We start from the raw sequence: 144179 nt of genomic DNA, 5'->3' as shown, positions 1-144179 counted from the left end.
CTCATTCCCTAAATATCTATACTCCGCTTCAAACACATGGTGATTCAAATTGACAGAAGAAGCTGACATTGATGAAATTGAAACTAGCGATAAGAACAAATTAAAGCAAGAGAAATCATAGATCTAGTGGGTAGAAAACTTGAGTTTCAGCTGCCATTTCAGTTCGAGCCTCCACTATTTGAGTTTCAGCTCTCATAATATATTCCAAGTTATATAAAAGTTAAAGATTCCATGTATCCAGATTTCAATCATCTAGGGTAGGTTTTCACTTCTACATAAAATGTAACTTATGTTTCTACCCTAAAACAAAATGTTACATTATACGTACCAAATAGGGCTGTCAATGAACTCAGTCCAAAAACCAATCTGATTATTTTTTTATTTCGATCTTAATTGAAATATATATATAGAGAGAGAGAGAATGTATTATAATGTATAATTAATAAATTCAATATATATGTATTAATTTATTATATACGAAGTAAGTTCAAGTCTGATATGTAAGCTTTTGGATTAAATTCGGATTTGAAGTACAATAATTGTATAGGATTTAGATGTGGCTGAACCTGATGTGAATCCAATCCAATTACATCCCTCTTACTAACACCATGCAAAGTCTTGCTTTGCTTGCCAAGGCTACAAGGATAAGCGCTGAAGTGTGTGATAGAGTATAATATCTTTGTACTAGAAATCATCTAAGCCTTATCCCAATTATATGGGTCAGCTACACGAATCCTGTTTTGCCAATCTGCTCTACTCATATCCAATGTCAAATTATTAGTGCTTAAATCATTTCTTGCTATTTCTACCCATTTTCTCATTAGTCTCTCCCTAGCTCTTCTAGCCCCTTTCACGTGGTCTTTCGTGCATGTGACGAACCATCTTATCCTACTCTCTCTCTCTCTCTCATTTTATCACTTATTAGAGCCACTCTTGTGTTTTTATAAGTTGTTTTTCCACTCGTCCATCTTAGCATTAGCATTTCTACACTCATTATTTGAACATGTTGTTTCTTGAGCCCAACACTCTACTCCATACAACATATAACTGGCCTTACAACTATTTTATAAATGGTATTCTCCTACCACACAAAAGTCTATGTGCACCCTTTCATTTTTCCGAACCTACTTTAATTCTTTGAGTGACATCCTCCTTAATCTCTTTCTTGTTATGAATCATTGAACCAAAGTACTAGAAATGGCCACATTAAATCTCTTGGTTATCCATCCTAAGTGTATCTTGATTTATACTCCTATTACTACTAAATTTACATTCCATATACTCTGTTTTAGTCCTACTTATTTTAAAACTTTTTGTTTCTAGGGCATTTGTCTATAAGTTTAATTTTGCATTTAATCATTCATATTTTCATCAATTAAAATAATGTCATCCACAAACAACATGTACCATAGAACTTCTTCCTGAATGTGTTTAGTCAATACATTTATGACCAATGCAAATAGATAAGGGGTAAATGTTGAACTTTGATGAAAACCCATTATAACGTTAAAATCTAAAGTTTCTCCCATTAGTGTTCTAACATTAGTTGTTGCCCCTCATACATATTCTTAATTAGGTCTATATGCCTATTTTGAACTCCTTTTTTTTCCAAGACCCACCATATTATCTCTCTAGGAACTTTATCTTAAGCCTTTTGTAGATTAATGAATACCATATGAAGATCTTTCTTTGCCTCTTTAAACTTTTCTATCAATTGTCTCAAAAGAAATATACCTTCCATATTTGATTTCCCTAGCATAAAGTCAAACTAATTCTCTAGTACACTTCTTTCAAGTCCTAATCTTTGTTTAATTATTCTCTCCCAAAGTTTAATAATGTGACTCATGAGTTTAACTCTTCAATAGTTATTATTATATCTCTAATCATCAAGCATCCTCTTTTCCTTTACCATCTTATCAAGCATCCTCTTTTCCTCTTTTCTTTTAGAATACCATTATATCGTAACGCATTTCCCTTCTTCATCTTCTTTAGTACCCTTTTTTTTACTTCAATAGGTCTAACTTTACGAAGGTATCTATTATTTTTAATACTATTAGTATTGCTAATTTCCCCTCCATTAACACCCTCTCCCTATTATTCATTTAATTATATTTCAAAATAGTTTTTTCCATTTTTGTTTGATTTTATCATCTTTTACTAAGATTCTTTGACCTTCATAATCACCTAACATAGTTTAAATCCTTGCCTTTCCTTTTACTAAGATTTTCTAGTTTATACATTCCATTTTTTTCTTTTTATTTTCGAATTTATGGTAAAGTTAAGCCCTACATTTAACTTCATTCACTTTCTTTTTAACTTCATTTCTTATGACTTTGTATTTTTCCCAATTTTCTAAATTTTTATCTTTTTTTCATTCTTTGTAACATGCTTGTTTTAATTTAATTATATTTTGAATCTCCTCATTCCACTACCAAATTTCCTTAGTACTTTTTCATTTTTCTTTATATTCCTGCAAGACCTCCTTTGCTACTTTCTTTATGTTGTTTACCATTTCAAGCCAAATATTATTAATATTTTCATCTAAATTCCAATTCCCTTATATTCTTCTATTATCAATTTATTTCTAAATTGAGCTAGCTTTTCTCCTTTTAAGTTTTCCTACCTAATTCTTGGTTACTTATTTTCTTCCCCATTTATCTTCTATTTTCTAATGCACACATCTATCACCACTAGTTTATGTTGTGTTGTTAAACTTTCTCCTATAATAACTTTGCAATCTTTACACATTATTCGTTTTTTATTCTCCTAGTAAAAAAAAAAAATCTTTTTGGCTTATGTTCGATTCACTTTTAAATGTTATGTTAGAAAAAGGTGTTTAAAATTGTCATATCAAAAGCTACTATAAAATCTAATATTCTACCTCCTAATTCATTCCTCTCCCCAAAACCAAATCCTCTATATATCATATCATATCCTACACTTTTGTTTCCTATATGCCCATTTAAGTCTCCTATAAAAATCTTTTCTTCATTTGGAATTTTTTAATATTTTCTTCTAAACCTACTTAAGGTGCATAAGCACTAATTATGTAAATAATTTTTTCACCTAAAACAAGTCTAATTAAAATTATTCTATCTTCAATCCATTTAACATTTAAAATTTCATTTTTTTAAATCAATATCTACTATTATCCCTACACCATTTCTATTATTCACCTCTCCCATATATCCTAATTTGTAACCATCAATTTCTTTAGTTTTTTTCCCTTTCCATTTAGCTTCTTATAGTAATTACATATTAACTCTTCTCCTCTTCATAGTGTATACTAATTTCATAGTTTTTCTATTAATGTTCCTACATACATTTCAAGTGGCTAAATGAAGTTGTGTTTCTTGGATTAACTTCCCCTGCCCCATCTAAAATAATGCAAAAGCTTGTACCTACTTGACACCATAGTCGAATGTTTCTATAATAGGTCACTTAGGGGACCATCCTAGCAGACCTTTGCCTACTTAACACTACACTCATGCTAATATGCAACACATCATTTCAGAAGAACGTCCTAACATAAGCACAAAAAGATAAATCATGATCCATATTAATGAGGGTTTGGCAAAACTTTTAATATTGGTCATCAACCTGACGCAATCCTCCTCCCTTATCTAGACTTGGAACAAATATTATAAGACACTCTCACACTAGCAGAGTAGACATTATGAAGACACGCTTTTTTTTTTCTTCATGGGGATAGACAACAAGGGGTAGACCATCCCCTATCCCTTTAAACCCCCCAACCCTAGTGGTAGCGGGCTTTGATCCCAGGTCTATGCTACAATGAGTATTGTTTGTACCAATCATTATTGTGCCCATATGATTGTTTGTATTAATCAATATTGGTTGACGCATTGGTCCATTAATGACCAATACAAGCCATGTTTTTTTTTTTTTTTTTAATTCAAATTTTAGTGTTCATTAATTGCATTATCCAACCCATTAAATCCCATTTTGCATTAATTGTTTCCATACCCACTTTTTATGTCTCATTTACTGTGATCCTTGTAGATTTTTTTCTTTTTTTATATTTCAAATTTGAAATTAAGCCTTTTATAAGTTACCACTATTAATTAACACCATTAATTTTAGATTTTCAAATCTTTCCATTAATTTCTTCTCTATTTATTAAACACAAATTAAAAGCAATTCACCTTACAAGCCATTAGCAAGATTTAAACCTACATCTTACAAATTAGAGGTATGTTAGGAAGCCGTGCTATGGGAGGTCAGATTGGTCCCACTTAATATTTCAAACTGATGGGGTTCAGAATTAACGGCAGTCGGACTCCTGCGTTGTATCCCACTTCTCTCTTGTTCAACCAAACATGCTACAACCACCGACATTCAGCTCTAGTCGTTGAAATCACAAAGATGCAACCGGAGGCAGTTCTAATTCTAAATCTAATAGATCCCAAGGAAAACAATTGGTTTCAGATATTACGATCCATCTATCACATGGTGAATGGTGAAGGAAGTAAATGATATAACCAAACCAAAGAATGAAATAAGTAAAAGCAACTGAGTACCATTTCTCTCTTACTCTGTTTCTAGATTTCCAAATTCCAATTTGCAGGTGCTCTCTATTGCTATTATCGGATTCCAGCATATATGCTCTATTAATGTTTCTCCTTGTGAGGAAACGATTTCTCACTTTTCTTTCTTACTAGCGAAGAAGTGATATATATGCAGCCTACAAACAGATTAAAAAGAAAAGATGGCAAATCATATAGATTTTGTTCCTTTATTTTTAAATGAAAAGAGGAACATGTATCTGAGTTCTGGGTTTTGGGAGTCGATGAGGATGAGAAGGATCCCCTATTTCATACATACAGTAGTAGATTAATGAACTTGGAGAGTTGAGAACTTAGGGAAGCTTGTAAGACAAATTCCAATATTTCTATCACCTGAAAAAGATTCACGCCTAATCCATGGGTAATGGAGATTTTGCTTCCCATTTCAATTTTTTTTTTGTTTTTTTATTAAAAGAAAATCGATACTTGGAATTTATGAAATTAATTTTGCTGTGTGGAGGAATCCCATTATCATTTCAACCATCCAGACATTGCATATCAACCATGTCTTCGTTCTTCTCGAGCTGAAGATTATTCACTGGTGGAAGAATCTACTGTCATTTCAGATGAGAAGATTATTCGCAATGAAAATGAAGATTAGTAGAGATGAAAAAGCAGAACTGAACATCGGTGGTTGTAGCATGTTCAGTTGGACGAGAGAGGAGAAGGGAGATAGAGCGGAGGAGAGATGAAAATAAAATGACTGAGGTAGGTTGGGCGCCCAAGGCTAAACTCCGTCAATTTGAAATGGTAAATGGGACCAATGACGTGTTCAATTACTATTGGTGGGGACAGAAAATTTTCTGTCCCTTAGGGACAGACGATGTGAGTTCGTGCTATAGATGGTCTTTGTTAAGTAAAATTGAAATATAAGGAGTTTTATGACATTTCTAATGAGGTTAAAGCGAATCAATCCATCCAAAGCTATGTATTATATGATAAAAATTATATTAATTTTTTATTATTTTACATTAAATTTAAATGGATTTTAATTTTTATTAATTATTGTTTGCAATTCAAAGGCTTTGTTAAACAAAATTAAAAGTAGAAGTTGCCTCAAGACATTTCCATTTGGGGAGAACCGATCCAAGTCCAACCTAGAGCTGTTAGTCTACCTAATAAAACCAAGCCAACCCAACCAATTATAATGGCTCTTTTTCTATGCTGTGTCATGATTATTAATTGGTTTGATTATGGATCTGTTTTGTAGGGCTGATTAATAATCGGTTCAGGATCAATCCACCCTGTCTCGAACGTAACCCAACCCATTAACAGCTCTATTCCAACCCAAGTATTATTTTTTCATTATATATTATAAAATAAATTTGTATTACTTTTAGATATATTTTATTAATGATCATTTATTAATAATTTTATTTTATGCAAATTTTAATTAATTCTTATTATTTTTAGGGAAAATTTCCAATAGGTATTAGTGTACTCCAGGTCGAGTGTCAATTTAATACCTGAATTTTAAATTGCGACAATCAAATACACAAACTTTCAGTTTGCGACAATTTAATACCCGGTATTAAATTATCATCAGTTAGAAGATAAAATATCCTAAATACCCCCAACTATTTTGAATAATGTATGAATTACCGAATAAAATTACTAAAGTATCCTCATCATCTATTTCGACCAATGCAAGTGAGAACCACTATTCACGCTTGTAGTTACTGAGATTCCGAAAACCAGCTCCCTCACGCCGGTGGTGTCAAGCGAATGCGCCGCTGGAAAAGTTGATTTCCTCGATCGAACACGACGCTGGAAAAGTTGAAGTCGATCCAGTACCGTTGCCGAAGAAGACGACTCCTATTGCCCGTCACTGGAACATTATTGTGCCCACTTTTTTCCTTAATCGTTGCCGGAGAAGACGACTTGTTGTCGGCGCCGGAGTTGTCTATCATTTTCTATGCATTTTTTAACACCGACTTCTTGATTTATCTGCAAGTGGGTTACTAAGATTTTAATATAATATTTTTTAGGGTTTTGATTTTTTTAGTGTTTTTCATTGCTTTAACTATGGACACGAGCCGATCGTTCGTCAGGCCATTGATCTCGTTGATAACCTCTGCGGTTCTGATGATCCCTCTGTTTCTAGCGATTTCATTGCTCGGATTACTGAACGTCTTTCTTCTTCTGCTTTGTCTTGAAGCCGTCGACATGTCTACTCGGTAAGGTTCTTTATTTCTTTTAGTAATTTCTGTTTTCATTCTGGTTAGATATCGAGTTCTTTACTTCTTCATCCAGATTCGAACTTGAAGTTCAAACTCTCCTAGTTTCGATTTTCTTTATTCTTCTTATTCAAGCTTTTTTGGACAAATTCAAAGTATTTTGCTTTATCTCAATTGGATTTTTCTATTAAATTGGAGAAAATTTTGGCAGGCGCATAGATCTGTGTTTTCAATCTCCATCCAGCCATTCTTTCTGGCCAAGTTTGTGTTTGAATCCCAGGACTCGGTGAATAACCACCCTGAACCAGAAACCTACCTGGATTTCTCATTCACCATCCAACCTTTCTGGGAAACCAAAGGTAACAAACACTAAAACTGAGCCAAAAGTCAAGTGGGTTGTTAGACTAAGCTCAGCAGAACCAAGCCTCCCACCAAATTCAATGATTGAAGGGAATCCGCTACTGGATTTCGTGAAGGAGGATTTCATGCGTATCTTTGATGATTAAGAGCTTGCTCGAACGATGTACGACGAGTTCATCATATACCGAGATCTGGTCACCAAGCACAACACCCTGGGTGGTTTTCTTTTCAATCTGGCACTCTTGAAGACGCTTCTCCGGTCAGAGTTTCAGTTGCACAACGTCAAACAAGTACTCCCCTCTCTTGTTACTGATTTAATTTCTGTACAAGACGATGCCAAATTTTTAATGTTTTTTAAGCTTACTAACTTGGCATTGAATTGTTGAGTCGTTATACAGGGTCACTTCAACCCGAATTTCTTAAGAACAAAATGAAGAAAGAATTTCCACCTCCGATCTTCTAAAATTTCGTAATCTGTCATTTTGGTGAAAAAAAACCCATCTGTAAAGGTTAGTTTTGATATTTCAAAATTTTTAACCCACACCTGATATCACGTGAGTCTTCTAATTGACAGTAATTACAATCCCAAGGAAATAAGGTGTACAACAAACACATTCTTATGATTTCATTCAAACCATTCCGATTTATAATTGCCGTGTTTGTTGCAAAAGAGACACGAGTGTTATATTGATATCCAAATAGATATGGACTTTAGTGAGAGCGACACAGATTACTATCCTTTGGTTATTGCCAAATCGATTGATAATCAATGTTGGGTATTAAATTGTCCCAAACTGAAAGTTTGGGTATTTGATTGTCGCGATTTAAAGTTTGGGTACTAAATTGGCACTCGGCCTAAAGTACAGGATACTTATCGGGAATTTTCCCTTATTTTTAAATGGACATAAGGGTAATAAATGTAATGTTTATTATTTTAAAATGGAACTTAAATTAATGTTGATTTAATTTATTTATTACTAATTAAAATATTATTTAATAAATAAGTTACAAATTTTATATTATTGAGTAAATTAAAAAAGTAATCATGTTTAGATCATTGAGGTGCCAAACGACCACCACATTATCAAAAAAGTGACCGCATTGTCTAACCCCATGAAGCCAAGAAAATACCGAGTTACATAAAAGAAAAAATAAAAGTTATAAAATCAATAAAGGAAGGCATGTATGAACCCCACAGCCCAATCGTATTTGGGTCACAAAGGCCCCTTTTTCTTTACTTGATCAACCAAATAGGTTTTACAAACCCTGTTTGAACTTTGAAGTAAGGTTCAAAATATTGATTAAGAGCTTCCCGGTATGCCCCTACAGAGGGTGTATCGGGGTTATGATCGGTACTCGCATATCCTTACTTTGAAGTACTCTCCAAGCCAAATGTTACTGAGTTTGGGACGCTCTGGCCTAAGACCCAACATCAATTGAATGCTTGATAGAGATTCTACAGGCCTTCTTCTAAACTGTTCCTGAAGGGAATCCAAACTTGAGTTTTCAAAGATTTTGCCAAGAAAGGTAGTCAATACGTTATGTTTTATTTACTAGTGATGAGTTCTATTCTTCAGTGATTGTGAGATTCTAGAAACAAAATTATTTTTGAAGGGGTTGAACGTTTTTCCACAAAAGCCTGTTAGATGGTGTATTAATACAACTTGTATAAAGAATGTTTACGATCTTGTCGGAACGTGACACCTGTATTAGAGTTTGGGACGGCTAGCTTGGTAAATTCTCCTGCTAGTTCTGGTGGAGGTCAATATTCGAATTTTGGCTTCACGAGGGATTGGGGATAGGACTGAAAATAGTATCCACTTGTATAAATTCAATTCACTTAAGGATGATATGAAATCAATCTGATGGTGCGCAATCCGGTCGGTCCTAGCTGCCGGTTACCTCGCCTCTGTTGAAATTGGAGGTGCCTGAAACAAGGGAGAAAATGGAGACTTACGGGAAGGAACCCGGTTGGAACATTCCGAAGCTCAAGTTAGTGCTCTTAAGAAGGCAAGGGAAATGAGGAACTTCAAGACCAAAAAACGCAGAAATCACACATACCTCCTTCTTTGGGAGATGGGGGCCTTATATAATCACCCTGTACACTCACTCCCATACCTCTGCCAAATTGGGTATCATCACCTCCGCTAGATCGGATGTCATCATCTCTGCCAGACGCCAGTTCGGGTGTCATAACTGCCACTGTCTATCCTTGTCAGGGCCGTCTCTGCCACGTCTGAGATGGCGGTGGCAGGTGGCCGTTTGGAGGGCGGTTGTCATGTGTCGGACCCCTAATCAGTCAGGCGTGCCGCCTCCATGTACGGGCTTCCTTAGCGTCAGGTACAGTTGTTCAGTTAGGCGACTTGGAGTCGAAGTGGTGTGCGAGGTGAAGTCTTGAGTTCGAATAGAAGTGTGGCCCAAACTGCCCCGGGGTGGGTTAGCTCAAGTTTTTGCCCTTTGTGCTCCTTGTAAGGCTCAGGACCTCAAAGGGAGAGCTCGGATTCTTCCTTGGGGAGCTCGGGTCATGGGCCCGCTGCCGTGCCGAGCTGGCGCTTCTGCCAGGTCACTCTCGGTTGCTTCCACGTGTCGCGTGGCCAAGGGGTCGAGCCAAATCTCCCTCCATCAATTGCCCCCACTCCCCGCGCCTGGGGTCCTGACCCGGCGTGGGGATTTCACGAAATGACGGGTGGATTTGCCTCGTGACGCCTTGGCCTTGGTTTGGAACTTCTCCAGTCTGACCTGTTTGTATTCTTGGTCCAATTAGGGTCAGCTTGGTTCGACCAGGGGTCAATCCCGGGTTGCATGTACCTCACGCGTGGATGCCAAACGATTTTAAATTTTTGAACGTCAAAAACGCGCGCTAAACTAACTTCTCCTCAGGGGGCAGGCAGCCGATTTTGCGGGGAGACGTTGGATGGTTTTGATCTTGGCCATTGAAGCGCGAGTACAGTGGCTATAAATAGTGGGGGGGGCCCGGTCACTTTCCTTCACCATTCATAAGCATTCGTTCCTTGAGCTCGCGTCCAAGGCTGTCAGCTCGTCATTTTTTGTAGTCTAGTAGCTTTTCCCGGGTGAGTCCTCAGCCTTCCTTTTGAACGTCAAAAACGTGTGCTAAACTAACTTCTCCTCAGGGGGCAGGCAGCCGATTTTGCGGGGAGACGTTGGATGGTTTTGATCTTGGCCGTTGAAGCGCGAGTACAGTGGCTATAAATAGTGGGGGGGCCCTGGTCACTTTCCTTCACCATTCATCAGCATTCGTTCCTTGAGCTCACGTCCAAGGCTATCAGCTCGTCATTTTTTGTAGTCTAGTAGCTTTTCCCGGGTGAGTCCTCAACCATCCTTCTGATTCAATGTCTAGCTCGGGTAGTTTACATAGTCTGTTGGGGGGAGGGGGGTCTGATGCTGGTTCTACGAACCGAGCTGCTGCCCCCAACAGCCTTAGTGAGTCCGAGGCGGGGCCCGAGGTAGAGCTCGAGGAAGAGTTCGAGTTTGAGCCCGTAGGCTGAGTCACCTCGGGTAGCTTAGTGAAGGGATGAGAGATCCATCCCATGGACGACCAAAGATTGCAGAATAAGGGGCGAATTTCAAAAATTATTCTCTCCCTTCAACTGGGAATCACATTCCCTATTTAGAAAACCATATTTTCAAGGATCATTCTTGAACCTTAAACTGAACCAGATCTGAACCAAAAGGAGTACGAAAGAATTATACCTGATACGGAGAAGTAATATCTCCCAACGAAGGTGTTCACGCCCAAGGAATGATCCAAAGACTGCTCCCACTGAAAATGGCGCAGTGCAGGATGGAGCAGAATCAGCAGTGTTCTTCCCCAAGAACTCTGTCCTTCGCAATAATCAGTAGAATGGTACGTGAGCACAGCTTCCTTTCAATCCTTTCTCAAAGAACTGATGTCAAGATCCAATCTTGACTTCTCCCACAACTAGAGATCGAACCGGCAAACAGGGCGGCAAGAACAGGGAAGCAGCAAAAGAGTATTCGCAGGGTGCAGAATTCTCTCTTCTTGATTTCAGCACTAAAGAAAATCTGATGTCTTGTCACTTAGGCTGCCGCCCCCTTCTTTTGTTAACCTAAAAGATCAGTTCCTAATCCAATTAGGAGCAACTTATCCAAATCATATTTGGATAAGACTTATCTTTAGGTGATAGGGATAAACCATTATCTTATCTGCAGCTTAGATTAGCTTTCTCCTAATCTCATTAGGAAGTTTCTAAATCTGAATCACATTCAGATCTGGACTCTCTGAGTGGATAGGGTGAAGACCATATCCTATCTGCTAATCCATCTCAGAATTCGCCCCTTTAACTAAATGAATAGCCCAATTCGAAATGGGCTTTAAGCCCATTAAGCTTATGTGCTCACTTAACCTTCCTAACTACTGTCCAGTTGGGCTTCCTTGTATGACGTGGGACCCAAGCATTGATCTACACATCAGCCACATGGGTTCGGCCCAGCCTTTGTTACAAGGCCTGGCCGAATACACTGTTAAAGACAGTGCACCCCCTGAAACCTTAAGTGGTCAATGGGCTCTATGGGCCCAACACTTACCTTAAGTGGTCAATGGGCCAAGCCACCTTGTAACACCCAGAGACTGTGGGCAGATGCAAGATTATCCCATCAGGTATTATCCTCAATGGTCTTACACTCAACCTCTCAGCCCATAATAATCACACACTGCCCGACAAGAGAGGACCTCTCCCTCGGCTGCAAGGAACAGTGTTGCACTCTCCACTTATATGGATCCCGGGAATTAAAACCTTTTTGCAAACATTTGAGAAACCATAATATATATATATATATATATATATACTTTTATATCTCATATAAAATATACTTTGCAAAACAAATCTCAACGGTTGAAATCGGCTGCCGATAGTCTTGGTTTCCATCAGTGAGAGTGCATCCCTGATCATTACCTTTGTCCGACAAAGGGGCTGATCCTGTCACTATGATCACCCACTCAAATGAATTCTCGGACTGTCCCAACATACCCAGTTTTTTACCCCCGCTAAGGATCTCACTGATTGGTACATCAAAGACAGCCCAATCCGACACCTAGTGCAGTATCATAATCGAGACTAGGGGTCGGGTGTAACTTTCTAGTTTTGCCCATCAATCTCCAAGGTCCAGGGCAATATTGAAAATCTGGTCCAGTTCAAAGATTCATTTAATCCTACACTGTATGTGCCTAGGGTCTCACCCTAGCAGCTGAGACAGGCCACCCCAACCGACTTGGTGGCACTATAGTGTCAGCCTTGTCAGGATAGGTCTCCCCAGACCGACCCACTGGCTGTGAACATTCTAAACTAACACGAGTCTCATTAAGTGTCCAGTTTAAGGGTAATACACAGAAACATACCAAGGGAACATGAATCAAATATGCACTTTTATTCATTTACAATAAACTCATAAAGTACATCATTCTGATTGAAGCTAAGGGCATACAAAACTGTCTAACAGCTCCCATTTGCACTTAGGTCCAATCAAGTACTAGCCGGAGTCTCATGCTTTCCACGTGTTTCTCAAACACTTTCTGTGAAAGTGGCTTTGTCAATGGGTCTGCTACATTTTCCGCTGACGCTACCTTCTGAATCAGGATGTCCCCTCTACCAACAATCTCCCGCAGTACGTGGTACTTCCTCAGGCTTACCGTTAAATGGCCGTTTCGTCATCTTGCCTTGTAGGCATGGCTCACAAGTGGGAAGATCTTCTACAGTTAGAAAATCCAAAGGACCATCATTTACCAACCTTGTGATTCGGTCAACATCGATGTGGCCAAGTCGGTAATGCCACAGACACGTGGGATTAACAGTATCACGGGCTCTCTTCTTGGGGATTTCAGCCGACGTAGTTTCGGTTATGTTAGTTTCTAGAGAAGGATGTAGAACATAGAGACCGTTCTCCAGTTCTCCGTATGCGATGAATCTGTTGTTTCTTTTAATAGTAATCGTATTACTAAAGAAGACTGAATAACCATCTGCACACAGTTTTGAGACAGAAATCAAATTTCTCCTTAAATTTTGTATATAAAGACAATCTTTCAGTACAATTATTCCTTCTCTAAAAGGTAATTCCACGGTTCCTATGGCCGCGGCTGCAACAGTTGCAGTAGTCCCCAAGTAGAGTGTGACTTCTCCTTCACTCAGCCTTCTGCTTACCTTGAACCCCTACAGTGAGTTACACGCATGAGTTGAAGCCCCGGAGTCAATGCACCAGGACGCAGAAGCTACCAACAAATTGGTTTCTATAACACAAGTTTCAAAGTTACCTTTCTTGGATTCCAGGTAGGCAGGACAATTCCTTTTCCAATGGCCGGTCTTCTTGCAGAAGTGACAGACATCCAATGCTTTGTCTTTCTTCTACTTCTTGCTCTTAGTGGCTTTCTTCTGAGGCTTCTTTGCCTTCCTCTTTCTCTTGCTTGTCTTGCCAGTTTCAACAAGCATGGCTACAGGCCCATCCTTTCTAATCAGTTCTTCAGCTCTTTGCAACATATTGCTGAGCTCTTGCAAGCTGACATTCAGCTTGTTCATGTTATAGTTCATGATGAACGGATTAAAGGAATGAGGCAAAGAGTTAAGGATAGCATCTATCTAGGTTGCAAGGTCTAGCCCGGATCCAAGAGCCTCCAGTTCGTTGATGTATCCCATCATCCGAAGACAATGGTCGTGAACTTGTTGACCCTTGGACATTTGTGCGGTCATGAACTGTTTCAAGACCTTTTGTCGAATAGAACAATTCTACTCTTCATACATTGTCCTGAGACTGTCCAATATGTCTTTGGCAAGTTCGATCTGATCGAACTGCCTCTGTATCAGGTTGTCTAAGGAGGAAATGATGTAACACCGGGCAAGGCAGTTTTTCTCCTTCGGGCCTCAGAAGCCCTATCACCCGGATGCTCCGGGGCAGGATTCTTTGCCACTTTGTCCTGCTTTTCAGAAGCTAAGACCAGCATAAGGTTCTTGTACCAGTCAGCATAGTTTGGGCCCTTCAAATTGTTGTTATCAAGCAGTTTTGCAAAATATCCATTTGTCATTTTTTGATAAAAGAGCAAACATCAGTCCATAACCTGATTTGATTCATGTTCATTTCATAGATATGGATTTTAATCTACAATCCATTTCCATTTATTCGTCTCTGAGACTTCCCTCCTTTCTTAGTGACGGAGACTACGGGTTGTCTCTGGAAATGTGGGAAATCACATAGGATGCATGGAGCCAACTGTTTCAGCTACATAACCCCACCACCTTTCTGTGAAGGATCATATCCACTCATCATATGAGTTTTCCCTTTGGCCTCTATCAAACAAGGTTCAGAGTCGTTTTCAAGTAAACCTTTCTATCCAGTGAATGCTTACCCATCATATTCGTGAACGCCAAGGTACCGTGAGAGAGTTTCCATTTTCTGGTGAAGCATCTTCCACATCGGTCTATGACGCCCCTATCATCTTATGAAACACTCAGACAAGCCCAACAGCAAATGGATAGCCCATTTTCTGGTACGTTTCCTCATTACTGAATGACCCATCCTTATGCTAATGATGGAAGGCCTTTAGAAAGTTCATCATATGAATCTCCCTATCACATGCACTCATATTAGCTGGAGGGAACAGTTAATCACGGCCTAGTTCTTATTTTAGGTCAAACCAAAGTGGCTCCCACTGACTTTCATAAAGCCAGATTTCGGTGGGCCTAAATCGGCTAGGGTTTTGAACGTAACCTCTTGATGAGGTGTGGGGCCCACCACTGAGGGAGGTCATCCAATGACCAAAAGGGACACCATGGCAATGATGTGCATTCAGCCATGGTGTGCGCAAGAGCCACTGTCGATTGAGCATGGGCCATGTACTTATAGCCCATGTACGTAGCACATCACATATAGGGATAAATTGATTCAATCAATTAATCATCTGTAAGGCTCATTTGAAGCCCATTTTAAATCCATAATATTAACCATTAATATTATCTAGGTATATGGGCCAAATGGTTCAGCCCATATAGCTTTAAATGTTAAGTGGGCTTTTAGTAGTTTTAACCTCTTAAAACTGGGCCTTTACAGTTGGGCCGAATTAACCATTTAATTAAACACCAATCCAGAGGCCCATTAGTGGGAAAATTAGGGCTGACTTTCAGCCTTGATTAAACCCTAGGTTCGGTTCAAACTATTTGAACCAATCTTGGTTCGAATGGGTCTTGGGTTTGATCTTTAATTAAATCTTTAATTCAAGAAAATAATCTGAAATTAAATACTGAAAAAAGAAAAACAAGAATTAGTCAATCAGGGCTGTTCGCACAATCCATCCTGCAAACCAAAAGTTAGATCACAGAATGCAGTTTCACAAACTGCAAATCGCAGATAGCGATTCTCCCATTTGTGAAATCTCTTTCTCTGCGAAATCTCCTTTTCTACGCCGCCATCTTCGATCCAAAATAAAATAAATAGAAATCCTATTTCTATTAATAATTACATCAGATCGAATACCTATACATTGAGTCTAGAAAATAAAAAAATTATTTACAGACCAAAAATAATTCAAGAACTGCAAAATCGCAGGTTCCCTACGCAAACCAAGAATCCGATCTCCTCTTGTACGAACAGCCCATAAATCAAGAAAATCATAAAAACAATTCTAAATAATAATCAGATTTATGTAAAATTAATTTCATATTATTCGCCTATTAAATTTGGGAACAAATTTCCCAAAACCCATATCTGCGCAAATCGGGTAGAACACCTTCTGCCCATTTGCGCAGGTTCAGATCTGAAACAAACGGGTTCAAGATTTGAACCATGGCTCTGATACCACTGAAGGGATGAGAGATCCATCTCATGGACAACCAAAGATTGCGGAATAAGGGGCGAATTTCAAAAATTATTCTCTCCCTTCAACTGGGAATCACATTCCCTATTTAGAAAATCATATTTTCAATGATCATTCTTGAACCTTAAACTGAACCAGATCTGAAAGGAGTAGGAGAAAATTATACCTGATACGGAGAAGTAATATCTCCCAACGAAGGTGTTCACGCCCAAGGAATGATCCAAAGACTGCTCCCACTGAAAATGGCGCAGTGCAGGATGGAGTAGAATCAGCAGTGTTCTTCCCCAAGAACTCTGTCCTTTGCAATAATCAGTAGAAAGGTACGTGAGCACAGCTTCCTTTCAATCCTTTTTCAAAGAACTAATGTCAAGATCCAATCTTGACTTCTCCCACAACTGGAGATCAAACTGACAAACAGGGCGGCAAGAACAGGGAAGCAGCAAAAGAGTATTCGCAAGGTGCAGAATTCTCTCTTCTTGATTTCAGCACTAAAGAAAATCTGATGTCTTGTCTCTTAGGCTGCCGCCCCCTCCTTTTGTTAACCTAAAAGATCAACACCTAATCCAATTAGGAGCAACTTATCCAAATCATATTTGGATAAGACTTATCTTTAGGTGATTGGGATAAACCATTATCTTATCTGCAGCTTAGATTAGCTTTCTCCTAATCTCATTAGGAGGTTTCTAAATCTGAATCACATTCAGATCTGGACTCTCTGACGGGATAGGGTGAAGACCCTATCCTATCTGCTAATCCATCTCAGAATTCGCCCCTTTAACTAAATGAATAGCCCAGTTCGAAATGGGCTTTAAGCCCATTAAGCTTATGTGCTCACTTAACCTTCCTAACTGCTGCCCAGTTGGGCTTCCTTGTATGGCGTGGGACCCAAGCATTGATCTACACATCAGCCACATGGGTTTGGCCCAGCCTTTGTTACAAAGCCTGGCCGAATACACTGTTAAAGACAATGCACCCCCTGAAACCCATCGAATGGGCTCTATGGGCCCAACACTTACCCTAAGTGGTCCCTAGGCCAAGCCACCTTGTAACACCCAGGGACTGTGGGCAGATGCAAGATTATCCCATCAGGTATTATCCTCAATGGTCTTACACTCAACCTCTCAGCCCATAATGATCACACACTACCCGACAAGAGAGGACCTCTCCCTCGGCTGCAAGGAACAGTGTTGCACTCTCCACTTATATGGATCCCGGGAATTAAAACCTTTTTGCAAACATTTGAGAAACCATAATATATATATATACTTTTATATCTCATATAAAATATACTTTGCAAAACAAATCTCAACGGTTGAAATCGGCTGCCGATAGTCTTGGTTTCCATCAGTGAGAGTGCATCCCCGATCATTACCTTTGTCCGACAAAGGGGCTGATCCTGTCACTATGATCACCCACTCAAATGAATTCTCGGACTGTCCCAACATACCCAGTTTTTGACCCCCGCTAAGGATCTCACTGATTGGTACATCAAAGACAACCCAATCCAACACCTAGTGCAGTATCATAATCGAGTCTAGGGGTTGAGTGTAACTTTCCAGTTTTTCCCATCAATCTCCAAGGTCCAGGGCAATACTGAAAATCTGGTCCAGTTCAAAGATTCAATTAATCCTACATTGTATGTGCCTAGGGTCTCACCCTGGCAGCTGAGACAGGCCACCCCAACCGACTTGGTGGCACCATAGTGTCAGCCTTGTCAGGATAGGTCTCCCCAGACCGACCCACTGGCTGTGAACATTCTAAACTAACACGAGTCTCATTTAGTGTCCAGTTTAAGGGTAATACAGAGAGACATACCAAGGGAACATGAATCAAATATGCACTTTTATTCATTTACAATAAACTCATAAAGTACATCATTCTGATTGAAGCTAAGGGCATACAAAACTATCTAACACTTGGCATCCACCTCCCATCAATGTCGGCTGCCAGATAAGTTCGGGCCTTCCACTATGACGCCCGAGAGGCTTTGGTCCCTTATCGCTCAGTACAACCTGCCCGGGGAGTATGCTTATATTTTACCCTCGGGTGACTTTCCTAGGGAGCACGGTCCGGACGAGATCGTGATATTCCGGGAGCAGCTTGTTGTCGGGCTGCACCTTCCCTTCCATCCCCTTATCGTCGAGGTCATGAACCACTTCGGCGTCACTGTAGGTCAGCTTCAACTGAACTCCATCCGCATCCTTGTCGGGACCATCTCCCTTTGATGCGAACATTGCCTTCCCTTGGACCTGGAAATCTTTTCCGCCATTCTCATGCTTAAGAAACAAGCGGGTCCCCTGCCCGGGCGTAGGAGGGCCTACTACTTGTCACCTCGTCTGAGGTTCAAGCTCTTACACGATCTTCCAAATAAGGTCCCGGCATGGAAGCGGGACTACTTCGTGGTTCGAAGTGCTACGGGACTGAGTGGGGGTTGGCCGTTCTTGATCCCGGTGCCACGTTAGATGAAGAAACGGTGAAGGGCCTCCAGGACTGGGCCCGGCTTGGACTCAAATGCCAAGTCTACCTATCGGAGGCCAAGCTTATCTAGGCCGGTCTGAGTTCGGGTAGGTTTCTTGCTCAATGGCTTTCTTTTGTTGTTTTTTATTCTCGTCTTTTGGCGCCGAGCTCTTTTTGCAGGTGTTATGGAGGCAGAGAAAACTCGAGGCGTGAACTTGTTTGATGGTATGAGGAGGAGGAAGCGAGCCGCTAAGCGGGTCCGTGCCGATCCTTCCCGGGTTGCGGAGTCCAAGGCACCGAGAATGGAGCCTCTTGGGGAGCCCGAAGTGGCCCCTCCAATTCAGGAAGCGGCAGGGTTCCCCTATGCCGATACTGCTTACACCCGGGTTGTGCCTTCAGGCTCGGGAAATCACGATGAGGTTGGGAGCGTGCTGACGCTGAGCTACGCTCTCCGAAAAAGTAAGAAGGTTACTTGCCCTGAGGAGGTCGCGGCATGGGCTGATCTTCCTACGAATCTTATAGGCGCGCATGTTGCGTCTCACGCCATGGTGGTAAGTCGAAGTAGCTTTTTTATTTTTTCGCCGGGCTGATTTGATCTCGTTCTGGCAGGTGAACTCCTCTATCCACACTCTGGCAATCCAGGCGGAGAGGGGCTTGAGGCAAGCGCAAGCTGTCGAAGAGGCTTCCCGCGCTGCGCGAGTCGAGTTAACGAGGTCTCGGAGGGACAACGAGGCCTTAGGATTGGTGGTGAAACACATGGCGGACCTGAAGCTGGACCTGGAGCATCAGGTCGGGTATCTTCAGGATGATATCAAGGAGAAGACTGAGATCTTCTCTCAGGCTGTCGAGGAGGCGAAGGTGAAGGCCGTTAACGATTACATCGCTTTGCCGCGCTTTGACGACATGATGGTGGGCTCGTACAGAAGGGGTTTCAAGTTGAGCCGATGGATGATAAGAAATACGTACCCCGAGCTCGACATTAGCGCCATAACTACTTCGCGCATCACTCCGGAAATGGCTGCCACAGCTGATGATGATGCGAATTCTAAAGACGACGCTGGACCTTCGGGTATTGTCGAAGTCCCTTCCGTAGGCGAGGAAGATGTACCTCTGGGCCTGTGAGCTCGTCGCTGTTTCTTTTTTTTTTTGAATGAAATGTAAGCAAGGTTATTTTGCAATGAATAGTCCCCCTTTTTTGGGAAAGTGTTGGGCAGTTATTTTCTCTTTTCGCCGAGCTGACTATGTTGCCGAACTGTTAGACTTAGGCCCTGAGGCGAGTTAACATAGTAAGGCTATACGCTCGACCTGTTCTTCGCCCGGGTTAACATAAGCTGAATTGGGCCTTGGGCTATGCACCTCAGGATCCATACTCGTGCAGCTTGCTTCGTTGATGAGGTGCCAAGGTCATCTTTAGCTCGGTATTCTGGCCCTTACGGTGCCGAGGTCCTTGTTAGCTTGGCATTTTGGGCCTCAGGGTGCCGAGGTCTTTGTTAGCTCGGCATTTTGGCCCTTAGGCTCTGGTAGTGGCTCATGGCCTGCTTAGTTTGATAATTTATATGTAAAATCGTCTTAAGTTGACGATGTTCCATGCCCGGGGTATCTGTTTACCTTCCATGGTCTCGAGCTCGTATGCTCCCCCGAGTGCTCTCTTTACTTGGTAGGGTCCTTCCTAATTCGGCCCGAGTTTGCCAACGCCAGTCTCAAGTACCATGACCTTGCGGAGAACCAGGTCGCCAACGCGGAAGTTTCGTCTCTTAACTCAGGTGTTGTAGTACCGAGCTACCCTTTGCTGGTAACGCTGCGGTCCTGATGTATGTGAGGTCCCTCACCTCGTCAAGTAGGTCGAGGTTGGTACGTAGCTCGTCGTTATTAATATTGCCGTTGTATGCTTCCAACCGAAGTGAGGGGATTTCGATTTTGGCTGGGATGACTGCCTCCGTGCCATAGGTGAGGTTGAAGGGAGTTTCTCCGGTGGCCTTCCTCTCTGTAGTTCGGTATGCCCATAGGACGTTGGGCAGCTCGTTTGCCCATAACCCTTTAGCTCGGTCTAGCCTGGCTTTTAGTCCGCGGAGGATAGCTCTATTCATGACTTCTGCCTGACCGTTTGCTTGTGGGTGCGCAACCGACGTGAAGTTTTGCCAGATCCCCATCTCTTGGCACCACTCTTGGAATTTGATGTCCTCGAACTGCTTGCCATTGTCGGAGATCAGCACCCGAGGTAGCCCGAAGCGGCACACTATGTTCTTCCATAAGAAGTTCTGGACGTTTCGAGCTGTAATGGTTACGAGAGTTTCAGCTTCAACCCACTTGGTGAAGTAGTCTACTGCCACTTCTAGGAACTTCCTTCCTTCTATTGCTGGCGGGAATGGCCCGAGTAGGTCGATACCCCATTGTGCGAAGGGCCATGGGCTGGTGAGGTACTTGAGGTCAGCGGCGGGCTAGTGGTGAATATTGGCGTGCTTTTGGCACTTCTTGCACTTCCTGATTAGCCCGACGGCGTCTGCTTTCATTGTTGGCCAATAGTACCTCTGTCGTAGTGCCTTCTGAGCGATGGCCCTGCCCCCCAGGTGTCCGCCACATAGGCCTTCATGAATGTCACAGAGTACGAGCTTGGCTTCAGGAGGTCGCAAGCAGCGCAGGTAGGGGAGCGTGTAGGATCTTCGGTACAGTCGTCCGTCTATCATGACGTACTTGGCTGTTTGGCGCTCTACCCTCCTGGCGGCATTGCGTTCTGCAGGGAGGGTTCCATGTACCAGGAAGCTCGCGAGTGGATCAATCCAGCTCGGTTCTGCTTGGGTGATAGGAGCGACCTCCTCTACCCCCCGGAGAATGCTAGGCTGAGGCAAGTCCTCTATGTACACAGTTCTCATGGTCTTGTCACTAGTGTTGGCTAGCTGGGACAGGGCGTCGGCCTTAGCGTTCTCTGACCTCAGGATTTGCTTGATGAAGTGTGACTGGAAGCTGAGCAGAGCCTCTTTTACCTTTGCCAAGTAGGCGATCATAGTTGGCTCGCGGGCTTCGTATTCCCCTGTAACTTGGTTGACCACGAGCTGAGAATCGTTGCAGATAACTATGTGTTTTGCCTTTACCTCTTGCGCCAGAGCTAGCCCGGCTATCAACGCCTCGTATTCTGCCTCGTTGTTGGATGCCGCGAACTCGAAGCGTAGCGTGTACTCCAGTTTCGTGCCACTCGGACCATGGAGAACTACACTGGCTCCGCTGCCCTGCTGATTTGAGGAGCCATCTACGTGAAGGATCCAGGGCTCTTCATCCCAGTTCGCGCTCGGCCAAACCAGGAGGGATACCGAACTGGGTGCGACTTCACGGGGCTCGAACTCAACCGGCCTGGGAACACCGAGCTCACCCGAACTGGGGGTCTCGTGCTCAACCGGGCGGAGGATCTCGGAGTTGAACGTGCATTCAGCAACAAAATCCGCCAAGGCTTGAGCTTTGATAGCGGTTCGTGGCTTGTACTGGAGGTCGTACTCACTGAGTTCGATGGCCCACTTCGTCAATCGACCGGAGACCTTGGGCCTGAGTAATACTTGCCTCAAGGGTTTGTCGGTGAGGACGATGATGGTATGGGCTTGGAAATACGGACGGAGTTTGCGGGCCGCAATGACTAGCGCATAGGCTAGCTTTTCTATCTCCGGATACCTCATTTCTGCTCCCTACAATATTTTACTAACATAGTAGATGGATCGTTGGACCCGATCTGCTTCCTTTACCAGTACCGAACTGACCACTTCGTCGCTTGCCGAGAGGTACAATTCTAAGACATCGCCCTCTTCGGGCCAGGTCAATACTGGGATACTGGCGAGGTATTTTTTGAGCTCGTCAAATGCAAGCTAGCATTTCGGGTTCCACTCGAACCCTTTGCCTTTTATTGCCTTGAAGAAGGGCAGGCAACAACCTGCTGACTTAGACATGAAGCGACTCAGAGCGGCTATTCTGTCGTTCAGCCTCTGAACCTCTTTCATTTTTCGGGGTGGTCTCATATCTAGGATGACTTTTATCTTGTCCGGGTTGGCCTCAATACCACGTCGGTTGACGATATACCCTAGGAACTTACCCGAGGTGACACCGAAGACACACTTATTTGGGTTTAGTTTCATGTTAAATTGGCGCAGAATTTGAAATACAGAATGCAGATCTTGTATCAATTGATGCAAAAACTGTGTTTTGACGACCATGTCGTCTACATAACATTCTATCTTTGTGCCAATTAAGGGTTGAAACAGCTTATTCACAGGCCTTTGAAAGGTTGCCCCAGCATTTTTCAGTCCGAAGGGCATAACCTTGTAGCAGTACAGGCCGAACTCGGTTACGAAGGCGGTTTTTTCCTCGTCGGTTAGGTCCATCCTGATTTGGTTGTAGCCCGAGTAGGCATCCAGGAAGCATAGCAACTCATGTCCCGAGGCCGCGTCTACTAGGCAGTCAATCCTGGGAGGGGGAAGCAATCCTTTGGGCAAGCTTGGTTCAGGTCAGTGTAGTCGACGCACATGCGCCACTTGCCGTTTGCCTTTTTTACCAGAACGGGGTTGGCTACCCAGCTCGGGTAATGAACTTCCCTTATGAAGTCTGCTGCGAGGAGCTTCTCGACCTCCTCATTGACCGCCATCCAGCATTCTGGGGCTAAGTTGCGTTTCTTCTGTCTAATGGGCCTAACTACAGGGTCAGTATTGAGCTTGTGAGTTATGAGCTTAAGGTTTATATTGGGCATTTCTGCCGTGGACCAAGCAAAAACATCTAAGTTACTGAGTAAGAAGCGTATCAGTTCAGATCGCAAGGGTTCTTCTAAGGACGCCCCGACCTGAAGTGATCTGGCGGGGTCTCCTGTCGTGACAGGGGTGGGAACAGTTTCCTCTGTTGGTGCAGCTCGCTCCTCGTTCTGTTCCACTGGTCGCTCCAATTTGAGGTCACCGGTTACCTTGGCCTTTCCCTTGAGGGCGGCAACGTAGCACTTACGGGACTGGAGCTGGTCGCCCCGGACTATCCCGATTCCGAAGTCCGTTGGGAACTTCATGGCTAAATAGTAAGTGGACACCACGGCTTTTAAAGCGTGGGTGATCGGCCGACCTACTATGGCATTGTAGGGTGAGGGGGTCGCGACCACCAAGAAATCGTGGCTGAGTCTTACCGTGCTAGGCCACGTGCCGACTTCCACAGGTACTGTGACCTTTCCCAGGGGTCTGACCTCTTCTCCGCTGAAGCCGAACAGCGGGGTGTTCGCAGGCTTCAAGTCACTCTCTCGGAACTGGAGTTTGTCGAAGGCCGCTTTAAAAAGGATGTCTGCCAAACTGCCGGAGTCAATGAGTACGCGCCGGACTTCGAAGTCGTTGATCTTCATCTTTATGACAAGTGCGTCGTCGTGGGGGTAGTGGACCCCGCGCGCATCCTCTTCATTGAAGAATATGGGGTCTTCTGTCGCCACTTTGGGGGATTTTGTTCTTCTCTGGCGGCCTCCCGGGTTGATGCCCGAGCTGCTGCCGATGTGCACTCTGCTACGATCTATCCTCCAACGATCACGTGGATTGTTCCCCGAACTGGTCTTTCCTCCGGGGGCTGCTTCTGCGGTTCTGCTGGCCGGCTGCTAGACTCAGGAGCGTCTCTGCTGTGCTCTCCCTGCCGACCTGTCTTATTACTATTATTATTATTATGTTGTACAAAATTTTGTAGGTATCCGCGATGGATAAGTTCCTCTATCTCGTCGCGGAGATTATTACAATGTTCGGTGCTATGACTGTGGTCCCTATGGAAGCTGCAGTACAAGTTTTTATTCCTCTCGTTCAGGTTTCCCTTCAGACGAGGTGGCCACTTAACATGCGTCTTTGATCATCATTAAGATCTCGGCCCACTTCGCGTTTAAGGGCGTGTAGTCCGTCCGACCTGCTAGGGGAGCTCGGAACGGCTGGCTTGGCTTCAGCCCCCGTGCTGGGTCTTTTTTTCTCCTGTCATCTGGGTTGGAGGGCTCGCCTTCCCTCTTCCTTTTTCGATCCCGCTTTCAGTCCTTTGGTTGATCTACTCCTCTGTTCTTATGAATTTGTCTACGAGCTTGAGGAATTCAGCCACGGTTGCAGGCTGGTTAACTACCATGTGCCACTTGAACTCCTTGTGTGTCACTCCCCTCTTGGCTGCCGCGAGCTGCACCGCGAGCTCTAGGCGCGGTATTTGTAAGCACGCGTCATTAAACCGCTTGATATAGCCCCGGATGAACTCTCCTTCCCTCTGGACTATCCCGAGGAGGTTCTCCTCGGTTCGGGGGCACCGCTTGCTGGTAACCAAGTGCGCGATGAAGACCTGCACGAACTAGGTCCAGCTTCTTATCGACCCGGGGGCCAGGTTCCTATACTAGGTGTGGGCCACTCCCGTGAAGGTTGTAGTGAATGCCACACACATGCAGGATTCACTGGCCCTTGTTAGGTGCATTTGGGACTAGAAAGCATCGACATGATCATTGGGGTCAAAGGACCCACCATACTTGTCTAGAGAAGGGAGTTTGAAATCCTTGGGCATGGGGACTGCAAGGAGTTCTGATGACAGGGGGGAAGGGACTGAAAGAATAGGGGCAACTTTTACCTCGTCCGAGCTTGTTTCTTCTTTACCTCGAAACTCAGGCAGGATGCGGGTGGTAATTCGGCGACTTAGTCGGCGACTCCGCTATTGCTTAGGCCTAGTATTGGCACTACTTGCCTCGGTGTTGTCGAGCTCGATCGGCCCGAACTGCTGGTAGTCCACTGCCAAGATGCCGAATTGGTTCTATGTGAGCGGGAGCTCGAACTTAGAGTGTCGAGGTGCTGACTTGATTGGCAAGGAGGTTCCCGATCTGCCAACGAGATGCGAGGTGGGGATAATTAGTCTTTCCCTCCTGCCCGGGGATGAGGCTTGGCTCTTGGAGGGGTTCTGAAGTTGGGAGGCTTCTCCTCGGTGAAGGCACCCACCCTGAGGGGGGGCTTGACCGGCTTCGGAGCGGGGTGCCGAGGAGGGAGCTATGGTTGGTTCAGAGGCAGTTGGGGGAACTGCTGTTGATAGTGACACAGAGAAATGTGGTGTAGTACTTGGTGCTGATGGAGCTGATGTTGCTGGAACTGCTGCATTTGGGCTTGCATTGCCCGCATGCACTGCATCAAGTCATCAAACTGGTTCTGGCTAGCCGCCAGAGGGACAGCGGTTGGTTCGGCGGAAGTTGTCTCGATAGGGAGGGAAAGGGGAACATTCACAGGTGCCACCATGCTTGTGCATTGAGGCTAGGGATTTCGTCCGTCGAGAGGGGGACGGTGAACTGTTTGATGCATATAGTGGCGGGCTGAGGGTGTTCCCCTACAACATTCAAGTTGGCGTAGTGCCTGTTGCTGCTGGAAGAAGCCATGGGAGCTAAGGTTTCTTTGAGAGAGAGAGTTAGAGGTTAGGGGAGGCTTTTTGAAGTCTTCCCACAGATGGCACCAAATGATGGTGCGCAATCCGGTCGGTCCTAACTGTCGGTTACCTCGCCTCTGTCGAAATTGGAGGTGCCTGAAACAAGAGAGAAAATGGAGACTTCCGGGGAGAAACCCGGTTGGAACACTCCGAAGCTCAAGTTAGTGCTCTTGAGAAGGCAAGGAAAATGAGGAACTTCAAGACCAGAAAGCGCAGAAATCACACATACCTCCTTCTTTAGGAGATGGGGGCCTTTTATAATCACCCTGTACACTCACTCCCATACCTCTACCAAATCGGGTATCATCACCTCCGCCAGATCGGGTGTCATCATCTCTGCAAGACGCCAGTTCGGGTGTCATAACCGCCGTTGTCTATCCTTGTCAGGGTCGTCTCTGCCACATCTGAGATGGCAGTGGCAAGTGGCCATTTGGAAGGCGGCTGTCATGTGTCAGACCCCTAATCAGTCAAGCGTGCTGCCTCCGTGTACGGGCTTCCTTGGCGTCAGGTACGATTTTTCAGTTAGGCGACTTGGAGCCAAAGTGGTGTGCGAGGTGAAATCTTGAATTCGGATAAAAGCGTGGCCCGAACTGTCCCGGGGTGGGTCAGCTCGGGTTTTTGCCCTTTGCGCTCCTTGTAAGGCTCAGGACCTCGAAGGAAGAGCTCGGGTTCTTCCTTAAGGAGCTCGAGTCGTGGGCCCCTTGCCATGCCGAACTGGCGCTTCTATCAGGTCACTCTTGATTGCTTCCACGTGTCACGTGGCCAAGGGGTCAGGCCAAATCTCCCTCCATCGCAATCCATTGATAACTCGATAAAATGTGGATCCACCTCCAAATTACAATCCATTGATACTCCATTCTGTTGGTTCGCGATCCTATGGGAAAGGGGATAGAGTCGTAAAGATTGCTACCAAAAAGAAACAAAAAAGGGAGCAGGGGGCATTCAACATGGTAGCTTTTGTTTTTGGAAACCAAGAACTCTCAATCAAAAAAAAAACAATGTTCAGAAAACATGACCAGACATAAAACCAAAAAGGGTAGAGGTTCATAGGTGAGACTCAACCGTGATCAAACTCACAACATGTCAGATAAATACTATAAATAATATATAATACAAATAATGCTATACTTGAAGGTAATGGACAGATGGCTAGTCACTCAAGTTTTGAACTAATTGGCCTGAGGATTAATGATAAAAAGACTACATACATAGAAAAAGGGTCATGGGTTCGTATATTGTCATTTGCATATTGAAAATTCCACACATTTGAAATCCAAGCAGCTCCTGGAAATTAGGACTGCTTCACCAATTAAACCAACCAATCAACTGGTTTTGAGTGGTTCGCTACATATTCGGTTTCTAAGGTATGAATGAATTGAATATAGTCCCAAATCAAGATTCAACCAGTCTAACAAATTGGTCAGGTCCAATTTCGTAAACACCGACAGAAACAATGTAATTTTACAACTGCACAGTATGCTTGGGGTGAACCTACCTTAACATTCTTTAGCTTGCAGTTTCTTTTTCCCTTTTCTTTTTATAATTTTGACGAGGGGAATCTAGCCTTACAGAGGAAAGAAAGATGGTGGGGGAAGCTGAATTCTGAAGTTAAGACCCACAGTTGAATAAAAAATAAATTGAGAAACATCTTTGGATAATAACCTTACAACTGATGCCAGTCGTTCCATACATGACACCGATAGTAAGAACCTCCCGGTTTCTTATTCAGTTCATCAAGGTTTACTCAAGCTAGCTTCCCTTGGACTCAAAAATCGACTAAATAGTATAGCGGATCTGGGATGCTTGGCATACTACATTGTATATACCACATATTCTTTGTCACATATTAAAAAAAATTATGTTACTGATCAAAAAGAAAAAAAAAAAAAAAGAAAAACGTTTAGTCATGGAGGAACAACTTACAGATTCAAAAAGTACTATTTTTGATCGAATTCAAAAAGTACTACTTAACTATAGAGTCTTACCACCACCATTTGACATGAGAGAAGCAGCAGCAGCAGCAGCAGTTGGGACAACCCCTGCTGAAACATTTGGCTTCGACAAATGCAGGAGCCTGAAATTCAAAGCCCGTAAAAATTGGCAAGATTAAAGTTCACTCTTTATAGAAGATTGGATGAAAAAATCATTCCAGTAAAATTGGGATGTCGAAAATTTTAGCATTGCTTTTTTAAGCATGGAAAAGCTTAAAAATATGAATGTAATTGTAATAATAATAATAATAATAATACATAAATAGAAAAAAAATCATAAAATAAAAGAAAGCAGTGGATGAGTTCATAAAAGTTTTCTTCCGATCAGTCGGGTGTTGGTATAGAGTGCCACAAACAAAGGGCACATCTAATAGTAAGGTGGCACTCTTATTTGGAAAACCAAGGCTGTGATTCACTGTCCTAGCCTATCCAGCCTGACTTCTTTGTTTGTAAAACAAATACCATAAACTAAATGTTCAATATAATACTTTTCTTGCATAATTATAAGATTGCATCAATATCTTAAATTTAAAATAATCCCTATTTTTTCACTAGTTAGCACCTAGACATCAACTGGAGAGGTCAAACAACTAGTCATCACTTTACCACATTTATAACACTGGTTCTTTAGCAAAGTACCTTTCCATTTTTTACTGACCATCTTCCATATATTGATGGTTGCGATCAATATATCAGGCCATTTAGGAATTGTCAGCTGGTGTTACCAACTTGTACTGCATGTTTCCGCATGAAAGCTTAAGTTGGTCTAAACAGCTTTTTTTCTAGTTCACTTTTCAAGATAAGATGTACTTACGGTGCAAGGTATTCACAAAATGATGAAATGGCAGCAACAACTTCAGTATAGTTATCAGAAGATGCAGGGGCTGTCACTTCAACCAATTGTATACCAGGTGTCACTGGTACAGCCTCTTCTGTTGCATGGAGCTTCAGCATTTTATTAACTGAAGTTACAGTGACTGTGATTTGAGCACCCCTTTGGAAATGGAAGGCAAAACCCACCCTCAAGAGTTCATGGTCTAACTTGTAACCAAGTGTATAAAAGAAGCGCAGGACATTCTTGCTTGCTTTGCTTTCCACCACAGTCCTCACTAATACTGAAATTTGCTCAGCTCCAGCACCTCGCATGGCACCCCCAACATGCCGAACAGTCCTATAAATTCATAATCACAGATTTTCCAGGAGTAGGTCAAAAAGCCTAATGAAAAAAAAAATAGAGCAAGTGGAGGCTATACCATGTGGGTTCAGGTTGTTCAAGATCACATAAGAGTCGAACCTCTGAGGCCACTGCTCCTGAAATAGGGAAGTAAATTAGCCAAAGCCTTTCACATTGTAAGTCAATTACTTAATTATCATGTAGGAAAATGTGCACTTATAATGTTTGATATTGGACTGTCTCCTAAAGAAGATGCCAACAGGATACCAAGAAGAGCCATTTAGGATTGTGGTTAGGTGCTGTTGCCCTGGCCACTGTTTGGCAGCCATTTGCTAAAGTTCAAATTATAGTTGTACTGGAAAGCAGGAATTGGATCAAAAACTTCCTTGGCCCGTATGTTAATTCCCAAGCATCTGAACATAGAAAGTTCATAGCATGGGCTCATGACATTCTCTTCTATGTTGGTTAAATCTTGAGATATATGCAGTAAATATACAAAACCTGCACAGGAGAGTGAACAAGTATAGTCATTGGCAATGGTATCCTCCGTAATGGTTAGATATACATAGAAACATGCAGACATGCATATGGACATGGGAGACCCAAATGGGTAAATATCTCCTCTATACTAGATATACAGATCAATTTCCTTTCTTATGATCCTTTATGCACATCTACTCAATGCATAATTGTAGCATTGATAGGGCGTGGAATTTTCCCAATAAAAGTACTGACGTGATCATAGGGCTATAATATTGGTTTCGTTGCAAATAAAGAAATTCTGCAGTCAGCATAAAGGTAAGTAACTCTGGAAAATGTCTGTGCATGCGTGAAAGGAGCAACTTAGAGTGCAGGCTGTGCAACGAATTACTTACCAAGATTTGGCCCACTTTTGAGGCATAACTCGTGGATCCTAAGGCGTTCTTTGGGAACCCCGCAAAGGCCCTGAAGCAGAATCTCAAGGGCTTCAACATGCTGCATGTTAAGCTCAAAAAGTTAAACTTGGAAAAGCAAAATATTCTATTGTTCTTAGTAAAGCTAGAAAAATACTAACAATTAGGGATGTCACCAACAAAGTAAGCATCAGAACATAGAATATGAAAGTTCATAGGTTTCAAAAACTTCGGGGTTTTCTCCCACATAATTTTCAGTAGCTATCTATCGACGACCAGATAGACCTGTCAAAACAGCATATGTAGTGTATGAATTATGAGGGTTGCATATCTCTGACCTTGGTGCAGCATGCTAATCAATCCACCTACATATTGGCAAACCTTGGTGGATTCTGGTCGTGTCAGTTTTTGGATGCTCCAAACCATCAGGCAATACTCTAAGGAGCTGTTTGATACTGGCTGAAGTGGCTGAACTGAATTAACTTATTGTTCATATGCATAGTTGTCAAGGCGACGCCTAGGCGACAAGGCGCCCTTTGAGGCTCACCTCGCCTAATCGCCAAGCAGTTTTGTACTATGTATTGTAAAATACTTTTTTATTCTTTATTTTTTGACATTATAATTATAAAATAGGCACTATTAAACTAAAATATTCATTTTGTGTGTTTATATACTAATTTGTTTTTATTATTTTCTTATTTGTTAGGATTCAATCAATACAAACATTGCTAAATGCTCTATTGAACCCTCAAAGACTTTAAAACCTGAACCAACAAGGAAGAACTTAAAATTTTGTCTAATCAACACATTTTCTACTACTACTACTTTTTCTTTTCTTCTTTTCCTATAACAAAAATAAGGGTTCAGCCCTATATTTTTTTTAATTTTCTTTTCCTTCTTTTTTTCTTCTCATGAATATGTTGATTTTCTATACTTTGACATGAACTCTATACTTTTCTTATGAAAATTCTGAATAATTATTAAGGAAATATGGCTATGGTACCTAAGGAACTATCCTAGGATCTATGTTTTCTATATAAAAAATCCATAGCCTAGGCGACTAGGCGACAAGGTGCCCCCCTGACACCCAGCCTCGCCTTGGCACCTTGAGAACTATGTTCATATGACTTCTCTATTCTTCAAATCACTTTTAAGAGATTTCAGATCTATAAGTTGCTTTCAACCTCCCCTGTTCCCTTAAAGGTGTTACAATGATTCAGCAGAACCCCAATAAATCACATGCACGGATGTGTTGACATGGATTCTGCTACAGACAACAGACCAACTTGAGCAGTCCTTCATAAAGCCGAGTTCATGATATCACAGAGAGGGAGAGAACACTACATAGGTTGAATAGACAGCCAGATAAAACTTCATCAAAAAACTGGCATGTAATCAGGGAAAATAAAAAAAAAAAAAAAAGAGACCATTACCCAGTGCTTGTCCTTCCCAACTATCCAAGGTGTTGGGAGAAGTAGACCTGAAGATAGAAAATGAAAAAGTGGAGTCCTCCTTAGGTGGACAACAAAGACAATCTGACGTAGAGAGCTAGGGGGTCCTACCATAGTTCATAATATTGGTAAGACTTGGTGAAATTTCCCCAAATTTTTCCATTTTTCTACGTGGTGATACAAATTTTTCCAAGTTGGTCTGTTGTCATGAACTCGGCTTTATCTGGAATGGTTGAAAGGCACCGAACTCTCTGACTGGAAAACTCTTCTCTTGTTCTGTTCTTGTTCTCTCAATCAGATCCTTCAACTTTACTTGTCTTTATTTTTCCGCTTTTTTATTGCTATTTATGGAAGATTACATGGTATCAGAGCACCTGTAATAAATCAACCTGGACTGTTTTTGACATCAGAAGAAGCCTTTCCGTTGAGAGCATTTCTTCCTCTCTACTTTGAAGGAAAACTTGGGATCAAAAAGGACAGACCATTTTTGGGTGTAGGAGGCACCCATGCCTCAGGTTTCAGTCATTGACAGTTTTTTGGTGGTTTCCTAGACTCCCTCTAATCAGCAGCCTGAAGAGGGGTGTATTTTGATGTTCAAACTAATTATCACAGTTCTCCATCAGTTGTGATGATCAAGTGGTGTGACGTGGTGTAGCAGCAGCCTGATTGTGTGGCTATGAAATTGCCCTAGTGATTCAGGTAGGTAGTGTTTTTTTATTTTTTTATTTTTTTTATTTTTTTTCAGTACTGAAAATTGGGTACAGTGGAGTTGGAGCTTTGCTTCTTTTAATGAGTAAAGAGTCTTCTTGAGTAGTTGTTAACAGTAGCATATTAATAAGGCTGCAACTTGGGCCGGGTTGGCCCGAACCCAATCCTAACCTAACCTGAAAAAGTTGGTTGGGTTGATGTTCGGGTTAGGGTTGAAATTCATGAACCCAACTTTACTTCAGGTTGGGTTAGGGTTGACCCCTTAGCCAACCCGAACCTCTATAGTACATGTAATATATAAATATATGTTATATGTAATATATAATATACATTGATTTGTTTAGATGCATGATATTCGTATAGCCCCCACCACATAGTATCATGTATTACAGGTGCTCTGATACCATGTAATCTTCCATAAATAGCAATAAAAAAGCGGAAAAATAAAGACAAGTAAAGTTGAAGGATCTGATTGAGAGAACAAGAAGAACAGAACAAGAGAAGAGTTTTCCAGTCAGAGAGTTCGATGCCTTTCAACCATTCCAGATAAAGCCGAGTTCATGAAAGGCATCAAACATAAAGTTTGATGCCTTTCAACCATTCCAGATAGTTCAGACCAGCAAAGGGGGTAATAGACAGAGAGAAATTCATGCCGTCCATCCCCCCATTTAAGTTTCCTTTAGGAAGTAATACTAGAGGTTATTGAATCCTCCGTAGCCAATTTCACAGAAAATCTACTACTGTTTTTTTCAAAAACCGAATCTGATATAGAGGATTTTTTGCCTGGAAAAAATGGCAGTCTCCAAAAAAAAAATGTTTAACAGTACTTTAGGAGATAACTCTCAGTTGAAACACCTCGGTTTACAAGAGGAGGAGACAACCAGTCCCTGCAGCCTCAAAACTGTGACATTCACAGTGGTCAAATGTTTACGTATGAATGTAACAGTACATACCTGTCTCCCACGACCCACAACACATAGAAAAACCCTCAGAAAATCAAGTTTTGATGCATTCGGCTGCCACCACAAATCCAGAAAGACACTTTACTGCATTCGATTGCCACCACAGATCTAGAAAGATCTCTTACTGCATTCGGTTGCCACTACAAATCTAGAGAGATCTTTTACTGCACTTGGCTGCCACCACACCCTTCTCCTTGGTACAGCGACCAAGAGAGAAGAAAGAAGAAATCAGGGGCTGAAGGTTGCGCCCAGAAGAAGAAACCACGATCTAAGAAAAAATAAATTTCCAGAAAAGGAAAGAAACCACGATCTGAGAAGAGAAGCTTGCGCCCAGATCAGAGATGCTCTAATACCATGTAATTCGACAGAGAAGAGAGAAAAGAGAAGAATCTATTCTATTAATCTAAAGTTGACGGCGCCAAGTTAGTATTTATACTTAGGGCGACAGCTCATAAGAAATACAAGAGGAAAGGGCAGAAATGCCCCTACTAGGCCACAGGCCGCTACACATTACAACAAAATAGTACAAGAGTATTATGCAGCCCTGAAAAGCCTGAGGAATGAACTGAATGTATATCAGCCCTTCCAGTGACTTGAATGTACAACAAGAACATAGGGAACATATAGATGTTGCCCAATCCTTATCTGGGTTGAAAGCTGAGCTTGAACCAGTACGGGCTCAGATTCTAGGTAATAGTGACCTTCCATCCCTCTCTGAGGTGTTCTCCCACATTAGGAGAGCTTCCAATCCACAAAATGAGAACATACTTATCTCATAAAGATCTACCTTGGTGGTTACTAGAGGAGGTAGTGCTGGAAGAGGTTGACATGGAAGAGGTGCTATGAGGGGTGTTTGGCATGAAGTTAGAGGTGGCTGTGGTGATGGTAAAGAATTCAGGGATGGCAGAAGTGGTAGTGGATGTGACAGGTTCATGAGTGTTCTCATTGTGGTTGTGAAGGCCACAGTTGATTTTTGTAATGACCCATATGGACCACCATCTACCCAGTGTTTTAAGAGGCGCACATAGGCGCAGAGGAGAGGCGCTTTCCAGGCTGGGCACCTCGCCTAGTCTAAGGCGCACAACCATTGGACAGGCGCTCGCCTTTGCGCCTAGGCGTGCACCTTAGGCCAGGCGACAGGCGGCCCAGGCAAGCGCCTGGGTAATGTCTAAACTGTAAGTCACTCCAAACTAAATCAAAATCGAAAATATATAAAAAAAAAAACACAAAATAGGAAACTTGGGAGAAAAGTAAGCTGAATCGGCAGGGTCTTTGCCAAAACAACCAAAAGAAAAAAAGAAAGTCTGGAAATGGAGGGATGAGTTCCTTCGTTCATCTCTCTAAACAAGACTACCAGAGGAAGCCGAAGCTCATCCAGATCCAGTTCATACAAACAAAACAAGCACAAAAACTGGGGTTCTGCACCATTTATTTTTTTCGGCTTTTCTCAGTAAAACAAGGGCTCCGCCTCATTTATTTGTTTCGGTATTTCTTAGTAAAACAGGGGTTCCGCTCTTTTCTCTTTTGTTTTTAATGTTAAATCAGGAGCGGAGCTCCATTCTTCTTCGTATACAACCTACACAAACACATGGGCTCTCCCCTTCTTTTTTTTCGGTTTTTCTCAGTAAAACAAGGGCTCCACCCTTTTCTCTTTTGTTTTTAATGTTAAATCAGGGGCGGAGATCCATTCTTCTTCTTCTTCGTATATAACCTGCACAAAAACAGGGGCTCCACCCCTTTTTCTTTAGTTTTCTCAATAAAACAGGGGCTCCACCCTTCTTTTTTTTTTTTTTTTGAAAAAGATGGTAACTTTATTAATGAAATAGAGGGTACATAAGATGATGTACACAGAAATTACAACTCAAATGTTAAGTAGGAAGAAAGCTATCACTAAACAAGAAATCCCTGTGAGCACCAGCTTTTGCTAGACCATCCACATCAAAGTTTAGCTCCCTAGGGATCCAACCCAGCTGTGCATTTAAGTTTAATAGGATATCTCTAGCTTCAGCCAAGAAATGAGCTAAAGCCCATGGACCACTGCCAGAGTCAGCTAGCCACTTGATGGTGTTTGCTGAATCTCCTTTTATGGTAATGTTCTGAAAGCCCAGATCTCTTGCAATCCTGATTCCAGTTAGTGCTGCCATAATTTCAGCCTTTGTTGAAGAGGCTATCCCTATCGGTCCACTGAAAGCCCAAATAACTGTACCATCTCTTCTAAAAATTCCACCAATTCCTGCTGCACCTGGGTTTCCAAACGCACTTCCATCAAAGTGCAAGGTTATCTCCCCTTCCACCAGAGAAGAGTGGGGGAGAGGGGTGACTAAGGACTGGTGTTTAGAAAACCAAAAATCTGCAGCGTTTCTTGGAAGATCAGAAAAGGAAATTCCTTTAAAGAACTCTGAGTTGGAAGCCCAAAGCAAGTTCTATAAGATATAATAGACAAAAGATCCTCAAAGTCCTTTTTCTGTTGTTGAAAATTCAGTTATTTCTCTCTTCCCAGAGGCTCCAAAGGATAGCATGTGCTACAGAAATCCATAAAGTCCTTCCTCTTTTGCCTAGCCTTCTTGCTGTCCATTGTCTGAGACACGTGTTCAGGGAAAGTCCAACTAAGATTGAAAAGATTGAGAAAGAAAATCCAGAATTTCCTAGTTTCCACGCAGTGGATCAGAATATGATTGGTTGATTCCCGGCTTTTAAGCACAAACAGCATACATGTGGGGATATATAGGACCTTCCTTGGTTCTTTTTCTGGAGAAGATCCGTAAGTGTTGATCTTCTTCTGACTAGCTTCCCACACAAAAAAAAAAAAAAAAAAACAAACTCTGGAGGGAATGTGTGTAACCAAACTGTCTTGAAAGGGAGATATTCAGTTGTCTATTCTTCCTTGATTAGAGCCCTGAAGCAGGACTTAGTTGAAACCTCACTTGCTGGGTGTAGGGCCCAAACTCGAGTGTCAGGGATATTTGGGGAGAGGTACACTTCTCTGAGAGTATGTAGGAACCTAGATATTTCCTCAAGTTCATTTTCTCTCAAAGGTCTTCTAAAGTCTAGGTTCCAGTTGAACTGAGAGTAATGTAAGGATAGGACAAGGGAGATGGGAGCTTTTTTTGTTTCGAGTAAGGCTGTAGAGGCGAGGAAAGGATACAGCCAAGGTAGAGTCACCCCACCAAACATCAGTCCAGAATTTTATTTTATCCCCATTTCCCACTTTGTTCCTGATAAAAGAAATGAAAGTTTGGTAGGTTGAGAGTATAACTTTCCAAGGGTTTATGTCCTTGATCTGGTTCAAGTGCAAACTACAGTCCCAACCGTTGGCGTGCTTCCCATACTTGTTGATGATGATCTCAGTCCATAGGGCATTCAGTTCCTGAGGAAATCACCACAACCATTTACTTAGAAGAGCTGTGTTTTTTACTCTCAAATGACCTATTCCCAAGCCTCCGTCCTCCTTAGAATTGCACACCTGGGACCAATTCACGAGATGAGATCCCTTTTCCCCACTTCCTTCCCACAGAAAATTTCTTTGAAGCCTTTCCACCTGATTGGCAATTTTGGTTGGCATTCGAAAGGTCAAGAGATAGTATGTGGGCAAGTTTGCCAAAGAAGCTTTAATTAGGGTGAATCTCCTGCCTTTGGACAGGTAGTCTCCTTTCCATGTTGCCAATTTTTTTTCGCATTTTTCTATTATTGGGTCCCAGAAACTTTGAATCTTCGGGTTCCCTCCAAGAGGCATTCCAAGATAGGAAAAAAAAAAGGTTTTCGACTTTACAGCCCAAAATTTCCTTGAATTTGTTTAGGGACTAAACATTTACTACATTCAGCCCTGCAATACTGCTCTTAGAGAATTTAACACAAAGCCCCAAAATCCATTCAAAACAGATTATGACCCTTTTCAAATTGACAACATTGTCTTCTTCAGCCTCTAAAAACAGCATAGCGCCGTCTGCAAATTGAAGGTGTGTCATCTGAATTGAATCTTTGCTAACTTCGAAACCCCTCACCAACCCTATCAGATTTGCCTTCTTCACCAGTTGACTGAAATTTTCCATTACGAGAGTGAAGAGTAAGGGGGAGAGAGGGCAGCCTTGTCTTAATCCCCTACTAGCCTTTAAGTAACCTTTAGGTTACCCATTGATTAGGACTGAGAACCACGTCGATTTAAACATCCCTCCACCCACTGAATCCATCTTCTTTCAAACCCCATTAGCATCATGATTTCTAATAAACACTCCCAATCCACTTCGTCGTACGCTTTTTCCAAGTCTAGCTTCACAATCACCCCCAGCTTTCCATTCATTTTCCTCTCTTCCACACATTCGTTTGCTATTAGAATGCTATCAACATTTGCCACACTTTAACAAAGGCAAATTGATTAGGCGAAATAATCTCACCTAGAACTTCCTTCAATCTCTTAGCCAGCACCTTTGCTAGTATTTTGTAGACACTTCCAACTAGACTGATAGGTCGGAAAGCTTTTACTTCAGAGTGCCTAGCTTTTTTGGAATCAGACAGATGAAGTTGGAGTTGTTCCCCTTATTTACTATGGTTGAGTGGTAAAAGTCTTTAAACACCTCTAGCAGATCTTGTTTGATAGTGTTCCAGCAAGTCTGATAGAAAAAAAGTGGAAATCCATCTGGCCCTGGTGCACCATCACCGTCCATATTGAAGACTGCTTCCATCACTTCTTGTTCTTGGAATTCCCTTTCTAACCAGATTTTACTCACCTGTGAAATCTTTGTCTCCAATACACTTCTTCACGCCTTACCACCTTTTCCCATTCTTGTCTTAAGATGATTCTCCTTCTTCTTCCACTTCTCCTCTAACTGGCCGGTTTGCTCCTTTTGGTCCAGGTCATCTAATTCTGATAACAGAGTTCATTTCTCTTCCTTGAATGCTTTAAATTCCTCTTTCCCCCACTTTTCTAGATTCCTTTTTACATACTTTAGCTTTTCCAAAAACCTGTAACTTGGCCATCCTTCCACTTTGCATTCCTCCCACCAGGTTGCCACCTTCTTAGAAAACTCTTTATGCTCGGTCCAGAATTTTTCCAATCTGAAAGGGGTTTTTCCCCGAATCTTCAGATCTGTAGTGAGAGCGATCGGCCAATGATCAGAGATGCAACAGGACCATATCTCCTGATATGACAAGGGATAGAGATCTTCCCATTCTGGTGATATTAGAAATCTGTCTAGCCTACACCTTAGAACATTCTCCTGCATATTGGATCAGGTGAAATTACCATTTCTAAGGGGAAGAAGATTATGTAACCTGTGTCCAGAAATGAACTTGGAAAACTCCCTCATACTTATGTTAACTCTTCTCCTGTTTGAGTGCTCGTGACTAAACCTAGTGACGTTGAAATCTCCACCCACAACCGAGGGGATGTCTTCCTGTTCATGAAGGGAATCCAACTCCTCCCAAAACTGATTCCTCTTTCAAGGGGTATTTGGACTATAGACCACAGTTAGAATCCAGGTGAAATCATCTTCCTTGTTACTGAACAGGACTGAAATCGAGAATTCACCTTTGTCTACCTCTACTCCCGACACCACATCTTATCTCCACATTTCTGCCTCTTGTTCTCCAAATTGATTTTACAAATCTCCTGTCCACAGATTCTTTTTTTGTTTCCTGCAATAGAATTATATCAGGATTCTCTCTTCTCAAAGTGTCTTTCACTATGCTTCTCTTGGCATCATCACTCAACCCCCTGATGTTCAAGCTCAATATCTTCATTGGTTTACTCTGGTTGGCTTTCCCTTGATCTTCTAATCTCTTCCCATTTACAATCCGCATTTTGATCCACCATACCCCATTGTAGACACTTTAATTCCCTATTGGGTCCCTTTCTTTTTCCTTTCTTTGAGTTGTTTACTTCTTTAGGCTCACGTTTTTCCTTTGTGTTCTTTCTTTCCAAGACTGAGGTCCCATTGGTTTCATAGTAGTGAATTCTTAGTTTCCCCGCCATCTCTGTTACTTCAATTACTTTTTGTTTTTTGTTTTCTTAACTTGCTGTAACTTGGGCCCCTTCTTTGACCATTGAAATTTCCTTTGAACCAGATCTGCGGGAGCGAATATTGGGATTGTCCAACGGTTGGGATTGTCGATCACCTGCACCTGGAACACAAGGAAACAGATGGCTACAGTGAAAAGGAGAAAAGCTACTATGATTAAATAGACAAGGAGACTTGAGGTTTGAAGAAAAGCCAGATCTGGAGGAGGTTGTGTTCAGTGGGTTCGAACCGAGGAATGGCTAGGATTCTTAGCCGGGTTAACAAATTCCTCTTTGTGTTGATGTATCTCACCCGAACCCATATGTTTCACCTCACTCTTTGAGCATAACTTTCGAGCAGAGGCTTCTTCTGAAATTTGAATTTGCTTCCTAATCTGGCTCTTTGAAGTACTCTTCATCTCTCCCTTTCTCTTCCTATTACCTGGTAGAGCAAAATCCCGCCTACCCTTGACTTCGCCCAACTCTTCAGTACCCGCCACAAATTTTCCTTCATTTGCACGTAACCGACCTACCCCATCTCCTAGTTGATTGAGGGGCATAGAGAGCCCATGTGTCTGAGTATTGTTGCTCTGAGGTGACTCAGCAAGTTGGGTACTTGACTCGGTTGTCTTCTCCACTACGACCAATGCAGAAAACCAGACATTCCTATCAAGGATTGGTATCGATAGAGGAATAGCGTGTACTCGATTTTTCACATTCATACGAGCCTCACTCAACTCAGATAGGCTTTTTGTTTTGGGATCGCTTTCTTCTAATCCACCGCACAAGCTTCCGATCAGCTCAAATACTTAGTCCTTCCACAAGTGAAACGGGAGTCCATGGATTGTAATCCATCCATCAAATAATAAATCTGAAGGGATAGCGCTTGCAGTTGGCCACCAACGATTTAGCTTCACCCAACTATCGAAAATGTACAACTTCTCCAATCTAACCCAAGCAAAGGCTAGGCCTTTAGATGGAGTGAAACCTACCACTTTGTTACTGGAGAAGGGGTGAAGACGGATGAGGGTCGGAGAGTGAAGATTTGCCGAGAGGCCAAGTTCAATTTCATTCCAACCCAATTCGTCAAGTCTGGTACACACAGACGCGTTCTTACATTTTCCAAAAGGTCTTTCTTGGGTGGTGCTTATGATTAAAAATATATGATGCAAAGAAATCATTCAATCAATGGATTTGAAGTCTATAATCAGTTCTGATATACAACAAAGAGCTTTAAACTCTACGTTGGTTTCCATAGGGATTGAAACCAATAACTCCAAACAAAGGGAAAGATAACCCTCCCAAATGGAACCATAAGGTCCAAGGAAAGTTGAGTCCTCCCATGGTGGAACTATTGAGTCCAAGAAAGACCAGCTGAGTCTATCAAAATGGTAGCTTCCCAAATGGAACCATAAGGCCCAAGGAAAGTTGACCCTTCCCAAAATGGAACTATTAAGTCCTAGGAAGACCAATTGATGATCAAAGTGGTAGCTTCCTTGGAAAAAAAAAAAGAAAGAAACAGAAGGGGAGAAAGAACAAAAGGAAAGTAGTTTACTTGAGCAGCTTCAAAGAAAAGTAACACCCCAAATTTGTCTTACTTGGCAAAAGGCAAAAAAAAAATTATATAGCAGAAATAGGAATTTATAATCCCAAGAAGGTAACTCAAATTTGAATTACATGTGATAAGGAATAAGGTCAAGCCTTGTCTCCTTTAACCTTATCTCCTAGATAAGAAGATAAGGCTTGAGGGGGGGAGTTAAGCAACCACCCCACGTATGAAGAGTGGGGAGGTTGCTCTAACCTCCCTACCCCATAACTGTCTCCCACTATATAAGAGGGAGAAGAGAAGAGAATTGGGCGGCAGATAGAGAGAAGGGATGAGAGAAAGAGATAAGGAAGAAAGAGAAAAAAGAGAGAGAAGAGAGAGAAGAGAGAGAAGAGAGAGAAGAGAGAGAAGAGAGAATAAATAGAGGAGGGAATTTGAAGTTCAGAAGATTAAGGTGTAAGGACAGGCTTACACAGGTATAAATCATATCCTTTCCTCTATCCTTTTAAAATTTTATCTACTTTAATCCTTATCTTATTCTCTCACTCTATTGTTCTATTAGAACTCTAAATCTTATCACTAGAGTTTTATTAGAGTTCTTTCTCTCACTCTTTCTTTAATTAGTTGTATTATATCCGGTGGATTCTATCCACCACAAAAGAAATATTAAAACAAATAAAAAATAATAATTAACTTGGGAATCACTACCCTATTTGGTAGATCTTATTCACCTCAAAGAATAGGATTCTCAGTGGATTTCTCAGTTTGTTGCAACATACTATAAATAAAACTAATATCTAGGACAGGTGTGTTGATCTATAACAACAATTTGCCACTTGTTGCAACACTACTATCTACCTAAAAATAGGACAGGTGTGCTGGTTTAGCACTTTGCCACATGTTGCAACATTGTTGCAAACCTGAAAAAGGGGACACATGTTATTGTGGCAGCCTATATTGCCACTTGTAAATGGCAGGCTGCTGGGTCCCACTGTCAATGGATCTTATCCACTTAAAAAGGGTACACCACGTGTTGCAAACCTGAGGACAAATGTACTGCTTTGCTGCAGCCAACATTGCCATTTGTAAATGACAGACCCCTAGGATCCACTATTTTAGTTTGGTGCCAACTGTTACAAAGGGACCCACTATCATATGAGGTGGATCTTATCCACTTTAAGAAGATAAATTACATTACCCCATGAATTAGCTAAGATTCAATCGGTGGATCCTATCCACCTCAATTATAAAAACAAAAAATATATATCTAAATAGATAAATAAAATATAATCTGAATTCTCACTATCAAATCAAACTAATGGGTTCCACCTGTTAGCAGGGCCCATTGTGAAAATATTTAAATTTTAAATCTTAAAGTGGGCCACGTCCACTAACAAATCAACCTAGTGGGTCTCACTATCAAAATAGTTAAGTTTTAAATCTTAAAGTGGGCCATGCCCACTAACAAATCAACCTAGTGGATCCCACCTGTCAATAGGGCCCACTGTTAAATTATTTAAGTTTTACATCTTAAAGTGGGCCACACCTACTTACAAATCAACCTAGTGGGTCCCACCTGTCAGTGGGGTCCACTATTAAATCATTCAAGTTTAAAATCTTAAAGTGGGTCATTCCCACTATCAAATCAAACTAGTGGGTCCCACCTGTCAACGGGGCCCACTGTCAAAATATTTGTTTAAAATCTTAAAGTGGGCCATGCCCACTAACAAATCAACCTAGTGGGCCCCACCTGTCAGCAGGGCCCACTATCAAAATATTTAAGTTTAAAACATTAAAGTGGGTCATGCCCACTATCAAATCAAACTAGTGGGTCCCACCTGTCAATGGGACTCACTGTCAAAATATTTAAGTTCAAAACATTAAAGTGGGCCATGCCCACTATCAAATCAAACTAGTGGGTCCCAATTGTCAGCGGGGCCCACTATCAGAATATTTAAGTTTAAAATATTAAGGTGGGTCATAACCACCACCAAATCAGTATAGTGGCTCCCACTTTTTACCGATTAACGGAACTCACTGTTAAGATTTATAAGTTTAAATACATAAGTACCCAATGTTGTATGAGTCCCATCACCTATCTACCAATTGTGGGGACCACTCATGGATATGCCAAAGATTATGGATAAGGTGTCTGACTTATAATCAGGCGATTGTGGGTTCGAGACCCACCAAGTATGCCAAAAATTATGTTTTGATCATAATTCAAAAAAAAGAACTTGAGTAGAATTAGGGTTTCCCTATTCACGGCGTATAAGTATGCACTATGTCTGCTAAAACCCCTTAATTATATTCCTTGAAGGAATTTGATTCTGATTTTATGTGAAAGAGCTACTTTGTAAGGGTTAAACCCAATAACATGTATAAGCAGTCCCATCAGCTTGGACTCCTAACAGTTATACCCATGAATGGGCCCCACAATTGGTAGATAGGCGATGGGACCCATACACCATTGGGTACTTACATATTTAAACTTATACACCTTAACAGTGAGTCCCGTTAATCGGTAAAAAGTGGGACCCACTATACTGATTTGGCGGTGGGCATGACCCACCTTAATATTTTAAACTTAAATATTCTGACAGTGGGCCCCACTTTAATGTTTTGAACTTAAATATTTTGATAGTGAGCCCCACTGACAGGTGGGACCCACTAGTTTGATTTGATAGTGGGCATGACCCACTTTAATGTTTTAAACTTAAATATTTCGATAGTGGGTCCTACTGACAGGTGGGACCCACTAGGTTGATTTGTAAGTGGGCGTGGCCCACTTTAAGATTTTAAACTTAAATATTTTGACAATGGGCCCTGCTGATAGGTGGAATCCACTAGTTTGATTCGAAAGTGGGCATGGCCCACTTTAAGATTTTAAACTTAAATAATTTAATAGTGGGCCCTGCTGACAGGTGGGACTCACTAGGTTGATTTGATAGTGGGCAGGGCCCACTTTAAGATTTAGAACTTAAATAATTTAACAGTGGGCCCCTCTGACAGGTGGGACCCACTAGGTTGATTTGTTAGTGAGTGCGGCCCACTTTAAGATTTAAAACTTAACTATTTTGACAGTGGGACCCACTAGGTTGATTTGTTAGTGGGCGTGGCTCACTTTTAAGAGTTAAAATTTAAATATTTTCATAGTGGGCCCTACTAACAAGTGGGACCCGCTAGTTAAATTTGATAGTGGGAATAAAGATTATATTTTATTTATCTATTTACATATATATTTTTTGTTTTTATAACTGAAGTGGATAAGATCCACCGATTGAATCTTACCTAATTCAGGGGGCAATGTAATTTATCTTCTTAAAGTGGATAAGATCCACCTCATATGACAGTGGGTCCCTTTGTAACAGTTGGCACAAAACTGAAACAGTGGATCCTAAGGGTCAGTCATTTACAAATAGCAATATTGGCTGCAGCAAACCAGTACATTTGTCCTCCTTCTCAGGTCTGCAACACGTGGTATCCCCTTTTTAAGTGGATAAGATCCATTGACAGTGGGACCCAGCAGCCTGCCATTTACAAGTGGCAATATAGGCTGCCACTGTAACATGTGTCCCCCTTTTCAGGTCTACAAAAGTGTTGTTACAGATCAACACACCTGTCCCAAATATTAGTTTTATTTATAGTATGTTGTAACAAACTGAGAAATCCACTAAGAACCCTGTTCTTTGATGTGAATAAGATCCATCGAACAGGGTAGTGATTCCCAAGTTAATCAATTTTTTATCTATTTTAATATTTCTTTTGTGGTGGATAGAATCCATCAGATATAATACAACTAATTAAAGAAAGAGTGAGAGAAAGAAATCTAATAAAACTCTAGTGATAAGATTTAGAGTTCTATTAGAACTCTAGAGAGAGAGAAAGAGAGAGAATAAGATAAGGATTAAAGTAGATAAAATTTTAAAATGATAGAGGAAAAGGATATGATTTATACCTGTGTAAGCCTATCCTTACACCTCAATCAGTAGAATTTCAAATTCCCTCCTCTATTTCTTCTCTTCCTCTCATCCCTTCTCTCTATCTGCCACCCAAATTCTCTTCTCCCTCTTATATAGAGAGAGACAGTTATGGGGTAGGGAGGTTAGAGCAACCTCCCCACTCTTCATACGTGGGGTGGTTGCTTAACTCCCCCCCATGACCAAAACTTAAAATTTGAACTTATGTGGAGTGGGCCAGCTATCAAATCTGGGCCCCCTATCAAATCTGGGCCCCCCTCAAGCTTTATTTATTTATATTATTTTTTTACATCATATATTTTTAATCATAAACAGATTTCCCCCTCAAGCCTTATCTTCTTATCTAGGAGATAAGGTTAAAGGAGATAAGGCTTGACCTTAGTCCTTATCACATGTAATTCAAATTTGAATTACCTTCTTGGGATTATAAATTCTTGTTTCTGTTGTATAATTTTTTTTGTCTTTTGCCAAGTAAGACAAATTTGGGGCATTACTTTTCTTTGAAGCTGCTCAAATAAACTACTTTCCTTTTGTTCTTTCTCCTCTTCTGTTTCTTTCTCTTTTTTTTTACCAAGAAAGCTACCACTTTGATCATCAGTTGGTCTTCCTTGGACTTAATAGTTCCATTTTGGGAAGGGTCAACTTTCCTTGAGCCTTATAGTTCCATTTGGGAAACTACCATTTTGATAAACTCAGCTGGTCTTTCTTGGACTCAACAGTTCCACCATGGGAGGACACAGCTTTCCTTGGACCTTATGGTTCTATTTGGAAGGGTTATCTTTCCCTTTGTTTGGAGTTATTGGTTTCAATCCCTATGAAAACCAATGTAGAGTTTAAAGCTCTTTGTTGTATATCAGAACTGATTATAGACTTCAAATCCATTGATTGTATGATTTCTTTGCAAATCTACCCATATATGGCACTAAAAATTCTCCTTTTACAGTGGATAAGATCCACACCCTATGCTGTAATAGTGGATAAGATCCACATCATAATAATGGATAACAATGCTGTAACCATGACAATATGCGCTCTTACCGGTGGCAAACCAACTTCTAATAGTGTTGTAACCATGACAACAGTGCTGTACTCAAGTGGCAAACCAACACATCTGTCCCTAATACATCTTAATAGTGTTATAACTGGTGGAAACCCAGCTTCTAATAGTGGACAATAGTGTTGTAACCAAGAGGCAAACCAGCACACCTGTCCCTGGCACATCTTAGTAGTGCTGTAACTGGTGGCAAATCAGCTTCTAATAGTGGACAACAGTGTTGTAACCAAGTGGTAAATCAGCACATCTGTCCCCAACACATTGTAGCTAGTATAAAATCCATTTGGCTCCCCCCCCCCTAGAATTTGAAACTGAATCTCTAAACTTGGAAATCTCTTGCAAGAAAATTTTGGACTAGAAATGCTATAGTCTAAAATTCTATTACAGGAGAATGTTGAGTTGAATGTTAGCCCAACTAAACAAATTGTCAGTCAAAATGTAATGAACTGACTATAATATCACAAAATACTAGCTTAAATTATTTCCTTTAAGCACCAAAAAACTTCAACTGTGGATAGCTCTTTAAATAGAGCTTAAATTTTGAGAAAATAACAAAACTATCACTTGGAATATTTATGAGCTCATCAGTAATATGAAGTTCAATGTTTTAGACCTTGAACCCATCAGTTTTTAGAAGACTGCCCTATGGTGACTATTAAAAATGACAATTTGTATGGAGCTTAGTGCTCCCTTTTGTTTTAATTATCTCCTTTTATTTTATGTAGATGGCTCATGCAAGTTCTTCAGTTTGGAATGTCTCAGGACACGTCAAATATAAACGTGCTCCTAATGAAAATGGTCAACAAGTCAGTTTTGGGACAGAGTATTATAGGTCCATCCCAATTTCAAAGTTAGGTATAAATGCCCCAAATGAATGTTTTATCAATTGGATACAAACAGTGGAAGTACAATCTAGTGACTTTGAGACTGATCACAATAGACTCATGGGACAAGTAGAGTGTTGTTTAGTAGCTGGAGCAAGATTTAAAGCTCTTACTCTTGAGAAGATTGACAACTCACCAAATGCCCTAGTCAATGTGAAGATGAATGAGAGCTCATATCTAGCATTGATGCATATGCTAGCACGGAAACAGAGGTGGGGAGATAAGTTCAGATTTAGAGGTTTAACTGATTTTTGCTTGGGTTTGCTAGAATGGACTTAAGTAATCTTGAGGGATTATGAAAAGGAGCTTCAACAAGTTAGAATTTATGGGGCTGTTGCAATTTCCAGATATCCATATCATCGTAACCCAAATGTCTGGCAAGCCTTTTGTGAGATGTGGAGTGCTCGCACCAACTCTCTTCATTGTGGTGGTGGTGAACTTGGGATTTCTTTGCTTGATATCAACCGGATAGGTGGACTACCCATTCTAGGTATTCCTTATGAAGAGTTTATACCCACCAATCAAGATTTATTTGCCCTTATGGAGAGTGGTGAGCGCATGTATTCTCCTGTTGTTGCTGAATTATTATTAATCTAAGCATAGTTATGTCAACATTTCAATACTGATGAAGTTGATTGGGTCTGTTGGCTTGAACATTTCTATAGGAGAGAAATCATTTATGAAGGACATGGAGAAGACTTCCCCTTCAGAAAAAATTAAGGGCAGAAATAGCAAGAGGACTGATTCTGGCTCTAGGAAAGTGATTGGCTCTTCTAAAGAGAAGCTTCCTTTATTTGGCTTAGTCGCTTTGTCCAAAGACATTTTATATGGCCTCATTGATGGCTCAAGGTACCTGCATTTCCCTAGCCCCCGTAGTTTTGGGTTTGATTTATCATGGTATGGGTGTTTGTACTACACATCTTCAAGGGCCTGGGCATGCAAATGCCAAATTTCCTATTCATTATGTAGTGGGATGGCTTGTTGAACACTTCCGTCAATTTTATCGATGTTGATCGGATCATGAATTCCCAGAGAGTTATCCTCATTTGGCTAGATATGCAGGTTTACAACCTGAATTCCAAAATGTTTTCCAGGCACAGATGACTTTTCGTAACAGCAACTATTGTACTTTTCAGCCTTTTTCCTATGCTCAAACTGAAGATCTGGAAAAGCTTAACACAGATGATCTCTTAGAATCAGAATTTGAATTCCTAATCAATATCCGATCACGGTTTCTTCCTGTGTGGATAAGCTCCGATCTTTGGTTAGAACCCTATTATCCAAGCCGCTTTGCTCGACAATTTGGATTTGATCAAGGCATCCCAAGAAATACCCTCGAATTCAGCTTTGAGCTACGTGAGAAGCACACCTTAGAAGAAGTAGCACTAGCTTGGCAGATGTTATTTCATACTAATACTCATTCTCGATTCATCATTCCGAGGATGAGTAGATATGGTGTATGCACATATTCATATGAGAGATGGTGGTCCCGGTATACAAGTCCTTTTTTGATGAGACCACTACGAGATGTGATTTCTGTTGTAGTTGGTCCTAAGGATACACCGACTCCCGAGGCATATGTGTGCATCATAAATTTGAGGCAAGTCTCTACAAGTATAAGGGGTGCCATTAAAATTGGAGAACGACATCATGAGGGGTGCCATTAAAATTGAGAATCCCAGGTAGTCTTCACCTATTGTTGATTCCTCAAATTCAAAAAGATGTGGCATTCGTCGTCCCTTGTGTCTCTCAGATGAAGAAGATCGTGACATAAATTTCAAGAGGGCAACATATCCAAGACCCAATGAGTTTCAAGAGACAAATGATGTGGCAAAGGTTGTTGACTCTCCCACAATAATTTCTGATGAAGAACCATTAGATTATGGAGCATATGAGGATGCCAGCCTCCCACTTGATGACCTTGGTTCCATTCTCATGCCAAGTAGCAATGTAGATGGACCTGATCCTTCAAACGACTTTCGCATAGTACGTCGTATTGATTCTTCTCCTCAAGTGGAGATGATAAGTGGGATCGTAGTAGGTGGCAATAGAAATATGGACTAAACCTCCAACCTTCACAACTCTGCTCCGCCCATTCTTTAGAGACGGGAATGCAACTGGGGTTTCAGAGGTCCAAGCTTGGGGAAGGAGTCGAGCACTTCAAAAAAAGTCTTCCAGCCTGATTTCTTCTCTTCTTCCGAGATGCAGATGTAACTTAGCTTTTTGGCGAGTTCTCAACAGCTTAATCAGATGAATCTTCCCCAACGGTTTTCACTTTGTTGAATTAGAAGCGCTTTCCCTCCGTGAACATGTTTGCGCTCTTTCACTATTCCTATTTGCGAGTAAATCACCTCTCGGAGGAAATCTCTCGTCCAGGTCGTCTCCTCTGCTTTTAGAGGTATTCTCAACCAACCACCCCATCCTCTCTCAATTAGCAATAGAAAATCATCTTGTTTAATTGGGTTTGTATCGAACTCGAAGGATTTTGAACCGATTCTATTGACTTTCACATCGGAAGGAATTAGGCTCCGCCCTTCTTCTTCAGACTTGCAGTTAGGGGTGAGCAAAAAAAACCGAAAAACCGAACCAAAAAATCGGTTAACCAAACTGGTCGGTTCGGTGTTTTTAAAAAACCAAAGGTACCGGTTCGATTTCAGTAACCAATATAAAAAACCGGCGATTAACCGAACCGACTGGTATACATGTTTTTCTACATATTTTATATATATTTATGTATATTAGATATATTTTATATATTATAAATTAATAAATATGCATTATATATATAAATATATATTTATAAAATATTATATATTACTTATTATTTAAAATATAATATTTTATATATATATATATATATATATTTATATATATTTTCATAATATATTATAAAAACTAAAAAACCAAAAATCTGGCAAACCAAACCAACAGTTAATCGAACCAATCAACCGGTTAACCGACTGGTTCCGGTTTGGTTCCAGTTATCGGTTTTCCACCGATACTACCGGTTCGGTTCAAAAAAATGGCCCACCCAAACCATGAGCACCCCTACTTGCAGTCTTGTTTCTTGCACAAAATAAGGGCTCTGCCCACTTGGTTTTTTCAGTTTCTCATAAAAACAGGGGATCTGCCCCATTTTTTTCAGTTTTTCTCATTAAAGCAAGGGGTTTGCCCCATTATTTTTCAGTTTTTCTCATTATACTTTCATTTCATTTTTTCTTTTTTTTTTTGATTTTTCAAAAAATTGTGCGCCTTGCCTCAAAAATGCATGTGCCTCACCTTGCGCCTCAGGCACAAAATGGCCCTTGCGCCTTTATTGCGCTTTTCGCTTTTAAAACACTGCAACTAACATAAGAGTGGTCCACTGGGTAAAAACATGAAACATATTTAATGATATTTCAGTGGATGTTCCGATTAGAAGTTGGAAGTGGCAAATTCAGCCCCTTACAAGGTTGTTACAACTCCTCTTTGGTCTCCTCCAGATGGTAGATTATTAAACTTAATTTGGATGGGAGCAGTGTTTGTAACCTAAGCCCCTCAAGCATTGGAGGTGTTTTAGAAATGAAAGGCAAAGTACTTGCAATTTTTTGAATCCAATTGGTGGTGACTCGAGAACTGAGAATTTGCATGTCATGTAAGGCGCGCAAAGGGCAAGGGAACTAAATATTAGTAGTTGATCATTGAAGGTGATTCTAAAATGGTAGTGGGCTGATTGCAAATGGAGGGTAACAGTCAAAATTCAGGATTTTTAACAGAGGATATTGAAGTTGACTTGGGTTAAGTGAAGTACCAATTCCTATGCTGATGTTTTGGCAAAAGGGGTGAATAGAGTTTTTTTTTCTTTTTTTTTTTTTGATTAGTGGGCAGAGATAATTTATTTTGGGCTCAATTGTAACATGTAAAAAGCACTAAGGAGATAAGAGAGCTTATCGCCCTCTAGATTTTTTGTACTCTTTTTTTTTATAATTGAATAGGAATTTTATTATCAAAATATGAGAACTGATACAAGTATCCCATAGAGAGGCATGACGTGCAACTTCCCTTGAAATGTAAAAAAAGCACAGAGCACTAGAGATGATATTACAAGGTAGCCCAGTACAGATGTTCCCTCAAAACCCCTTGTTTAGAAAGATAATCAGCCACAGTAAATATTGATACAATACATCCAATATGGGGTGTATTGTATCGGTATCGGCCTATGACAGTACAGTATAGGCTACGAATAGAAGTGTATCCCATGAGTCTTACGTATCGCAGTGATATATATGCGTATTGGCCTGTATCGCATTGTATCAGCTAATATGCACCGATATAGGCCGATACGTTGTGTTTCCCTATAAAAAAAATGCATGTATGGTGATTTGAACTCAAATCACCTATGCCTAATGCCTTAAACCTTAAATGCAATTCTAAACCACTAAGCCACATTTAATCTTGTGATTAAAAATGAAATAAAATAAATTTATTAACTTTTGTCTTCACATGCAATTTAAACTAAAAACGCATGTTTATATTAAACAATTCTAACTAAAAATTCAAAAGAATAATATTCAAAAACAGTATTTTATAAACTAATGGAATAAATAATCAATCAAATCCATGTTTATATAAAAAGATGATTTTCAATATCAAGAAATTTATACAAATAAAATATTAACAACAGAATAATTATTTTAATATTTAACTGATAAATTTGCACATGATATGTATCTTAAAAATTTTATATATTTTTACAAATTATTAGTTAATATTTTAATTTACATTAATAATTGATAACAACTTATTTGTTATTTACAAAAAATAAAAATATTGTTTACAAAATATTCAAGAATGTAACATTAAATTGAATCTATCAAATCCGTTAATCTACAATTATTTCAAAAAAAATGATTTTTTAATTCAGAAATTTATATAAATAAAAATATTAATAATGGAATAATCAATTTTGTAATTAAAAATTATGAATATGTACATGATATGTATATTTTAAAATTTAACAAATTTGATATACTCTAAGTTAAGATTATATTTTTATAAATTATTAATTAATATTTTAATTTGCAATTGAGAATTTAATATTTAGTTGATTTTAGTTAATGTTAAAAATTAAAATAGTAAAATAAAAAATAATTGATATAATAATTAAAATACAATAGGTGCATATGTTTTGTGTCTTGGACTCTCAATTGATGCATTATAAATAAAACTATATGATATCTATGCATTCCGATATATTAATTGTAATATATTTCTTCATATATACCAATAAATATACATTTCATATGTATTTATATACTATTTGTGATTAATTTGATCTTCAATTTAGTTTTATTAATGTATTTATAGAATGTATACGTATTTTCATAGCATATCCATGCGTTTTCATACTTTTCATCCATATCCACACGTTTTCCAATGTGTATCTATATTCATATCCATATCCAAGTTGTCCAATACGATACCCAATACCAATACTTCAATCCTTGGTAGCACCAAATGACTGATCTTAGATCTGTTAACCAACCCACAACAACCTTAGAGTATCCTTCAATTTGAAGATTCTCAACACCAAGTTCATTTGCAATCTGAATACCTTGTAAAGCTGCCAACAACTCCGCCCTAATTGAGTCTCCTATTCCCACTGGGCCTGAGTACAAGGCTAAGATATTGCTATCATTCTCTCTCAAAACTCCTCCTACTAATGGGCCAAGATTGCCTTGACTACATCCATCACAATTCAACTTTACACAACCTTCCAATGGCAGGGTCCACACTATAGTAACCCTTTCCTTCTTGGAGGAACTATTTGCCACTACTGACCAATTCCTCCAAAAGTCATCAAAGGAAAACAAGTGGAAAGAATCCAACATTCTCAACCAATGAATTACCCTTGTTAAGATGCACTCCTTGACTTCGAGGAGACTTCGTTCCTTTTCTTGAAAAATTCTTGCATTCCTTTCTTCCCAAATTGTCCAAAGTGCAACTGCTCTAATATATTTCCACAAAATCCTCCCTCTTTTAGTGATCCACACAAAATCCAATGGGTCGAAAAGTAAGACTTACTTCAATGAGTAGGTTTCACCTACATCCAAGCAAGGAAAAAATCCAATCCCCAATACCAACCACAAAAGAGTAGGAAATTAGCAAGTGAAAGCAGCCTCACCATTAGCTTTGCAAAGAATACACCAATTAGGGGACAAGCACATAAAAGGTTTTTTCTTCTACAAGCAGCTTGAAGTATTGATTTTCCCATAAAATGCTTTCTAGCAAAACAAAATAATTTTAGGAGGGACAAATTTAGCCCAAAGCTCCTTAACCAGAAAGACCCACTGAGTGGAGAAAGAACAAAGGCCCTTTGAAAAGGAGACACAAGGAACCTCTTGGATGGGGGGACCAAATCCTCTTATCTGACTTTAAAGAATCTAAACAGACATTATCAAGAACCAGAAGGAGTTGCAAAACATCACCAACTTCAACATCTCTTAAACCACAACAAAAGCCAAAACTCCAACTTAAAAGGCAGAGGAGAAAGTGGGGAGGGAAGAGAATTGGAAATGACCTTATGCTTAAATAAGAAAATAGAGTAGAGAGAAGGGAAAAGGCCTTTGAGAGTCAAATTTCCCACATAGACATCTTCCCAAAAATGAATAGAATCCCCTGAGCAAATATTATAGTTGACAAAGTTAAGAAATTGAAGAAGGGTATTGTGAATCACTTTCTAAGGAGTGGCCAAGGTAGCCCGGTGAGAAACACTAGCATCCCGACCATTTTCCATGCAGCCATGAATACTAGCTATCACCTCATGCCACAATCTCCCGCTTTCCAAGGGTCATCTCCACAACCACTTACCTAACAAAGCCATATTCTTTATAACCAAACTTCCTATCCCCAACCCACCTTCTTCCTTGCTCCTGCACACTATTTCCCACCTTATTAAGTGATCCTTCTTCTCTTCCCCTAGCTCCCACAGGAAATTCCTCATTAGTTTCTCCAATTTCCTTGCCTCCCTAAAGGGGATCCTAAACACAGAGAGATAAATAAACTGACAAGTTAGCTAGAGTGGCTCTTAACAAAGTTACTCTACCTCCTAGAGAGATATAGCTCTTTTTCCAAGTTGCTAATCTTTTCTTTTCAAACTTACTTAGGATTAAAGCCCAAAAGTTGCTCTCCTTTGGATTAGCACCTAGAGGGAGCCCTAGATAAGACAAAGGCCAAGAAGCATCAATGACAAGTTAGTAGGGGTGATCATGGTCAGGTCGGGTTTAGCACTAATGATAAGTGCTTTAACCTAGGCCCAGGCCCAGCCCGACACACACCCTAGGCCTGGTTTACAAGACCAAGCTTGGGCCCGAGTTGGGCTTTCCAGGCCTATGACATTCTATTTATTAAAATTTTAAATTTTAAATTAAATTAAATTAAATGTAATATATGCAAAAAAAATATGGCACAAGCCCAAGATAAATTGGGCTTGGCTAAGCTTTGGGCCTATGCACAAAAAAGGCATGGGCCTCATTTAATTCTTAGAGTTGGTTTGACTTGGCTTACCTATCCTTTTATAGATGAAGGCAAGCCTACATGCCCATTCTTGAGCAATGTAGGACTTGGACCAACACCAAATAAAGTGCTACCATTGAGTATTTATCTAAGTCTCACATTGCTTAGGCATTGAGAATGAAGACCTTGCCTAGGAAGATAATTTACATGCTTGAGTTGGCTTGACTGTCCAGACATGTAACTAATTAATATTTATTTATATGTTAGAACTTAAAATTTTTATATCTTATATAAAATAATAAACATTTAGTATAAAATAAAATATACTTGTATATATAACATATATAATATAATGTTTTAATATACTTTTAAAAATATATTATATTATATTGTGGACCGGGCCTAGGCCAAGCTTTAAGTGTTGGGCCCAAGCCCGGCCCAAAAATTGCCGAGCTTGATGCGGCCCAGGACGAGCCAGTCTTGCACACAAAAACCTAGGCCCAATCCCAGAAATTTACGGGCTGGGATGGGCCAAGAATGATCAGCCATACAACTTAGGCACTCTACCCCTTCACTCAAGCCTATTCCCACCACACAGCTCTTATTGAGGTTTATTTTCAGGTTAGAAACACTTTCAAAGTAACTTATCAATTTTTTCAAATTCCTCACTCTCCTTAAGTCGTCCCTCTCACTAAAAATAATGATATCATCAGCATATTAGAGATGGGTCACTAGGACTCTATTCCTACCTATCCTCCAGCCTTTTATTATCTCTTCTCTTCCCTATTAGCCTTTGAGAGTAACCTATTGAAAAACATCTGCTACAACAATAAACAGAAAGGGAGCGAGGGGGTCACCTTGCCTTAATCCTCTAGAAGCTGGAAAGAAATCCATAACCACACCATTTACCAAAACTAAAAAGTGACAGAAACTAATGCAACCTTTCACCCCCTTACACCACCTGTCAACAAAACCACAATTCCTAAGAACCTCTAACAGAAAACTCCAATCCACTAAGTCATAAGCCTTCTCTAAATCCAATTTACAAACCCCTTGCTGGCTTGACCTCTTCATTTCCCCCACGCATTAATTAGCTATTAATATTTGATCAGTTATTTGTCTCCCCTACACAAATGCCCCTTGAGCTTGACTTATCAATGGGGGTAACACTACTTTAAGCCTCAAAGACAAAACCTTAACCAAAAGTTTATAGATACTCGTCACCAAACTAATTGGCCTAAAATCTTTAGGGTGTCCCACATATATCTTCTTAGGAACAAGGGCTAGAAAGGTGGCAATGACTCCAAAACTCACTATATGTCTATCTGCAAACTCCCTAAAGACCCCAAATAAGTCTTCTTTCACCACATCCCAACAATCCTGATAAGAAGCCATTATAACACCACCTATCTAATCTCCTCTTCCTCAAAATCCCTTTCAAATCAGCTCACACTTTCCTCACATAACTTAGGCCAATCAACTCCCTCCACCACCCTAGGCCTGTTATCCAAAGGTCTTCTTAGTATAAACTTGAAATGGTCCACAAACATCCTAGATATTTCTTCAATTCTTCCTAATTAGTAACCTCTTTACCATCAAATTATAACTTTGAAACAAAATTCCTTCTCTTCCTCCCATTTAGGGGTGGCAGAAGCCAAGCTTTTCACGAGCTGCTCGAGCTCAGCTCGGCTCGGCTCGGTTTCAACCGAGCTCGAGCTCGAGCTTGAGCCCAATTCACTAGCTCGATTATGAAACGAACCGAGCTCGAGCCTATTAGAGCTCGGCTCGTGAGGCTCGCAAACCGGCTCGAATATATATATATAATAAAAATACTATAAATATTAATTATTATAATTCTTATTTTTTAAAATATCAAATAAAAAATATTTTTATATTTTTTTTATTTTTATAAAATATTTTTTCTCAAAATCGAGATTGAGCCAAACCGAGCTCAAGCTTATGAATTTTTTACTCGAGCTCGAGCTTGAGCCTTGTAGAATAGTCTCGAGCTGAGCTCGAGCCTCATACTATTCGGCTCGAATCCACCCCTACTCCCATTAGCCAAGGCATGAAAGTACTTTGTATTCCCATCCCCTTCCCTTATCCACTTATGTCTTAACTTTTGCCTCCACAAAATCTCTTCTCTTAAAAGAACCTCTTCCAACTCCTTTATTGTCTTCTCAACTCTCTTTCTTGTTCATCCATATTCCTCAAGGATTCTTTATTATCGAGCTCCTCAATCCAAGACAATAAAGAAGCCTTATGTTCCTCTAATTTCCCAAAGTGATCTTTATTCCACTCCTTTATTTTGGATCTAAGCCTTTTATGAAACTTTACTCCCTACCACCTCCCTGCCTCCCGCCCCCCTCTAACTCTTCATTCCACCACTCCTCAACCCTACACAAAATCAAGGTGGGTTAGACACATATTCTTGAATCTAAAGGGGCAAGGTCCATTTCCTAAGAGTTTCAGGCCTAACTTAATAGGACAATGGTCAAAGGTAACTTTACGTAAGGCTCTAGCAACCAAATCCCTCCAATGGTTTTCCCACTCTTCATTGAAAAGGACTTTGTTCAATTTCGAAAAATGGGAATTTTCCTTAAAGTTGCACTGTGTAATTTTTTGTACTCATTTTTTATTTTAATGAAATTTCATTGTTATTGATCAAAAAAATCACAATCCGAACTTAAAAATAATTCCTAGGATCACAAAATTCATCAGAATTAGTTCTCTAAAAACATGCCAAACACAGCCTAAGTAGGTCACAACCTCCTGAATAACTTATTCACTAAAAACACAAAGCAACCAGTCATTCAGTTCACCTACTTCTGCTGTTAAACGGTTCCTTAAACACTCGCCCCCACACCCAAGGTAACACATTTTGAGGTTGTCAACGGTCAACCGTCAACCTACATTACCCAAATATGCAACCCATATATGAAACATTGCATTTTAAATGAATTGGATAAAGACTCCACTCCCATTTTTAAGTGTCAAGATAGGATACTTGTCAACCTAGATAGCATACTAACATCTTTTAGCAATTCCAGGAGAGAACAGACTAGAAGAGTAGAGGTCCCATACCAGGATAGTTAAGAACTTTCCTTCTCATTGGCAATAAGCAATAGTACATGATGTTACAACATTATTTTAAGTTAACTTAATATTGTTAGCACATAAAAGAAGTACTACTAATCCAAAGTCCCTGCTCAAGTGTATATAACTTGCATCTAAGATTCTCTTCTGCAATATTATATAATATAACCTCAAGGCACAACATATACTCTTCGGGTGGAGGTGGAACTTTCCCTCAAGTGTGTCCAGCCTATCTGCTTCCATGACCTTCGGTGGCCAAAGAAAAGGGCAAGAATAATGTGGAGAAGTACATGAGCTGCAGTGGTTTGGACTTTAAGGGAGGAAAGGAATGCTGAAGTTTTTGAAGAGAGAGAAAGGAGTAGAGAAGCAGTAATTGAAAGCATCATTGTCAAAGTGGCATATTGGGTGAAACCATGGAGATTTTTGAGCCTTTCTTGGTTGATGACATAATTATGAACTGGGTTGTTGTAGTATCCTAGCAGGTACATCCTCAAAGAAAGTAAAAATGGTGAGAAATTAGGAAACACTGGATAAAGATTTTTTGAAGCTAAATTTTGGTAGAAGCAGCATGGGGAATCCGGAATTTTCTGGCATAGAGGGATATTTTAGAGATGAGGATGGGAATGTTGTCGCTATGTTTTTGGGACCAATTGGAAAGAGGGGATTCCTTAAGAACAAAATTAATGGCAGTAGTATATGAGGTGCAGAAGGCAATGGAAATGAGAATGGAGAAATTAATCACTATGTTTTCAGGAGCAATTGGGAGGGGGTTCCTTTAGAACAGAATTAATGGCAGTAGTATAATGCAGAAGGCAACGGAAATGAGAGTGGAGAAATTAATCATTGAAAGTGATTCTATGGTAGTGATAAATTGGCTGCTGAAAAAGGAAAGATTCTTTGGAAATATAGAAATCAAGTTATCAACTATATATTTCTGTCTATATTATAATACAAACTTTTCTATTATTGGTTAAAATAACAGACAACATATATTCAATTTCTGTTACACCAATTTGGCCATCAATACAAAAATATTTTTTTTTTTATCAATAACACTTTCATTAATTCATCAGTAGAAAATTTACAAGTGGAAGACAAACACACTTATCTTCCAAGAGTCACAAAGAACTTCAAGAAAGGAAAGAAGAAAATACAAAGATACAAGGACACTAACATTACAACTTAGCCCAAAAAAAGGAATCCCTTTCTGCCCCTTGTTTTGCTAAACCGTCAACTAGGGAATTAGCTGATCTCTTAATCCAACATGTCTTAACTTCCATCTCCCGCACCAGCCATTTGAATTTCCTCTTCTCATTGTTATACTTCCAAAGATCATTTTGTTCTTTGGTCAGCCACCCTATCACCACCTCTGAATCCCCTTCAATTATAAGTTTCTTGATGTTCAATTCCTTAGCTTTCCGGGCTCCTTCCATAACTGCACATATCTCAGCTCTAAGGGAGTCACCCACTCCAATTGGGCCTGAGAACATAGCAGAGATGACCCCATTTTCATCTCTAAAAACACCCCCGATCCCTGATTGTCCCGGGTTTCCCCTACTGCATCCATCAAAGTTTAATTTCAAGAATCCCCTAGGTGGGGGGGTCCAAGCCACACTCATTACTGACTTGGTCTGCGCGCAACTTGCAATTTCACCCCACTTCCTCAACATGTCATCCACAGTGTAATCTGTGAATATTTCCAGAGATTTCAGCCACTGTACCGCCCTAAACTGTATGATAGTCCTCAAATCTGCTGTCCCTCTCTGAGTTTCTGAGAATATCCTGGAGTTCCTTTCTTCCCACAGTGTCCAACATACTGCAGCCCTTAGTCCTCTCCACATTGTCCTTCCCCTTTTTAACCGCCACCTGAAGGAGGGGGCGAAAAGGCCCTGCATGTCTGATGGGGGATTCCAGCTGCATCCAAACAAGGAGAAAGCCCAATCCCACAACGACCTCGCGAAGTGGCACGACACCATTAGGTGAAAACCAGTCTCCCCATCTGCTTTGCACAGAACACACCACTGAGGTGACAAGCAAGTATTGGGTCTCTTCTTTTGGAGTAGATCACCAGTGTTGATTCTTTCCAAAAAGGCTTCCCAACAAAAACTACCAACCCTAGGAGGTATAGCTCTGCACCAAACCTCACCAATAGGAAAAGGGGACAGGGTAGGACTGGTGGACTGATTTAAGACTTTGAATAAAGAAGCACAAGAGAAAATGCCATTGGGGTTAGGTGTCCAAATTCTAGAATCCTCCCTAGTGGGGTCTAAGACAGCGTTATCAAGAATTGCAAGAAGGCTCGAGATACAGTCGAAGTCTGAATCCCTCAAATCCCTTCTTAGACCCAAGTTCCACCCAATCCCAGAAATGGAAGAGGACGGGGTGGTGAAAGACGAGATCGACTCATTTTTCAAATCAGAAAGAGCGTACAAAGACGGAAACTGATCCTTTAGAGGGGCGCTCCCCACCCAGGTTTGTTCCCAAAATTTTATGGAATTACCGGAATTCAAGTCATACCTGATATTAGGAATGAAAACTGGTAGCAGGTCATGAATGGCTTTCCAAGGAGAATTGCTTGTGATCCTAGCTCTGAATCCAGCGTCCCATCCGTTGTGCTCCAGCCCATGAATACTTGCCACTATTCTAGCCCATAGCTTCTCCTTCTCCATAGGAAACCTCCACAACCACTTCCCCAGCAGAGTCATATTCCTTCTCCTAATACTCCCAAGCCCCAAACCACCACACGACTTACTCCTGCACACTATTTCCCAGCTAACTCTATGATCCCTCTTCTCTTCTCCCGGCTCCCACAGGAAATCTCTCATTAACTTCTCTAATCTGTTAGCAATCTTCACTGGGATTTTAAACACCGACATGAAGAAGATGGGTAAGTTAGCAAGTGTGGCCTTAATTAATGTAATTCTCCCGCCAAGAGAGAGGTAATTCTTTTTCCAAGATACCAATCTTTTTTCAAACTTTCCATCACCGGGTTCCAGAAGCTCTCTCTCTTGGGATTATCACCTAATGGTAATCCTAAATAGTTCAGAGGCCACCCCGTGACTTCACACCCCAGCACTTCAGCACTCTCCCTGATCTCTCCCTCCTCCAAATTCACCCCCACTACACAGCTTTTCCCAAGGTTAACCTTCAAGTTGGACAGTTGCTCAAACAGTTGTATCACCGACTTTAAATTCCTGATAAACCTCACATTACCACCTTCACAAAACAGAATCGTGTCATCAGCAAACTATAAATGTGTGAGGGGGGGTTCCATCCTCCCAACCCTCCAGCCTCTAATGAGCCCCCTAGAATCTGCTCTGTGAATCAATTTCCCCAAAACCTCCGCAATTAAAATGAACAAGAAAGGAGAAAGGGGGTCTCCTTGTCTTATACCCCTACTGGCTGGAAAGAAATCTACCACTGTCCCATTCACTAGCACTGAATAATGACAATTCCAGACACAATCCATGACACTTACACCATCTAGCCCCAAACCCGAATTTGGTTAAAACTTTCCTCAAGAACTCCCAGTCCACCAAGTCATAAGCCTTTTCCAAGTCCAGCTTACAGACCACTCCCTTCTTCTTATCCCTCTTAAAGTTCTCCACACTCTCATTAGCAGTTAAAATCTGGTCTATAATTTGTCTTCCACTCACAAAAGCTCCTTGATAGTGTACAATGATATCCGGAATTACCTTCTTCAGCCTCAAAGACAACACTTTTGCAATGATCTTGTACAAGCTATTCACCAAACTTATTGGCCTAAAATCCTTCGGGTGGGATGCATCTTTCTTTTTGGGAATTAAGGCTATAAATGTAGAGTTCACACCCGGATTGACAATTCCTCTCATGAAAAACTCCTCAAACACCCGCAAGAGATCATCTTTCAAAATATCCCAACAATCTTGATAAAAAGCCATTGTAAACCCATCCGGCCCTGGGGCTTTTGTTCTATCCATAGAAAACACAGCCTCCTTGATCTCTTCTATATTAAAACTTCTTTCCATCCTTCTCCTGTTCTCCACCCCTACATCTGGCCAATCCAAACCTTCTACCCACACCCTTCTACTCACAGGCCTTCTTAGAATAGATTTGAAATGCTCCACACAGGCCCTAGCAATCTCCTCTTGCTGTACTAACTCAACTCCATCTACTACCAATTTGGAGATAAAGTTCTTCCTTCTCCTGCCATCTGCTAGAGAGTGGAAATACCTAGTGTTTCTATCTCCCTCTTGCAACCATTTACACCGAGATTTTTGCCTCCAGCTAACTTCCTCCTTGTGCAGGCAATCCTCTAACTATCTTCTCAATTCTCTCCTGAGGTCATTGTCTTCCTTTCCAAATTCTCCCCTTTCCTCTTTAAAGTCAAGGCTTTCAATCTTCTTCATCAAGTCTCCCTTTCTTTCTTCTGTCCTCCCGAACTCCATCAAGTTCCACTCCTTAATTCTTGCTTTCAAGAATTATAGTTTCTTATGGAATTTTATCCCCTCCCACTCCACCGACGGGTTACACTCATGCCACCACTCCCTCACTTTGTTAGTAAACCCTGGATGCAATAACCACATATTTTCAAATCTAAAGGGGGTGAGACCTCCACACCTTCTTTCCTCCTTGCATAACACTATGGGCCAATGATCCGAGGTCACCCTTAGGAGAGCTCTAGCATCCAAGGTTCCCCAATGTTCTTCCCAATCCAAAGAGAACAGGAATCTATCCAGCTTAGAGCAAATGGGTCTAGACTGGAGATTTGACCATGTAAATGCCTTATGCGCTAGGGGAATCTCTTTAAGCTCAAAGGCATCCACAAAACTGTTAAACTTCCTCATGCTTTTTGTCACCCTCTGGTTAATCTTATTGGACTCTTCCGAGAACCTTATCACATTGAAGTCCCCAGCCATGCACCAAGGCCCATCCCACAACCCTCTAACATCAGCCAGTTCCTCCCACAGCTCCTTTCTCTCTCTGTAATCATTCGGTCCGTAAACATTTGTGAGCACCCACATATAATCATCCTCTTGCTGCTTAAACTTCATGGAAACCGAGTACTTTCCGATCAACTCCTCCATCCCTTCAACCACATCCCTCTTCCACATTGTTACAATCCCCCTGGAAGCACCCCACGATGGAGCCGCCACCCAGCTAATCCCCCTGGCTTTCCATACACTCCTTGCCCATTTGTCACTAAACTCCATTCTCTTAGACTCTTGCAACAGCACAATGTCTGGGTCATACCGTCTTATTACCTCTTTTATTGTTGCTCTCTTCTTCACACTCCCAATTCCCCTCACATTCCAACTAAGGATCTTCATTCCGCTTCTTTTTACAAACCCCTTGCCACCTACCCGCTACTTTCCCCTTTTCCTTCTATCTCCTTTTACCTCGAGCTTCTTGTCTCCTTCTACATCTCTCTTTAGTCTCTCTACTTCACTCAACCTCCTCTTCTTTGTTATGATCTGCATCTTCCTCTTCTGTAAACTTTCTTTCAACTCGTTCAAATCCTCCAGCCTACAGCCCAACTTCCCTACAAATTCTGCTAACATGTCTTCTCCCACCGATTCCACCACCCCTTCCCTTCCTACAGAATCCCCTTCAACTCTGTCCACCTGCCTTTCCTTCCTCTCCTCTATTCCCACCTCAGTTCTTTCCTCTCCAACCTTCCTCCCCTTACTGTTACCTCCCTCCTTCCTTGCTTTCTCCCCGTAAACCTCTCCATCTCTACCCTCATTCCTGTCCCTCCTCTCCATTAACCCGTCCTCTCTTCCCTCCTCCATATCAGCTGCCCTTCCACATCCTTAAACACTCTTTCAATGATTTCCCACACTTGTCCACTTCTATACCTTTCTTCCCACACCTTCCCACAATCCTTCCTTCCCCTCTCCCCCTCCTCAAAGAGCCCGCCTACTAGCTCGGCTGCATATTCATGGGCTACAGGACATGGTACAGGAACGGAATCTGGAACCAAAGACACAGGAGACACATTAGTAGCACAAACCGAAATCACATGGTTACCTGGGACTGAAGGACAAGCTAGAATAGGACTGCTCCCGGCCTCCTTCTCTTGTTCCGAAGGTTGGTAAATAATTATCTTCCTGAGTTGGTTGGGAAGTACTTCTGTCCTTTGGTCAACCTGGTGATCTTTCCACTCTACCCCTGGGTCACCCCTAAATAGCATATTCCTGCTCTGCTTCCGGTTCTCCCGATTTTCCCCTTCTGATAAACCTTGCGCACTCTGTGGTCTTGGGAATGAGATAATCCGATTGCAGTCTTCACCCTGGAATAATCTTGCAATATTCCACCCTTCCATATCACCTCCAGCACAGCTGCCTTCATCGTTTACACTACCCACGCTAGAGCCATCGACAGAAAGGTCCTTCGGTTCACCATCGTCTTCACCGCACTGCACCCACCCTTCAAACTTCTCTTTCTTCTCTTCAGTTCTTCCCCTAGTGAAACTTAGCTCCGGCCTCTCTGAGAAGCCTCGCACGGGGCTAAGCTCCTTCAAGCTGCGTCGGGAGACCCACTGTAACGCCCTCTTCTTTCCTGGTTTCCGACGCTGCGCGCATTCCCCCTTTTGGCTCGCGGCTAGGGACGATGATAGACCGAAACCGAAGTCTATCATAGTCGAAACCCCAGTCACGTGTTTCTTTAGTGGCTCACGCACCTTAAAAACAATCTGGGTCGGGCCCGCTGGCCTGTTTGGGCCTTTAAGAATACCCTTTGCAGCCCACATGGGCTTTTGCTTTGGCCCATTTGTAAGCACCCGCGAGCTCACGTGACTTTTAAGAAGGTCACGCGCATCCAGCCCCGACCCCGGTTTGGTTCTAACAGGTTTAAGTTCAAATCTTCCTTGGCCCAACCCCTTTTCCCTGTTCAGAACAGTCTTGGCGCCAGTTACAACCTGTCCAAAGGACCTGCCACCTTCCAGACTGCTCACTTCTTCCACATGCGAAAATCCCACCCCCTGCCTACTACCCTTTTGTTTCTCCAGCAAATGTTTTTCCATTTTAGTGAAAGTGCTTTTCTTGTTTGAATCCTCCAACCCTTTCTTGCCACGCAGCTCTTCTTCTTCAACCTTCTCATCTCCCTCCATACGAGCCTCTTTCCAGAGCATCGATTCAGTGGATGAAGCCAGCCACACTGAGTAGCACTGCCTCTCGACTAGCACCTCTATCTTCCGAGGTATCTCCTCAGGTTTTACTCCATTCAATAAAATGGAAGTTGAACAAAGGTCTCCCCAAAAGGCCCCTCCTAGTGATCCTCCACACATCAAAGCAATGGCTTCAGCAGTTTCTTACTTCCACAAATGAAAGGGAAGACCTAGCAGACGCACCACCACTCCATCTTCAACAGAGAAATCTTTGGAGTTTGAACCCTGACACCATCTTGATACTGTGAAATTTCCAAGCTTAGCTTGGATGTTTAAAGCCTCAACTTCTACTCTGTTCTCAAGCAAATCCAGCAAAGTCTTGTTCTTCTCAAAGGATGTTAAAATAAATGTGCTCTTCAACTTTAACCTTGCTGTTAACAGATCTGCAACTTTCCTCCAGTCAAGAATGGGAGCTGAAGCTTCAACTATCAATTTACTTTCCCAATCCCTTCTCTGTATGTTTACTCCCATTCTGTAATTACCTGCCCCAGCTAACACTAAAGGAGTATCTTGCTTAGTCTTGTTCACCATACTACTAGACCTGCTCATCTTCCTTTTTACTATTGCTTCTCTTTTTACACTCACGCGTTTCAGCAGTTCACATAAGGCGTCAAGAACTGCCTTCCAGCCCTGACTCTTCCTTCCTTCTGGAAAGCAGATCATCTGCTTTCTACCCTTGCCAAAAAATTCTGTCAAGGAGATAAAATAACCTTTAAGGTTTCTCTTACACTCTACAACAACCCTTCTTCCAGATTCTGAGAAAAGCTCTTTCCAACTATTTTGCTTGCCTTTGTTACTTGCACCTTCCACAAACTCCTTGAGCCCTTCAATTACCCCCAGTCCTTCTAACAGCACCATCCCTCTCTTTGCTTCCCTGATCTTCAAGCTCAGTTGACCATTTAATCTCTGTTCCTCAAATAGGAGTTCCTTAGATTCAATCTTCAAAACTGTTTTCCAACGGCCTACCTCCTCAAATTCTCCCATCTCAGCTCCTCCCCCTCTCCCCCTCTCACCCTCTCAGCAACCTTCTCTTTGCTTCACCCTCTCACCAACTCAGACAATGGCACCAGATGACAACACAGTTCCTCTCCCTCTCACCCTCTCACCCTCTCAGCCCATCAATACAAAAATATTAGTAACTTAAAATGTACACATTTACTTTTATTTTCCTGTAACATTTATTTATTACCAACATCACAAGTATTAGAAGGTAATGAGTTCAATAAGAACATTTTCAAGATCATTAAAACTCTGCATAGACACAAATACATGATGTGGAAAGCAAAACGGAAAAAAAAAACAGAAAAAAATAGAAAAGAGAGAGAGAGAGAGAGATGAGGGAACATTAAGGGCATGCATACCTGTGTCTCTATAATTCCCTGGACCACGCACTCCATGGCCCTCAGTTTTGGCTCATCCCTACCAATTTAGTATACTTGGTCAAAAAATAATCCAAGTAGGAATAAAAACAAAAATAAATAAACCATCTCAGATAATAATAAACAAAGAAAGGCATTGCAAAAAATAGAATTATGAGTGGGGTCAGAAAACAATCATTCAAAAGTCTAACTACATAAAGTGAGAGGTCTGGATAGATGAAATCCAAGTGAAAAAAAGCTTAACTAAAAGGGAATTTCCAATTTACAGAAAATCCAATCCTCAAACCAAACATTGATTAACTGAGTAAATTTGACAGAGACTGCCTGAGCCTATACAACCCAATTCAAAGTTGAAAGTATCCCATAAACTACCAATAGTATCTAGTTAAAAGACAATCTGAAAACCAATTCCTCTAATCAAGTATTAATTATTCCAGTGAGGCACTTTGTCAAAAAGGTGGAGTAGCCCAGATGCCTGGCCTGGGTATGAATTAAGATTATCAGACCCGGGATGGGAGCCAGGTGGGCCCAGGCAGCTCTAAAGACTGTTAACAAATTGTTAAAACCCAGCCTGGGCCAGCCCATGATCATTCCTAGTAGAGATAGATAGGAGTTTTAGAGAGAGAGGGAAAGAGAAGTCAGCAAGTTCGGCAACTTGACTATATCCAAAGTCTCTTGGCCCTCTTCTAAGCCCCAAATCTCAAAGGCATACACCTTTAACTTCGACCTATATTTATTCAGGGAAAATTACTGATTCAGGCACCTCAAAATCATCTTCTACAATAATGGAATGTGGACTAATATCTTGAAAAAGATTTCCCCCAATGGAAACCAAGGTTTTAAAAGGATAAAGGTGGAGGTGAGGCACTTGGAACATGGAGCTGTAGGCCTCAAAAGTAATATTTTTTTTATATTCCATAAGCAATGAAGAAATGGAGCAAAATGTAATTCTGTATAACCTATTTGGTACACTAATGGTCCAACCACCAAAAGTTGTAGCTTCAAGTTCCACCAGGATTATTTCTCTAAAATTTTACTATATTCAAAATAAGTAGCATAAACAAACATATATTGGGTCAAAGAAAAAAACTCACAACCACAATCCAAAGTTCAAAAACATTTTACAATATATTCATGAAAAAATACATCAACAATCAAAAAAAGTGTGAAACAATTACAATTCCCCGTGGTAAACTTAGATGATTGAACCTTCAAAATTATAGAGTTCTTTGTCCTTTTGATAACAACAAATCAGATCACTTAACTTGTAGAGATAACATAGGATAGGAAATTCAAACAAAATAAATTTTTTTACTTGTTAAACTTGTGGCTTCAGATTGCAAGGGGAGTCACCTTTCCATCAAGATGCTCTACCGCAATTTGCATTTTTTAAAAAGGATGTTCACTGAGATTTCTGGTGTTGAATGGGATTGGGGGCAATATTAAGTGGTGTACAAGGTCTTTTGCTGCTTTGTTTCCTTTTATGTCACATAAACACAACCCAGTAAATACCCTAAAAGGATGAATTTGTGCCATGGTGGAATTTTTAGCGACAAGTTCAAGGCTTCAAATGCAGGAAACATTCCTGTCCATTCAATTTCCAAAGAACATTTAGGTGCATCCTATTATATTATTAGAAAAATTATTTGAAATCTTGAATACAGATCCAAACTGTAGCTGGCCTTGTTTGTAAAGTCTGAAGGCCCTAATACTACAATGGACAATTGCTCTAATTTAGTTGGAAAACACAATCATCAAATTGACTTGGATTATGGAGGTTCTACATATATATACTAAGGTGTTTGGCAAGTCTTTTTAGGAAGATCTTCCAAAAGCTCAAGATCTCAAAAGACTGACGATCTTTCACAGGTAGATCTTCAAAGACCAAAGTCTGTTTGGTTGCAATTTTTTTAAAGATCTTTCAAAAGCTAGAAAGATCGAAAGACCGTTTGGCAAACATACTTATCAGTTCCTCTTACATGCATGTTAAATGTTTATGCGTGGGACCTAGTCACTAGTGACACATTCAAACATGCAAATATTACTTGTGGTTCCCACTTACACATTTACTTAGATAAAATATTAAAATGGGTCCCATTCATGCATTTCCCTATACAAAATAACATATTTACACATTGACATATGCGGTTATCATCTACGAGCTCCATTTATGCATTAACTTATATAAAACAAAATCAATGTTCATAAAAGATCATACGGAAGAAAACTATTTAAAAAAGTTTTAGAAATAACTAATAACTAGTTAACGACTAGAATAAGAAAAGCAATAACTAGTTAATAACTAGAAGTTAAGGGTCAACAAAAGGAAATCAATAAAATAAAATTTTAAAGGGGAAGCAACCTTTAATGAGGAGCATGAATTTTCAGTCCTGCAATGATCAAAGATTAGCAATAGCATTTTGTTCATTTTGAGGTCCCTTGCCTTTTATTTTGACTTGTGTATCTTTTACGTTTTTACTATTGTGTACTAACTAGCAAAAACATTACAACTCTTGCATTGCATTTTGTAATGCAATATTTTAAATTTGATATATGTATCAAATGAAAAAGGAACCAATGAGAAAATAACTTAAAGTAGCAAATAGCTTTTTCACCATATATTTTTTCACAATATCCAGAATTCCCAGGTTCATAAGCTCCTTGAACCACAAGCTAAATAATGGTGAGAGTTCTTGTCTACACACATAATATGCATACAACAATGTAACAACATAGGACGAAAGGTTCAGTATATGTTCTCTGAAAACAGTATTACTGTCCCATGATGAAGGCCTCTATCTTTCTTGTAAAACAATTATTTAACACAAGTCTGGAATTTATCAAAAAGACAAATACACATCTTGTCTTACCGTAGAAGCCCAACACATATCAGCAGTTCTGTGCCTGTATTTGTCCCTTTCATGTGTAGACAACAATCTAGAACCATGGACCATTTCTGGTGCAAGGGTAAAACCTAAGGGTTACAAACCTTAGAAGTTTAGAACATAGGTTCAGGTCTGAGAGTGGCCATTCTGCAAAAAATACCAGTCTTAAATTTCACTCCTCACAACACCTTCAGTGGAAGTTCAATATTTTGGGCAATTATTTAATTAAGAAAAGTGGCATTGACTTTTTTTGTAGGAAATGAATACAATCTAATCTAAAAAAAAGATTTTTTTTTATAAATAAGAATAAATCTATTTAAAAAGAGAGGAGGGGGAAGAGACCCCAATACAAGAGGAAAGTAGGTATCTTTCAATCTAGTCTGAAATCAATACTAAATATAAACTTAGATATCCTTGAAAAGTAACTAGAAAATAGTAATAAAGATGTACAAAATCTCAACTGTAACATTTATTTTGATTGGCAAAGCTTCACTATAGCATTTCAAATGGAGCAACCAATAATCAACCAGGTTGATATATCTAAACTTGCTTCTCTTGATCATGTAAATCTGATGCAAGTAAATTCCTCCGAGTGGGATTTGAGCTTGTCTTGTCTTGTGAAAAACTTGTCTTGGTCAATAGTATGAGATTTGAGCTTCCCACCAACTACTTTACTCCAACCCTCAATGGAATAAGTCCACCTTTTTAAGAGAACATAATCGGACCAATTTCATAGAGATTGAGTTCCCTACTTTTAGCTCACCAGTCACTTTCGTTGAGTTTTCAAGGCCCATTAACCTTAGTTCAGTTCACGCATGCTATGATCTTCTCACTTTATCTACCTTTCCACTGTACTCCATCTCCTAATGTTCAACTATAGCTAACCAAGTTGAATTTACGAAACCAAATCTTACAGAATTGAAAAAATTAGACAAACTTAAACCCAATACCTTAAATACTGAACTTTATTTTAGTATATTAATGTTTTTTTTCTGATAGCAATTTCCAAACAAACCCTTTTTTGGAAAAGGTAAAGTAATATTTATTCAAAGCAACGCATACAAGCTGTGATCAGACCCAGAAAGGCAAACTGAAAAACACAGCAATTATATACTCCGCCGGGAGTTAGAACGAAATACAACAGACAAATTCAAGTTTCTAAACTCCTCAGAAACTGACGCCCAAGAGATTAACTTGCCCACAGCTTTCTGAATTAAGTCTTCTAGACTCTTAACCTTATTGCAGAAAAAACATATTGTTCCTCTCAGCCCAAATGGACCACAAGACAACACTAGGAATAGTCCTCCACACTAATTTCCTTTTCTTGCTTAGACCTTCGATATTCCAGCAACAGAGGAGCTCTTTTACCGATCTTGGCATAGTCCAGCTGATGTTCATGGCTCTGAGAAAATAGTCCCACAACTGAGAAGAAAATGGACAGTGAATGCACAGATGGTCTGTTGATTCAGGAATACTCCCACAAAGACCACAAGATAGATCCAATATTTGAATGCCCCATCTCACAAGGTTAGCTCTAGAAAGACATTTATCAAGAGCCATGGTCCAAATCAGAAAGTTGGATTTAGATGGACTAATAGGATTCCACACCTGAGAACATGGAAAATGGGCAGTGAATGCACAGATGGTCTGTTGATTCAGGAATACTCCCACAAAAACCACAAGATAGATCCAATATTTGAATGCCCCATCTCACAAGGTTAGCTCTAGAAAGACATTTATCAAGAGCCATGGTCCAAATCAGAAAGTTGGATTTAGATGGACTAATAGGATTCCACACCTGAGAACATGGGAAATCAGTGACACCCATTCTGCAAAGCTTAGAAGCCAATGAATTGACAGAGAAAACACCATCCGGATTCCACTTCCAGCACCACTTGTCTTCTGAAAGAATGTCAACCTTTTGATTCTGGAGAAGAGTCAACATATTCACTATCTCTTCAAGCTCCCAGTCAAAGAGATTCCTTCTAAAGAGAGGGGTCCAAATAACAGAATCTACAGTCAAGCTACAACACTCAGAGAGGGGTCCAAACAAACCCTTTGTTTTGTCATTTTTTTGTTGCAGTGCAAATCTTTGGAGCAAAAGTCATACTTGGTTCAGTTTTGTTTTTGTTTGTTTATAATTATGATTTTCATTTTTACTTGATACAAAATTTATACTTTTTGTCTTTTTTACATTCAATGACTGTAAATTTTACATCCCAAAAACTGATGCAAAATTTGCACCAACTTCCCGCTACCTCAGTTCTTTCTCTATTTCTCATATAGAGTGAAGATCATCTTTTTTTTTTTGATAAATAAAAGTGAAGATCATCCTGCATCCTACTTACTCTAAACACATAACCCAGCTCCTATCTCCATTCTCTTTCATAGGCTGTGTTTAGTTTGAAAGAAAGGGCAGGAAATGATAGGGAAGCCTATACATGAAGCAAAAGTAAACCAAAATTTACACTCATCCCTTTTACGCTTCCATGAATCTAGACCATGGTGAATGAAGTTTATACTGCAATCAAACGTAACCTTATATTCCATATAAATGTAAATGACGACACATGCATGGACTGCCATTTGTATGTGCAGAAACTCTTGCAATTCCATTCTCCTCATTGAGAGTAGCATCCATCTTTACCATCATATGTAAATACTTGCTAAGTGCTTCCCAGACTACCGGTTACCAAACTCCCCATTACAATCATAGAACCCTGTGCAGCCTACAGATTCATGAGATTTCCCCTTGAGAAACCAAATTGGCCATGTGAAAACAACTGCTGGTTGAATCCTAAGGGCAGGTTTGAAATTGAAGTCGAGGTGCCATTTCCTTGATCCACAAAGTTAGTGTACAAATAAAGGGGAAACCTTCTAGATAAAGCAATAAAATCTAAATGAGAAGGGAGCCTAGAATAAACATTGGCATTAACATTTGTTGTTTGATTCACAACCTGCTCATTCCCATGTTTCCATGAGAAGACTTCACCCATCCAGCCAAAAGAAAAAACCTACTTGCTGTAGTAAGAAAATCTCCATTTGAACCATAGAAGTCCGAAACTAAGGTGATCACTAGAGGTTGGACATCATATTTAATCAACTTTCCTTTAGTTCTAGCACTTTGTTTATCCAACCATACGTGCAAATTTGCATCTATGTACCTCACACTAAGAGCATTTGTTACACTAAACCCCAACTGATGATGCCTTCCATCCAAAACTTTTCCTAGGAAAGGAGTAATATCAATATCATATGAGGTTGGACATCATATTTAATCAACTTTCCTTTAGTTCTAGCACTTTGTTTATCCAACCATACGTGCAAATTTGCATCTATGTACCTCACACTAAGAGCATTTGTTACACTAAACCCCAACTGATGATGCCTTCCATCCAAAACTTTTCCTAGGAAAGGAGTAATATCAATATCATATGAAGAGATATCAAAAGAACCAATTCCAGAGATGGGTCTCCATAGCAGAGGATTGATCCCTCCAGTGTATATCACAGTAGAAGGCCAGACAACCCCAACTACAGTATCATCAATACTGACTATAACCTCCCTAAAAGGTCCATTTCTTGGAGTCTGAATAAGATTAATGGAAATCAATTCCTTAACTCTCCACAACCACCTTAAATTACAATTTTAACATTAACGTGCAGGGCAAGTCACCTAACATCAAACAGGTTTATATTGCAAAATTCCTCATTCTGTTTAGACGCATATGGGACATGTGCAATGCAAAAATCCACCAACAAAGCGTGTTGGAAGAAGAGCAATGGCAAGCCCTAACCTGGGGCCTAATTTGTCAATGGAATCCGAAAAAAAAAAAGAGCAATGGCAGTTGATTATACCTGAACACGGTGAAGAACAGCTGGTAATTAGCCTCCTACAAGAAAAGATGTCTATTACTACTTGATGGAAGAAGAAGAAGAAGAAGAAGAAGGGGAAATTCATGGAACGATGAAAAAAAAAATAGAAGATTGAAGGAATTAAAAGGAGAAGAACTACCTGAGTCGATGCTTCTCAGTCGCTTGGGGCAAAGTTCCTCTCAGTCACTTTCGAAAGTGGAGAACAAAGGATGTTTCGTTGAGTTCGAATTTTTGCCAGATGTAGGTGAAAAGCCCGAATAGACCAAAAGTTTCGGTTGTAGCTTTTCAAATAAAGACCATTTTGGACTTTTAGGTCTTTTAGGGGTCTTATCTTTTGGTCTAAAACAAAAAAAAAAAAGACAGTTTTTGATCTACCGGGCTTCTAAAAGCCCACTAATCTTTCAAAAAGATTTGCCAAACTGAATCTAAGAAAACAGTGATAAAAATAAAGATTGTATCCTCAACTCGCGGACAAAAATGTAAATTTCTTTTGCCATTTTTAGAACTTCGAGAAGTATCTCATACTAGCTTCCTCTAATTTTAGAACGTTGGTTCATCAGTGGCAACAGGTCAAATGCAGACCTCAAATAGTAGCGCTAGTTCGTTGAAAGCACCCTGAAAAAATGCAGATCTTATCTAAAATAAATGAGGAACGGATTATATTAAAACATAAAAATATCAAAAAAAAAAAAACTAGGACAAATACTTACAACCGGCAATCTCAGACGTTTCTCAGTGGTTACGACCACCGAACCCTGTGGGAAAAGATGGTGGGATTGGAGCACAAAAGCAAAGTACACGAAGTTTAAATGCAGGGTAGAGGACGGCGAGATGAGAGCATAAAACAAGGTTTTAAATCAAATGTTTTAGGGATCTCGGTTGGTCGAAGTAGTGCAAACCAATAATGAGAGAAAATAAAAAGGAAAAAACAATGGAAAACTCACTCTCGATTCAATCCTGTTCTCAGATACCCTGTTGAAGGGTCGAGGAGGAGAGCGGAGCGGTGCGTTTCAACGCACAGAGAGAAGAGATCAAAGGAGGAAGACGACGGTCGACGGGTTTATGGAGAGTAGAAAAAGACTATACTACCCCTTCTCTCACGCGTACCTTCGGCACACATGTTCGTTATTTAAAGGGAATTTTCGATAGATACATGTAATTTAGGTCGAATGCCAATTTACTACTCAAACTTTAAAACAACGCTTTCGAACCGCCGTTGACCCGGACGGTCGGACCGTTCGGCCCGGGAACCGTCCAGACAACCGGTTTCGTTTTACCTAAAATCCGGAATCTGGTCAAAAATCGTTGAAAAAGTCAATAAACTGTTGACTTGGATGGTCAAACCGTCGACTCGTTCAACGGTTTTTGACCATTTTTTATTTTTTTAATTTTTTAATTTTGCTGTCATAATGGGCCATTCATTCGAACCGGACAATTGAACCGTTGACCCAAAAACCAGTGACCAGAACGGTTCCATTTCCAAGTCATTTTTTAAAGCGTTGCTTTAAAACGCAACAATCTAGTACCTGAACTTTCGAAATGCAACAATTTATGGACGGTCAGTGTTATATATCACGTGACCTCATGTGTGAATTAAGACTTTTGGAAATGTCAAAATTACTCTTAAAAATAAAACACACTATTCACCATCTTCTTTCTCAAGAAAATAAAGATCCAGTTTCGGGAGAACCCAAGTCTCTCGATGGAAGCCTCCATCCACCACCAAATTATGGGCGCTCACGTATTTGGCATCATCAGAGGCATTTGCAATGGAAGCCTCCATTGCAGCATTTGCAATGCCTTCAGCTTCACAGTTGGCCCCAGCCAACTCTCCGAGACCCTGAACCATCTCCACAAGGCACTGCTTATCAATGTCGAGAAACATCGACCATTTCTTCCATCACAAACGGGTCGGAATGGCGAACGACGAGATACAATTAACCTAAATGCCATATGATGGAGGGTGATTTGGCCCGACCTCATAATAAGGGGGCACGTGGACATGACTCGACATAAGTGACAGCTCAGCATAACAAGTTCGGTACAACTCAGCGTAACGAAGCTTGCTGACCCAGTCTGACAGCCCGCCTAAAGTGGCAGCTCACTACAAGATGATACTCCGTTGCCCCGAGCTAAGACTCCCCCCAAGTAGGAAGCACCCCGAGCTAAGATTCTCCCAAGTAGGGAGAATCCCGAACTGAAGATACTTCAAGTTAAGCTCGTCAGCTCCCTAACATAAGCTTGTTCCTACCTAAGGCTACCTCAGGGACCCGCCGTGGAAGAAGCACCTCGGCGCATCACCAGCAGCTCGGTGTAAGGTAGCTCGCTGTAGAGCAGCTCAGTGTAAGGTAGCTCGTTGCGGAGCAGTTCGACGTATCGTAGAAGATTTTCTGCCTGACATCCGTACCTGCCAGACTACACCCACGTCTCTCACCTGGCAGCGTCGTGACTGCCAACCCTGGAGGTTGTTTCTTGTCTGGCAGGACTGTACCCTGCAGCGATCACCTCTGCCCGACAGCTCAGCTCTGACAAAAAATAGCCAGCCACTCCAAGTTGTTACCTGACAGCAGATCGCCGCAGTAGAGATACGGAGGCGGTTAAACCTAACAAGTCAGAATACCAGTATATAAAGACCCCGACCCCAGGGGCGAGGGTATTGCGTGATCAACACTCTTAGCTCTTTAATTTCTCTGCAACTCTCTTTCTCCTTTGCTCCCCCAGCTTACTAACTTAATTGTCGGAGTGACCTCGCCGGGTGAGCCCCCCAGGATCCTTCATCTTCTTCCTTACAGGTGTCTCTCGTCCGTCGCCAGCTAGGAGCGCAGCCACTTCCAGCTAGAAGTGACCAGATCGCGCACCATCACCGCACATCTCGGCCGCAACTGATTTGATGATCCCAATGACGACGCCCTTGGAAATGGAGTATGCGGGTGGCGACAACCCACCCATCAACGTCATGACGCTCCCAATGCAAAGGATGTAGCCAGAAAAGCGAGGTATCATGATTCTAGTTGCGTGCTTTATCCTGACGACAACGCCCTGTATATTGATGCTCATGATCTGGTCAAATTCCATCATGTCGAGGTCGACGATGCTGGGAGGAATGTTCCCGGCGATCCCGACATTGTTGTACATGATGTCAAGATGACCGTATTTTGAGACGGTAAAATCCACGGCATCGGAGATATCCAATTCTCAGGTAACATCGCAAGAGACGAAGGTCGCATTGGGTCCAAGCTCCAATGCTGCATCTTGGCCAAGTTTGCATTGGATGTCCGCGATCACTACTTTGGCCCCATTTTTTATGAATTCTGTCGTTGTTGCCTTTCCAATGCCTCTTGTTGCTCCGATGGTCAAGGCAACCTTGCCTTCCAAGCTGTCGTGACACTGAACGCGTCAGATCAATGGCACGAAGAGGTGAATGGACTGACTGCCCACCATCACAATAAGCTTAGAAATTCCACTCTTCCCCACGCATTTCAAGTGCACCCACCGGCTACACTACACAGACTGGGATCAATAGATATGATTGAAAAGTCCCAATCCAATAGTTGTAGACTATAGGGAGGTGCCAGCAATCGGTGGGTGTCATTCCAATCTGGCCACTAGGTTCTGGGTGACGGTTCAACAGTCTGTAGGTGCTTGGCCTCCCTCTATAGTTGTTGCAGACTTGTAGATGGTTGATAAAAAAAATTAGATGACACTTGAAGGGCATTTATGTCTTTTTCATAACACTTAACATATAGTTATCCGCAGGTATTAGACTGTCACATTTTGAAAGTTCGGGTACTACATTGTCGCATTTTAAAGTTCAAGTACTAAATTGACACTCGACCTAAAGTGCAAAGTACCTATCGGGAATTTTCCCTTATTTTAACAAAAAAATTATGAGAATATTTTAACCTGTACTTGGTAGTGACAGACAGGTACTTGAACTTTCAATTGTAACACTTGTACTCTCAACTCTCAAAAATAGACATTTGGGCATATCCTTTAGTATTTCATCAGTTAAACATTATATAATGTAAAAAGTGCCATTATCGTGTATTTCTAGATCATTCTCAAGTAACAGAACATTTCCCCATGATAACATTCTCATATGGACAACAAATAACAGATTCAAATTTTCTAACAACGACATTCTCTAGTGATTTTTACTCTATAGAATGATATAAAAAATACACAAGAATGATATTTTTGACATTACATAATGTTTAACTAACAGAATACTAACAAATGGGCCTAAGTATTTATTTTCGAGAGTTTAGGGTAGTCAAGCGTTGCAATTGAAAAATCAGGTATCTGTCCCTACCCCCAAAATATAAGGTACCTATCTGTAATTTATCCTTTTATCCTTTTCTATTTAGAATAGCAAGTAGACCATGAATAGAATAGAAATTTGGTGATTGCAGCCTTGGAAGAGTTTACTTTCTCACCTTTCTTCTTCCTCTGATAGATTTGAACCTAGAAATATTACCCCCCATAATCTGGCACGTCGTGGACTTGCTCTATGTGGCGTTCATACTTGGTTTTTGATTCCTTCATTCTTAGAACAATTATTGTAATTTTGGATTGAGTTATAGAATGTAGTTAGCCTTGGACTATTTCTCAAAAAAAAAAAAAAATAGAAATTTAATAAGACTTGGGTAGCGTTTTGATATCAATTTGGGTTCAGGCTCGATTTTATATTAACATTAGATTGGATAGTAACCTAACCCCAACCTATTTGATATATATATATTAATCGGCATCCTCCAAAAGTGGAGGCGTGTATAGGATCAAACTTGTACTGCAGTCTTTGTGGTTAAGGTCAATAGACCTCACATACACCTTACTTTGTTAAATAAAATTAAGTTTATTAACTTAATTATAATAATTATAACAATAAAACTATAACTAAATTTACTAATTAATCTTATTTCGTATTAATTGTTTAATTAATTGTAGGATTCTAAAATTAATTAATTTTGATTTCTTATTAATTTTATTAACCATTTTTATAAATATGATATTATAAATTATAATGAAGACATGACATTGATATCGGAAGGCTTTGACCAATCAAAATCCTCCATGAATTATGATGAAAATCCACCTAATGCCGGTTATAATTATTTACAATATCATGTCTTTGTATCATCATAATTGAACCCTAACATTAAATATTGTAAATTAAGTCAATTGTAATTAAATTATCAAGTTAGTAATAGTATTAAATATTTATTACTTAACATTTTATGGTGCCGTACGGTAGGATATTCAACCCATATAGTATGCAATACTGAGTCACATGGGTTAGTGTATGAGGTACCGTACAGTATAAGGGTCATCTTTTACGCTCAATGTTGTACTTGGATTTTACGAAACCTAAATCATTTCAAACATACTGTTAATGATTTTTTTTTTTTTTATGATTTCAACTTGAAACCAAACATAGAGTCTATTCTAACCATTCTTTTTAGTGATTTCCTGATGAAAACTATGAGTTTAGTAAATACTAATGTATGAAATCATATACAATTATGAATATATAGACGACTAGAGCTATAGACACCAATATAACCAAAATTGTCACTGAAACAATTGTTTGCTTGCTGCCACGGGATAGCATCCCAAGCTTAATTTAGATCATATCAACCATAAATAATATTAAGAAAAGACATCATATTACTAAATCCACCGGTAACCTCAAGTCTCAATATCCAAAACTTTAGAACCTATGGATTTTATATGTGCTTTAAAGGCTTCATCAATAATCTTGCTTTTGAGAAGATTGATCGCAAGTTTCAATCCTTGAGCCTTTAAGCTTAAAAAGAAGAAAAAAACTGAATGCATTGCCTTGAAGATCAAGATATTCTTGATTGTATGAAGGCCTATATTGTATATGATGTTGTTCGATTCGAGGTGTCCTGAATTGAGGTCGCAGTTAGATTGTTCTGCCAACTGGTGAAGCCGAAGTGGAAGGATGAAGCCGCCCAGCAACATCTGAAACCAAAAAAGATATCAAAGGCCCGAGGAGTTATTCCCCGGGTAAATACTCCGACGCTTAAGTCAGTAAAGAGAATGGGTGGTTGAGCCGAGCAGTTGAGAGAAACGTGCTGGTCCGAGCAGAGGCGGAATAATAGTATGAAGGCCAAAGAGTCAAAAGTTATTTACCTTGAGCGGAGGTTACCTACTTATAGCCGAAGATCCGTGTCCAATTCGGATGAAGCTTCCAGGGTTGTCGGGATGAGGTTGTCCGCCGAGGTCTTCGGGATAAGACCAAATCCTCGGCGGAGCTGTCCTCTTGAATCATACGAGGTTCTCCTTTCTTGGTCACACTTATCCATCTTACGTGATACCAACATGGCCAAACCATCTAGTGCTATGGCATTAACATTGGTTGATGAAGATGATGACAGCCACTACAAAGATACGATTCTAGAGCCTACAATCAAAAGTTGCATGAAAGGAATTCAGAGAAAATAAATGAATCTAACCACAATTTCGTTAGTAAGAGAATAAATGGCAATTTAATTTTTATAGAGAGAATGAACCAACCCATTTCCCATCAGGTAGGCACATCATTGTAAGCACGACCAATGAGCACTTAGAAATTTTTTTGACACCTATCCCTTAAAATACACCCATCGACTTTTAACAATAATTGGGCTGTTAATTGGTAGGGCACTAAAATAAAAAGCAAAAAAGTACATTTACATATATATAATCGGCAATGGTTTTTGTAACTCAAATGACTCACCTCAAGATTCCATGTTCATGTTCAATTTGTGAAATGAGAACAATAAAATGGGTTATTTAAAGGGTGTTAATTAAGAGATTATTGAATTAATGCTTTCCTAAAATAAAAATAAATACGTAAAACTCAAAATACATTAGGCACAAAATAAATAGATGAAAATATTACTTTCAAATGAATGAAAAGTCCTTTTTAATCTATTGTTCAATCCTTGGGTTGTACATAACGTATAAAATACAAAAAAAAAAAAAAAAAACTAAAGAAAAGAGAAACTAATAAAATGAGTGAAGGGTGGAGAATCCATTGTTAAAATATAAAAAAGAAAACAACAATAGGTTAATATTACTTGTAAATGAATGAGAAAACCTTTTCTCCATTACTCAGTACTTGAGAATACATAACGTCTAAAATAGGAATGGAAACGGGGTGGGGATCATATTTCCCGTCCCCGACCCCGATTATAAAAGTAACCCCGTCCCCATCCCCGATCCCCGTTGGGGATAAAATTTGTCCTCCATCTCCGATCCCCAACAGGGATGGGTTTCCCGCAGGGACCCGAATCGCCGAATTTTTTTTAGATAACAGTATTTATTTGAAAAATAAATAAATATTTTTTTTAAATATGTTTTGATATATATATATATATAATATAAATAATATAATAATATATATAATCTGGGTCGGGGCTGGGCGGGGACCTAAATCACCATCCCCGACCTCGACCCCGACCCCGACCCCGATTGGGGATGCCTATTAATCCCCATCCCCGTCCCCGCCCCGTGAAAACAATCATCGGGTCGGGGATGGGGAAAATTGCCATCCCTAGTATGAAATATAAAGAAACCAAAAAAAAAAGAAAAGAAACTAAAAAAAAAAGAAATTGTATCATAATGTCTAAAATACGACAACAGGTTATAGTAAACATGTTGGGAAATAGTAAAGAACGCATAATGGAATTTATCGGTGAGATCAAATATATGTAATGGAAGAAACATTGGTGATGGTCAATGGTGGAATATCAAATATATTTCTGAACTTAATTTTTAATGGAGCAGTTGAATTAAAGATTTCTTTATTTTTGTATATTTATGCATAGACATGCATTTAAATAGATTGGTAGTTGTAAAATATGATATTCTTCTTGATAAATTTTTTGTTTTTTTTACTTTATGTTCAATAACAATTGATGTTTAATTTCATAAATCACTTACATAAGATAATAAAAATATTATTTTATTGTGATAATTAAGTTGTTTTAAAAATATCTTTTATTGGTTTACATAGGTTGATTTTTTTTTTTCATTTTTTAGGAGCTTTACACTATTAAAATTTCCATTTGGCTTCACCACCTTTATGATAATATATGGTGGTGTTAGTATGCATGTATTTTACAAAATAGTGAAATTATTTTATTGACTTTGTAAAAGCATAATGACATCTCTATCTTGTTTATTGCATCTTCACTACTTGACAATACCAACTTATTCTGTCTTCACTCCTTAACAATGCAAAATTTTTGAAGCATTGGTCTTTTCTTCACACTTTACTTTTGAAAATATAATAATTCTATATTAAATCAAAATCAATCTAGAAAATTTATTTTTCTAATTGCTATTTCATCAATGGGATATAGATCTGACTTCTTGCTTAGAGGATATTGTGTATTGAAATGTAATTGTTGGATAGTTGGTTTATAAATGACATTGAGGAAGGTGTTATAGTGCTAGGTTTTCCTTTTTCTTCTTTTAGGATAGTTGGATTGAGTGACTGTGAGTCATATACATTTTATTGTTGACATAGGGTGTTATTATTGGTTACAAAGTCCTTTAACACAACCATCACAATCGGCTAACTATTGCACATTTTTACATATCTATCTTCATTTCTTAATAATTAAAATTTTTAATGGCATTTATTATGTGGGATATTATTAATTAGAAGAACATAGTCTCTCACTTTCATGGTGGATTGCCTTTACATTTCAATTCTCTATCTTTATTTCCATAAGGGAATATTGAGCTGGATATTTAGATAAGTTAGTCCAATTTGAGTTCACATCTGCGACTACCATGGTTGCCACATCATTGGGCAACCACCAATAGAAATGAATAGGACTTGAGCTGACCAAAAATTCAAATTGATTTTCTTTACTCGTTGGGTTACAAAACCAGAGCCCTATGCTTCTATAAAGCACCATTCCTAGTATTTGATGGTTGATGGGGATAAAATAGTTAAACACATCTCATTGGCTTCAATTTTCAAATCATATACCATGGTTTAAAGTATTGATACGTTATTGTGTATCGGTAGTATCGTATCGGTACTTAGAAACACACAGAATGCCTTTTTATTAGTTTTTTTTTTCAAATTTTGGTTTTTAGGAAGCTAAAAATGTTTTTTTTTTTATAAAAAAAAGGTGGGGTTCCGAAGTGTTTCAGGGCGTATCTTTTTCCTATTATAACATATAAGTTCATTCCATGATCCTGGAGCCATGGAAGTTTAGAAGGAATTTTTTGGTGAAGTTGCCACTAGGCATCATTGTAACAAATTCGAACTAGAAAATAAGATACATTTACTTCAAATTCACACCGTGTTTGGTATGTGTTTGTATGTGTGAGAAGAGAGATTTCCAACATACAAATGGAATTTACATGTTATTAACTTCGAGAAAAAAATAAATTCAAAAAATGAAGTTCAAGAAAGAAAGCAAAAATGGAATTCACACCGGCGCCCCATAGAGCACACATGCCCCACAATGCATTCCAACTGTGTATTAGGAACATCTCCCCACGACAAATATGGGAGATGTTCCCAATGCACATTACATGTGTATGTGGGGTGCCAATGTGGCCCCATAGAGCGCACATTCCCCACAATGCATTCCAACTGTGTATTGGGAACATCTCCCCATGACAAATACAGGAGATATTCCCAATGCACATGACATGTGCATGTGGGGCACCAATATGAACTTGTAAAAATGGTCCCTTGATATGTTGTCAAGACATTTATAAAAATAGTACTAAAACTCCACAAACACACAGTCTTGATGTGAATCTCCATCATATTTGCTTCCAATATCTAAACCGAACCATAGACTTGATTGTCATTGGCGAGGGTAATGTTTTAAAAATCAATTTGGAACAGGAACCACTTTGGCCACCGGTTTTCGGGTTAACGGTTCGACTGTCTAGTCTAAATGGGCAGCTTGTTCCAATTTAAACATTAAAAAATAATTAAAACGAAAAAAGCCAAAAACCATTATTTGGGTCAAATGGGTTGACAGGTTGTCACCTAATCAGTGGGTTACAGACCAAATCAATGGTTTTTGGTAAAAGACCAGGTCAGGGATGAAATGGAACCAGTTGCTTGGACAATTTCTAGGAAGAATGGTCAGACCAACTGAGTCAACGATCATTTGAAAACCATGGGCTAGGATACCTGCTGTTAATGAACAAATAGTTTGATTTAGAAAGATGCATTATCTGGGAAAGCTCTTTTATGTCATATACCCTGCTCTTTTCTATCCTTTGGGAAAATACATGGGCGATAAATTGTTCACATTACCTATATCATCTACCTTAACTTTTATACACAAATAATTCATACATAAAATTCTTATCTTTCATCTCATAATGATGTAACTTTTCTATCCTTGTAATGAGGTAAGTTGCTCATCTTGGTTTCTCATGATCTACTATGTTGTTTCATTACAGTTTTGTTGAAATTGTTAGTCTAAGACCTGGTTGAAAATTTTCAAAAACTCCATAAAGAGGATATTCAATCTTAACCTTCAATTCAACTAAAGAAATAGGTAGCTTATGTTAGACAGTTATGCCCTTAGCTCCAATCAGATTCATGTACTTATTGACATTTATTGTAAATGAATAAAGTGCATAACTGATTAATGTTATTTTGGTGTGTTTCTGTGTAATACCCTTAAACTGGACACTAATGAGACTCGTGTTAGTTTAGAATCTTCATAGCCGTTGGACAGACCTAGGGAGGTTTATCCTGCCAAGGCTGACACTAATGTGCTACCAAGAAGGTTGGGGTGGCTGGTCTCAAGCTACCAGGGTAAGACCCAAAAAACATGTAGTTTGTGGATTTTTCTTGAAACCTTGAACCGGACCATTTTCCAGTTATGCCCTGGACCTTTGAGATAGATGGGCAAAACTGGAAAGTTACACCTAATACCTAGACTCAATTATGGTATCACACTAGGTGTTGGATTGAGCTGTCTTTGATATGCCAATCAGTGAGATCCTTAGCCGGGTCAAAACCTGAGTATGTTAGGGCAATCCGAGAATTCACCTAAGTGAGTGATCATAGTGAAAGGATCAGCCCCTTTGTCGGACAAAGTGAATGATTGGGGAATGCATTTTCTTTGATGGAAACCTAAACTACCGGTAGTTGATTTCAAATTTGTTGAGATTTATTTTTGCAAAGTATATTTATATAGAGATATACATATATATTATCGTTTCACAAAATGTTTGCAAAAAGGTTTTAATTCCCGGGATCCATGTGAGTAGAGAGTGCAACACTATACCTTGCAGCCGAGGGAGAGGTCCTCTCTTGTCGGGTAGTGTTTGGGCTGAAAGGTTAAGTGTAAAACCATTGAGGGTTATACCTGATGGGAAAATCTTGCGTCTGCCCACAGTTCTTGGGCCTCCACAAGGTGGCTAGACCCAAGGACCAATTAGTGTAAATGTTGGGCCCATTAAGAGCCCATACTGATGGACTTAGGGGTTCATTGTGTTCTACAGTGAATTTGGCCAGGCCTTATAACAAAGGCTGTACTGAACCCATGTGGCTGATGTGTAGATCAATGCTAGGGTCCCACACCATACAAAGAAAGCTAAACTAGCCATCGTTTAAAGGGTAAAGTGAGCATTGTGACTTAATGGGCCTAAGGCCCATTATGAACTGGACTTAAGAGATTTAATTAAATGGGCAAATTTGGGTTTATAACCTGATTAGGATTAACAGCTGGATAAGATAAGTCTTATCCAACTTGAGACTCCAGATCCAAATATTAGATTTGGATCAAGAAACTCACTCTTAATTGGATTAGGAAGCTGATCTAGAGAATGTTAGAAATAAGGGGTGAATTCTACAAAGATATCACTTCTTCTCTGCAATCTTTTTCTTCCTCTGCTCTTGCTGCTCTGCTTGTTTTGATCTCCACCTCTTGGAGTGATCAAGAACTGTTCTTGATATTGTTTCTTGGTGAAGAAACAATTTGAAGTCGTGCTCACACAACCCTACACGATTCTTGCTGAAGAATCACAAGTTCTTACTGAAGAACCCTTCTTGCTGGTCCTGCCTCAACATTCGCTATGTCATCTTCAGTGGAGACGGATTTGGTAACCTCTTTGGGCGTGAACACCTACGTTGGGAGTTTTACATTGATTCCGTATCAGGTACTACCCTCTCCACAATCTTGGTTTCAGATTTGGTCTGGTTTGTTTCAAGAATGAACCTTGAAAAATGCAGTTTTTCAACAAGAATGAACCTTGAAGAATGAACCGTGAACACCTCCAACAAAATGCAGTTTTTCTAAATCATGGAATATGATTCTCAGATGGGAGAAATAAATTTTTGAAATTTCACCCAACCACCCTGCATGGTTCGGCCATCCATATGATGGATCTTCCATCCCTTCAATGGTATCAAAGCCAGGTTCAAGTCTTGAACCAAATTTAGACCAGATCTAGATTTGCGCAAATGAACAGAAGATGTTTTATCCGATTTGCACAATTTGCAATTTTTTATTGGGAAATGGATCCTAGTTTTGGGCATATGATCTGAAAGATAAATTCTTTATTATTCTATTATATCTGTGGAGTTGTTCTATGGATGTTTCTTGAATTTTGGGTTGCACGTGTGGTGAAGATCAAAATCTTTATAGCGCCAAGTGTTGTGCACCCTATTTATTTTATTCTATTCGATTTGGTCTGTAAATAATTCATTTTATTTTTTAGACAAATTGTATAGGATTTGATGTGATGTAATAATAGAAAAAATTAGGTTTTTTTTATATTTTTTTACATCCGAAGAATTGCTGAAGCGCGTGGAGGAGAAGAAGACTTTTCATAGATACAAGATCTACTATCTGCGGTTTGCAGAAATCAATTCTGCTTTCTGCAATTAATTTGTTTCTTGCAGGTTTATAGATTATCCAAGACTATCACACGACAGCCCTCTGATTTCGTTTCTTGCTAATCTTGATTGTCTTGCTCAGTTTCATTTATTTTTCATATGATAATCTTGAATTGGATCTAGTAATGGACACCAGATCCCATGCCGATTTGACCCAGATTGGTGCAAACTGGTTGGGCCAAATTTGTTGTTCAATAAGGTCTGTTCTCAGTCCCAAAAATTTGATTTGGGCCAGGGGTCTGATGGCCCATTACAAGATGCAATTCGGCCCACCCTATAAAACCCAGTTTTGACAAGTTAAAATTACATTAGCCCATTTTCAGCATAATTGCTATATGGGCCGAACTGCCTTTTGTAGTTTAGACCATATACCTAGATAATGTTATTAGATAATATTATGGGCTTTAATGGGCTGATATTGATTTAGTTAGAATTAATTAGGGTTTTTCAGTTGATTTATTTGATTGGATCATTTATGTGATGCATGTGATGTATGTATGTATGTGTGATGTGTTACGTACATGGACCATAAATACTTTGCCCATGTTTATTCGATTAGTGGTTCTCTACGCACACCATGGCTGAATGCACATCATTGCCATGGTGTCCATAAGATCATTGGATGATCTCCCCACATCAGCTTTCTCCCAAGAGGAACCGTGCGGAACCCTAGCCCGTTCAGGGCCCATCTAAATCTGACTTGGAGAAAGTCAGTGGGAGCCACTTTGGTTTGACTTAAATAAGAATTAGGGCATAATTACTCGTTCCCTCCAACAAAATATAAGTGCATGTGATAGGGAGATTCATATAATGAACCTTCTAAAGGCTTTCCATCATTAGCATGAAGATGGGCTTATCAATAACGAGGAGATGTACCATAAAATTGGGCTATCCATTTGCTGGTGAGTCTGTTTGATTGTTTCATAAGATGATAGGGGCGTCATACATCAATGTGGGAGGGGCCTATCCTAAAATGGAAGACTCTCTCACAGTACCTTGGCATTCACGAATATGATGGGTCAACACCACTAGACAGAATGGTTTAACCTAAAATGACAATGAACCTTGTCTAATTGAGGCCAAAGGGAAAACTCATAAGATGAGTGAATATGATCCTCCACAAAAGGTGGTGGGGTTATATAACTGAAATAGTTGACTCCATGCACTGTATATGGTTTCCCACATTTCCAGAGACATACATTGCAGTCTTTGTCACTGAGATAGGAGGGAAACCTTAGAGATGAATAAATGAAAATGGAACATAGATTAAAAGTCATTTCTATGTAGTTAACATGAATCAATTTAGGTTGTGGACTAATAAGCTGCTTTGCCTTTATCAAAAATTGCAAATGGGTAGTTCGCCAAATTGTTGGACGACAACAAACTTAAGGGCCCAAACTATGCTGACTGGTTCTATAAGCTTATGCTGGTATTAATGTCCGAGAAATTGGACAAGGTTGCTAAAAACCTTACTCTGGATCGTCCGAGTGATAGGGCTTCTAAGGCCCGTAGGAAGGAATATCAAAAATGAGAAGAGAAGAACTCTGTTGCCCGGTGCTACATCATAGCCTCCCTCGACAATCCGATACAGAGACAGTTCGATCAGATCGAAGTGTCCAGGTTTATCCTAGATGGTCAGAGGATGATGTATGAAGAGTAGAATCATTCTACTCGACAGAAGGTCCTAAAGCTATTTTCGACCATTAAAATGATTAAGAGCCAAATGGTTCATGACCATTGTCTAAAGATGATGGGCTACATCAATGAACTAGAGGCTCTCGGGTCCGGGCTTGATCATGTCACCAAGATTGATGCCATCCTAAACTCCTTGCCTCCCTCCTTCAATCAGTTTATCATGAACTATAACATGAATAAGTTAAATATTAGCCTTCAGGAACTTAGCAATATGTTATAGAGGGCTGAAGAACTGATTAAGAAGGACAAACCAATAGCCGTGCTTGTTGAAAGGGGCAATTCGAGTAAGGCAAAAGAAGGACAAGACATCGGATGTCTGTCTCTTTTGCGAGTAAATCGGCCACTGAAGAAGAATTGTTCTCAGTATCTGAAAACTAAGAAGCAAGGTAATTTCGAATATTTTGTCATAGAGACCAATTTGTTGGTCACTTCTGCTTCTTAGTGTATTGACTCTGGGGTTTCTACTCATGCATGTAACACATTGCAAGGGTTCAAGACAAGCAGAAGACTGAGTGATGGAGAAGTTACACTCTACTTGGGGATTTTTGCAACAATTGCAACTATAGCCATAGGAACTGTAGAATTAGTTTTCAGAGAAGGAATTATTGTACTTAAAGATTGTTTTTATGTACCTACACTTAGAAGAAATTTGATTTCAGTTCCAAAATTGTTCATGAATGGTTATTCTATTTTGTTCACTAATGTAATTACTATTAAATGGAATAACAAATTCCTCGCATGCGGAGAAATTGAGAATGGTCTCTATCTTCTCCATCCTTATCTGGAAACAAAGTTAACCAAAACTAAATCGGAACTAATCCCCAAGAAGAGAACTCATGATACAGTTAATCCCATGTGCCTGTGACATTATCGACTTGGCCACATCAATATAGATTGTATCACAAGGTTGGTAAAGGATGGTCCTTTGGATTTTCTAACTATAGAAGATCTCCCAACCTGTGAGCCTTGCCTTCAGGGTAAAATGACGAAATGACCATTTACAAGTAAGCCTGAAAGATCTACAAGCATGATTGACCTTATACATACTGATGTATATGGTTCCATGAATGTTAGGACATGTAACCAACACGTTTATTTTATAACATTCACCGATGACTTCTCACAGTATGGTTACGTGTACTTAGACACAAGTCTAAATCCTTTGAAAAGTTCAAAGAGTTCAGACAAGAGATCGAGAAACAGTTGGGGAGACAAATGAAGGTTGTTCGATCAAATCGAGGAGGCGAATATCTCACCGACGAATTCAGGGACTACTTGAAGGATAATGGGATTGTATCACAACTAGCTCCTCCTACAATACCACAATTAAACGGTGTATCGGAGAGGGGAAATTAGACTCTATTGGATATGGTCCGTTCACTTCTCGTCTTCTTAGAGTTGCCTATATCCTTTTGGAGTTACACATTAGAGACTGCGATTTACGTGATGAACCGGGTTCCAACCAAATCCGTTCCTAAGACTCCATATGAGTTATGGACCAGTAATAAACCAAGTGTAAGACACTTGAAGATTTGGGGTTATCCAGCACATGTTAAAAGAATAAGTGCTGACAAATTGGAATCCAAGACCAGTCGTTGCCTATTTGTAGGCTACCACAAAGGCTCTGTATGATATTTATTTTATGACCCAAAAGAGCAAAATGTGTTTTGCAGTCAAAATGCCTACTTCATAGAGGAAGATTACATCCTGGACAATCATCATCAGGAAGTTCTTGATGAGGAGAGCCTAGGGGTAGTGGAAGATGTCCCACAATCTCTAGATAATAGTCATCTAGAAGGTCTACCCGACTATCCTGGGCTCTAGTTCATTACAACTATGACCAAGAAAGTTACTTGGTGGAAGCCACGACCAATGAGGAAGATCCTGTGACTTATACAGAAGCTATGTTGAACATAGATTCCTTGAAGTGGGTAGACACCGTGAAAGTTGAGATGGACTCTATGGAAACCAACATGGTCAGGACTCTTGTAGACCTGCTCCCTGGGGTGAAAGCAATTGGTTGCAAGTGGATTTACAAGAGGAAGAAGGGCCCAGATGGTAACGTTAAGACCTATAAAGCTCGTTTTGTGGCGAAAGGGTACACTCATAAAGAGAGAATCGACTATGAGGAAACATTTTTGCTAGTGGCCATGCTTAAGTCTATTTGGATCCTGGTAGGTGTAGCAGCATACCATGATTATGAGATTTGACAAATGGATGTCAAAACCACGTTCCTGAATGGAGATTTTACTGAAGATATCTACATGCAACAACCACAAAGGTTCATTGCTGCAGGTTAGGAACACATGGTGTGTAAACTTAATCGATCCATATATGGACTTAAGCAAGCTTCTAGGAGCTAGAACATCCAGTTTGACTATACCGTCAAACAGTTTGACTTTGAGCAGAATCTGGATGAACCCTGTGTTTATAGGAAGACAGTGGGAGATAAGGTTATGTTCTTGGTTCTGTATGTAGATGACATTCTACTCATTGGGAATGATGTGAGAATATTAACTATGGTGAAAGTATGGATTTCACAGCAACTCTCTATGAAAGACCTTGGAGAAGCCTCCTACATCTTGGGACTTCGACTCTATAGAGATAGATCGAAGAGGATAATAGGATTATCGCAGTGTACTTACATTGACAAGATTGTCAAAAGATACAGTATGGAGAACTCCAAGAAAGGAAATGCTCATTTTAGGCATGGGGTCACTCTCTCCAAGGGCATGTCTCCCAAGACTCCCGAAGAGATTGAAGGCATGAGAGAGACTTCCTATGCTTCAGTTGTAGGGAGCGTCATGTATACCATGCTATGCTTTAATCAGATTGATGTACTTATTGACATTAATTTTAAATGAATAAAGTGCATAATTGATTCATGTTATTTTGGTGTGTTTCTGTGTAATACCCTTAAACTGGACACTAATGAGACTCGTGTTAGTTTAGAATCATCACAGCCATTGGATAGATTTGGGGAGATTTATCTTGCCAAAGCTGACATTGATGTGCTGCCAAGTTGGTTGGGGTGGATTGTCTCAGCTGCCAGGGTGAGACTTGAGGTACATGCAGTGTGGGTTTGTTTGAAACACTGAACCAGACCAAATTCCAGTATTGCCCTGGACCTTGGAGATAGATGGGCAAAACTAGAATGTTACCCCTGACCCCTAAACTCGATTATGGTACTGCACTAGGTGTCGAATTGGGTTGTATTTGATATGCCAATCAGTGAGATCCTTAGAAGGGGTCAAAATCTGGGTATGTTGGGACAGTCTAAGAAATATTTTGGTTTCACAAATTGTTTGCAAAAGGTTTTAATTCCTGGGATCCATGTGAGTAGAGAGTACAACACTGTACCTTGCAGCCAAGGGAGAGGTCCTCTCTTGTCGGGCAATGTTTGATCATTATGGGCTGAGAGGTTAAGTGTAAGACCATTAAGGGTTATACCAGATGGGCTAATCTTGCATCTGCCCATAGTCCTTGGGCCTTCCTAAGATGGTTGGACCCAATGACCATTTAGTGTAAGTGTTGGGCCCATTAAGAACCCATAGTGATGGACTCAGGGGTTCACTGTGTCCTATAGTGAATTTGGCCAGGCCATGTAACAAAGACTGGGCTGAACCCATGTGGCTGATGTGTAGATCAATGCTAGGGTCCTACGCCATACAAAGAGAACCAAGTTAGCCAGCATATTAAAGGGTAAGTGAGATCTATGTCTTAATGGGCCTAAAACCCATTTTGAACTGGGCTTAAGTTAGTTAATTAATAGGGGGCAGAATCTGATTTATAACTTGATCAGGATTAGCTGAAGGATAAGATAAGTTTTATCCATTTAAGAGTCCAGATCCAAATATCAGATTTGGATAAAAAAACTCTCTCCTAATTGGATTAGGAGGCTAATCCAAAGTAAGGTATAAATAGGGGGAGAATTCCTCAGTTTATACACACAGCATCCTGCAGAATTCTCCTCAGTTCTTGTCGGCCCTACCCAGTTCGATTTCCACTTGTGGAGCTGATCAAGAAAGGTTCTTGATATTGTTTCTTGCTAAAATAAACAATCTGAAGTTGTGCTCACCAGCCGTTGTTCGATTCTTATTAAAGAATTCAAGTTCTTGTTGAAGAACCATCCTGCTGATCCTGTTTCACCATACACTATGTCATCTTCAGTGGAGGCGGGTTTTGGTCTTCTCTTTGGGCATGAACACCTACGTGGGAGTTACTGTTACTTCGTATCAGGTATATCCCTTCATTCCCTTTTGGTTTCAGATTTGGTCTGGTTTTGTTTCAAGAACGAACCTTGAAAATGCAGTTTTCTAAATTAGGGAATACGATTAACCTTTTTGTAGGGTGAGCACGGTGACTTAATGGGCCTAAGGCCCATTTTGAACCAGACTTAAGTGATTTAATTAAATGGGCGAATTTGGGTTTATAACCTAATTAGGATTAGTAGTTGGATAAGATAATTAGATTTGGATCAAGAAACTCATTCGTAATTGGATTAGGAAGCTGATCCAAAGAAGGTTATAAATAAGGGGGCGAATTCTACAAAGAGATCACTTCTTCTCTGCAATCGTTTTCTTACTCTACTCTTGTCGCCCTACTTAGTTTGATCTCCACCTCTTGGAGTGATCAATAACTATTCTTGATATTGTTTCTTGGTGAAGAAACAATCTTGATATTGTCATGGGGTTTGGTTTGGTAGCGGAAGAAACCCGTGTGGCCTCCAGGCCATGTGCGGCCAAGGATAAGCCTTTTGTGTTGTAAGGGTCATGTGTTGACCCATTAAAGGTTTCACCAAAGCCAATGGCACTAGATCATGACCTCACGACACATGGCCGGGGCTTTGTGTTGACTCTTGTCGGTTCATGAGAGGTGCTTCTTACGTGCCAAATTAAGGGGGAATATGTTTGCTGATGATGTGTGTAGGCAACCGATGGAGGATGATTTGACCCAACCCCTTGAGACAATGACACATGGACCTAACTCAGCACGAGTGACAGCTCAGCACCGCAGCCTGACTACGACTAAGTAATGAGCATGCAGGACAGCTCGCTACGTCATAGCTCGCTATAGGGGGAGCTCGCTACAACGCGAGCTGGAGGTCCCCCGAGCTACCGAAAGGGAATACACCAAGACTATCCCAACTCGCGAGCTAGGGTAACCAGCTCGCTCCAACACTTGGGCAGAAAAACTGCCCCAAAGACAACCTAGAGAAGGGTCACCTTGAAGTACCCCTGGGAGCTCGTTATGAAGTAGCTCGCGACAAGATAGCTCGCTACGTGATAGGATAGCTCGCGACTGAGCGACGCGATGCTTTCAGGAAGCTTCTATCTGACAAGACCGTATCTGTCAGACTGCGCCACGTCTCCTGAGCAACGACGCACTCCCTGCCCACTCGACAAACTGTACCCACGTCTCTCGACAGATGGTGGCATGATTGTCCTCCTGGGACGTATCACCCATCCAATTGGGTATTACCCTACAACGATCTCCTGTGCAGCCCTGGCAGGTAACGGCTGCGACAGAAGCCCAGTGGCGGTTACGCCCGATTTGACAAGAACACCTATATAAGAGCTCTCTAGTTGAAGGGAAGTTCTCTCTCTAGAACATCAGGGATCCTATCTGAAACTTACTTGCTCTCGAGCTAATCTTGAGAACTCAGTGATCTAGCGCGACCTACACACTTAGCCTCTTTACACTCTTTGCTTTCTCCCCCAGCATTCTAACTTAACCTTTGGAGTACTCCCACCGGGCAAATCCCCCGGGAGTCCTTCATCTTCATCTTCTCAGGTGCCGTCCATTGCCAGCTAGGAGTTAGTCAGCAGCCAGCTAGGAGTGCCCGGATCGTGTAGCATCATTTGGCGTCGTCTGTGGAAAACGCTTCAAGAAGCCTTCCCCTAAGTTTTTACAGTTTCCTTTTCTGAAAACTCAGCATTCAAGGCTTCCTCCAGCAACGCCGGACGTGGTGCCAGCCAGAACGCTCCTGGGGAGCTGCCCCAACTTCCTACTGTCTGCATTGGGCAGTTCACCGTCCCCCTCTTCGTGGACAGAGTTCATAGTTTGAACGTACGTGCCTCTCGTAGTGGCACCCGCGGTCGCTCAACTCCCTACCACAGTCGGAGCAACCTTTGCTGAACCCTCGGTTGTGCCCCCAGCGGCCAACCTGAACCAGTTGGAGGACTTAATGCAGTGCATGCGAATCATGCAAGATCAAATGCAACAATTTCAACAATTTCAGCAATTCCAACTCTATCAACAACAAGTGCTGCACTAGGTTTCCCAATACCAATATCAACAACAGTTTCCTTCTTTGCCTCAGGCCCAGCCGTTGCTTCCCCCTCGGCATCCGGCCACGAAGCAGACCAAGCCCTCCCGGCGGAGTGAACGACCTCACCGGGGAGAGGCCTCCCAGGCCCAAGATCCCGTCGAGAGCAAAGCCTCTTCCCATAGCCAGAAGGAGAGGCCAGCTACCCTCGCCTCGCAGCCTGTGGGTAGGTCGGGGGCCTCCCAGCCAACCAAGCCTGTATCGCCCCGACCTTCGCGGTTCGAGCTCCCGCTTGTAGAGAATCCGTTCGAGGTTCTGGCTGCAGATTATAGGCAGGGCCCTTCGGTTCAGAGCCACCACCAGTAGTCTGAGCCTGTCGAGCTCGGTGACACTGAATCATCAAGCACAAACGCCGAGCCAGTAAAGCAGCAACAAAAATGCCGGCGAGCTCGCCAAACTGCTACCCGAGTCTCTCCCGAGCTCAACGGAAAAGAGGAGGTATGCTCGGGTGAAGTGAAAGCTACCCCTCTCCTCTCAGTTCCTTCCCCATTATCCCTAGAACTCCTTGCTGTCCCCATGCCAAGGGACTTCAAGCTCCCTCCACTGGACAAGTATGACGGATGCTTCGATCCAAATGATCATGTGGACGCTTTCCAATCCCAGATGCACCTGGCAAGAGCTAGTGAATCCTGCATGTGCGTGGCCTTTTCCACCACCTTCAAAGGGGTGGCCCGCACATGGTACCGTAACCTCGCACCTGGTTCGATAAGAAGCTGGGCACAGTTTGAGCAAGTTTTCACCTCCCACTTCGTCACCTGCAAAAGGTGCCCGAGAACTCAGGAAAGCCTCCTCGACATAGTTCAAAAGGAAGGGGAGTCCATTCGGAGTTACGTCAAGTGGTTCAACGACGCTTGTTTACAGATACCCGACCTGGATCCTGCAGTTCGCCTCACCGTAGCCAAGCGAGGTATCACCCACAAAGAGTTCAAGTGGCACGTAGTTGTCAATCAACCCAAGATCGTGACCGAGTTTCTCAAACTCGCGGATTGGTTCATAGGGATGGAGGAGGAAATCGATCAGAAGGGTGAGCAGACCTTTGAGAAAAGGAAGAGGGAACCAGAGCCCCCATCTCAAGGAGACAGTAGGAAGAAGAAGGACTAAGCTCGGGGGGCAAAGCCAAATCAGCCTTTCCGAGCTCTAGCAGCAGAAAGGGACTATACACCCCTCAACACGAAGTGGGCCAAAATCCTCGTGGCGATCAATGACGCTCCGTACATGAAGTGGCCACCACGACTGATGGCAGACCCTAATGTTAAAAATAAAAATATTTATTGCAGCTTTCATAAAGATCACGGTCATAGCACCGAAAGTTATAAAAGTCTCCACGATGAGATAGAAGAACTCATCCGTCGCGGATATTTGAGAAATTTTGTACAAAGTAATATTAATAATAAAGCAGGTGGGCAATGGGTGCCGAGTAGAGATGCTCCCGAGTCCAGCAGGCAAGCGGAACAGCCGCAGAAGCAGATCCCCAAAGAGAGACCAGTTTGGGGGACCATCCACCTCATAGTTGGAGGCTCAATTGTGGCGGGCTATACTTCAACTGTAGCTCGCGCATCAGCTCGCGAAGCCGCTAGGGAAGAGTAGAACCCCCCAAAGCGGCCAAGGTTGGAAGTCCCCATCTTCTTCACAGAAGATGATGCGTGCAGGGTCCACTACACCCATGATGACGCGCTCATCATAAAGGTGAAGATCAACGACTTCGAAGTCAAGCGTGTCCTCATCGACTCAGGCAGCTTGATGGATATCCTCTTCAAAGCAGCCTTCGACCAACTGCAACTCCAGGAGAGCGACCTAAAGCCCATGAACACTCCCCTAGTAGGCTTCAGTGGAGAGGAAGTCAGGCCCCTGGGAAGGATTACAATACCCGTGGAAGTTGGCACTTGGCCTAGCATAGTGAGGCTCAACCACGATTTCTTAGTGGTCGCCACCCCCTCCCCATATAATGCCATTGTAGGTCGGCCGATTACCCATGCCTTATGGGCTGTGGTGTCCACCTACTACTTGGCCATGAAGTTTCCCACGAACTTCGGAATCAGGATAGCGTGAGGTGACCAGCTTGAGTCTCGCAAATGCTACGTCGCCGCCCTCAAGGGAAAAACCAAGGTGGTCGATGTACTCGAGCTGGAGCGACCTATAGAACAGAGCGAGGAGTGAGCTGCGCCCATGGAAGAGACCGTCTCCATCCCAGCCTTGGCGGAGGACTAGCCCGGACACTGCAGATCGGTGCTTCCATCGAGGAGCCTCTGCGATCTAGTCTGTTAGGCCCGTTAGACAGAAGAAACGCAACCTAGCCCCAGAACGATGGAGGGTAGTCGACGAGGAGGTTGGGAGGCTCCTTGCAGCCGTTTTTATCAGGGAAGTCCATTACCCGAGCTGGGTGGCCAACCCCGTTCTGGTGAAAAAGGCTAACGGTAAATGGCGCATGTGCGTCGACTACACCGTCCTGAATCGAGCTTGCCCAAAGGCTGCTTCCCACTCCTCAGGATCGACCGTCTGGGGGACGTGACCTCAAGGCATGAGTTGCTGAGCTTTCTAAACGCTTATTCGGGCTACAATCAGATTAGGATGGACCCGGCAGATGAGGAAAATACTTCCTTCATAACCAAGCTTGGCCTGTACTGCTACAAGGTCATGCCCTTTGGGCTAAAAAATGCCGGGGCGACCTTTCAAAGACCTGTAAATAAACTGTTTGAGCCATTGATTGGCCAAAAAGTGCAATATTATGTAGACGATGTGGTCGTCAAAACCCAGTTTTCGTGTGACTTAATACAAGACTTGAATTTAGTTTTTGAAATCTTGCGTAGATTTAATATGAAGCTAAATCCGAATAAGTGTCTTTGGTGTCACCTCGGGTAAATGCCTGGGATACATCGTAAAACGGTGCGGCATTGAAGCCAACCCGGACAAAATATAAGCCATCCTAGATATGAGACCACCCCGAAAAATGAAGGAGGTTTAGAGGCTGAATGGCCGAATAGCCACTCTGAGCCGCTTCATGTCCAAGTCAGCAGATCGCTGCCTACCTTTCTTTAGAGCAATTAAAAGCAAAGGGTTTGAATGGACCCAAGATTGTCAGCTCGCGTTTGACGAGCTCCAAAAGTACCTTGCCAGCATACCGATCTTAACCCGGCCCGAAGAGGGCGATGTTTTAAAGTTGTACCTCTCGGCAAGTGACGAAGTGGTCAGCTCGGTACTAATAAGAGAAGTAGATCAGGTCCAATGACCTATCTACTATGTTAGTAAAGTGTTGTAGGGAGCAGAGACAAGATATCTGGAGATAGAAAAGTTGGCCTATGCCCTGGTTATTGCATCTCGAAAGCTCCGTCCGTACTTTCAAGTTCATACTGTTATCGTCCTCACCAACAAACCTCTGAGGCAAGTCCTACTCAAGCTTGAGGTCTCTGGTTGACTGACTAAGTGGGCCGTTGAGCTCAGCGAGTACGACCTCCAATACAAGCCACGAAGTGCTATTATGGCCGAAGCCTTAGCAAACTTCGTCGCGGAGTGCACTTTCAGCTCCGAAGTCCCCAGGCCGGTCAAGCACGAGGCCCCCAGTTCGGGCGAGCCCAGAGCTCCCAGGCCAGTTGAGTCCGAGCACCATGTGAGGTAGCAGCTAGTGTGACATATCTCCTAGTTAGACCAAGCGCGAACTGGGATGAGGAGCCCTAGATCCTTCACGTAGATGGCTCCTCGAACGAGCAGGGCAACGGAGCCGAAATAGTTCTGCACGGCCCAAGTGGCACAAAACTGGAGTATGCACTGCGCTTCAAGTTCGCGGCATCCAACAATGAAGCGGAGTATGAAGCGTTGATAGTCGGGCTAGCTCTAGCCAAAGAAGTGAAAGCCAAGCATATCGTCATCTGCAGCGATTCCCGGCTCTTGGTTAATCAGGTCATAGGTGAATATGAAGCTTGCGAACCGATTATGATTGCCTATTTTGCCAAAGTACGAGAGGCTCTACTCAACTTTCTGTCACACTTCATCAGGCAAGTCTCGAGGTCGGAGAATGCTGAGGCCGACGCCCTATTTCGGTTAGCCAGCACCGGTGATAATACCATGAGAACCGTGTACATAGAGAACCTGCCTCGGCCTAGCATTCTTGGGGGCGGGGGGGGGGGGGGGGGGGCAGAGGAGGTCGCTCCTGTCGTTCAAGCAGAGCCGAGCTGGATTGACCCGCACGCGAGCTTCCTGCTACACGGGACCCTCCCGGAAGATCGCAATGCCGCCAGAAGGGTAGAGCGCCAGGCAGCCAAATACGTCATGATAGACGAACGGCTGTACCGAATATCCTACACGCTCCCCTACCTGTGCGGCGGACACTTGGGGGGCAGGGCCCTCGCCCATAAAGCAATACGACAGGGATACTACTGGCCAACACTGAAAGCACATGCTATTGAGCTCGTCAGAAAGTGTAATAAGTGCCAGAAGCATGCTAATATCCACCATCAGCCCGCTATCGATCACAAGTATCTCACCAGCCCGTGGCCTTTCGCGCAATGGGGCATCGATATACTTGGACCATTTCCACCAACAACAGGCCAGAGAAAGTTTTTAGTGGTAGTAGTGGATTATTTCACCAAGTCGGTAGAAGCTGAACCCTCTTGTAATGATCACAGCCCGAAACGTCTAGAACTTCTTTTGGAAGAACATAGTGTGCTGCTTCAGGTTACCTCGGGTATAGATTTCTGATAACGGTATGCAGTTCGAGGACATCAAATTCTAGAACTGGTGCCAAGACATGGGGATCCGACAGAACTTCACTTCTGTCGCATACCCTCAAGCAAACGGTCAAGCAGAGGTCACGAACAGAGCTATCCTCCGCGGATTGAAGGCACGGTTGGACCGAGCTAAAGGGCTATGGGCAGATAAGACCGCCACAAAAGAGTCTCCCTTCAACCTCACCTACGGCACCGAGGCAGTCATCCTAGCTGAGATTGAGGTTCCCTCGCTACGACTAGAAGCATATGATGACAAGGCAAATGAAGATGAGCTACATACCAATCTCGACCTACTTGACGAAGTAAGGGACCTCGCATATATCAGGACCACAGCTTACCAGCAAAGAGTAGCTCAGTACTATAACGCCAGGGTCAAGAAGCGGAACCTCCGCGTCGGCGACCTGGTCCTTCGTAAAGTTATGGTACCTGAGCCCGGCGCTGGCAAGCTCGGACCGAATTGGGAAGAACTCTACCGAGTGAAACAGGTGCTCGGGGAAGGAATACATGAACTCGAAACCTTTGAAGAGAAATAAGTACCTCGGGCATGGAATATTGTCAATTTAAGGCAGTATTACATGTAACTACTGAGTAGACCATGATTCACTCCGAGAGTCTAAGGGCCAAAATGCCGTGATAACACGACCTCGGCACAATAAGGCCCAGTCGCCTCTATGGCATGGGCAAGCTACTGAGTAGACCATGAGTCACTCCCAGAGTCCAAGGGCCAAAATGCCGAGCTAACACGACCTCGACGCAATAAGACCTAGTCACCTCTATGGCATTGGCAAACTTCACGGGCAGACTATAAGTCACCCCCTCAGCCTAAGGGCCAACAGACTGAGCTAACTAAGACCTCGGCATCAAGAAAAACAACCACTTCAGTGGTGAAGGTAAAGTATGAATTATCAGAGGCGTAAGCAGCTCGGGTTTGAACCCTACGAAGCATAGCTCGTCTTAGTACGTTGGTAGAACTAAGGAATAACCTACAAAAATATAGCTCGAGCATATATGGTAATCGCTTCGCGGTATACCATAGAGATGACTTAAGCGCTAAGGGATAGCCCGGGTAACGATTACCGAAAAATCCTATTTCGAGTATGCTGCTCTAATAGCTTGAGTGATGAGATCGCTTTGGCAAAAAATAAAAGAGCACACCATACTTAGAAGGAAAAGAGAAATTTAATTGTCATTCCAAAAAAAAAAACCGAGCTAAACAACTTGAGAAAGTTCAACAAGAGATATAAAAGGGCACAACTGCCTAAGAAGATCTTTGAAGACCGGGTTCTGGTACCAGGGAACCACCAGTGATCAGTCTGAAGAAGAGAAAAACAGAGCCGCCAGCCTCAGGGGTCCACCCCCTCCACCTCGTCCTCGTCCTCCGGAGAGTTAGGATCTTCCTCCTCCGCCTGGTCCGTCGTCTCGGGAGCCAGGCCCTTCATGGTGATGCCGTCAAGGTTGAGCCCAGAGAACTTCTTTCGGACCAACCAACGACAGAGCTTGAATCCGGAGCGGTACGAGCTCGAGCCATACTCCACTTGGAGGTCGTGATACTCCTGGGAGTCCTTGAAGTGCCAGACTGCCTTCTCCCGCTTGGCCTCCACCATGGTGTTGAAGTTCCGAGTTCGGTCTAGAAGTGTAGACTCTAAGTCCCGAACTTGTTGGCGAAGGAGCTCCCTCTCCACTGCCACCCTCGACGACTCCTCCCTGTAGTGCGCGCTCTCCTCGAAAAGCCTGGCGATCTGCGCCTCCTGGTCACGGACGAGCAGCTCCTGGGCCTCGCTCCCCTTGCGAGTGTGAAGGAGCTCACCCCGGGCCTGGTCGAGCTTGCCCTGGTGTTTTTGAACGAGGGCCCTCTGATTACAAGCGTCACCGGAGTGGATGTTAGTCTGGAGGGCCATGTCGTGGATGGTGGTGTTCACTTGCAAAACAAGGGACTAAGGTCAGAAAACAACAAAACAAAGGAAAGAAAGAGAAGAAAAGAAGGAGCACTTACCACCATACAGTGGGAGGCGGCAAACGCGGTGAGCGCCTTGGGCTCCATCTCCCCCCACCTAGCGACCTCCTCGTGGAAGATTGTCCTTCGGCTCTTCCGCCCAGCCACGATGTAGTCATTGATCCCCTCCTAGTTCCCTACCGGGAACTGCGGGTAGGGGAATGGGCGGGAAGGACTAGGAGGAATCACCCCTTGACTCGCGAGCTCACCCTCCTCGAGGCCACCCTCTCCGGCGCCTCCTTCAGATGGGGTCGGTGGAACTTTAGGCGGTGTAGAAACAAAGTCTGGCTCAGCAGACTCGAACTCAGTGCCCCCAGAAGTGGGAGTTCGGTCGGGACGCGGCCTCGTCGCCTTATGCTTCTGGTTGCTGGAGAGAAGGCTGCGCGCGTCAACACTAGACATGATGGCTGCCAAAAAACCACAAGGTATTAGTCCAGTAAAAGAGAAAATATACATATACACACAAGATATATTTACTGGGCACTATGCAACCTAAAAGGCAACCTACCCGGACTCAGGCCAGCCTGCGTGAGCTTCTCCTCGGTCAAGTAATCTGAACAGAGAAGGCCTACAGCTGCCCAGGACAGCAGCGTTTTCCGAGTTTCAGGGTCCAACTCAACCCCGGGGTCCTGGATGGCGCCCCTCCAAGAGGTCGGGAAGGGCCACCCCTCGGGGTTACGGACCACAAAATAGTCTCGCTTCCAGGCGGTAACCCTATTCGGCAGGTCGTGCAGAAGCTTAAGGCCACGGCGCTCTTGGAGTGGCATTCTTAATGCAAAGAATGGAAGAAAGATATTGAGATCAAGGGGGAGACAACACTCATAGCACAGGGAAATAGTCCCAAGTACATTACGGATGGCATTGGGATAAAGCTGGTCAATGGTGAAGTTAAAATGATTTAACACCTCCACTATCATGGGGTGCATGGGAAGACGCAGGCCAGCCTCGAGCTGTTCCTGGAAAATTACTATATCATTGGGACCATGGTCCCAAGGAAAGTTACCAGAGGGGAGACCGTAGATAAGGTCCCCGGGAGGGTAAAAATCGCGGACTAGAGATCTGAGTCTCCCCATTGTCATAGAGGAGGGACCGAAGGTGTTGGGCTCTCTGCCTTGAGAGGTAGAAGCCACATCGTCGGAGGCCTCCCGAGCCTCCGAAGCCTGCTCCCAAGCTCCCCTCGAGCTTGAGGGGGCATCGTCATCTTGGTTACCGGCCCAGGGATAAACGTGGTGCGGATACCCAGCCATGATGGACAGGATGAATAAGACTCACCAAAAAGATGAAACAGTGTGAACAAGAAGAGCTCGGGCAGACTAGAGGGATGCACGACCTCAGAATCCGAACACAGCAAGATAGCGTGAAAGAAAATGAGGCTTGGGGGCCCTCTTATTTATAGCCACTATGCCCCTAGATCAATGGTCCAGATTGAGACAGATCTGATAGTTCGCAGTCAAGCTGATTGCACATCTTCTAAAACCGAAATGTGACTGGCTGCACGTCTCCCATGATTGAGGTAATGACGGCTGCACGACATCCAGAGTTAAGAGCCACTTCGGCGCGTTTTTCGGCATTTGAAACGTCAGAAATCTCTTGACTTCTGCGCACGCATTTAATGCGAGCAGTCAATCAAGTTTGAACTTCGGTCAAATCCACCTGTCCCACTTCATGAACTCCTCATGCTAAGGTAGCAATTCTTAGCCCGAGGAGTGGGGGGCAATTGATGGAGGATGATTTGACCCGACTCCTTGAGACAATGACACGTGGACCTGACTCAGCACGAGTGACAGCTCAACACCGCAGCCTGACTGCGACTAAGTAACGAGCTTGCAGGACAGCTCGCTACGTTATAGCTCGCTATAGGGGGAGCTCGCTACAACGCGAGCTGGAGGTCCCCCGAGCTACCGAAAGGGAATACTCCAAGACTATCCCAACTCGTGAGCTAGGGTAACCAGCTCGCTCCAACACTTAGGCAGAAAAACTGCCCCAAAGACAACCTAGAGAAGGGTCACCTCGAGGTACCCCTGGGAGCTCGCTACGAAGTAGCTCACGACAAGATAGCTCACTATGCGACAGGATAGCTCGCGACTGAGCGACGCAATGATTTCAGGAAGCTTCTATCTAACAAGACCATATCTGTTAGACTGCACCACGTCTCCTGACCAACGGCGCAGTCCCTGCCCACTTGACAGACTGTACCCACGTCTCTCGACAGATGGTAGCATGACTGTCCTCCCGGGACTTGTCACTCATCCAATTGGGTAGTACCCTGCAACGGTCACCTGCTTAGCCCTGGCAGGTAATGGCTGCGACAGAAGCCCAGTGGTAGTTACGCCCGATTTGACAAGAACGCCTATATAAGATCTTCCTAGTTAAAGGGAAGCTCTCTCTCTGGAACATCAGAGATCTTATCTGAAACTTACTTGCTCTTGAGCTAATCTTGAGAACTCAGTGATCTAGCGCGACCTACACTCTTAGCCTCTTTACACTCTTTGCTTTCTCCCCTAGCGTTCTAACTTAAGATTCGGAGTATTCCCGCCGGACAAATCCCCCAGGAGTCCTTCATCTTCTTCTTCTTAGGGCCGTCCGTTGCCAGTTAGGAGCCAGTCAGCAGCCAGCTAGGAGTGCCCAGATCGTGCCGCATCAGTAATTGTTGGGCCGTGAACACACTTGTGCATTGTGGGCAACGGGGTAGCTCGATTAGTTTAGATACAGGGCTAGCGAGGTGTAGGGGCATGCTTTGTCCAAGCCCACATGTAAAACCTCCCCTTCTTGTGTGTTGTGCAGTGCTGGTCCATGCATTGTCCCCATGAGCAATTGTATGCCCATGAGGAACCTTAGTAGCCATGCTAGCCATTAACCAAAGTCGGCCCATAAGGGATAGTGGTATACGAAATGCCAAAGGTAGGCACCCAAAGAGGTCAACCACACCTCAAAGAGTATGTTAAGCTTTTGGAGGTCTGCCAAAAATATGCATCACTTTTCCGAAAAATCATACTGGCAATATTTACAATAATACCACTCAATGTAAGCCCACCGAGCATAGGTAAGGCTAAGCTTGTGTCACCGTAACAAGCTCCCACACTACTCAATCCATTGTTGTCTCGACAATGGCTCCTTAGTGAATGGGCATTTGTGTCCCGCACCATCCACGTCTGTTTTAGTTTGGCTACTCGCTTTACAGTTAGGACTGCCTAGTTAACCCGGGTCTCGCCTATGTTGGTGTCCATGTAAGGAGATATAACCATTTCACCATGTTGGCCTACCTGTACTTCGAGTACCATGTTTGGGTTACTCAAACCGTGCAATGGCTATGCCATATGTGTGTGTATGTGTCCCTCGAAGATGTTGTGTGTGTGTTATTTCGCAGAGGTCCGCCCTGTGTTATCTTTACCTCAAGGCTTGACTTATTTCTTGGAAGCTTTTTAGTGGTGCTGTCGAGCATAATGTGATAGGTCTTCTCCTATTGTTGGCCTGAGATCTGGTTGAAATTATTAGCATGGGATTTGGTTGAAAATTCTCTTAAACTCAATAAAGAGCATCTTCAATCTTAACCTTCAATTCGACTAAAAAAATAGGTAGCTTCTCGGTCAATTCAAAAGTGAAGAGAGAGTAGTGGTGTAAAGTGGGTCGTGCCATGCTGGCCCGCGGGCTATCATGGGCCGTGTCGGGCTGGGCCACAGGGCAGTGGGCCTTGAGCCTGGGCCGAATCAGGCTACACAATTTTTTTTTTTTGAAAATTTTGATTTCTTTTCTAAGTAAAATTGTAAAAGTAAAATATTTAACTTTCCTTTGAACTTTGGGAATTAGGAACTATTTAAAAAATTAAGAAATGAGAAATCTAAGTTATCTAACACATAAATGAAAAGAAAATACTTAACCAAATTGAAATAAGAATGATGGAATAACAAATTAGAAGAAAAATAGGAATTTTATTTCTTTTAAATTTGAATGGTACAAATTACAAATACTTGGATGAATGAAATATGAAAATGGAATAAATTAATAAAATATAAAAAATACAATATAGTTACAAATTGAAAATACAAAAATTACAGTGTTAAAAAAATAAAAAGAATATTAAATAAATTGAATAAAATTAAAAAATTACAATAATTTGAAAAAATAAAAAATTCTATACATGTAGTCAAATTCATGAATCATGATTCATGACTTTCATCATCTGCTTCGGGTGAAATATCCGATGTAGTATCATGCCCTCCTTTGTCTTGTAATCTATCTTCTACATCTGGCCAATCGTTGAAGTAGATGCACATCTCTATGCTTTCATTGTTCATGCAACTTCTTTTGTCATCCAACACCTGGTACTGTACTAAAACAAGACTCTGATGAAACTGTGGACATCGGTGGGGTTAGTAGATCACGTGCCATGGTGGCGAGAATTGGATAATTTTTTGAATGTTCACTCCAATAGGCTAAAATATCAAAATTAATTGATCATTCACCTAAATTAGAAAATTTTGCTTGTAAATAAAAATTAAGTTCAATAAATGAACTTGTTGTAGAAGTAACAAATTTTTTCCTTCTACTTATGAAATAAAAAGTTTTTCTGTTCTACTACTAGGCTCAAGGTCAGAAGTAGAAATTCTTGTACAAGTTGTAGGAATATTTTCTACAACTTCATATTCATATAAATTGTAAATTTCAAATAATAAATTATTAATTTTTCTTTTTTATTTCCTATATCAATATTCATATTTTCACAATATGATTCAAGTAAAATATCTAAACCATCTTTCCTAATCCTAGGGTCTAATGTTGTAGGTAAACAATAAAGGGGAGAAATGTTCTCCCAATATTTTTTAAATTTATTTTTCATTATTTCAACAATACATTGACATTGTGGATTGTTTCTATATTTTGCAAAACAATCACTAATTACCATTAACTGATAAGGTAAATTACAACTAGTTGGATAATAAATTCCTAATAATTCATTAGTTGCATCATAAAAATGTTTTAAAAAATCTCTTATACAGACTGTCATTTCCCAGTCTTCCTCAAATATCATATCATTGGACATTTTTGAATTATAAAAATCAATAAGAATTTGTTTATGAGAAATACAACTTTCTAACATAGCATAGGTAGAATTCCACCTATGCTTCACATCTAATATAAAATGTTTATATTTTAAACCATAATTTTGACATAAATATTTAAATTCTTGTTTTCTTGCCCCTGAACTTTTAATATATATAATACAATTTCTAATTTTAGAAATATGAGTAGAAATAATATTCAAGGCATCTTGAATACATAAATTTAAGATGTGATATGCATATCTATTCCATAAGCATGCAAAGTATTTAAAATACTTGCAGCAATAACTCGGCCAGTATGTGGCCATTCAAGCCTAGTAAAACTTAAAATTCTTTTATTCAAAAGCCAATTTTCATCAATGAAATGGTCGATAACACAAATATAACTTATACTAAATTTGGATGTCCAAACATCCGAAGTAATTACAACTTTAGAATTAAGATTTGATAACAAAAAAATTAAATTTTGTTTATGTGAATAAAAAATTTTTAAAGCACCCGACCTAATAGTATTCCTAGAAACTTTTTTATATTGTAGGTTTACAGAATTACGGAACCATTTTTCAAGCTTTGGATCTTCAGTTAATATAAATGGTTGTTCTGCATGTAAAATATACTTAGCTAATTGTTGTCTCATTTTTTCTTGTGAATATTTAAAAATACCAAAACTACTCCCCTCCCAATTTGTGTTTGAATTGTTTCCTTTCCTTCTCATGTGTGAGTGGACGTTTGCTCAAATGACCCGTACCACCCTTGCTACAATAACTAAAGTCCTTCCTACATTTTTGGCAAACTGCCCTTTTCCCCTTCCTCTCAATACTCTACTTTGAAAGTTTTCCAAACAGGGCTACTCAACTTAGAGGCCCTCCTTTTTCCCTTAGTATCAATATCGGGGGTGAAAGTTTTCCACTTCCATCGATATCAATCGCATAAGTGCTAACACTATTATGATGCGATTGAATATCATCAATGGTGAACATGTTGGGGAGTTGGTTTTCAGAAGAGCTGACCATTTTTTTTAATTCTAAAAAGATAAAAATTAATCTAATTCGACTTACCCAGATTGTCAATTCAAAATCCCAACTTGATTTCAACGGTTGAAGCCTTTCAATGTCCAAGCCTCCCAAATTGAGATACTTGAGCTGGTTGAGCAAGCCTTCTTCTTGTTGAAAGTTGAAACTTCAATGAAGTTGGGACTTGAGAATTGGAGAATGCAGAATCAGACAATCAGCTAATCAGAATTACTCAGATTGCAGAGAATTGAGAATGTATGAGTATGAGAGAGAGAGAGAAGAGATTAAGAGAATTGTGAATTGGTGTGATGAGAATGGTGGATGATAGGGCTATTTATAGGAATTGAACATAATTCAATTGTCCAAAATACCAAAAAAAACTAGCTGTTATTTAGTTGTTGGGAGGGGTATTTTGGTCATTATAAAGTTATTTATAACTTTACCCTAAAAGCCCCCCTAAACTAGTTGTTATATAGTTGTTGGGGGCATTTATGTCATTTTTTCAACCCCCATAAGCAAAATACACAAATACCCCCCTACTATGGTTGTTTATAACTGTTGGGGGGGGGGGGGGGGGGCAACGGTTATATTCTGGAACGGGCTGTGCCGTACCGTGCCGGCCCGTGGATCTCGAACCCCCGGCCCAGCATGGCACAAACCTTCATGCCAGAGCTAGCATGACCCATGGGCCATCATGCTGTGCCGGGCCAGTCCAATTTCATGCCGAGCCACAAGCGGCCTGGCCCAATTTACACCTCTAAGAGAGAGCAAATAGAATATTTTCTTAGTTTATTGGTAACCAATGGAAGGTTAGAGATCAGGCAAGCAACAAAGGAAAGAAAGGAGAAAAGTAGACTAAGCCAACAGGAAAGAGATTAACCATATGACCCTCAATGTAGAGGAAATTGCTGAAGAAACAAGGTGAAGAAAAATTGATGATCTTGACTTGAAACAGAAAGAAGCAAGGGAAAATTAAACTTGAAAACAACATCCAAAGCCCCTTCTAGTTCAACTTCTCTCTTTCCCATTTTGCTATTCTTTTTTGCCTTTTCTCCAGAAGTCATTACAGTACTAGCAAAGGGTATTTACTGTCTTTTGGATCAAACTCTGATTTAATGTTCTCAACAGTCAATCCCATGCCCGAGACAGTGTAAAGTTGGGCCCGTAGCCCGGCCCGTGAACAGATCTTGGGACATATGAAAAACACTAAAATACAAAATTGGACATGCATCGGTCCTCCCAATTCAAAGTATGCAGAATTCGAGGAGCCAGACCCTGAGGTTAACCAATGTAGCCTTATAAGGATGGATAGACCTCATTTCTAAAAAGATGACCAACCTTTTTTTTCAGATACAGGGATGATACAGTAATCGAGACCGTCAATCAAGGGAATGTATTCCCTTCACCAATCATTGGCTCCAACCTTGTATTGGAGCCTTCCTCAAAATAACATTGGCCATTACATTTACACTTCAACTGAAAAGAAACCCACAAGAGGATTTATGCTCCACAAATGGCAAGGGTCTTCTTCAATGAATCCCATTTGTTCCTGCTTAGTCCCCTTCATTTCAGAAATTGTTTCCATTTCTATATCTGTTTCTTCCTCATTTCCTCCATTTCATCTGTTTCTAAGGTTTCTTTCAGTTTCTTACAAACGGTGACAACATTCTGCCTAAATAATAGACACAGGTGATAAATAAAACAATACTGAAGATTCGGGCTATATAATTTCATTTTTTAAGGACAAAAGAGAATTTCATTAAAAACAGAAAAAAAAAGAGGCACAATGCAAGACAGTTGGTTGTCAAGCTGACATACCCACCAAATTCCAGACAAACTCAAATTCATCGTTACAAGGTTGCAAATCTAGTGTACTCCAGAAGTTCTCTAACAGATCAGTTCTGTTCACTTGATCGAAATCTGGAAGATGAAGAACCCAATCTGAAGCTAGTTTACCCACTGTTGCTACCGGATGATCAATGCTCTTTCTTCCATAATACAAAATTTAAAACAAAAAGCAAGTGCTAAGGAGGAGATACTAGACTTCTGGTTGATTAATGAAATTGTTGTTATTGATAAAAAAAAAGGAGATACCAAACAATTCTTACATACCTTGGCAATTCACAGTAGTTAAGATTCCACCTGTATTTGAGGTACAGCTTTTCAGGTCTACTGTACCTTTCACAATCAAACTCTGGAATCTCTAAAGGGACACCTCAAAGAATCATAGATAGGATATAAAGCATCATAGATCCAACTCCTTTGAAACAAATTGCAGCTACCTGCTAGTTTTCTAACCCTCAAGCTTCTCACATGCTTAAAACTGCTTTTTTTCTTGCTTGTTTTAGGAACAAAACATTAAGGAAATCACAGAGAACAAAGCTTGGAATTAAGAACCCGTCTCAGATTGTGATCCGAAAAAGAAAAAGATAAGGAGTGACAAAATGCGGTGCCATACTAAATTCATATAAAGAGAAGATTTATGGGGAGAAGTGAGATAAGAGTTGGAAATGGTAAAAGCAAAAGGCTTAAAGGAAATGAAAATAAATAAAATATAGTTGGCAATTCTTGGGCCTTCCGATATCTTATTTCTGACATGATATGGAAAAGCTTGGATATATACCTTTTAGTGGAAATGTGGGGTCACATTTCTTATTAGTTTACAAAAAGAAAAAATTAATTTGTCGGTATTTGTTTCTAAATAATTTTTTTTTCTTCCATTTAAAATACCAGAAGCTGCCAAGGTACACAAACTGTACAACAACATAGTTTTCCTGACCTTGGTATAGCCAAGGTAGCCTCCAGGCCTTGAAAATTTTGCCATGCGTCCCAAGTTTATTCAACAAGATTGGTAAATGACAAAATTCCAGAATAGCTTTTCTGGTTTCAATTCAATATACAATAGCAGGCAAATATGAATTTGCTGCCACCAGTTCTTTAAGCACATATCCTTTATGTTTCTCTACCTGTAAACATTTCTGGTTCTTCGACTTTTAAGGAGACGGCCAAAGGTGGCCAATGCGTCATGAAATTTACGGATTTTGAGGAAACCCATTACCATGGAAACTTCATTTTCTGTGAATTCTGCCTTCTTCATGACCAAATCAACAAGCTTGATCAGAGTGTCCTCCATTGATAAAGCACAAAGACCTTCAGTCAGCATGGAGAACGAGGAGGGTTCTGGTAGATATCCTTTCTCTGTCATCTCAACCACAAAATCAACAGCTTCTCCAATTGGACCTCCTCCACAGCAAAGGCCACGGAAAACAATCTTATAAGTGATGGCATCTGGAGGATCACCCTTTTCAATCATTTCTCTGAAAAGCCTCATTGCTTCTCTTGTTCTCTGTCGTTTAAATAGTGCTTGAATTACAGGGTTATAGGCCTGTGGGGCTGGAACCATTCCTTTCATCTGAACAGTTCTGAGGAGTCTGCTGGCAAGCTCAACTCTACCAGCTTTACACAATCCACCAATCAGGGTACCATATGTGACTGCATCTGGCTCACACCCATTTGAAGTCATAGTTTGGACAATATCAGCTGCCTTCTTTATATCTCCTGCCCTGCAGAAATGTGTGAGCAACGAGTTGTAGGTGAATTTGTCAGGTTTCAACCCTTCCATTAGCATTTGGTCCATAAGCTGAGCAGCTTCGTCCACCCTCTTGTTCTTACACAGGCCATCAATGAGAGTGTTATAAGTCACCATGTTCCTTGAAACTCCTTGCAATTCCATCTGATCAAAGACCTCTTCCGCTTCTTCAATTCGTTGATTTTTACAGAACCCATCTATCAAAGTATTATATGTAACTACATTGCGTGCACAGCCTTTTGACTCCATTTCTTTCAGAAGCCCTAGTGCTTCCTCTAGCCTCCCTTTAGAACAGAGACTGTCAATCAGCACATTGTAGGTAAACTCATCTGGTGGGCACCCATGATTCTTCATTTCCTCAAACAGTTCCATTGCTATGCCATGGTCACCAGAGATGCAGAGACCATGCATTAGAGAATTAAATGTACATACATCAGGTAAAAGTCCCTTGGTTGAAAGGCCACGAGCAAGTTCAGTGGCTTCTTCAACCCTGTTCTCCTTACACATGGTGCTGATAAGGGTGTTGTAGGTGACAGTATTTGGGAAACAACCCCTGCATACCATCAGATTAAGGACATCAATGGCATCTTCAATTTCACCAGATTTGCACAGTCCAGATATCAAGGTGTTGTAAGTGAAGATATCTGGATCAAATCCCTCCTGAAGCATCACATCCAATATCTCTAAGGCATGCTTAACATGCCCAGCTTTGCACAAACCATTCACCAAAGTATTAAAAGTGAATTTATCAGGACAAAATCCCTCAAGGGACATTTCCTGTATGAGGTTCAAAGCTTCTTCTACCTTCCCCTCTTTGCAGAATCCATGGACAAGAACATTAACTGTTACATTGCTCATAGTGCATCCAGTTTCCACCATTCTTTCTTTCATCCTCAATGCTCCTTCCATATTTCTTTCTTCTATAAAACCTTGCATGAGAGTTGTGAAGGTTTTCTCATCTGGAACCAAACCATAACTAGACATCTCCTCCATCATTGAAACTGCAGGCCTTATCTGGTGGGCTCTACACAACGCCTTGATCAATATATTGAAAGTTGAAACATCTGGTTCGATCCCCCTACTACACATGGAAGAATGCAGGGACTCAACCAGTTTTAACTTGTTCCCCTCGACAAGAATATTCAACAAGAAATTATAAGTATGCGTATCAGGTTTCAAGCCAAACTCTTGTTCCATTATTCTAAGCGTATCAATAGCTTCATCAAAGAAATTAAATCTCGCGTAGCATTCAATGAAGATGAGGAAGGTACCTTTATCTATCTCACATCCAGAGAGATTCATCTCCTTCAGGAGATGATTCATTGACTCGAAAGATCCCACCTTACCGAGTTGTTGAAGGATCTCTTGGTATGTTGATGAAGTGGGAACGAAATTTGGCTGCTTTGATGCCCAATCGAAGACACGGAGTGCAGATTCAGCATCATTCTGGCGACGGAGGACACCGAGGAGGTCTTTTGGGGTGAAATTTGGAGGAAGTTGATGGATTGCAGAGGAAGAAGATGCAGAGACCGGACTCCTATCGGATGATAAAGTTATTGTTAGCTCATTGTGAGGTTTCAGGGACGCCGAGGAGATGAAGCTGGTGGATCTACGTGAGAGAGATAGAGATGGGCAATGCGATTTTGGAGGAGGGAGACAAGAAGGATAGCATTTCAGAGAGGAGGAGAACATCATAGTGGCAAGGCTATCAAGAAAAGGAGTTCTGGAACTTGTGAAATGGAGGAACTAACAGAGCCTCTCTCTCTCTCTCTCTCACTGGTTTAGGCTTAGTTGTAGTGGCGTTAGAAAGGAGAAACTACTGCACAAACTAAACAATTCCAGAAAGCAAAGAAGGAAGGCTTATACAGTGCAAGAAGATGAAATAGGTTTTAAATTCTGATGGAAGTAAAGCAGAAACACATTATCACAAACAAACAAACAAAAAGAGGAAAAAACAGTGACGAGGAAGAGATTAGAAACCAGAAGGAAGAGGAAGATGCAGAACCCTTTCTTGTACGTTCATCTTCTCTTTCTCCTGGTCTTTGGAAGCTTGAGCTTTCTTGAGTTTCTCCGTTCTGTAGCAGACGAGAATAAGTAACTCTGTAACTGGCTAGGGGCTGAAGGTCTCCCCGCTTGTTGAGTATCTTTCCTTTCTCTCCGCGCTCTCTATTTCTCTCTCTCACCCTGAGATTTCAACGTTTGGATTTTCTTTATCAGGTGGGAGGGTGGGATATATTCGCTTGATTTTTTAGAAATTCGCTTGATTTTTCAGAAATTCTTGAGCGAAAAAAAAAGTCAATGAAGAGCAAAATATGGAATTAACTAAAGAGATCTCAAACCACGAAATTTGGGAAATAGTAAAGTCCGTGAGAGACCTAAAAGCCACTAGGTCGGTATTGGGATGAAATAGGACCATCTTTACAAAACTATTAAAGCATTCTTTCACATTGGAAAAATGACTTAGAGAAATCAATAAAACCTTTTTAGCTCTAATCCCAAAATGTGAGAAGAGAGTGTAGAGAATTATAAACCTATCAACCTCTGTAATGTAATTTATAAATAATTGATAAAATTCTGGTTAATAGAATGAAACTGTTAATGAATTAATTGCACATTTTTAGAATGTCTTTGTACTAGGTGGGCAAATCACAGACAATATACTAATTGCATATGAAATATTGAACACAATGAAACAGAAAAAAAAAGGCAAAGAGGGCATCATGGCCTATAAAATAAAAAGCTTCAAACCCACGGGGGAAATTAGGTAGGGCGACCCCTTGTCTATCTACTTATTTGTGATTTGTAGTGATGTACTATCTAAATTCATCCTTAAAGAAAATTTGGGGTGTGTGGTCAAGGATCCAATATTCCTCTAATATAGTTTGTGTATGATTGCTTCATTTTTTTTAAAGAAAATTTGGAAAATGCAACAAAAATCAAAGACTTGATGGAAAAATGTGCTCAAGCTTCAGGACAAAAACCAAATTTCAACAAATCAACTATCATGTTCTCAAAAAAAATATTCATAGGAAAGTTCAAGGGATAATATCAAGAATTTTGAGAATAGTAGTACATAGAAGATAAAGTTAAAAAAAAAAAAAAAAAAAAAAAAAAAAAAACTTACTTGGGAGCTCCCTTAATTGACACAAGAGTGACATCACAAACTTTTGAGAACTAGTAAAAGTGCATGCGCGTTGCATGTGGTGATGTATATATTGTCGTTCCAACTCAAAGACCTAATTTCAAATGTGTTTTTAGTTTCTATCAAAGTTTTCAACATGCGGTTGAACCATAGAGTTGGATTTATTGGTTTGTCAATTGGACACATTTTTTTAGTTTGTTTTAACCTAAACCAATTTATTACAAAAAAAGAAAAAAAAAACATTGACTTGGCCAAGAACCAAATGTGGTCCTTATCGATAGAACCACTAACCTATTTAACCAAGAAAATGGGCTATGGTTAATACATTAATTTGTTTTTATTTTTTGTATTTTAGCTATTTATATTTTTATTAACAATAATTCTCATTTTTTCATTTTTTCAAATATATTTTTGTTTAGTATGAAGAATATATAATATTAATACATTTACAAAATTTTCCATAAAATTTATAAAAAAATTCTATATTTTTATATTTTATTATTTAATTTATGACATAATAAAATTTAGTTATTTGACAAGAGGAAATGGAATTCTAATATATTGTTTGATATTCATTTTTAATATTGGGATCAAATCAATTTATTAGACTAATTAGCTGACCACCCAATTCAAGATTGTAGGTTCATTTACCACCAAACCACTTGCCTATGGTGGCCTAACTAATTAAATCATGGAACCATTTGACATGGTTAGTGGAGCCATGTGTTAGACATTAATGCTTTATTTTTTTTCCTAATTTTTATCCCATTCCCATCATTAATGAAAATAATTCTCATTTATCATACTTTTTTTTTATATGATGAATATATAATATCATAGGATGCATTCAAATTTATTTACTTTTTTCTATAATTTTGTGTATTTTATTATTTAATTATAACATCATGTGTTGATCCATTTGATATGGACAATTGAACCACTAATCCACCACTTGGATGGAAAAAGCCATTTTGCTTTTTTGGTTGATTTTAAATCATGTATTCCATTTTCATTATTAATAAAAGTAATTCTTATTTTCATATTTATTTTTGTTTAATATTATAAATATATAACATTATAATTGTATCAAAATGCTTTATACGAAGCTTATATTTCTTTGAATTTCTATTGTTTTTTTTTTTAATTTTTATTTCTTAGTTATGACATCATAGATTGACCCATTTGACCTACAAGATTAGATTGTTAACCTACCATCTAGATTTGGGATTGGTTTCATTTTCAGACTGGTTTTTAATTTTGCATTTAATTTATATCACTAATAAAATAATTATTATTCATCATACTTATTTTTATTTATATGATTAATATATAATATTATAGATGTGCCCAAAATTGTTTCATTTTTTGGTTATTCTATTTTAAATATTTTATTTTTAATTATACATCAAGAATTAACCCATTTGATCTGAAAGATTGAACCACTAATTTTCTCCCTAGATAGGAAAATTGTTTCATTTCCGAGAGGTTTTAAGTTCTATATTCCGTGTCCATCATTAATAAAATTATGTCTATTTTATCATACTTATTTTTTTAATATGGCAAATATAATAATAGAAATGTATCCAAAATTTTCAAAATTTCTTTATTTTCTATATTTTTATATTTCTATTTATTATTTATTTATGACATCATGGAATTGTCCATTTGACCCAAATGGTTGAACTGCTTACTCACCACCTAGATGGAAAAATATTATTTTATTTCTAGGTTTATTTTAAAAATATAAAATTTCATTATATAAATAACTATTGTGTATTGATTTATTAGTGGAATTTAATGATGAAAAACAAAAGTATAAATGTTGGATTGAGAGAGAGAGAGAGAGAGAGAGAGAGAGTGTAATTTATTTATTGACTTAAATGTGAGACTTGATGAGAGGTAATAATTGAATGCACTTAATAGTATTATTTTAATTGCATTTTCTACTTAAATCTTGTATTTCATTTTCATCATTAATAAAAGTAATTCTTATTTTTATATTTAATATTATGAATATATAACATTAGAACTATATTAAAATGCTTTATACAAAGTTTATATTTTTCTCTAAGATTCTATATATTTTTTAAGATTTATTACTTAGTTATGACATCATAGGTTGACCTATTTTACCTAGAAGATTAGATCGTTGACCTACCATCTAAATATAAAAATGGTTTCATTTTCAGGCTGGTTATAAAATTTGCATTCAATTTATATCACTAATAAAATAATTATTATTCATCATACTTCATTTTTTTTGTTTATATGATTAAGATATAATATTATAGATGTAGGGGTGAGCAGTCGGTTTATTCGGTTAAAAACCAAGCCGAATAAATTGAAAATTTTTAAAACCAAACTAAAAAATAAAAACCAAAACGAAACCGAATAATAAAAAACCAAAATTTTTGATTTGGCTTTTAGCTATTTCGATTAAAACCAAATTTTAATAAGTATATACCATATTATGTACATTATAACATATAATATATAATATATATCATGAAAGGAAATTTCATTATATTATATATTAATATATAAATAATATTATATATATTATATATTGCATATGATATACAAAGTTCAATTTATTCAGTTTACCAATCTGATTCTAAAAACCAAATTAACCAAAATCCTAAGAAAACAAACCAAATTATGATCACCCCTATAATATATGTGCCCAAAATTGTTTTGTATTTTTTTTTATTATTCTATTTTAGAAAAATTATTTTTAATTATACATCATGAGTTAACCCATTTGACCTTAAAGGTTGAACCACTAAGGCTGTTCGGTAACCCACTTTTCAAATCACTTATTATGTTTTTAAGCACTTATTGGGGTGGGAATGTTTGGTAAGCTACTTTCCCATAAGTGCTTATATTGACACAAATAACAATTTTAGCCGTCACTTCACTCATACATATATACAGTGCTTTTCACATGTTATATTATACATTTCAACTAACCCACCCGTGAATCGCCATGTGGACCCAATTAATAATAATCATAATAATAATAAATAAATAAATAACAAATAATAATAATAACTAATATTAACAAATAATGAATAATATTGATAAATAACAATTTACTGCAAGGAAGTGCTTTTAATGTGCAGTTTTCACAAATTACTTCAACAAAGCACTTTCAAGACGTAGTTTTGACAAAATATTTTCAGAAAGTACTTTTAAGGCGCAGTTTTCACAAAATACTTCTAGAAAATGCTTTTAAGGTGCAGTTTTCACAAAAATACTTATAAAAAGTACTTCCAAGATGTAGTTTTCACAAAATACTTCTAGAAAGTACTTTTAAGACGCAGTTTTCACAAAATACTTCTAGAAAGTGCTTTTAAGGCGCACTAAGATTAAATGAGAAAAAAAAACCTCTTGTCGCCAGTTGCTGGACGGTGAATCTGTTGCTGTTCAAACAAGAGAGTTCAAATGTAGATCTATAAAGAATAGGGAGTTCAAGTTAGAAAAAAAAAACCCAAAAAAAAAAAAACAAAAAGATTAAATGAGAAAAAAAACTTCAAAAAATAGTAGATAGTGGTCAAACGATAGGTCCGCCGGAAAGTGCTTTTAAGGCACAGTTTTCGCAAAATACTTCCAAAAAGTGCTTTTAAGGCGTAGTTTTCACAAAATACTTATAGAAGATGTAGTTAAAGATCAATTTTCACAAACAAATTCCATGTCCATATTTGATTAATGTGCTCTAAAGTAACATAAAAGTGCGAACATTTGTAAAATTGCATCTCATTTGGACATGTACAACATGCTCAGTGTAATAAGTCCAACTAGCAGAACATACATGGATGCCTAGTACACATAGGTTAATCTGGATGCATCATTCCTGTTAGATGGCCCAACAGTTGAAGAATCATGTAAAGCTATAAATATTGGTGATAGAGACTAAGAATGATAAATAAGTAGAATAAGGAAGCTTGTACCCTGGAGAATGGTAGTATGATTCTATGGAGTCTTTAGAAAAATCGAAATAGTACTTCTTTTAATAATAAAAATTACCCTCCCCACTTATTGGTTGAGAAAGCTAGACCGTGCCAATTACAGTTTCATCAGGTGGTGAGGTTAAATTCTTTGGTGTTGAGAGAGGAATCGAAATGTGTGCAAGCCGATTGATATTGCGATCAACAGAAGAGATCAAGATTAATTTTGATGCATCTAAATGGTATAATGGTTGTTGTGCAGGTGGTGTAGTTGCTCATGATTGTAACAGAAGAGTCTATTTGTTGGTCCCGTCCCATCAGAAGCCTACATGCGTCAGGCGGCATGGTTCAGAGCAGACCCAATCAGGGCGTGCGCATAACAAAGCTTGGTGGGACTTGCGATGCTAATAGCGCGGGGTCACTTGGCAACCTCGGATGGTTGCGCTCCTCGTGTATGGTTCGCATCCGGGCCGTCCGATCTCACCTACTTTCAGATGACCTCAAGTATAAATACAGGATGGCCCCCTCAAGGTATAGAATCCAAAACTTAAGACTCTCAAGCTCTCCTTGAGATCCCTTATCCTCCTTTATGTTCTTGTCTGAGCCCTCGGCCACCTCGTACTAATTTGACCATTGGAGTCTTCGCCTCGGATGTCAACCCGGGGCCTTTGACGTGTTCTCTCACCTCGTAGGATCTATCTACCCGCCCTTTGCCACTTCAGACACCTCGGGCCTCGGGCACCTCGCACCTCGAACACCTTGACGAAAGCATGAAAATGCATATCTAAAGCATGCTCAACAATTGACATTTGTAAAATAGAGAGCTTAAAAGTAATATTTTTCCATAATAATTTTATAAATGTCAATTTTTATGCTGAAAATATTAATAATTGAATGGAGGAAAGCCCAAACATAGGTCCAAGAAACCCAAACCCAAGTTCCATGGCCCAAGTATGAGTGCTGATTCGTTTCCCGTTTTACTCTGAACAGGGTCCGGTATTTTGAGTATATCTTTCTTTAAAGATGTCAAAATTCGGTGATTCTTGAGGCTATGGATAGCTAAGAGATAGAGATACAATTCATCTGTTGATAGCTTTCTCTAAATCAATATATATTTAGGCGAAAATTGGGGGATAAGACGGGCATCCGGGATGAGAAAATTGAGGAGCCTGGCAGCACAATAAAAAAGAAAAATCTGATAAAAAAGGGGACGACATTCAGAGGATATTGGGCATTATTTTCTCAGCCTTTCACATAGGAGAAGATGGGAGAATGACATCCAAATGCAGCTAAAGCTTCAACAAGGTTAGGGAGGATCTTGATCGATGAGTTTTACTTGTTATTTTACTTTGATTCCTTGAGGGATTTCAATGTTTAATTTTGTTCTTGAGAGATTTCTTTTATTATTTTGATAAACCCTGAAGTTATATTCTTCAATTTCCATATAAGATTAGTCATGCTCTTTTTATGTGCAATTTGTTAGAAAATAATTGATTGGGTAGATTTATTTTATGGGTTGATCATTGACTGCAATACTGTCAATCTAATATATTGTTGTTCTTGGGTAGCTTGTAAGAATAGATCATTCTGTTCTCCATCGAAAATTAATTCTCTCAGAACAAATACTTTTGTTCTTGTCGTTGGTTTCAAAGTTATATTTTCCGATTGTTTGTTTGGGATGTAAAACTTGCAATTGAATAATAAATAGGAATCAAAGTCGGTACCAGTTAAGCAAATCGATCAAGTGAATCTTGAAGCCTTGTTCATCACAAACTACTTTTCATCCTTTAATCTTAGTTACTTTTATTCAAATATTTTTGCGCTTCTTTTATTTTTAGAAAATCATTTTTTCTAGGTTATTCACTCTTAGCGATAACTCCTTTTGTTGGTTTAATCAGCTTCTCTATGGATTCGACACCTAAAGCTACGCTTCAACGACCGCTTAGCCAAGGGTAATAAATTTGGGTGAGACACAACTCAACTTAGGAATGAATTGACAGTGTTGACCTCGGCCAACCCGAGCTTCAACAATTGGCATCGTCTATGGTAACGTCACTAAGACTTCCCTCCACTCAACTTAAAACTAAAAGAACAAACTCCTAAGCCTCAGCCAACATGGTGAGGAACGGCAGGGACACCTAGAACCTGGTCACAGCCAAACAGCTTCAAGCAGTCCTCGACCGGCTGAACCACCTCACCTGACGGGTTGATGAGGCATACCCCCAGGCAGGAGGCCATCCCTAGGGCGAGTCCATAGACCTACTAGCCCTTGGCCTCGCCGATTCCCATCGGGCCAATCCTTCAAAATCCGACAGCAACCAGCGTGCCAGCCAGCCGCTGAGAACCTCAAGACTCCGAATAGCATCACCGCTGCTGAAGAAGAGGGAATTCCCGGGATGAAGGTGGGTGCCCCAACCATCGCAGCCCCCTCTTGAAAGTTGAGGGCCGATGCCGCACCTTTTCCTCACAGGTCTCAGACCTTTGAGACCTCCTGAACAACTACTGAGCCAGAAGGGACAGACATGGCCCTGCATCTGATTATTTGGGGGTCCGGGTTGACCCACACCGAGTTCGCAAAGACCAGAACGGAGCATAGGCCCCCTCAACTAGCGGATCATAGACCTGCAAGCCTAGCTCAGAGCTGTCAAGGATGAGCTCCGCCAAGTCAAAGAAAGCCGCCCTGAAGCCTTGGCCAACCAGAGCCATCTGACCAAAAGGATGGACACCTTCACCTCAAACATAATCTTCGAGCCCCTCCCCCCACACTTCAAAGCAACCACGCTGGAGATGTACGACGGGATGACCGACCCAGATGATCACTGGAAAGTTTCAAGGCGTTCATGCTCCTTTATGAATACTCTGACGCCCTGATGTGCTGGACTTTCCACACCACCTTCAAGGGGGTGGCCAAGCGCTGGTTCTCCGGACTCTTACCTCGCTTTATCAGTTCGTGGGAGCAATTTGCCAGTCTCTTCCTCGCTCACTTCATCGGCAGTAAGCGGTTCTAGAAGAGTGTCGTCGCCTTGATGTTAGTCAAGCAGAAGTGCGGTGAAAGCTTGTGGTCCTACATTGACCACTTCAAGAAAGAAGAACTCGAGGTCCGCCACCTCGACCCCATGGTCTCCATGCACACCGCCATCAATGACCTCCTGCCCGGCTCGACCCTCAAGTGCTCGGTAACTAAGAACCTACCGAAGTCTAAGGCATAATTTCTCAAGAAAGCTCAGAAGTACATCGCAACTGAGGAGGCCTCGGCCGACGACCGCCAAGAGATAGAGTCTGACCACCAACATGGAGGCCCAGAGAAGAGAAGGAAGAATGGGGACCACCAGAACAACAACAATAAAGACAACAAGAAGCCACTAGCCTCAACCCTGGCTTACAATCAATACATGCCACTCAACTCCACTTGGACTTAGATCCTGATGTAGGTCGAGAAGGAGGAATATATGAAGTGGCTGGAGAAAATGAAGAGGAACCACAAGAGGGGAAACCCAAAAAAGTACTACAATTACCACCGCGACATCGGTCACGATATCGAGGACTGCTACAAGTTGAAGAATGAGATAGAGTCCCTCATCCACTGCGGCCATCTCAAGTAGTACGTCGGAGGCGAGGCTAGGGCCTATCCTTCCACCACCAATAGCAGCAGCAGTAGCACCAAGAACTAGCCGACGTCATCGACGTCAAAGTCAGGTGATCGGCCTTGGGTGGAGCCTTAGCCTCAGCCCGCAAGGTCTATGCTAGGCAGTTGAACATCCAGGGGCCAGCCCCCAAGAAGTCAAAGCAAGAAGAAGCCCTCACATTCACAAACAAGTACTTAAAGGGGGTCACAGTCCCCCATGATGTCGAGCTAGTGATCTCGGCCATCGTCACAAATTTCATGGTGAAGAGGATCTTAGTAGACATCAGCTCCTTGGACGACATCTTCTTCTACAAAGAATTTGAGAAGATGAAGCTGACACCCGAGTGCCTACAGCCCACCGACGTCCCACTCATAAGCTTCTCTACCAACGTAGTTAGGCTGAAAGGAAGAATTACCCTACCTATCATGGTAAGGACAGAGTCTTGGCAAGTGACGAGGATGAATGAGTTCCTAGTCATGAGGATCGGCTCCCCTTACAATGCCATTATCAGGAGACTGACCCTCCACCATCTCCTCCTACCACCGATCACGACATCGATGTCATTCGTGGGGATCAACAAGCAGCCCGCCAGTGTTATGTGGCAGCATTGAAGGGAAAGAACAAAGAAGCACTGCCACTCGAGGGTCTCGACCTCAGGGAGGAGCCAGAGAGCTGAGGCTAGCCAGCCAAGAACCTCGTCTAGGTTCCCCTCGATGAGCCCAAGCCCGAGAAAAAAGTCCACGTCCAGTCCAACCTTCCCCCAGAAAGCTTGTCTAAACTGGTAAGTTTCCTCAGAACCAATGCCAATGTCTTTGCTTGGTCTACTGCTGACATGCCCAGAATTGACCCTTCGGTCATTATTCATAGGTTAAACATGGACCCGAGCTCTAGGCTAGTTCGACAAAAAAAGATGAATTTTGCACCAGAGCGTTGGAAGGCCATAGGAGAGGAAGTTGACAAGCTACTCGACGCCAGCTTCATCCGAGAGGTGCACTACCTTAACTGGTTGTCAAATGTGGTTATGGTGAAGAAAGCTAATGGGAAATGGGGGATCCATATTGATTTGACAGACCTCAACTGAGCCTATCTCAAGGACAGTTTTCCTTTGCCGAGGATAGACCACCTCGTCGACGCCACCACAGGGTACGAGCTATTCAGCTTCATGGATGCCTTTTCTGGGTATAACTAGATCAAGATGCACCCTAATGATGAGGAGAAGACCTCATTGATCACCAAGCATGACACATACTATTACAAAGTCATGTCCTTTAGCCTCAAGAATGTCAGGGCCACCTACTAGCGCCTTGTGAATAAGGTATTCATGAATCAGATGGAGAGAAATGTCGAATCCTATGTAGACGACATGGTAGTTGATGAGAATAAAATTTATCATATTTTTATCCTTAAATATTCAGTCTTTTATACTGAATTAGTACTTATTTGGACTCATATTTCTTGTATTTTGGTTCAGGGCATGAAAGAAGGCATTAGGAGAAAAGCAAGGCAAATCGGATGATTTTTCACAGTTTCGGCACCGTTCAGTAATTTGGGAATAACTCTCGTATCCGAGATCCGATTGGGCTGATTCAAGACTCATTGGAAATATAAGAGAGAAAGCTACAACTTTCATGTTTCGGGCTTTCACAGATTCTGCCTACATCGAAATTAAATCTGGGCCCGACGTCGGGGCAAATTCGTAGGAAGGCTCAATTTGCAGCAGAAGCCCAACTTGCAGAGAAGCCTTGTAGCAGCCCAATTCGCAGAGGAAGCCTAATACGAATATAAGAACAAGAAACTGAGAAGAGTCCTACCAGATTTAAATTTGTGATGTAATCCTAGAAAGATAAAGAGATTGAGTTCACTAGATAAAGAGATAAGAATAGGATTAGATTAGGACTTTCTAATTTTGAGGATAAACTCCTAAGAGGAGTTGGAGAGAGGCCCTCCTCCTAAAGCTATATAGAGGGGGGGTGGACCAGCTTTAGGCATCAAGAAGCAGAGGAGCAATCAGTCAAGAAAGCAAGAAGACTGCAAGAAGAAGGTGGCAGCAAGGAGAAGAGGAGACATTAGCTCTAAGGGCGACACCATGAGTTCTTTCTTTCCTCTTGTTTATTTTATTTCCTCTAGTATGAACTGATTTATTTGTAGCTAGGACTATGGAAAGCCTAGTCATAACAATGAATACATTTTTATTCTGATTTATCCAAGATCGTGATTTCCATATAGTCTATGAGTTATGTTGCTTAATGCTATTAGGAGTGACCATCTCTTAATTGATTAGGTTTATGTGAATGAATCGAGAGAGGAATTCATATAGCAGACCACATAATTCATGGTGTGAATTGAATGGTATATAGGGGTATATACACATGATTCATTTGAATGTAATAATTTTTCCTTGAACTTAATGCACTTTTACCTTGAGAATTCTAGTTGAGAGATCAAAGGGTTACCTGATAGAAGTAGTTTTAGTATATCTTGAGAGAGGATATTAAATAAAATTGGAAAGACTTCAGCTTATGGGAATGACAAATTATCTTGGGTAATCTCATACATTAATATTCATTGGAATGGTTAGGTGGACCAAAAGTCCTAGTGAATTCAATCAATTGTTACATACTTCAGCATTGGTTACTTCTGGTCTTGTTTTCTTTTTCTGCTTTTCACTAGTTTTTATCTTCAAATCTGAAATTCGATTGTCCAAAGAATTAAGGAAGGCTGTAGTTCTAATACTTATTTTGTTAAATCCTCATGGGAATGATATTTTTATACTACTTGATAACTAGTGCACTTGCTAGGGTTATAATTATAGCTATCAGTAGTAAAAAGCCTAAAGTTCGAAGCACACACCTCAGACCTGGCTGAGACCTTTGACACCTTGTGGAGGTACAACATGAAGCTCGAGCCCAACAATTGTGCCTTCATAATCATATCAGGCAAGTTCTTGGGCTTCGTCGTCACCCAACGAGGCATAGAGGCTAACCCAAAGAAGATCTAGGCCATATTAGATATGGTACTACCTTGGTTGGTCAAGGAGACCCAAAGACTGACCGGCTGAGTGGCCGCCCTCAACCACCTTATGTCAAAGTCGGTTGATCACTGCCAACCCTTCTTCTGAGCCATCAAGAAGCAAAAGGATTTCTAGTGGATGAAAGACTATCAGTACGCCTTCGCAGAACTAAAGTCATACCTCGCCTCGCCTCCCCTCCCAAGAGATATCTTGTACCAATACTTGTCAGCTGTCAGTCGGGGACGAGGCCATCAGCTCGGTACTGATCAAAGATGATGGAGTGCAGAGATTGATCTACTATGTCAGCAAGGTTCTTTGCGATTCTGAGACCAGATACCCCGAGGTGGAGAAGTTGGCCTTCGCCTTGGTAGTCTCGACCAGGAAGCTCAGGCCGTATTTTCAAGCCCACACAATCACAGTCCTGACCAATCAACCCTTCACGGCCATCATAACTAAGCTCGAGACCTCAGGATGACTAACCAAGTGGGCTGTCGAGTTGTCTGAGTTCGACCTCTAGTACTAGCCAAGGCCTGTGATCAAAGTCCAAGCCTTGGTGGACATCGTGACAAAATGCACCCTTAGCCGACCCTAGAAGATGAAGAGAGACCACCTTGGCTGGCCGAGGAAGCTTGGACCACTTGGAAGCTTTTCGTTGATGGATCATCCAATTCCATGGGAAGTGGAGTTGGCCTTATCCTCCTCACCCCAGAAAAAACCAAAGTGGAATATGCGTTGAGGTTTGAATTATCGACATCCAACAATGAAGTCGAATACGAAGCCCTCCTCGCCGGACTGCCACTCGTGAAGGACCTCAGCTTAAAACACATTGATGTCTTTAGCAACTCCCAACTGGTGGTGAACTAAGTGAACGACAAGTACAAGGCTAGAGAACAAAGCATGGCTAAGTACCTCACCGAAATGCAAGAACTAGCCTGCCACTTCCAACACTTCTGTCTGTAGCAAGTCCCACGGTTCAAGAACATAAGAGTTGACGCCCTATCCAAGTTGGCGAGCACCTCCGGTGCAACCCTCGGCCGCATGATTCGCGTGAAGAAGTTAGCTTGGAACTCCATAGAGGAAGCTCATGTCCTCCTAGTCCAGGCTAAGCCGTCGTGGATGGGTTTCATCATCAACTTCCTCATTACCAAGCAGTTGCCCTACCCCCGATGCCTCCGCTAGGAGGAGGGCGAGTACGTGCTTCAAGAGATCCACAAAGGCAAATGCAACAACCACCTCAGAGGTAGAGCCTTGGCTCAAAAGGCACTCAGGCAAGGGTACTTTTGGCCGATGGTTCAGAAAGACACAACCGAATTTGTGCGAAAATGTGACAAGTGCCAAAGACACTCGAACATCTCCCATCGACTAGCCACAAACCTATCAGCCCTCAGCAACCCTTGGCCCTTTGCCAAGTGGGGCATGGATCTCCTCGGCCCCTTTACAGGAAGCAGAAAGTACCTCGTTGTTACCATTGATTATTTCACCAAGTGGGTCGAACCGTTGAAGTTGAGCCCCTAGCCACCATCATAGTTCGAGTGATTCAAAGTTTCTTCTGGAAGAACATTATTTGCCGCTTCAGCCTCCCCTACATGCTAGTCACTGACAACAGAAAACAGTTTGACGACAAAAGGTTCCGAGAATGGTGTGCCTCCCTCAGCATCAAGCAGTAGTATACCTCAATAGGCTACCCTCAGACGAATAGCCTGGCCGAGGTCACCAACCAAACTATACTAGATAGACTGAAGATCAGACTCGATAGAGCAAAAGGTATTTGGGTTGACGAATTAAGCAACGTCTTGGGGGCATACCGGGCGGTGCCTCGAACAACCACGGGAGAAACCCCTTTCAACCTAACATACGACACTGAGGCTATCATTCTTGCAGAGTTCGGCCAGCCAACGCTTTGAACCGAGGCGTGCAATGAGGCCGAGAATAGTGAAGAACTCAGAACAAACTTGGACCTGTTGGAAGAAGTTCGTGAGTAGGCACAGATAAGAGTAGCAGCCTACCAACAGAGGGTAGTTTGCTACTACAACTCAAGGGTAAAGGAGAGACACTACCGAGAAGGAGACCTCGTCCTTAGAAAAGTCATGGTAACCGAGCCTGGCGTAGGCAAGCTCAGTCCCAACTGGGAAGGTCGCTACAAGGTTAAACAAGTCGTCGGCCCCAACACCTTTTGGCTCGAGCACTTACATGGAAGACCAGTTCCCGAGACATGGAAGTCAGAGAATCTCCGAATGTACTACCAATGAATGTAACTCCTATTGGTTGAACAATGAATAATAGTGCAAAGGTTTTCACCTCAGCTCAATCTTTTGTTGTGAAAGTTCTTAAGTGGCCAGGACCCCTCGGCCACATGGCCAGCCAATGCATACAACCTCCCTCGAGGTCCCACACTCGAACTAGATGGTGGGTGGGAGACACAGTTCTTAACGAACTAGACGTCCACCTAACAAGAAAGACAACATCCTTACCAAACAGGACACATCGGCAAGCATCCTCGGCCCATAACGAACAAACACTAAAGTATCTCGCCAAACAGGAAAGACAGTGTCCTCGGTCAAGTGCACCTCGGTAACGATGGCCGCCCGAAGGACCATCCCCATGGAACCTTAATATAAGTAATCCAAATCAAACAACATTTTCCCTTTGCCCCGAGCATTCGGCGGCGCCAAGCCACCTCGACCCAACACCCCGAGCACCTTCGCGGCATCAGGCCACCTCGAACCTTCACCCCGAACACCTCGACAACTGATGGCCACCTTGGCTACCCTATACTTAGCACAATAATCCAGAGGGGAAGCAACCCCGATTACCTTGGTGGTTCACCTCGGCCTTGCCCAAACGATCCTCGTAGGAACAAAGCCAAGAGATATGATGGCAGCCCCCCTTTCGATGAGGAGAGGGGCTCCTATCAGCTCGGCCTCGGTCAATGCGCTTTAAACTTCCTAAAGTGAGCAACCAAGTAATGAGCCACTTCAAGCAACAAATTTTGCTACCTGTGACCTCTTGAAAGGGTGGAGGGGGGGGGGCATAGGCCCCTCAGGAAAAAAAAGAGAAAAATATAGAGATTCACTAAGGTGCAAGGTATGCAAAAGACGTTTCATTAACTATTCAATGTTCAATAGTTACAAAAAACCTCGACGATGGGGTGGCCGAGCCCCCTTTACAAAAATATAAACAAAAAATCCTCAGCGGTGGCAACGTCGACAGGCACCTCAAAAGAGACCTCGGGAGGAAGGGAGTCTAGGAGCACCCTCAGCTCGTCCAATAGAAAGTCAGGCATAAGCTTCAGCAAGAATGGCGTCGGATGCATAATTGGCTAAGCACTTCTGGTACTCCGCCATCCATTTCCAGACAATAATGGCGTCCCAAAATTTGGCCTCGGTCTCAGCCGCTCGAGCCTCAGCCTCCACAAATCACTTCTGCGCCTCCAATGCGATGCCGTCGAGACGGGCACGTTCTAGCTCAAACTTCTTTAGCTGTTCTTGAAGTCTGGTGAGACGAGCCTGCTCAGTCTTCACGTCATCCTCCTGTGTCTGCCAGAGCTGTTTCTCCTCTTCCAAGGCCGAGACGACTACATCTTGGTTGCTCTTACCAGAAGCATCCCGCACCGCAAGCTCCTCATTTTTCTTCGCAACACGGTCCAAGCGATCGAGAAGGAGACCGTCCCGGTCCCCCAGGCTGACGTAATGTCGATAGGTAGCAAACTAACCTCTATCAACAAAGTAAACAAAAACAAATAAATAGCAAACCGGAGGCTAGTCGAAAACTCACCTTGTCCAAGAAGTCTAGACCCTGTTCCCGAACGATGAGAGGGTCACTGTTCATTATGGCGAGACGATCCCTCTGAGGTATCATCCCCTTTATCAGCGCTCGGCTGACACCATTGGCATCAATGGAATCCCCTTCTCGGATATCCAACCGAGGGTAGAACACTTGCCTGGCAATGATCTTTCCCTCCTCTATTGGCTCTGAAGTGGGGTGTGGTGGAGCAGATAAAGGACCAGACACGGGCCTCTTCATTGAAGGCCGCCTCGGAGTAGCGACGACCTCCCACCCTCTCTCACTACCCTCCAAAGGGCAGTCCTTGTGTGCAAGGTTCTTCTCCGAAGGGGGATGAGACCCTTCGGCCGGTCTCCCACTATCGACCCTCCTCGGCTGGCCTCTTTCCTCGGTCCCCTCCACCAATAGGAACCTAAGGCCGATGCATCCTCTTGACCGGTGTAAGCGCCCCCTCGGGGGGCCTCCCTGGGGTTTGTTCCCCAAACGTGCCCACAACCTTCTTTTTCGCTAGTGCTCTCTAATAGCAACCTCTTTGCGTCTAGCGACATCTCTACAAAAAAAGAAAAAGCAATCAGTACCCCAAATGGAGGTAGAAGCCGATAGTAGGACTTCTCCTACCGAGGCGGGCAAGACTGAGCCCGATGAAAACCAAGGCAAAATCCTCTGACACAAGGGGCTTGGCCAGGATCGTCCCCAACACCATGATGTGGGTCATCACTACAGCTTCATCGTCCCGAAGAAGAGGCATGGTCTTCTTGGCGGATAGGTGCATCTCCCCCTAGCCCAACTTGAATGACCAACCCTCGGCCTCTCCGAGGCTTGAAGTAATACACCCAACCTTCAATAGGATGTGACCTTGGTACGAACATGGCATGAAACACCTTCAACGTTAAGTCCACGTCCCTAAGCCGAGCCACTACCAGTAGGGTAATGATGGTCCTAAGGGCATTGGGGGCTAGCTGGCTAAGCGTGATCCCATACCACTTCAGCAGCTCAGTGATCAGTAGATGAAGGGGAAACCTGAGACCGAACTCTAGGAAGTTGTAGTGGACACAGATCAACAGATGATGGTCCACAGCCGATCACCGGTGCTGGGGGTCCTAAGTCTATAGGACCGAAGGATATAGTACCACCTATCCAAGAACTTAACTTGGCCATAGTTTAAGATGTTGTCATGCTTCGAGTGCAGAAGATGCTCTATATAAACCCCTCAAGCAGCGTACTCGGCCACCGTCCTCGGGCTGGGCTCGGGGACCTCTTGCCCCTCTACCACTAGGGGGGACCCCTCGGCCTCCTTCGAAGTCACAGATGCGGCGCTCTCACAAGGAGACTCTCCACCCCGTCGGCTACACTCGGCACCTCCTGGGGCAGACCTCTCCCTTAGCACCTCGACCTCCTGCCACGGGACAGGGACCTCAGCAACCGAGGAGCCTCGCTCGAAGCTAACAGGTGATGGGATTTGATAAGAGCTCACCGCTGATGGATCTGGGAGCTCATAGCACTCCGGGCCGGAGTTGGAATAAGACATCGCCGAGGTGTTTACCTAAGAAGAAGAAGACGAGGGCTTTTGGGAAGTCCTAAGAAGGGTGATCTAACCGAGGGCTTTGGAAGCAAAAGGCTCTTGAAAGCGAAAGCACTCGAAGGAAAATGACGAGAAAGACAAGCGACTAAGGCCCCTATTTAAAAAAGAACGAACAACTCAGATCACGCCTAATCCAACAGTTACGCGGCGACCAGCTCTGCGGCCCCATACACTGTCCGACATGTGCCACTCGCCTTGAGAAGGAAAAGCGACACCGAGAGAACCAACAGGTCTCCTCATCGTGACTCGTAGGTCCTCCTATCCGAGCTAACCCAGCTAACGCACAACCCAATTCGCTTGCATCCCGTCTCCCCTACGGCAGCGACACTGCAACCCATCGCGGGCGCAATCCCGACTCATCGATATGGAGATCCTCATTGTGCGCGATCTGGACCCAATACCAAGATCTGTCTCCCTCGCGACTCGTGACACCAAAGGAAAGTACTCCACCATGCAAATGACTAAGTTACCTACCTAGGCACCCAGGCGCCTTCCCTCGACGCCCACAGCCGAGGCCGAGGCCGAGGCCTCTGCGGACTCACCTCCACACTAGCATGAAGACAAGGCAGGGGGAAAGGCCTCTCCTCGCCCATGTATGACAGTAACTCCAAAGCCGAGGCCAAGGCCTCCCCATAGAAGAAACCTTCACAAGCAAATAGCAAGCCGACACCACCGCAAGTCTCAACACATCGGGTAGGCCCATCAACGCCTCTTAATGCAATCAACACACTCCCTTCGACCAAAGCCGAGGCCCTCAGCTCGGACCTCCGCCACGACCTCGGGAGTGGGGGGCAAATGATGTAGGTGTATATGGTCCCATCCCATCAGAAGCCTACACGCGTTAGGTGGTGCGGTACAGAGCAGACCCAATCAGGGTGCACACAGAATATAGCTCGGCGGGCCTCGCGGAGCCAATAGCGCGGGGTCACCTATGGACCTCAGATGGTCATGCTCCTCGCATACGGATCACATCCGGGCCGTTGGATCCAAAACTTAAGACTCTTGAGCTCTCCTTGAGATCTCTTATCTTCCTTTGTGGCCTTGTCTGAGCCCTCGTTCCTCAGGCCTCGACCACTTCGAATAGACATACTAACTTGACCATCGAAGTCTTTGCCTTGGGTGTCAACCCATGGCCTCTGACGTGTTCTCTCACCTCGCAAGTTCTATCTACCCGCCGTCGGCCACCTCAGACACCTTGGGCCTCGGGCACCTCAAACACCTCAGCTGGACACCTCAACTTAGGAACGAATTTACAGTGTTGACCTCGGCCAACCCGAGCTTGAACACTTACCAAAGGTGACTCCAAATTTATCATGGATGGCTTGCGAGGACATAGAAAACTCCCTTGGATCGTAAAACCCATTGTTGAAGAATGCTACAACATCTATAGGATATTCGAGTTGTTAGTTTCATTTGCACACGTATTTAGGAAAACCAACATTGTTGTTGATTGGTGGTTGGCTAATTTAGGACACTCAATTGGGATCCTAAGCGAATCACTTCAATTAAGACTATGTTTGGTTTGAAGGAAAAAGTAGGGAAAGGAAGAGAATGTAGGAAAACCTTTACAAATCTATGTTTCCCTACATTTCCCTATCTTTTCCTTCAAACTAAACATAGCCCAAGTGATTTCTTGCTTGTTTGTTTCAGTGATGTGTGAGGAAGGTCTTTCCCTCATCGGCTCTAATTTGTATCCTCACCTACCAAAAAACATTTAATTTTTATGACCTGTATCAAAATCAAGGCAAGTATTTGTTTTATAATACATATAAACACTAATAACATGAACAAACATCAAAATTTCCAATTATTTGATTAAAACATATAAAAAATACGTAAATTATCTATTATCCTTAACAAAAAAAAAATCAAAATATTATTAAACTCAGCGCCTAATAAATAAGTTCATGTCCCTTCCAACAATATGTAGGTCGAGAAGGGTTGTGTTTAGCCTAATATTGTACCCTACCCATACTTTCACGGTTTGTAAAATCCCAAAACCCTTTCCCCACCCCAAAATTGGTTTTTCAAGCAAAGGAAAAAAAACAGCCCTAGCAAGGTAGATAGGAATAGGTACCCATTAGGTAAGTAGAAATTCCCATCCCTAGCTAAAGGTGAAAATGAACCAGATCATGATCTAATTCAAATTCAAATCCAATCTAGTTATACCAAATTCGAATATCCCTTAACAAATCATCAGATTGAATTAGATTAGAATTTATGACACATTAAGTTATTAGATCAAATTCAGATAAACCTTCATTTGATTTGTCAAAATCTGATTCAATCTAATAATATATGTATGTATAATTATATTCATATTATATAATATATATATCACATATTTTATATTTTATATATTATTGTTTTCAACAAATTTAACAATGAGGGTAAGCAGGAATAGTCAGAGCTGAAGTAGGTTGCAATGTCACCTACAAACACGAGGAAATGTTAGAACATTATGGGCTAAGAGGTTAAGTGTAAGACCATTGAGGGTTATACCTGATGGCCTAATCATGCCTCTGCACACAGTCTTTGGGCCTTCATAAGATGGCTGGACCCAAATACCATTTATTGTAAATGTTGGGCCCATTAAGAGCCCATAGTGATGGACTCAGTGGTTCACTGTATTCAGTAGTGAATTCGGCCAAGCCTTGTAACAGAGGCCAGACTGAAACCATGTGGCTGATGTGTAGATCAATGATAGGGTTCCACGCCATAAAAAGAGAGCTAAGCTAGCCATCATTAAAGAGGAAGTGAGCCTAATAGCTTAATGGGCCTAAAATCCCATTTCGAACTGGGTTAATTAAATTAATTAAATAGGGGTGGATCTGGGATTTGGGTCAGCAGATAAGGAAAAGAGGGTTACTCTTATCCACTTAAAGTATCTAGATTCAAATAAAGATTTGGATCAAGGAACTCCTAATTTGATTAGGAAGCCTGAGCTTTATATGCAAATAAGATAAGGGATTATCCTTATCACTTTAAGAGTCTAGATTTAAATAAAGATTTGGATCAAGAAACTCCTAATGAGATTAGGAAGTTGTTTCTTTAAGGCTCTAAATAAGAGAGTAGGGCGAACCTTGAAAACACACTCACTTAATACAGAGAGAAGACAACTCAGTTAGACTGATCTTGCCTTCATCTCTTTTTCTTCCTACTCTTGCCGCCCGACCCTATTCGATCTCCAGTTCTTGGATTTTATCAAGATTTGATCTTGATATTGTTTCTTGCCGAAAGAAACAATTTAGAAGTTGTGCTCACTATCCCATTCGATTCTTGCTAAAGAATCACAAGTTCTTGGTGAAGAACTACCTGCTAATCCTGCCTCATCCTAATCTGTGTCATCTTCAGTGGAGGGAGGATTTGGTACACTCTTTGGGCGTGAATACCTATGTTGGGAGGGGCATTCTTGCGTGGATTCCATATCAGGTATATCCCTCCCTAATTTTGGTTTCAGATTTGGTCTGGTTTGGTTACAAGAACGAACCTTGAAAATGAAGTTTTCTAAATTGGGAATAGGATTCTTGGATGGAAGTAATGAAATTTTTGATATTTCGCCCAACCTTTCTATAGGGTTTGGCTATCCATATGATGGATCTCCCATCCCTTCAGTGGTATCAGACTCTGGTTCAAGTCTTGAACCAAATTACAACAGATCTAAATCAGTGCAAATGGGCAGAAGGCGTTCTACAGTTGGCATTTTTTTTTTTGGAAATTGGTTTCCAGATTTTGGGCAGATGATCTGGAAAATAATTCTTTATTATTCTGTCATATTTATAGAATTGTTTTGTGAATGTTTCTTGAATTTTTGGGCTGCACATGTGATGGAGATCAAATCCTTTTGGTGCCAAGATTGGCGCACCCTGCAATTTCTTTTCTATTCAATTTTGTTCTGTAAATAATTTTTTTTATTTTTAGACAAATTGTATAAGAATTCGGTGTGATGTAATAATAGAAAAATTAGGTTTTTCTATTTTATTTCCATCTAGAGATTGCTGGAGTGCGCAACAAAGGAGAAGAAGATTTCGCAGAAACAAGTTCTGCGATTAACTATTCTTTACAGGTTTGTAGGATATCCAAGAAAATCACAATGTAGCCCTTTGATTTTAGTTTTTTGATAATTTGATTATCATGAACTAATTTATTTTTTAGATCATTATTCTTGAATTAAATCTTGAATTGGACACCAAAACTTGGGCCGATTTGTACCAGATTTGGTCCAAACTGGTTGGACCAAATTGTTGGTTCAATGCCTAATTCGATTTAGGCCAGGGGGTTGATGGCCCACTTCAAGTTTTAATTCGGCCCACATCTGTAAAAACCTAACTTTAATATGATAGTTCGACCCATGTAGCTAAATAATGTTATATGATAACATTATGGGCTCTGTTGGGCTTATACTGAATTAATCTAATTAATTAAGGGTTTTATAGATATTTTTTTATTGGATCAATTTGTTTCATGCATGTGATGTATGGATGTATGATGTGTTACGTACATGGGACATAAGTACTTGACCCATGATTATTTCGATAGTTGTTTTTTTGCACACCATGGCTGAATGCACATCTTTGCCATGGTGTCCATAAGATCATTGGGTGATCTCCCCATTTGGTGGGCCCCACATCAGCTTCCTCCTGAAGAGGAACCGTGCGAAACCCTAGCCGTTTAGGGCCCATTTAAATCTGGCTTTGAAAAAGTCAGTGGGAGCCACTTTGGTTTGACCTAAATAAAACTAGGGCGTAATATTTCGTTCCCTCCACTGAAATATGAGTGCATGTGATAGGGAGATTCATATGATGAACTCTCTAAAAGCCTTCCATCATTAACATGAAGATGGGTCCTTCAGTAATGATAAATGCACCATAAAATTGGGCTATCCATTTGTTGCTGGATTTGTTTGATTTTTTCATAAGATGATAGGGGCATCATACACCGATGTGGGAGGGGCCTATCCTAAAATGGGAGACTCTCTCATGGTACCTTGGTGTTCACGAATATGATGTGTAAACACTCACTGGACAAAAAGGTTTAACCTAAAATGACAATAAACCTTGTCTGACGGAGGTCAATGGGAACGCTCATGAGATGAGTGGATGTGATCATTCATAGAAGGTGGTGGGGTTATGCAGTTGAAATAGTTGTCTCCATGCACTCTATGTGGTTTCCCACATTTCCAGAGACATAATTCGTAGCCTCCGTCACTGATAAAGGAGGGAAATCTCAGAGATGAATAAATGAAAATGGAACCTAGATTAAAAGTCATATCTATGTAGATAACATGAATCAAATCAGGTTGTGGACTAATATTTGCTTTGCCTTTTATCAGAAATGGAAAACGGACAATTCGCCAAACTATTGGACGATAATAAGCTTAAGGGCCCAAATTACGCTGACTGGTATCGTAACTTTATGCTGGTTCTAACGTTTGAGAAATTGGACAAAATTGCCTTGCTCCAGATCGTCCAAGTGATAGGGCTTCTGAGGTCCGTAGGAGGGAATATCAACAATGGGAAGAGAAAAATTCTCTTGCCCGGTGCTATATCATAGCCTCCTTAGACAATCAGATATAGCGACAATTCGATCAAATCGAAGTGTCCAACGATATCTTGGATAGTCTAAGGACAATGTATGAAGAGCATAATCGTTCTACTCGTCAGAAGGTCCTAAACAGTTTATGACCGCACAAATGTCCAAGAACCAGCTAGTTCATGACCATTGTCTTAAGATGATGGGATATATCAATGAATTGGAGGCTCTTGGATCTGGGCTAGATCGTGTCACCAAAGTTGATGCCATCCTGAACTCTTTGCCTCCTTCATTCAATCAGTTCATAATGAATTATAATATGAACAAGCTTGATGTTAGCCTTCAGGAACTCAGCAATATGTTGTAGAGGGCCGAAGAACTGATAAAGAAGGATGAGCCCATTGCTATGCTTGTTGAAGGTGGCAAATTGGGCAAGAAGAAGAGGAAGGCAAAGAAGAAACCTAAAAGAAAACTAGCAAGCCTAAAAAGTAGAGAAAGGACAAGGCATCAGATACCTGGCACTTTTGCAAATAGACCGACCACTGGAAGAGGAACTGTCCTCAGTACCTGGAGACCAAGAAAGAAGGTAATATATACATACATATATATTATGGTTTCAAGATGTTTGCAAAAGGTTTTAATTTCTATGATCCATGTGAGTAGAGAGTGCAACACTGCACCTTGCAGCCGAGGGAGATGTCCTCTCTTGTAGGGCAGTGTTTGATCATTATGGGCTGAGAGGCTAAGTATAAGACCGTTGAGGGTTATACCTGATGAGCTAATCTTGCATCTACCCATAGTCATTGGGCCTTCATAAGATGGCTGGACCCAAGGACCATTTAGTGTAAATATTGGGCCCATTAAGAGCCCATAGTGATGGACTTAGGGGTTCACTATATTCAGTAGTGAATTCGGCCAGGCCTTGTAACAGAGGCCAGGCTAAACCCATGTAGCTGATGTGTAGATCAATGATAGGGTCCCACGCTATACAAAGAGAGCTAAGTTAGCCAACATTAAAGAGGAAGTGAGCCTAATAGCTTAATGAGCCTAAATGTCCATTTCGAACTGGGTTAATTAGATTAATTAAATAGGGGCGGATCTAGGATTTGGGTCAGCAGATAAGGATAAGAGAATTACTCTTATCCACTTAAAGAGTCCAGATCCAAATAAAGATTTGGATTAAGGAACTCCTAATTTGATTAGGAAGACTAATGTTTATCTGCAGATAAGATAATGGATTATCCTTATTACTTAAAGAGTCCAGATCCAAATAAAAATTTGGATCAAGAAATTCCTAATGAGATTAGGAAGTTGTCTCTTTAAGGCTATAAATAAGAGAGTAGGGAAAACCTTGAAAACACACTCACTCAATACAGAGAGAAGACAACTCAATTAGACTGATCTTGCCTTCAGCTCTTTTTCTTCCTATTTTTGCCGCCCGACCCTGTTCGATCTTCAGTTCTTGGATTTGATCAAAATTTGATATTGATATTGTTTCTTGCCAGAAGAAACAATTTAGAAGTTGTGCTCACTATACCATTCGATTCTTGCTGAAGAATTACAAGTTCTTGATGAAGAACTACCTGCTGATCGTGTCTCATCCTAAGTTGTGTCATTTTCAGTGGAGGGAGGATTTGATACACTCTTTGAGCATAAACACCTACATTGGGAGGAGCATTCTTGTGTGAATTCCGTATCAGGTAGTTTATTAATGGATTGAATTGGATTACAGTATACATATTTTGAAAGCTCTTGGTTTCTCTAAGTTTTGGTGTGATGTTGTATATTTTTGTATTTCCTTTGTTTCTTTTTCTGTTTTAGTTAATGGAGTTCCTTAAGGACATTTTTCATCCTTCCCAGGGGTTAAGAAAGGTTGAACCTTTATCCCCTTACCCTTTTTATTTTGGGAATGGAAGGTTTATCTAGGTTCCTTTCTTGTACAAAAGATTAAAATCTAATTAGAGTTAAAAATTAGTAGGTTGGCTCCCTCAATTTCTCACTTATTTTTTGTTGATGATGTATGTTTTTTTTTTTTTTTTTGTTAGAGCCTCTAGAGAGATGATTGTTAATCTCTTAGACATTCGATATAATTTTAGAATATATCTGGGCAATTGATTAATTGTAGTAAATCTAATATCTTTTATAGTAAAACAGTAAGTCATAAAGGGGAGAAACTAATCAAGAGGCAATTGAGAATGGGAAATCTTAACTATAGTTCTAGATATCTGGGTGTTCCCCTTTTTTGGAAAATGAGCAAGGCTGAGTCTATTGGTTTTGTGTTGGATAATCTATTAGCCGAAGGCTTCTAATTGATTTAGCGAATTTTGTTCTTCAGACAATCCCTAATCATGTTATGTCCATATTTCAGCTTCCGGATAATATTAATAATAAGATTGATAAAATTCAAAGAAAATTTTGGGAATATATAATAGGTCTTTTTCTGGACAAATTAAGAAATAATTAGGATTAGGATTAAGAAGAGCTAGAAATGTCAATAAATTAAAGCTTTCCAATGGAAAGTGGCTTGGCATTTCATTAATCGCGGCATTTCATTAATAATGAGCTCTTTCTATCAAAATTTAGGAAAAATCTATCGAAAGCCTTAATAGAAATTTATCCATTATTTATTCATTTTTGGGAACGAGGGTGTGTGTGGGGAAGTTAAGATTAGGGGTGTCAATGGACCGGTTTTGGGTTGGACTCCGTCCAAATCAAAATCTATTTGAATGGATTGGATGGACCAATAAGACATATTGAATTTGGATGAATTGGACAGACCAATATGACATATTGGATTGGATCTGGTCCGTCCATAATGAATTTATATTGGATTGAGCCAATATCTAGTCCACTGATAGAAGAAAAGAACATAGGTGTCAATGGACCAGGTTTAAGTTGAAATCAATCTAAATTAACAAGAATTTAAACAGATTAGACAGTCTCTGGACTCATCCAAAATGGTCCAAAATATTCATTGGACTGGATTAGACCTGGTCCATTTGTAATGGAATAACATTGGACTGGACCGGATTGGACTAAATCCAGTCCAATTAACACCCCTAATTAAGACTAATATTTGGTCTATTCCCATGGGCTAAAGATTCTAAAGATTTTACTGCTCCTATGGGACCTTGTCCTCAAAATGAAAATCATTTAACTTTTTCAGGCATTCTGGCGAGTATGGAAATTGGAATCCAATATTTTGAGAAATGTGTTTAGTGAAACCTGGGTTGGAAAGATTATTAATACACTCATGTTTTTAATTAGATCTCCTTGTAGGGATTTGTTCTACTGGACTCCAAGTAAAAATGGGAAAATTTCCCTCAAGGCTTTCTTATTTTTAAGAGCAATGGGCTTCTAGGCTTTCAGGAAATCAATTGAATCTCGTTAGGAAATTTTGGAATCTTTATTTTTTACCCAAATATAAATTATTTTTATGGAAGGTTATTAGAAATTTTGTTGTTACTTCGTCTGTTTTTTCTTCTTGTGGTTTCTAGTGTAGAATTAATTGTATCGTTTGTGATTCTGGTTTGGAGGAAGTGATGCATTTATTTATTTTTATTGTAATTTTTCTAGAGTTATTTGGTTTGTATGGTAAGGCTCATGGATATTAGGCATTCTTTAGTGGAAATTTTGATTTTAGATGCGCTTAATAGGCCCCATTTGGCGTGTTTTTCGGCTGCTTACAAGCCAGGCAGACAGTTCTACAGTCTTTTTCCGTTTGGTTTGTAATTTATCTAGTTGTCAAAAATCGGTGTGTCAAAAAGACACAATAACTCATTTTGGGCTGATTTCGAGAAGCTCCAAATAGAACTTTTTGCGTCTTTCTCACTTTATTCTTATGCAGAAAGAAATGGAAAAATGGACAGAAAGATGCCTAATAGCCAAACTAACTTTGGGCTGCTCATATTTTCATACAAAAACTCAATGCATCTTTTGACTGTCAGAACTAACAGAAAATCTTCCCAAAAAGACTTGCCAAACAGCCCCTAATGAAGATAGAGCTTCCCTTTTATGTTGAATTGTTGTTATTCTGTATCATATTTGGTCTATCTGTAATGATTGGTTGTAGGGTGTAATTGGCCTATTGGTAGAGCCATTAAAAATTGTTAGCTCTTGGTAGAGAGTGTGTTTCTTTAAGAGTTTTAAGTGATATTGATGAGGCACCCTTTTCTCTTCCCCTTGTAGTTGGAGTGTTGATTATGTTAAATATGTGGATCATGTCTTTTTTTGTGATGGTGGTTTAAGTGGGAGCTCCTTGGGCTCCTATGCTTTTATTTATCTGATTAATGATGGTTCTTTTTGTGGCTGCAGCAAGAAGGAGATGCCAGGTGAAATCTTTTGTTTTGGAGATGGAGTTAAAGGCAATCCCAGTTGTTGTTTTGTTTTCTCTCAACTAGGAGTTTCACAAAATTATTTTCTCACTCTTTAGTGGCTATAAACTTTTTAAATTCTGATTTAGAGCGTGTTCCTCAGGAGCTATAACACTTAGTAGACCATATTTTGTTCTTGTGTATTAATTTTTTTTTTGTATCTTTTAAATATGTATCTAATCAAAAAATCTGTTCGTCCATGAGGTAGCCTGTGGGGCTAAATCTTTTGTTGAGGAGAGTGGGTTATCCTCCTCTCTTCTAAGAACCTTGTTATCCTCTCTTTTGTTGGAATAGTAAATTTTAGTTTCATAAAAAAAAAAAAAAAACAAAAAAACGTAGGGCTCAACCTAGGGGTGTAGAGATGGCAATTGACCCATCCCTGTGGGGCTCGGCCTTGCCCCACTTTGTCGAGGTGGGTTTTTATATCCTTTCAACCTTTATAATTAAAGATTGATTAAATACACAAATAAGGCCATTTTAGTATCATTAAATCTGATATTAAAGCTATAATAAAATGTCTTTTATACCATTTCTCTAACAAAGAAATAGAGGGTGATTTTACTCCAAAAAAAGTTTCACACTACATTCACACTTTTTATATATAGCATAAATTGATTGATTGGTCATAAACTTTTTGGATATTATGTTTTTCCGTATCATAGTCGAATCCATTTTATTATCATATCACATATCAAATTGTTCACTCAGTTGGTTGAACCACTAATTTATGACTTGGGAAAAGTAGTTCCATTTTACTTCTCTTAATGCTGCCCATGTATCACACGAATACCGACGAGCAATTTGACTCAGACATTAACTCGGGGAGACAATTCAACACTTGAAAAATATTTATGTATGAGGACACTAAATTTAAGTAAACATCATAGTGAAAACACTAAGGTGGCATTTGATAGCACTTTTCAAACCTCTAAAGTTGTTGCTTTTGAAATGTCAAAGGTGTTTGGAAGTGTTTTTGAATTTGGGTCTGAAAATTATTTTTAGATCTAAAATAATAAGACATGGGCCAGGCGCTGAATGCGTTCAGATGCATTTCAGACTTGGCTAAAAGTCCAAAAATACGATTGAAAATGATGCTTGCATTTCTCCCTCTCACCGTTCGTCTTCTCCACTTGACGCAGCGGCAAACCAGCGGTGGCAAGTGACTCCTTTGACGAACTAGCGGCGGCAAGCTTTGGCCTTCTCTCTCTCTTTTCTTCTTCTTCTTCTCTCGTCATTGCAACCGAATAGTCTAATTTAGGGATAAAATAGTAAAATTAGTGAATTTCAGATGCTGAAGGTTTGATCCAACACAAACAACCTTTTTTATTCAAAGCCTTTAAAAAGTCAAAAAACAATTATGTCTCTTTTCAAATTTCATACACTTTTAATATATTTTTAACTTTTCAGCTTTCAGCTTTCAAATTTATCAAACATGACCTTACTCCTCCCCAAATAGTGACTCCAATTAATTGTCCCCTTTTTTGCATTTTTTTTGAATGTAACAAAAGTATACTACACACAGAGGTAATACGTCTCCAAAAATCAGCAAAACAACCCCCTGTTTTTTTGCATTCGTTTCCTCCATTAGTCTACTATACAATGTAACTCAGAACGATAATTAAAAAAAAAAAAAAATACAATAGACTCTCGACTCATTACCGAATACAATACCTTCCCTTTCGTAACATTGCCATCAAGAGTACCAATGGCAACACTCGAAACCAGAACACTAAGGCTATGCTTGTTTTGAAGGAAAAGGTAGGAAAAGGAAGGGAAAGGTAGGAGGGAAATTCATACAAGATTTGTAAAGGTTTCTCTACCTTTCCTTTCCTTTTCCTATTTTTTCCTTCAAACCAAACAAAGCCTAAAGTCATCACCTGTTCATTATCCTTCCCGGTATCACATCAGTAATCTTCTAATCAACAATACAAAACCAAAACAGAAATTTTAATACTATCTTTGTCCCATGATCTTAGGCCCCGTTTGGTTCATGATAATAGGGTTTTAGAATCAGAATTGGAAATGGACTACTCCAATTCAAACTGTTTGGTTGAATCGGAATCCCATTCGCATTCCTGCTGGAATGCCATTTGAGAGAATGGCCATTCCCTGCCCCTTCCATGGGAATGAAATCTCATTCCTGCTGATTTTAATTCCCATTCTCATTCCTGTATGAACCAAAGAATAGACCATTCCGATTCCAATTCTAATTCCAACTGCAAATCAAATGGACCCTTAATACTATCCTCTCCTCCCTACAATAAAGAAAATGAATTTTTAAAATTAAATAATTTTAATTTCAAACCCATTTAAAAATAATAAATATTAATACATAGTTGTAAAACAGTAACTAATAAAAATGACTACAAATCCCATTTTAGTATTAATTAAATTTAAAATTATATAATTAAAATAAAAATGTTGCAATTAATTCATAAAATGAAAGTAGAATTTGTATATGGATATAATTATTTTTATATTAACAATTAAAAGCTAAAATTTTAACAAAAAAATGAAAATATTAAAATTATTCATTTACTTATCTATTAATAAAAATTAAAAGTTAATTAATAAAAGTAAAAATTTTGTAAAAATTGATCACTTTCACTAAAGGTTCAACTTCTGGAGGGCAATCGAAATGACTATGTATATAATTCAATAAGAATTTATATGCTGGACTCAAAATGATCTGGCTCAGTTGGCAATGTCTAGGACTTTTTATAAAATTTGCAGAAGAGAAGGGCATATTGTTTGCCCATGAATAGATAGACGCATGCCAGCAGTACAACCATGGGCCCTTTCGGCTACCGGATTCTATTTTCATTGCGCATCCAATTGGCCACCCTGAGAACATCCAAACTCAAGGACCAAACAACCCACCCTTGCTCTCGTCCTCTCTCTCTCTCTCCATTTCTTCTCTTCTCCATCATCACTGGTTCTATCAGACTATCACCACACCACAACCGTCGTCATAAAAGAAAAAACAAATAATAGGGAAACCTGGTCTTAGATGATTGCAAATTTGCAATCAGCAGAGGTAGCTTCTTCAATGGCAGATAACTGCAGCAAGGACAGTAACCAAAACGACAACACCAGCCGCAGCAGCAGCAACAACAACAACAAATCCTTCATAACCCACATAGCCCATGACCACCTCATCTCAATTCTTCTTCTTCTCCCCATAGATTCGATCCTCTCCTTCGCCATGACTTGCAAAAGATTCAAGTCTCTGGCCTCCTCTGACACTCTCTGGGAGTCCATCTGCAGGAGAGACTGGGGCAACAGCCATGTTGATGCCTTCTTGGCTTCTGCAGAGATAAAGCAGTTCCCATGGAGAAAGATCTATCAGCAGGTCTCTCAATCGAGTTCTATCTCTTGTCGTAGATTGTCTGGTTCAGATGATGGGATGTTTCCAAGCCCAAGAGCTTCTCACTCGCTCAATTTCGTCTCAGATTGCTTGGTTCTGTTTGGTGGAGGTTGTGAGGGAGGTCAGATTTCTTCTTAATACTCCTGGTTTTAGGTTTTTGGGTTTTCACTGGGTTTTTTTGCTTCGGGTTTTTTTTCTGTGGGTCCTTTTAGTTAATTATCTCTAGGGGGCCGACATTTATTTTGTGTTTTTTAATGTTTTTTCTGTATTTCTATGAATATCTCCTCCTTATGAGTTTGGTTATCTGCTTAATATTTTCCCAGCTATTATTGCAACTACTTCTATACTTCTGTTATGGTAGATAACCATCCAAGATATTTGGACCAAATTAAACCCCATTTCTGGGATACCCATCTTAAGAGTTGGACATTTTGGATTTGAATCCTTGTCTTTTGAATGTTCATCTCTTGGATTTTACGTGATTTATTATATTATATATGGTAACCTGATTGCGTCTTCATTGGCCCTTTAGTGGGTTTTAATTTCTTGTAGTTTATTTTAGCTGATTGAACTATTATTCTAAATTGTTTATTACAGTTATTGTTCCTAGCACTTGCTTTTTGTAGTGTAAGTGGTTCTCCTTTTGTCAATTTCCATGTATACTCGTGAACTTTTGGACAACATCAGATTTTGGTTAATGTCTCTATAACACTCTTGGAAGAGGTTATATGTGAGAAGGGGCCTATCTCTGATTTGAAAACTTGAAAGTTGTATTTTGGTGGATTCAGTCACCAGTGTCATAGTTCTAGATATTAACAAAGAGCTCCCCGACCATTAATTTTTTCTTTTGCATTATGCAGATGATAATGTCCTTGAAAAAAGAGGGAAAAGAAAAGGGGAAAAATTGATGCAACATGCAAATATTCCTCCTCAATGTTCTTTTTTGTTCTTGTGTCCATATTTATATCAGTTTTTCTCCTTTTCCATTTACATCTCTTGCTGCAGATTGAATTTTTACATAAAAATGGAATCTTAGATTGGCATACTTAATTGCAGAAATCCCTGTAAAAACATATATAAGTATAACGATGGCAGGCTTTGGGAGAGAGCTTTTGGGGTACATGTAGAATTAAAAAAAAAAAAAAACATATAGAATTTTTAAGGTTCCTTGGGTGATAATGGGAGGCTTTGAGAAGTCTTTTGAATTTCCTAGTTAGTCTTTCTAGCAATTATATTAGTATGACAGAGCCAGGCTGTGCAGAATTGTAAAATTTCCTTGGGTGCTATTGACAGTTTTTGGGAAGGATTTCCAATTTCCTAGTTATTCTTTATTCTTTTAGAAATTAAATCAGCCTAAGTGTAGCCAATATCAACAAGAACAACCCTGTGATGGAAAATTTTGTGGCATTATTGAGCAAATTGAGCACAAGGAACTCTTACCATTAAACCATTGGTTTGATGTAGTCAGGTTAATTGGCTCAAGTAGCTAGTTTTGTGGTTGAAGCATGGGAAATTTAAACTTTTTCCAAGGTTGAGCATTTGTTGAATATTTTTCCATATCAGAGCACCGCCCCCTCCAAAATAAGTCCCCATTCTCACTATTTTTCTATAAACTGAAATATAAGCTGTCTAAATTATATCACAGATTCATTCCATTTAAAGGTATTTCAACAAGTGTTTATATCATTACATAGAAATACATCAAATCTTTTATTAACTGTCTTCAAATCCCCTCAAAGGTTTTACTTTGGTACTTCTGTAATTTGATACAATAACCACTACCATATATATGGAGTCTTTTCACCATTTCTTGCATGATTGTATATTGCTAGAGAAGTGATTCAACTTTCTAAAATCAATTTCTGGATTTTCTTTCTCTCTTGTTCCTTGGTTGTCTAACACTTCCAAGCTTTTCAAAAATTTTCAAATTGTTTGCACAAATTAATTGAGTTGCAAAGTCCCGATTTGTTGATGGATTGTAATTGCGGAAGCCTTGCTACAATTCCCAATAAGGCGAAGCTGTGAACAAATTCAGCTTGATCAAATGTTCTAGGCTCACTTCTTTTGCATCTCTACACACAAAACCATGCTAGATCATCAAAGAACTTGAACTAGTAATCAACTGGCTATTTCAATTGGGTGAATTGTATATTTGAGACATTTCCAGAGCA

At 40.8% G+C, this 144179-nt stretch overlaps 3 protein-coding genes and 1 long non-coding RNA gene across 9 annotated transcripts in view; 2 read left to right on the top strand and 2 right to left on the bottom strand.

Moving 5' to 3' along the window:
• Positions 1-6225: 6225 nt before the first annotated feature.
• LOC109115544 (uncharacterized) lies at positions 6226-7573 on the top strand. The gene is made up of 2 exons (XR_002023305.2): positions 6226-6763; positions 6975-7573. It is a non-coding gene; the product is annotated as an uncharacterized LOC109115544 (long non-coding RNA).
• A 19880-nt stretch (positions 7574-27453) lies between these two features.
• LOC104609067 (mediator of RNA polymerase II transcription subunit) lies at positions 27454-73409 on the bottom strand. Of its 6 annotated transcripts, none has more exons than XM_088893006.1 (10): positions 73054-73376; positions 72483-72958; positions 72326-72360; positions 68454-68615; positions 65566-65623; positions 29873-29972; positions 29077-29134; positions 28638-28994; positions 27818-27906; positions 27454-27696 (listed from the first exon to the last, which is right to left on the bottom strand). In XM_088893006.1, exons 4-10 carry the CDS (start codon positions 68528-68530, stop codon positions 27689-27691), a joined length of 747 nt encoding a protein of 248 aa, XP_088749132.1. In that variant the 5' UTR covers positions 68531-68615; positions 72326-72360; positions 72483-72958; positions 73054-73376; the 3' UTR covers positions 27454-27688. The 6 variants fall into 6 exon arrangements, with proteins under 6 accessions (XP_088749132.1, XP_088749135.1, XP_010273573.1 ...); XM_010275271.3 differs by having other exon boundaries at positions 27633-27906; positions 73054-73098; positions 73288-73409; XM_088893009.1 differs by lacking the exon at positions 68454-68615 and having other exon boundaries at positions 73054-73377.
• A 35393-nt stretch (positions 73410-108802) lies between these two features.
• Positions 108803-112018, bottom strand: LOC104609069 (uncharacterized). Its single transcript, XM_010275275.3, has one exon. It carries the CDS (start codon positions 111339-111341, stop codon positions 109020-109022), a length of 2322 nt encoding a protein of 773 aa, XP_010273577.2. The 5' UTR covers positions 111342-112018; the 3' UTR covers positions 108803-109019.
• A 29269-nt stretch (positions 112019-141287) lies between these two features.
• The window catches only part of LOC104609070 (Kelch repeat-containing F-box family protein), a 4606-nt gene continuing 1714 nt past the window's right edge, over positions 141288-144179 (top strand). Inside the window, exon 1 of the mRNA XM_010275276.3 lies at positions 141288-142129. Coding sequence (XP_010273578.1) covers positions 141652-142129 — 478 coding nt within the window. The 5' untranslated portion in view covers positions 141288-141651. The remainder of the gene's footprint in view (positions 142130-144179) is intronic.

This window comes from Nelumbo nucifera, chromosome 8, assembly GCF_055504915.1.
Source record: "Nelumbo nucifera cultivar China Antique chromosome 8, China Antique-T2T, whole genome shotgun sequence".
Classification (NCBI taxonomy): Eukaryota; Viridiplantae; Streptophyta; class Magnoliopsida; order Proteales; family Nelumbonaceae; genus Nelumbo; species Nelumbo nucifera.
This window is presented reverse-complemented; position numbering and strand designations above follow the sequence as displayed.

Bases quoted from the DNA above. Each gene is read 5' to 3' on its own strand.
- LOC104609069 (XM_010275275.3), bottom strand. From the start codon at position 111,341: ATGATGTTCTCCTCCTCTCTGAAATGCTATCCTTCTTGTCTCCCTCCT.
- LOC104609067 (XM_010275271.3), bottom strand. From the start codon at position 68,530: ATGGTTCTAGATTGTTGTCTACACATGAAAGGGACAAATACAGGCACA. The intron at 29,135-29,872 runs GTAAGTAATTCG...TCCCTATTTCAG, and splicing joins CAAAAGTGGGCCAAATCTTG to GAGCAGTGGCCTCAGAGGTT. The intron at 28,995-29,076 runs GTATAGCCTCCA...ATGAATTTATAG, and splicing joins GAACAACCTGAACCCACATG to GACTGTTCGGCATGTTGGGG.